Source organism: Saccopteryx bilineata, chromosome 3 (genome assembly GCF_036850765.1).
Source record: "Saccopteryx bilineata isolate mSacBil1 chromosome 3, mSacBil1_pri_phased_curated, whole genome shotgun sequence".
In the NCBI taxonomy this organism is placed as follows: Eukaryota; Metazoa; Chordata; class Mammalia; order Chiroptera; family Emballonuridae; genus Saccopteryx; species Saccopteryx bilineata.
In genome coordinates, this window is record NC_089492.1 from 159,878,664 (window position 1) to 160,018,298 (window position 139,635).

The 139,635-nt window shown below is 46.0% G+C and overlaps 6 protein-coding genes and 1 pseudogene across 26 annotated transcripts; 3 read left to right on the top strand and 4 right to left on the bottom strand.

Moving 5' to 3' along the window:
• Positions 1-4,188: 4,188 nt before the first annotated feature.
• On the bottom strand, positions 4,189-66,361 carry PIP5K1A (phosphatidylinositol-4-phosphate 5-kinase type 1 alpha). 12 transcript variants are annotated; one of them, XM_066267931.1, is made up of 16 exons: positions 65,825-66,361; positions 49,731-49,769; positions 43,770-43,801; positions 36,566-36,646; positions 30,494-30,624; positions 29,912-30,029; positions 29,576-29,728; positions 26,103-26,402; positions 15,909-16,114; positions 14,053-14,136; positions 12,165-12,213; positions 11,885-11,969; positions 10,677-10,823; positions 10,362-10,491; positions 6,127-6,172; positions 4,189-5,844 (listed from the first exon to the last, which is right to left on the bottom strand). In XM_066267931.1, exons 1-16 carry the CDS (start codon positions 65,898-65,900, stop codon positions 5,842-5,844), a joined length of 1,680 nt encoding a protein of 559 aa, XP_066124028.1. In that variant the 5' UTR covers positions 65,901-66,361; the 3' UTR covers positions 4,189-5,841. The 12 variants fall into 12 exon arrangements, with proteins under 12 accessions (XP_066124028.1, XP_066124033.1, XP_066124030.1 ...); XM_066267936.1 differs by lacking the exons at positions 6,127-6,172; positions 49,731-49,769 and adding an exon at positions 40,415-40,558; XM_066267933.1 differs by lacking the exon at positions 14,053-14,136.
• Positions 66,362-73,980: 7,619 nt separating this feature from the next.
• Positions 73,981-96,342, top strand: VPS72 (vacuolar protein sorting 72 homolog). 3 transcript variants are annotated; one of them, XM_066267948.1, is made up of 6 exons: positions 73,981-74,196; positions 81,931-82,083; positions 82,284-82,395; positions 85,271-85,447; positions 94,631-94,775; positions 95,768-96,342. In XM_066267948.1, exons 1-6 carry the CDS (start codon positions 74,080-74,082, stop codon positions 96,153-96,155), a joined length of 1,092 nt encoding a protein of 363 aa, XP_066124045.1. In that variant the 5' UTR covers positions 73,981-74,079; the 3' UTR covers positions 96,156-96,342. The 3 variants fall into 3 exon arrangements, with proteins under 3 accessions (XP_066124045.1, XP_066124046.1, XP_066124047.1); XM_066267949.1 differs by lacking the exon at positions 94,631-94,775 and adding an exon at positions 87,051-87,150 and having other exon boundaries at positions 95,768-95,899; XM_066267950.1 differs by lacking the exon at positions 94,631-94,775 and having other exon boundaries at positions 95,768-95,938.
• Positions 84,162-84,758, bottom strand: LOC136330722 (small ribosomal subunit protein eS27-like; annotated as a pseudogene).
• Positions 96,343-96,728: 386 nt separating the features above from the next.
• On the top strand, positions 96,729-102,080 carry TMOD4 (tropomodulin 4). 4 transcript variants are annotated; one of them, XM_066267951.1, is made up of 10 exons: positions 96,729-96,859; positions 97,881-98,045; positions 98,254-98,410; positions 98,889-99,005; positions 99,756-99,845; positions 100,325-100,455; positions 100,547-100,654; positions 101,044-101,187; positions 101,430-101,574; positions 101,961-102,080. In XM_066267951.1, the coding sequence occupies exons 2-10, from the start codon at positions 97,923-97,925 to the stop codon at positions 101,981-101,983; spliced, it is 1,038 nt and encodes a 345-aa protein (XP_066124048.1). In that variant the 5' UTR covers positions 96,729-96,859; positions 97,881-97,922; the 3' UTR covers positions 101,984-102,080. The 4 variants fall into 4 exon arrangements, with proteins under 4 accessions (XP_066124048.1, XP_066124051.1, XP_066124050.1 ...); XM_066267954.1 differs by having other exon boundaries at positions 101,523-101,574; XM_066267953.1 differs by having other exon boundaries at positions 100,325-100,434.
• Positions 102,081-102,600: 520 nt separating this feature from the next.
• On the bottom strand, positions 102,601-105,335 carry SCNM1 (sodium channel modifier 1). The gene is made up of 7 exons (XM_066267956.1): positions 105,152-105,335; positions 104,834-104,904; positions 104,505-104,593; positions 104,309-104,406; positions 104,111-104,199; positions 102,893-103,081; positions 102,601-102,762 (listed from the first exon to the last, which is right to left on the bottom strand). Exons 1-7 carry the CDS (start codon positions 105,200-105,202, stop codon positions 102,663-102,665), a joined length of 687 nt encoding a protein of 228 aa, XP_066124053.1. The 5' UTR covers positions 105,203-105,335; the 3' UTR covers positions 102,601-102,662.
• Positions 105,336-105,799: 464 nt separating this feature from the next.
• On the top strand, positions 105,800-118,231 carry LYSMD1 (LysM domain containing 1). Its single transcript, XM_066267957.1, has 3 exons — positions 105,800-106,270; positions 116,334-116,698; positions 117,083-118,231. Exons 1-3 carry the CDS (start codon positions 106,091-106,093, stop codon positions 117,219-117,221), a joined length of 684 nt encoding a protein of 227 aa, XP_066124054.1. The 5' UTR covers positions 105,800-106,090; the 3' UTR covers positions 117,222-118,231.
• On the bottom strand, positions 118,230-123,998 carry TNFAIP8L2 (TNF alpha induced protein 8 like 2). 5 transcript variants are annotated; one of them, XM_066267960.1, is made up of 3 exons: positions 123,431-123,998; positions 122,606-122,805; positions 118,230-119,334 (listed from the first exon to the last, which is right to left on the bottom strand). In XM_066267960.1, exon 3 carries the CDS (start codon positions 119,302-119,304, stop codon positions 118,750-118,752), a length of 555 nt encoding a protein of 184 aa, XP_066124057.1. In that variant the 5' UTR covers positions 119,305-119,334; positions 122,606-122,805; positions 123,431-123,998; the 3' UTR covers positions 118,230-118,749. The 5 variants fall into 5 exon arrangements, with proteins under 5 accessions (XP_066124057.1, XP_066124060.1, XP_066124056.1 ...); XM_066267963.1 differs by having other exon boundaries at positions 118,230-119,309; positions 122,606-122,830; XM_066267959.1 differs by having other exon boundaries at positions 122,606-122,830.
• Between the last annotated feature and the right edge of the window lie 15,637 nt (positions 123,999-139,635).

Sequence of the window (139,635 nt, forward strand, 5' to 3'; positions counted from 1 at the left end):
CCAAGTAAGATGCATCCCTGGTTAATCAGAATTATGTGTGGCTAGAGCCAAAGTCAGAAATGAGTTGGAGCCTGACCTGTGGTGGCGCAGTGGATAAGGTGTCGACTTGGAATGCTGAGGTCGCCGGTTCGAAACCCTGGGCTTGCCCGGTCAAGGCACATATGGGAGTTGATGCTTCCTGCTCCTCCCCCACTTCTCTCTCTCTCTCTCTTCTCTAAAAAATGAATAAATAAAAAAATAATTTAAAAAAAATGAGTTGGAGAAATCAGGGGCCAGATCATGAGGCTTATTTGCCATGTGAAGATATTGCCCTGAGGGAGGTGAAGGACAATTAGTGGGATTTCCATGACAGATTTATAAAGCCACCTGTGTGTCCTGGGAATCCTGCCAGTTGATTGGGTAGGGTAAAGTAAGCAGAGTAAAATCCCAGACCCTGACATCTTTGCAGGACATATAGAAAAAAACAGCCTTCTCACTCCCATCTCACCATTTAGCTATAATAATTGTTTTAATTGTGCTGCATCTTATTTTTGTTTGTTTAGTGACAGAAACAGAGAGAAACAGAGAGAGGGGCAGAGAGGGACAGACAGGAAGGGAAAGAGATGAGAAGCATCAATGCTTCATTGCAGCATCTTAGTTGTTCATTTATTGCTTTGTCATATGTGCCTTGACAGGGGGCCTACAGCAGACCAAGTGACCCCTTGCTCAAGCCAGTGACCTTGGTGCAAGCTGGTGAGCTGTGTTCAAACCAGATGAGCCCGCGCTCAAGCTTGGAGTTTTGAACCTGGGTCCTCAGCGTCCCAGTCCGACACTCTATCTGCGCTACTGCCTGGTAAGGCTGCTGCATCTTGTTTCTGTGTAGTTTGTTTTACAAAATTGGCATCACTACTGTATGTAAAATATATATAATTGATTTTTTCATCTAAATTATCATATTTCGTTAACATAAAAACTAAGACTCCCCAATTTCCTCCCGTAAAGACCCGCCAATTCATTCACTTCAATAATTTGTTCTACCATAAGTCTTTCTTTTTAATTACCATCTTAATTCTCTTCCTTCATCTCTTACCCCTAAATTATTAGTCTAACCAGTCTGCTTTTTCTACTCACTTTGATGAACTTTGTCAACAGGTAAGTCTCTAAATTATTCTTTTATGTCCTGCTTAAGACAAAAACATTCTATGGTTCCTCATTGTTTACAATTAAAAAAATTTTTTTTTTCTGAAGTGAGAAGTGGCAGGGAGGCAGATAGACTCCCACATGTGCCCAACCAGGATACACCGGGCATGCCCACCAGAGGGTGATGCTTGGCCCTTCTGGGGTGTTGCTCCACTGCAACCAGCCATTCTAGCTCCTGAGGCGGAGGCCATGGAGCCATCTTCAGTGCCCGGGGCCAACTTTGCTGCAATGGAGCCTTGGCTGCGGGAGGAGGAGAGACAAGAGAGAGGAAGGAGAGGGGTAAGGTTAGAGAAGCAGATGGGGCCCTGGCCGGTTGGCTCAGCGGTAGAGCGTCGGCCTGGCGTGCGGGGGACCCGGGTTCGATCCCCAGCCAGGGCACATAGGAGAAGCGCCCATTTGCTTCTCCACCCCGCCCCCCTCCTTCCTCTCTGTCTCTCTTCCCCTCCCGCAGCCAAGGCTCCATTGGAGCAAGGATGGCCCGGGCGCTGGGGATGGCTCCTTGGCCTCTACCCCAGGCGCTAGAGTGGCTCTGGTCGCGGCAGAGCGACTCCCCAGAGGGGCAGAGCATCGCCCCCTGGTGGGCAGAGCGTCGCCCCTGGTGGGCGTGCCGGGTGGATCCCGGTCAGGCGCATGCGGGAGTCTGTCTGACTGTCTCTCCCCGTTTCCAGCTTAAAAAAAAAAAAAAAAGAGAAGCAGATGGGTGCTTCTCCTGTGTGCCCTCGCCAGGAATCGAACCCTGGACTTCCACACACTGGGCCAATGCTCTACCACTGAGCCAACTGGCCAGGGCCTCTCATTCTTTACAATTTAAATAAAAATTCCTCAGCCTAGCAGTCAGAATTTTCACTGCTGCCTCTCCCACACCTATTCAAGAAGTCTCACTCAGATCTCCCTCCATTTCAGCACCTGTTCCTCCTTGTTATCTGAAAGACCATCTGCATAGCTCAAGGCCCTTGTGCTCAGGTGAAACTTTCCCTACCACTTCTAACCCACAGTAACCTCTTAATTTTCTTCCACATTATGTTCTATATCACTTTTTCAGAGAACTGGAACCCTTAACTGCACCTGTTTTGGTGTACCCGTATGTGCAAGTTCCTCCTGGATACTATAAACTCCTGAAGTTTGACCAACTGCCCAGGGCATTGCTCAATAGCTGCTGCATAAATATTTATACAATCATAACAAGACAGGGACTAGTGATAGGGAAGGGAGCAATATTCAGTTAACTTGTTCTTCTCCAAAGCTCCCCTACCTACATACCTTGGAATGAGCACCTCCTCTCCTTGCCTAGTTCTGGTCACAGTAAGAGTTGAAGAACAACCTTGCAGAAGAGGAAAAGTCTCCATGCTTTTCTAAGATCAACACTCAAGTGCGATTTTCAACTGGTGTGCAGCAAGAATTTTTAAAACATGGATTACCTATTTAGTCAGGGGACACTGACCTCTTTTCCCTTAGATTGTAAAATAATATGACAACAGCCAACACAACACAGTGGTAGGGTGTGAATGCCTGTCTTGAGCCATAAATATGTTATTCAATCGAGTTGGGTCTGATCGGTCACGTTACATAAGATTGCATCTGATGGTTAACTCTCGGTACCAGAAGTTCCTATATACAAGTATAGGCATCTGATTTATTTATTTATTTATTTGTGACAGAGAGGGACAGATAGGGGGCAGTTAGGGAGAGAGATGAGAAGCCATCGATTCTTCATTGCAGCACTTTAGTTGTTCATTGATTGCTTTCTTGTCTGTGCCTTTGACTAGGGGCTAAAGCAGAGTGAGTGACCCCTTGATCAACTCAGTGACACTGGGCTCAATCCAGCAACCTTGGGCTTCAATCCAGAAACCTTTGGACTCAGGCCAGCGACCATGGGGTCATGTCTATGATTCTGTGCTCAAGCCAGCAACCCTGCACTCAAGCTGGTAAGCCCATGTTCAAGCCGGATGAGCCTGCACTCAAGCCGGTGACCTCAAGGTTTCAAACCTAGGTCCTCTGTGTCCCAGTCCAACACTCTATCCACTGAGCCACTGTGTGGTCAGGCTGATATTTTAAAGTCACTTTGGAGCAAAAAAAGGTAACTACATTTTTTTTTGGTAAATCAATTAAAATTATACTTTTTTTCTTTTTTGGTCAGATAGGCAGACTTATTTTTTGGTGTGCTGAATTTCAGTAATTAATTTATGTGTGTTATGAGATGAAAATGGGCCATGTCCAGGGAAAGCAAGAGAGTGAATCCTAGGACCAACCAATCTCAAGCTTGCTTCTCCCAGTCCCATACCTTTCCTCTAAAAAACCTGAGGAAGATTCTGAGCTTTGGATTCCCAATTCCCTCAACTGAAGTGAGTTGTAACCAAGGCAACAGACCTACAGTAATTCCTTTCATAATCAATCACAGCTTTTCCTTGTGAAGTTTAAGGTAAGAGGAAGGGGGTGACTGGAAAGGAATGAAGTCATTTCTCTCAGTCCGAGTTCGACTGAAGATGGAGTGAGGGAGACTGGAAAGGATGCGTGCAGCATTCGCTCAGGGCAACACAAACAAAACTGAGTCTGGGCCCTGGCTGGTTGGCTCAGTGGTAGAGCGTCGGTCTGGCGTGCGGAAGTCCCAGGTTCAATTCCCGGCCAGGGCACACAGGAGAGGCGCCCATCTGCTCCTCCACCCCTCCCCCTCTCCTTCCTCTCTCTCTCTCTTCCCCTCCCGCAGCCGAGGCTCCATTGGAGCAAAAGATGGCCTGGGTGCTGGGGATGGCTCCTTGGTCTCTGCCCCAGGCACTAGAATGGCTCTGATTGCAACAGAGTGATGCCCTGGATGGGCAGAGCATCGCTCCCTGGTCCCTGGTGGGCATGCCGGGTGGATCCCGGTTGGGCGCATGCGGGAGTCTGACTGCCTCCCCGTTTCCAGCTTCAGAAAAAAAACAACAAAAAAACAAAAAAACAAAAACTGAGTCTGGGTGCTGAAGCAGGAGGGTGGAGCAGATGGTATATGAAAAAGAACCAAGAAACAAGAGGTCTAAATATCCGATGCAAGTTTAATACATTAAAACCAGGTATTTATCACTTATATTGCATTTGCCATTTCTGAATACAAAGTAGAGGCAAATAATGACACTTCATAAAAATGCTGATCTCCCCCATTCCCTTCCCTAAGACCCAGTCCCCTTCAAATACTCCCTCCCACCCTGGACAGAACTCTTGTCCTGAATAAAACACTTAAATACATCATAAATAGTAAATTATGGGGAAAAAAATAGGAAGAATTCTTTCCTTCTTGTAAAAAAGAACATGGCAGCAAAGACAGGCAGCCAGAATCTGGCTGGGTTGTCTAATATAGACAGTTACCTGGGGTATGGGATAACCTACTATCAAGGTCAGGTGGGATGAAGAGGGGACAGTGTGGGAATTCAACAATCTGCCTGAGATGCCAGGCTCCCTTCTTCCCCCAAAAGGAGTAGGAGGATCAGATGGAAAATGGCAGCTCTTGGAAATGGGAGAGGAGAGGGATTATATAGCTCTCGTTTCCAAGTTCTCTGCATGAAGAGAGGGGCAGGACATGCAGTACAGCAGTGACCTCACCGAGGCAAGGACCTGCCAGCTCCCATGAGTTTAAGAGATATTTTCTAGCTTCACAGATATGGGCTTCCTGTTAAATAAAACACAGGTGACCCCTCTGTCCACCTCAGCTCCACAAACAGCAGAACACTGTTGGAAAAGGTGGGAAGAGCAAGGAAGAAATCTCCTTTGGAGAAGGATCTAAAATTCATTTGATGTCTTCATATTTAGAAAAACCACCAAAATATATTTCAAATTTCAAAAGAATCATTATGGCCTGGCAGTGAATAGGAACATGCTTAGGAAGCCCCCTGATCGCCTAGCCCCATGACCACGCCACTGTTTTAACAGCAGGAGTAAAGTGTACCCTATGTCCCATTCTCTCAATTCCCGCAGTCTTAAGAAATTCATCAAGAGGAGGAGTTAAAGAGGAGCTACTCTAGGCAGAGCAATCACCACATTTCTGTTTCTCAAACACCAGGGCCCTTAAGAGGAAACCCTATGAATAGGAATCTTTCCACTTCTGGAGTTTTGATCTGAAACTGTCTGGCTTAAAACTGTGTGCTGTGCACTATTTTTTCTTTTCCCTTTTTAAGGAAAAATAGAAGGCTGGAAGGTGGTTAAACACCCTAACTTCCCCAAATACTCTTACAAAGTTCACAGGTGTCTTCTCCCAGAGGGAAAGAGCTACGGTAGGGATAATGTGCCAGCCAGTCTGTCCTGAGGAAACGGAGAGTCCAGCTCCTTGTGAAAGGTAGATGAGAGGGAAGAAAACCACCAAGTTCAGCAAGCCCATTTCCAGCAGAAAGAATAGGAGTTTGAAAACAATTCAATTGTGGAAGCCAAGTTTGGCCAGTTGAAAACTTGTGTAACCCAACTCGGGAGTGGAGAGGATGCTGGGGTCCTCAACTGTCCAAGGCACTAATGCCCATTCATGAGGAAGAGAAGGAGAAGTAGTTCTTCTTCAGAAAGGAGCTGGAGTGCTCCCCTAGCCTCCATTATATTCCTCTTTTGATGACCAAGAAGAAAACTCAGCATTGCTGGGGCAAGGGCTGACATCTTGGGATCAAGGAGATGGTAGAGTCTTGTTCCAGGTCTTCTGAGGTTTTCTGCTCACTGAAAAGGAAAGTGTGTAAAGTTAAGAATGAAGAGTATGAAATAAGGAGGTAGGAAAGTAATTCAAGTTCATTTCAACCTGGCTGGCAGAGTTAAGAAGTTTTCTTCTATTTCAACTTCAATTTCCAACTACATGGTACCAAAAACAAAATTTAAAAAAGCAAGATTTAGGAGCACCCAGTCCCTCTAACTCCGCCAATGAACACCTTGCTGCACATTCCATCAATACATCCTCTTTATACCCTTCAGAGCATTCACCTCCCCCACACCCCAGACACTCACATTGGTGAACTCTGACTCTTCAATTTCAAGCTTTTCCAAGGTTGAACTAACAGGAGGGGAAAACGGAGGTAGAGAGAAGAATTAGAAGATAAAAAAGAAAAAGGACTCTGTCTGCTCAAGTCTAATCTCACACTGCTTCTCCATATTTCACTTTAGAAGCAATTCAGGATTCAGAAAGAAGAGGCTTAGAAGTTACTAGATTTAGAAATACATTGTTTTAATCAACTATTTGGTTTCTTGAAACTATAAAATATTTCCTAATACCCTCTTCTTCTGTGTTCAATCTCCAGGTAGAATAGAGGCACCCAATGATCACTGCTGCCTGACATTCATGCCTGTAATTCTCTTCTGAATGTGAACTGGATTTAGTGACTTACTTCTAGTGAACAGAATACAGCACAGGTGATGGATGTCAATTCTGAGGTTAAATTACAAAAAGCCTAAAACCTTCCTCTTGGGTATGTGCTCTCTTACTTGTCTGCTATGAGGAGAGCTAGTTGCCATGCTGTGGGCCACCCTATCGAGAGGACCATGTGACAAGAAACTGAATTCTGCCAATGACCAAATAAGCTTGAAAACTGATCTTCCCCTGGGCAAGCCTTCAGATGAGACCACTACCCCTGGCTAACAACTTGACTATAACCTCCTGAGAGACCTTGAGCCAAAGGCACCCACCCAAGCCACACCTAAATTCTTAAGCCACATAAAATATGAGATGATGTTTGTTGTCTTCAGCTGCTAGGTTTTGGGTTACTTTGTCACACAATACATAATAACATATATGGAAATAAAGTACTGCTATAATAAAAATCTAAAATGTGAAAGTGTCTTTGAAAAAAGGAAGTGAGCTTTCAGGAAAAGTTTTAGTGGAAGTTTGGTGAGGTTTTTTTTTGTATTTTTCTGAACTAAAAAACGGGAAGGCAGAGAGATAAGACTCCCACATGCACCCAACCAGGATCCACCTGGCAAGCTCACTAGGGGGCAATGCTCTGCCCATCTGGGGTGTTGCTCCGTTGCAACTGGAGCCATTCTAGTGCCTGAGGCGGAGGCCATGGAGCCATCCTCAGTGCCTGAGCCAACTTTGCTCCAATGGAGCCTTGGCTTCAGGAAGGGGAGAGAAAGAGAGAGAAATGATAGGGGTAAGGGTGGAGAAGCAGATGGGCACTTCTCCTGTGTGCCCTGGTTAGGAATTGAACCTGGAACTTCCACACGCCAGGCTGACGCTCTACCACTGAGCCAGCCAGCCAGCCAGCCTGGGCTTAGTGCAAGTTTTAAAGTGCTCTAAATATACTGTAGAATTTTGGACTTGAAGGAGATTTGCCAATGACAGCTAAAAGAAAGAAAAAACCTAATCAGAAACTAAAGAAAAGAAGATCTCTGTATGTAGTGGAACGAAGTTTAGCAATGATGTCATTTATAGTTATGTGGAAAGTAGGGTATGTGGCTAATAAACTGGGTGGTCTTGCTATAAGATTTCTAAGCGAAGTGCTAAAAGTGCTGCCTGACTTCTTCGTAATGCCTATTGTAAAATATTAGAGAAGAAAAATAAATTAGGGGAAGAATTATTAAACAAAAAAGCCAGGCCTGACTGGTGGTGGTGCAGTGGACAGAACATCGAACTAGGACACTGAGGACCCAGGCTCGAAACCCTGAGGTCGTCGACTTGAGCACAGGCTTATCAACTTGAGCGCAGGATCATCGACATAATCCCATGGTTGTTGGCTTAAGCCCAAGGTCACTCACTGGCTTGAGCAAGGAGTCACTGGCTCAGCTGGAGCCTCCCAGTCAAAAGACGTGTGAGAAGCGATCAACGAACAAATTAAATGACACAACTATGAGTTGATGTTTCTCATCTATCTGTCTCTCGCTCACTAAAAATAAGTAAACAAATATTTTGGTGTGTTTGACAGAGACAGAATCAGAGAAAGGGACAGGTAGGGACTGACAGGAAGGGAGAGAGATGAAAAGCATCAATTCTTCGTTGTGGCACCTTAGGTGTTCAATGATTGCTTTCTCATTTGTGCCTTGACTGGGGGGCTACAGCAGAGCAAGTGACCCCTTGCTCAAGCCAGCGACTTCATGCTCAAGCCGGTGAGTACATGCTCAAGCCAGTGACCTCAGGGTTTCAAACCTGGGTCCTCTGCGTCCCAGTCCAATGCTCTACCCACTGTGCCACCACCTGGCCAGGCAGTAAACAAAAAATTTTAAAAAGCCAGGATTTGATGGTTTTGAAAATTCTGAACCTCTCCAGATAACAAACAATGCCAAAATTAAAAAACTGTATCAGCCCTGGCTGAGTAGCTCAGTTGGTTGAGCATCATTCCCATATGACAAGGTTGCAGGTTCAATCCCCAGTGAGGGCACATACAAGAATCAATCAATGAATGAACAACAAATCAATATATTTTTCTCAGGAAAGAAAGAAGGTAGAAAGGAGGGAGGGAGGGGAGGAGGAAGAAAGGAAGAGAGAGAAAGAGAGAGAAAGAAAGGGAAAAAACAGTCTAGGACAATGCCAGGAAAATGTGGTCTAAAAACAAAGCCAAGTGTATAACTATAAAATATTTTTTAAGGTCTAAGAAAAATCAGTTGATGTTTCAGAGTACTATTCAGTCATAAAGAAAAGGCTATTCAAAACATTCAAAAAGATTAAGAGTTGTGTGTCTTGTCCTCTCAACAATAGGATCTCTAAGAAGCATAGGGCTTATCAAAAGATATTTGAAGGTGGGGCTGTTGTCTAATTGAGTCAACTCCAATGAGATTCACAGGAGGTCCACAAAATCTTTGAGAATACATCAGAAGAAATATCACCAGCTTGGTCTGAAAGGAACAGAAACAGTGCAAAGTAAAAAGGAACCACTGGATCCCCGAAATTCTACTGGCAAGAAGCAGACTGAGAAAACTACTCAGCTGCAAACACCATCTAGTTTTCATGAAAAAGACTCAGAAGACAAAAGGGTGGACTCCAAGAGTCCAAAGGGTGGAGCCAAGAGTCATGGAGAATCATTCCCATGTTTTGAGACCTGATAAACTCCAGTATTTGCTGTATTTTGGGTAGCTACGGATCAGTGAGTCCTCTATGCCTCCCATTCTCCCTTTTTCGTACAGGAATGTGTATAGGGGTTATGTAATGTCTGTCTCACCACTGTATGCTGGGTGGGTGGGGGGAGGTAGGTTGTTTCTTTTTTAGTTTCACAGACCCACAGACTGAGAGGAACAATACCTCACCCAAACATGGAGCTAATTTAGATGACAAAATTCTGGACTTTGAACAGATGCTATAATGGGATGAAACTTTTGGAGACCAAGAGAGGGAATGAATTTTTCACATGGAGGGATGTGAATCACTATGGGTCAGAGGGTGGAATATAATAGGCGACTCCTAAGATGGCCAAAATGATCCCTGCCTTCCTAGTATTCATACCCTTGTATAATCTTTTCCTTCTGAACGTAGGTTAGATTATTGAATAGAACGTAGTACAAGTGGTAGGATGTCAATGCTGAGAGTAGATGACAAAAACAATGTGGGGCTTCTGTTAGGTAAATGCACTGGGAGGGAAGCCAGCTGTCTCAGCTGTCCTATGGAGAGACGTATGTGTCAAAGAACTGAGGGAGGCCCCTAGCCAACAAGAAACTAAGGCTCTCAGTCCAACAATCCACACCACATAAATGAACTTAGAAATGAGCCTTCAGCCAAGACCTTAGCCCTAGTCCCCCGCTTGACTACCTTTAGTCAGAGAACACAATTAAGCTGCACCCAGATTCTTGACCCATAGAAACTATGACATATGTTTATTATCTTAAGCCACTAAATTTTGGGATAATTTATTATGATGTAATAGATAATTAACACACCAGGTTATAAAATTAAATCACAATCTTTACACTGGGTTTTTTTCAAAGATTACCTATTCACTATCTTCACTGCCCAGAAACTTTATCAGCCTTACACCCTAAGTTGAGAACTCTCACTTACCAGGAAATAAAGGGCTAAGCTAGTTGGGGTATTTTGACTGAGTATCAGAAAGTCTGCACACAAAGGCTTCCTCCCACCCCTTAAAGATACAGAGATACTAACACACTTTCCAAATCACTAAAGATGAACTCTAAGAAAAGTAACCTGAAAAAAATCTAATGAAAGCAAAAGATAATGATCTCTGGAAAAAAAAAACAGTTACGAAGGTTCCCAAGGATCTGAAGAGATGAGATTATATGGAAAAAGAGGCCAAGGAACCAACCTTGTAGATAGCAATTGCAAAGTCTTTCCAACTACAGGTGAAAAACAGGGGTCAGGAATAGTCGAGACCTCACTGATTTTCTCCAAAGGTGGAGTCTGAGGTAAAACATCAGGACGACCCAAGTGGACGCCTGGAAAAAAGAAAGGGGAAGAAAATCAATAAAAAAGAAGAGAAAATGGGGTGGGGGAAAAATATATAGCAACTTGGCTTTTCCTGGACAGGAATGGGAAGCAGAGGTCCAAAGCAAATAAGGAATCAGAAGGGAGGGAGGGAGGGAGTGCCCAATGACATGGGAACCCCAGCCCTGGGGCTGACCTGGCTCCACTTCCGCCTTTGTTGTCACTTGTGCCTTGTGTTCCCCAGAGACCGATGGCTGGTAAGTAATGCAGGAGTTACTGCTGGGGCCTCCTCTCCGAGAGAAAGATGAGCCAGACCGAAACTTTTTGGAAGGAGAGGGCTTCACTTCAAAAGGGAAAGAGAGAGCCTACTTAGCACCCACCCCAGAAACCATCACCAATACAAAGATACAAACTGCTAGCATCCCCAACACAAACACCAAGTTGTTTATCTGCAAAGCAGGAAGAGGGTTAATGTCAAGAAAGACGGGCTCTATGAACTACTTTTTAGAGGAAGGGGCATCTTAGTTCACTTCATTTTGGAAAGAAGTGGAGAACCTAGAGGAAAGGAGACATATACATATCTCTCCCCTTCTACAAGCAACCACAATGGCTTTGCTTCTACCTGATGAGATGTGCTCTACCCTGTAACTCCCTGTTTTTTAATAGTATCCTTCAGTTCAACCTGAAAAAGGGGACCCTTTCACTCTTTACCTTCATAGTACTTATACACATAGTGCTATGATGACACTTTACACACCTGTTTATACATCACTTTGAGAAGACTTTGAAAGGATTCCCCATGTTTCTTAAGACTGTGTGGCATGCTTAAGTCCTCTCTGACTCATTGAGGGATGCCTATGATGAGGAGATGGGAAGGAGGAGCTGGAATTAAACAGTAGCAGGAGCATGAAAGGTTTGAAAAGAACATTAGCACTTTCCAACCAAGAAAGGTGAGGCAAGAAAGAACACCTGCTAAGCAGAAATTAGCAAATGCTTCTCCAATCATTTGAACCTAGTCTGGGAACTCCTTGGCATTGGATTTATAAATAGAAAATAGAACACTGGCAATATCCTTGCCTATCTCTATCCATAAAAATCTGACTCTGCCTATCAGCCTGTGACCCAGATCCTATACCCGCAACTACACATTTTTTGCAATCTCGCCAATTTTCCAGAAATGCCCCTCACCTCAATGACACATGTAGGAAGAGCCAGAAGGAAAGCAGCAACTTGGAAATGACGGGGACAAACAGAGTGACTGACATAAGGACAGGCAACAGCTCTCACAGGATGTGGGTAGAGCAAGAGAGGCCTCTGACTTTGGCAGTTCCCAGACAGAAGTATCCTGCCACCCATCTCTTAGAGTAGGGAGCCATTGGGGTTCATCTGGTAGAAGCCACTTACAGGGGATTTTCTTGAATACAGTGTTGCACATGAAGCGCTGGAACCGCTCAGCGTAGAAGCCTGGGCGATGCACCGATACGGTGTCCTGCAGAGCAGAAGAGATGGCTGCAGAGTTAAGAGGTGGGGGAGGTCCAGCAAGAGGCCCACTAGTCCAAGGTCATTTTCCCTAGGCTGAGACCCTAGTAGAAGGGTAGAACCCACAAATGAAATAAGAAGAAACTGAGGGGGGGGAGCAAAACAGAAGTGAAGAAGGAAGAAAGAGAGCCTATAGCTGACTCACCCCATCATGTACCAGAGCTTTCCAAGAGTGCTCCAACTTCTTAACAAACCTGCCAAGAAAAATATGTGTCATGCATTTGCATAGTTCTAAAATAAATGACCTTATTCTAGGGAGTTAAAGAGGCAATGGTAATAGAAAATTTTGAAAAAGAGAGGGGCTGTGCCCTGGCTGGGTAGTTCAGTTGGTTAGATCATTGTCCCAGTACTCCAAGGTGGCAGGTTCACTCCCTGGTCAGGGGACATGCAGGAAACAACCAATGAATGCATTAATAAGTGGAACAATAAACCGATGTTTCTCTCTCTAAAATCCATTTAAAAAATTAAAGAGAGCCCTGGCCGGTTGGCTCAGCGGTAGAGCGTCGGCCTAGCGTGCGGAGGACCCGGGTTCGATTCCCGGCCAGGGCACATAGGAGAAGCGCCCATTTGCTTCTCCACCCCTCCGCCGCGCTTTCCTCTCTGTCTCTCTCTTCCCCTCCCGCAGCCAAGGCTCCATTGGAGCAAAGATTGCCCGGGCGCTGGGCATGGCTCTGTGGCCTCTGCCTCAGGCGCTAGAGTGGCTCTGGTCGCAATATGGCGACGCCCAGGATGGGCAGAGCATCGCCCCCTGGGGGGCAGAGCACCGCCCCTGGTGGGCGTGCCGGGTGGATCCCGGTCGGGCGCATGCGGGAGTCTGTCTGACTGTCTCTCCCTGTTTCCAGCTTCAGAAAAAAAAAAAAAAAAAAAATGAAAAAAAAAAAAAATTAAAGAGAGAGTCTGGGCAAGCACTCCTAGTATTACACTGGCTTTCCAAAGAACAGACACAGTAGCCTTTATTCAGCATAGAGAGCAAAGCTGCTTCTAGGTAGGTTAATTCTCCAAGAGAAAGGGTATCAATATGTCCCTGGCAAGTCAGGGATAAGAATATTTATTGTAAAAGAACAGCTGGAAGAATAAGTGGGCAAGCCTCTAAGAGAAAAGTTCAAATTAGAAGCTAATATTCTCAATTAAAAAACCAAACACTGGTCCTGGCCTGTTGGCTCAGCGGTAGAGCGTCGGCCTGGCGTGTGGGGGACCCGGGTTTGATTCCCGGCCAGGGCACATAGGAGAAGCGCCTATTTGCTTCTCCACCCCCCCCCCCTCCTTCCTCTCTGTCTCTCTCTTCCCCTCCCGCAGCCAAGGCTCCTTTGGAGCAAAGATGGCCCGGGAGCTGGGGATGGCTCCTTGGCCTCTGCCCCAGGCGCTAGAGTGGCTCTGGTTGCGGCAGTGACGCCCCGGAGGGGCAGAGCATCACCCCCTGGTAGGCAGAGCTTTGCCCCTGGTGGGCGTGCCAGGTGGATCCCGGTCGGGCGCATGCGGGAGTCTGTCTGACTGTCTCTCCCCGTTTCCAGCTTCAGAAAAATACAAAAAAAACCCCAAGCAAACAAACACTGTTTAGTCTTCATTAGTACCTGAAACCTTAACCTTACAGGAGCAAAACTGGGGTTTAATATTTCCAGCTCTTCATTACTTCACTGCTTAGTTCTACAGACTAAGATTTTTCACAGAACACAGTAACCCTCTTGTCTTCCTCCATGGGAAAGGGGAACATGTTTCCAGCTATGTCCCAATGTGGAGTATGACTCATCCCACAAGTTTTTCAGAGTCAGACAGATGGTATATTCTACCCTGTGCTTCTGAGAACTGATTGAGCTTTCCACAGAGGTGCATCTATGAGGAGGTGGTAGGATAAGAAAGCCAGGAGACAAAAATAAAGAAAATAAATCACCACTTGAAACCCAATGAGGTAAGCAGCCAGATTACAACTCACTGTACTTGTTTCAGGAAGAATTTAGTGACAAACCCTTCTAAAAGAGAACTGAGTAATTATCTGCATTCACCCTGCCCCCTAATTTGGAATCTATGTATCTCACCTGTAAGACTGCAGAATGTCAATGATCCCAATATAAAGCAGCAGCCTTTCCCCTTTACTATTCCGGGCAGGAATGCCACCCATACTGAGGAAGACAAAGAAAACGTAAGAAAATCTTTTGGCTAGCAACTAAGCATAATTGTCCTATCTTCCATAAACGAGAAGAGTAGAGCTTTCCTCTGACCCCAACCACTCTGGAGTATGTATTATAACGACTCTCTCTCCAAATGTCATTTGCCTGCTTCTCCCATCCCAATTCCAACAAAGTAAATCTAAAATCACACCTACTCAGCAATTTTGGAAATGTTCCTCCAATTAACTTTACAATTCATCAGTACTTTCATATTTAAATCTATGCTCACTAAGATACTCTTTTTTTTTCTTTTTACAGAGACAGAGTCAGAGAGAGGGATAGATAGGGACAGACAGACGGAAAAGGAGAGAGATGAGAAGCATCAATCGTTTTTTGTTGCGACACTTTAGTTGTTCATTGATTGCTTTCTCATATGTGCCTTGACTGCGGGCCTTCAGCAGACCGAGTAACCCCTTGCTCAAGCCAGCAAACTTGGTCCAAGCTGGTGAGCTTTCGTTCAAACCAGATGAGCCTGCACTCAAGCTGGCAACCTCGGGGTTTCGAACCTGGGTCCTCCGCATCCCAGTCCGATGCTTTATCCACTGTGCCACCGCCTGGTCACGCTAAGATACTCTTCTTGAGTCATTTTAAAGGATTCCAACTAAAGAACAATTGTGGTCCCTTCAATAACTCTATGTCCTTGGTAGATCCATTACGGTAAAAAATATGCTTTCCATAAGGAAGTCTATAATAAATTGTTTTCGATGAATTTCTAATATAATTTGTAGATATGTGTCAAAGGTTCTGATTAAACTTTCCTTTTTAAGAAAAAAATCTTAACTTAAAAAAAAAAGACTTTATTGATTTTAGAGGAAAGAGAGAGAGAAGGGGGGAGGAGCAGGAAGCATCAACTCGAAGTTGCTTCTCATATGTGCCTTAACCAGGCAAACAGGGTTTGAAACCGGCGACCTCAGCGTTCCAGGCTGACATTTGATCTACCGCACCACCATAGATAAGGCAAAAAGTTTTTAAATTTTGAATAGCTCTTCATCCCATCTTTAGGATATCTTCCTTCCCTTATATATTCTTAAGAAAGCTCAGTCTATAGTCTGTAATTGTTAATGTTGTTGACTTAACTACTGAATCAGGCTCCTTTCCAGAAGCTGAATCCCTTCCTCAAGAAAAAATGTTCCTGGCCGGTTGGCTCAGCGGTAGAGCGTCGGCCTGGCGTGCAGAAGTCCCGGGTTCGATTCCCGACCAGGGCACACAGGAGAAGCGCCCATCTGCTTCTCCACCCCTCCCCCTCTCCTTCCTCTCTGTCTCTCTCTTCCCCTCCCGCAGCCGAGGCTCCATTGGAGCAAAGATGGCCCGGGCGCTGGGGATGGCTCCTTGGCCTCTGCCCCAGGCGCTAGAGTGGCTCTGGTTGCGGCAGAGCGACGCCCCGGAGGGGCAGAGCATCGCCCCCTTGTGGGCAGAGCATCGCCCCTGGTGGGCATGCTGGGTGGAACCCGGTCGGGCGCATGCGGGAGTCTGTCTGACTGTCTCTCCCTGTTTCCAACTTCAGAAAAATACAAAAAAAAAAAAAGAAAAAATGCTCTACTGGTTAGAGCTTTGCTCCAAAGCGCAGATGTTGCCGGTTCAGTGCCTGGTCAGGGCATATAAAGCAAGAGACCAATGTTCCTGTCCACCCCACCCTTCTAAAATCAACAAAAATAAATTAAAAATAAATTAAAAAATAAAATGCTGTAAGCCTATGCTCCCTTCTGGTGCCCAAGCCGACTCACTGGTCTTCAGTGTCCACAGTGCCACCTCGCCTCGCCTCGCCTTGGATAGATTCCATGGCTGTGGAATAGAGAGCCTTTTGAGGGGCCGGTCTGCGAGTGTCAACCAAACATTGTGCTTCATTGCCTGAAGGCTCTCGTTGTGCATGATCTATGTTGTGGATTGACATCAGGAGGCTATAGTCCATTATCTTGAAGCTCTGCAGCACCTAATGAAAGGAAAAAACATGATTTGAGCCTCAGAAGGTATGAGGATTTTATTCAGAACCTCATAGCTTTCCTGATCCAATTTTTCTTGATAGTGAACCTCTAGGACTAACCATAGAATTATCCTTCGCTCCTGCAACTCCTTGGAGAAGAATATATCAACCTCTTCTGGTTGCTCGTCATTTGTATACCCCCCAGCTTTCTTTCATTTGAGTCAACACAAATTAGGCAACTGCCTAGTTTCACAAGACCCTCTTTGTTGTTCTTTCTTTTTATCTCTTCAAGAAAACAGCATTATATTGATATTACTAACCAAAAATACCTATTTGTGCTGTACAGAATCCACAAGGAGGGTTTGGTCAAAGTATACTTTGTGACAGAGCATATCTGTTGCAAGACTTTATGTGACCAGCTTCAATTCAGTTCAATATTGCCCTGGCTAGTTGGTTTAGTGGATAGAGACTTGGCCCAGAGTATGGGCATTCTGGGTTTGATCCCCGCCAGGGCACACATGAGAAGTGACCATCAGATTCTTTTCCCCTCCCTCTCCCACTTCTCTCTCTCTTTCCCTCTCAGATTCAGTAGCTCGACTGGTTTGAGCATTGGGCCCAGGGCTGAGAACAGCTTGGTTGGTCTGAGCGTCAGTCTCAGGCACTGAGGATAGCTCGGTTGATTCAAGCATCAGGGTTGCTTGATGGATCCCGTCGGGAAGTATGCAGCAGTCTGTCTCACTATCTTCCCTCCTCTCACTTAAAAATAAATAAATAAATAAATTTACTGAATATCTACCATCTTACCATCTGTAGGCAGAGTGCCTGCTTATGGGGGGATTAAAAGATACTTGAGGCCCTGGCTGGTTGGCTCAGTGGGAGAGCATCGGCCTAGCGTGCAGGAGTCCCGGGTTCGATTCCCGGCCAGGGCACACAGGAGAGGCGCCCATCTGTTCCTCCACCCCTCCCCCTCTGTCTCTCTCTTCTCCTCCCGCAGCCGAGGCTCCACTGGAGCAAAGTTGGCCTGGGCGCTGAGGATGGCTCTATGGCCTCTGCCTCAGGCGCTAGAATGGCTCTGGTCGCAACAGAGCAACGCCCCAGATGGGCAGAGCATCGCCCCCTGGTGGGCGTGCTGGGTGGATCCCGGCCGGGCGCATGCAGGAGTCTGACTGCCTTCCCATTTCCAACTTCAGAAAAATACAAAAAAAAAAAAAAGATACTTGAGTTTCTGTCCCCTAGAATATTATAATTTAGGAAGAGAAGCAAATGCAAAAATAAATATGATACAGCCCTGACCAGGTCACTCAGTGGATAAAGCATCAACCTGGCACACCAGAATTGTTGACTTAACTACTGAATCAGGCTCCTTTCCAGAAGTTGTGGGTTCAGCCCCCAGTCAGGGCACATACCAGAAGCAATCAATGAGTGCACAATTAACCCTTGAAGTAGTGAAGTTTTTCATGTTTACTGACCCCTGGGTTCAAAAAACCCATTTTTCATTTCAAAAAATGAAATTAATTCCACTTACACTTTTATTAACTTAAAATCATGTTTGTTTGATAACCAATTTATAAAAACAAGAACATACATTTGCCTTTTTTTTAATGTTGCCGTACACATTTTTGGGGTTGTTATTTTTTTGTATTTTTCTGAGGTTAGAAATGGGGAGGCAGTCAGACAGACTACCGCATGTGCCCGACTGGGATCCACCCGGCACGTCCACCAGGGGGCGATGCTCTGCCCATCTGGGGCGTCGCTCTGCCGCAATCAGAGCCATTCTAGCGCCTGAGGCAGAGGCCACAGGGCCATCCTCAGTGCCCGGGCAAACTTTGCTCCAATGGAGCCCTGGCTGCGGGAGGGGAAGAGAGAGACAGAGAGGAAGGAGAGGGGGAGGGGTGGAGAAGCAGATGGACGCTTCTCCTGTGTGCCCTGGCCGGGAATTGAATTCGGAACTCCCGCACACCAGGCCAATGCTCTACCACTGAGCCAACCGACCAGGGCGGCCTTACACATTTTTAAAATAAAAATTTTTGTACGATTGTACTCTGGATGGTCAAGAGGCACAAGGACATACATGAATGAATGTTTGTACTACTCAAAGAGTTAAATGGAACTAAGTGAAACAACGAGCTGATGTTTCTCTCTCAAATCAATGGAAAAATTAAAATAAAAAAAGATACAGTCTAATGTGTACAACAATGGCAGTACATGATTGAGGAGCAGTGTACAGTAGGTCAGGAAGTAATACATACAAAGGTTTATAAAAGATAAATTAGACAAAAAATAAGTCCAAGTACATAAAGGAAGGAAAGAACATTGAGAGGCCTGGAGTCATGGAACATCATGTTATGTGCAAGGAGGTATAATTTGGTATTGCTAGAACATAAAATGCTAAGCCTATGTGAGGCAGATTAGAGAGGTTGATAAGGGCAAGATAATAACAGGTCTGATATGTCACATTAAGGAGCCTGGATCATCCTGTAATTCTCAACTCTCTTTCCATCTTATAACAGGGTGGGAAAGACTTGACTCCCACCAGTTCCAGGAGTTCACTTTGGTGCTGCAGCTCAACAATTTCAGTAGGTGGGTGGAATACAGAATGAAGAGAAAACAAGACTGATTCTTTCTTTTTTTTTCTTTTTTTGCATTTTTCTGAAGCTGGAAACAGGGAGAGACAGTCAGACAGACTCCCGCATGCGCCCGACCGGGATCCACCCGGCACGCCCACCAGGGTGATTCTTTCTTTTTTTAGAGAGAGAGAGGAAGAAAGAGAATCTATTTGCTGTTCCACTTATTGATGCATTCATTGGTTGATTCTCTTATATGCCCTGACCTGAACCCACAATCCTAGAGTATCAGGATGACGCTCTATCCAACTGAGTTACCTAACGAGGGTAGGGATGATTCTTATGTCTAGTTTGAAAAACTCTGTGTGTTCCACTATCTTTCTAGTCCTTACAACCAAAGCAGCCAAACTAAAATAGGCATTATCCTGGAATAGATGCAGACAGAGTAAGCAAAGGAGGGAAAGGATGGACATTATGGACTGAGTAGAGGAAGATGATTCTACAAAAGCAGTTCAAGAAAAAAACAATCAGAGATGTTAAAAAATCAATAAGGAAAGTTATTGCAAAATCAAAAGAAGATACATTAAGTAGAAATAGTTAACTGTCAGATGCTTCAGAAAATTCAAAAGACTGAGAAATCCTATTTGGCATCCAGGTAGTCACTGCATAGAGTAGTTCAAATGAAGTGGTAAGAGCAAAAGCCAGGACATAATGGGTTGAGACAGAAATAAGAAAAAAGAAAAGGAGAAATAGAAGAATCTTTAAATGGAGACATTGAAAAAACATCCTCCTAGCCTGATCAGGCAGTGGCACAGAGGACAGAGTGTCGACCTGGGACGTTGAAAACCAAGGATCAAAACTCTGAGGTCACTCGCTTGAGTGCAGGTTCACCAGCTTGAGTGTGGAGTCGCCGGCTTGAGTGTGGGATTATAGACATGACCTCATGGTTGCTGGCTTGAACAAGGAGTCACTGGCTTTGCTGGAGCCCCCAGTCAAGGCACATACGTATGAGAAAGCAATCAATGAACAACTAAAGTGCCGCAATGACAAGCTGATGCTTCTATCTCTCCCTTCCTATATGTCTCTTGTGTTTCTCGTTCATAAAAAAAAAAAGAAAAAAGTAAAGGAAAAAAAAATCCTGCCCTGGCCAGTTGGCTCAGCGGTACAGCGTCGGCCTAGCGTGCGGAGGACCCAGATTCGACTCCTGGCCAGGGCACACAGGAGAAGCACCCATTTGCTTCTCCACCCTTCCACCGCGCTTTCCTCTCTGTCTCTCTCTTCCCCTCCCGCAGCCAAGGCTCCATTGGAGCAAAGATGGCCCGGGCGCTGGGGATGGCTCTGTGGCCTCTGCCTCAGGCACTAGAGTGGCTCTGGTCGCAGCATGGCGACGCCCGGGATGGGCAGAGCATCGCCCCCTGGTGGGCAGAGCGTCGCCCCTGGTGGGTATGCCGGGTGGATCCCGGTCGGGCGCATGCGGGAGTCTGTCTGACTGTCTCTCCCTGTTTCCAGCTTCAGAAAAATGAAAAGAAAAAAAAAAAATCCTCCTATTTTTTTTTTTTAATATTTTATTTATTGATTTTTTTTTAATTAGGTACTATTATTTTATTTTATTTTTTTATTTTTTTTTATAATTTTATTTTTTTAATGGGGTGACATCAATAAATCAGGATACATATATTCAAAGATAACAAATCCAGGTTATCTTGTCGTTCAATTATGTTGCATACCCACCACCCAAAGTCAGATTGTCCTCTGTCACCTTCTATCTTGTTTTCTTTGTGCCCCTCCCACCCCCTATCCCTCTCCCATTCCCCCCTCCCCCCTGTAACCACCACACTCTTATCAATGTCTCTTAGTTTCACTATTATGTCCCACCTACGTATGGAATAATACAGTTCCTGTTTTTTTCTGATTTACTTATTTCGCTTCGTATCATGTTATCAAGATCCCACCATTTTGCTGTAAATGTTCCGATGTCATCATTTCTTATGGCTGAGTAGTATTCCATAGTGTATATGTGCCACATCTTCTTTATCCAGTCATCTATTGATGGGCTTTTTGGTTGTTTCCATATTTATTGATTTTTTTAGAGAGAGAGGAGTGAGAGAGACAGAGAGAGAGAGAAGGGGGAGGAGCAGGAAGCATCAACTCCCATATGTGCCTTGACCAGGCAAGCCCAAGGTTTCGAACCGGCGACCTCAGTGTTCCAGGTCGACGCTTTATCCCACTGCGCCACCACAGGTCAGGAAAAAATCCTCCTATCTTTAAGGTAGAAAAGTAGGCTTATTTGTATGTAAAAAGAAAAGTCAGGGCCCTGGCTAGTTTGCTCAATGGATAGAGTGCTGGTCCTGTGTATGTACGTCTGGGTTTAATCCCTGGTCAGGGCATACAAAAGAAGCAACCAGGCCCTGGCCGGTTGGCTCAGCGGTAGAGCATCGGCCTGGCGTGGGGGGGACCCGGGTTCGATTCCCGGCCAGGGCACATAGGAGAAGCACCCATTTGCTTCTCCACCCCTCCCCCCACTTCCTCTCTGTCTCTCTCTTCCACTCCCGCAGCCAAGGCTCCATTGGAGCAAAGATGGCCCAGGCGCTGGGGATGGCTCCTTGGCCTCTGCCCCAGGCGCTAGAGTGGCTCTGGTCATGGCAGAGCGACGCCCCGGAGGGGCAGAGCATCACCCCCTGGTGAGCAGAGCGTCACTCTGGTGGGCGTGCCGGGTGGATCCCGGTCGGGCGCATGCGGGAGTCTGTCTGACTGTCTCTCCTCGTTTCCAGCTTCAGAAAAATACAAAAAAAAAAAAAAAAAAAAAAGGAAGCAACCATCATCTGCTTCTCTCCCCCACCCTTTTCCCCTCCTCTCTCTCTTTCCCTCCTGGTTAACCTGGGCATCAGCCTCAGGCACTAAAAATAGCTCAGTTGATTTGAGCATCTGCCTCGGATAGGGGATGCCAGGTAAAGTGTGGTTGGGGCGCATGCAGAAGTATGTCTATCTCCCCTCCTTTCACTTAAAAAAAATTAAAAAATAAAATATTAGAAAATAAAAATAAATTACAAAAAAAGAAAAATCAGTAGAGACTGAAGCCAGAGGAAGGAAAGGAAGCAAATTATGAAGAAGTATCCTAAAGAAAGAGAAAATAGATCTAGAGGACAAAAGAAATTTACCTAGAATAAGCCATCAAGTGGGAAAGAAAGGATATTAACAACAGTTTGGTACAGATATGCTTATAAATCATTGATGGGCCAGGACAAAGAGATGAAATAGAATAGAAAGTTGAGGCGGTGTGCTGAGAAACAAGGCTGAGGGATGGGAGTTTAAAAATGGTTTGACAAAACAAACACAAAGAAATATACGAACTCAGACTCAGAGAACAGAATGGTGGTTACCAGAAGACAAAAGGTATAAGGGGAAAACAGAGGGTGAAGGGGATCTAATTAATACACAGTGACAGGAGACTAGACTTCAGGGGGTGAGCTCAAAATAGAGTGTACAGGTGTCATATTATCAAGTTATACATCTGAAATTTATGTCATGTTAATGTTACCCTAATAAACTTTAAAAAACTTTAAACCTGGGTCCTCTGCATCCCAGTCCGACGCTCTATCCACTGCGCCACCGCTGGTCAGGCTCTACTTATTTATTTTTTTAAGTGAGAGAAGGGGAGCCTGACCAGGCGGTGGCGCAGTTGATAGAGCATCGGACTAGGACACGGAGGACCCAGGTTCGAGACCCCAAGGTTGCCAGCTTGAGCGCAGGTTCATTTGGTTTGAGCAAGCTCACCAGCTTGAGCCCAAGGTCGTTGGCTCGAGCAAGGGGTCACTCAGTCTACTGTAGCCCCCGGGTCAAGGCACATATGAGAAAGCAATCAATGACCAACTAAGGTGCTGCAACGAAGAATTGATGCTTCTCATCTCTCTCCCTTCCTGTCTGTCTGTCCCTATCTGTCCCTCTGTCTGTCACCTCCCCAAAAAAAATGTGAGAGAAGGGGAGGTACAGAGACAGACTCATGCATGCGCCCCAATCAGGATCCACACGGCAACCCCAGTATGGGGCTGAAGTTCGAATCAATTGAGCTATCCTCAGCATCTGGGGCCAATGCTCAAACCAATCGAGCCACTGGCTGCGAGAAGCAAAAAGAGAGAGAGAAGGGGAGAGAGAGGGGAAAAGAAGCAGATGGTCACTTATCCTGTGTGCCCTGACCGAGAAATTGAACCTGGGATGTCCACATGCCTGGCTTATGTTCTATCCACTGAACCCACAAGCCCGGGACATTTTTTTAATTTATTGATTTTAGCAAGAGAGGAAGGGCGAGAGAGATCAATCTGTTTCTGTACGTGGCCCGACCAGGGATTGAACCAGCAACCTCTGTACTTCAGAATGATGCTTTAACCAACTAAACTATCCAACCAGGGCTAACAAAAATTTTTAATTAAAAATATAAAGTGGGGCCTGACCAGGCGGTGGCACAGTGGATAGAGTGTCGGACTGGGATGACGAGGACCCAGGTTCGAAACCTCAAGGTTGCCAGCTTGAGCACGGACTCATCTGGTTTAAGCAAAAGCTCATCAGCTTGGACCCAAATTCGCTGGCTCGAGCAAGGGTTACTCAGTCTGCTGAAGGCCCATGGGCAAGGCACATATGAGAAAGCAATCAATGAACAACTAAGGTGTCGCAATGCGCAATGAAAAACTAATAATTGATGCTTCTCATCTCTCCGTTCCTGTCTGTCTGTCCCTGTCTATCTTTCTCTCTGACTCTGTAAAATAAATAAATAAAGTGGGCACTGGCCAGTTGGCTCAGTGGTAGAGCGTCGGTCCAGCGTTAGGAAGTCCCGGGTTCGATATCCGGCCAGGGCACACAGGAGAAGCGCCTATCTGTTTCTCCACCCTTCCCCCTCTCCTTCCTCTCTGTCTCTCTCTTCTCCTCTCACAGCCAAGGCTCCACTGGGGCAAAGTTGACTCAAGTGCTGAGGATGGCTCCATGGCTTCCACCTCAGGCACTAGAATGGCTCCTGATGCAACAGAGCATCGCCCCTAGTGGGCATGCCAGGTGGATCCCAGTCAGGCGCATGTGGTAGTCTGTCTGGCTTCCCGCTTCTAACTTTGGAAAAATACAAAAAACAAAACAAAACATTATATATATATTTCATCTATATAGATATAGAGATAGATATAGAGATATATATAAAAATAAAGTGATTTGAAGAACATGACAATCACCTGAAATCTATGCTGAGGGAAAGAGAAAATAAATTGAAAAGTACCCTGGCCAGCAGCACAGTGAACAGAGCATCACCTGGAGAATGGAGAACAGATGCCATCAGCTCAATCCTGAGGGTGCCAGCTCGACCCTAACGTCGCTTGTTCAACCCCTGATCAGGACTTATATAAGAAGCAATCAATGTCACAACTAAGTGGAACAAGTTGTTGTTCCTCTCTCACCAGCTCAACCATAAAGTTGCTGGTTCAAGCCCCAATCAGGACTCATATGAGAAGCAATCAATGTCACAACTAAGAGGACTAACAAGCTGATGCTTCTCTCCCCACGCCACTTCCTCTATTTAAAAAAAAAAAAAAAAAGAGCCTGACCAGGCGGTGGCGCAGTGGATAGAGCGTTGGACTGGGATGCAGAAGGACCCAGATTCAAGACCCCGAGGTCACCAGCTTGAGCGTGGGCTCATCTGGCTTGAGCAAAAAAAAAGCTAACCAGCTTGGACCCAAGGTCGCTGGCTCAAGCAAGGGTCTGCTGAAGGACCACGGTCAAGGCACATATGAGAAAGCAATCAATGAACAACTAAGGTCTCGCAACAAAAAACTAATGATTGATGCTTCTCATCTCTCTCCGTTCCTGTCTGTATGTCCCTATCACTCTCTCTCACTAAAAAAACAAAAAACAAAAAACAAACAAAACAAAAAAAAGAAGAAACTGATGAGAGAAGCTGAGGACCCAGGTGGAGACAGATCTTATCTATCTGTAGAGATGCAAGTTCACACAGTTGAATGATTTTCTTCATCAGCACCAAGTTCCAATATATAGATTTGGATTAGGTAGGCAGGACCAAGATCTGAGGAATGATGGTGCTTGTATAAAAATAAGAATGGGCCCTGGCCGGTTGGCTCAGCGGTAGAGCGTCGGCCTAGCATGTGGAGGACCCGGGTTCGATTCCCGGCCAGGGCACACAGGAGAAGCGCACATTTGCTTCTCCACCCCTCCGCCGCGCTTTCCTCTCTGTCTCTCTCTTCCCCTCCCGCAGCCAAGGCTCCATTGGAGCAAAGATGGCCCGGGCGCTGGGGATGGCTCTGTGGCCTCTGCCTCAGGCACTAGAGTGGCTCTGGTCGCAACATGGCGACGCCCAGGATGGGCAGAGCATCGCCCCCTGGTGGGCAGAGCGTCGCCCCATGGTGGGCGTGCCGGGTGGATCCCAGTCGGGCACATGCGGGAGTCTGTCTGACTGTCTCTCCCTGTTTCCAGCTTCAGAAAAATAAAAAAAATAAAATAAAAAAAAAAGGATGAGCCTGACCAGGCAGTAGTGCAATGGATAGAGCATTGGACTGGGATGCGGAGGACCCAGGTTTGAGACCCCGAGGTCGCCAACTTGAGTGCGGGCTCATCTGGCTTGAGCAAAAAAAGAAAAAGCTCACCAACTTGGACCTAAGGTTGCTGGCTCAAGCAAGGGGTTATTCGGTCTGCTGAAGGCCTACGGTCAAGGCACATATGAGAGAGCAATCAATGAACAATTAAGGTGTCACAACAAAAAACTGATGATTGATGCTTCTCATCTCTCCCCGTTCTTATCTGTCTGTCCCTATCTGTCCCTCTCTCTGACTCTCTCTGTCCTTGTAAAAAAAAATAAAAATAAGAATGCATGATTACTAGGCCCATTGTAGGTAAAGAAATAAAGCTAGGTGGAGAGGATAAACAGAGAATTAAAAATATAAAGGCATATGCCTGACCAGGCAGTGGCGCAGTGGATAGAGCATCGGCCTGGGATGCTGAGGGCCCAGGGTTGAAATTCCAAGGTCATAGGCTTGAGGGCGGGCTCATCTGGCTTGAGCGTGGAATCATAGATATGACCCCATGATTGCCGGCTTGAAAAGGGGTCACTCGCTCTGCCGTAGCCCCACACACACTTCAAGGCACATATGAGAAAGCAATCAATGAACAACTAAGGTTCAGCAACAAAGAATTGATGCTTCTCATCTCCCTTCCTGTCTGTCCCTATCTGTCCCTCTCTCTCTATCTCACACACGCACACACACAAATATATATAAAGGCATAATAATTATCTAATGTAAAAATTATTTAAAATGAAGGCTGGGTCATATATAGTGAAGGAGCAGAGTCCTATCTCCCAAAGATTTGATACTGAAGAACATTTAAGCTGTTTTAGTGATTGAGATTTTTGGTGTCTGTGAGAGAAGGAAATATGACACACTCACCAAACAGTCTCGCTGTAGGGTCTTACACAGAGCATTATACATGTCAGCATCCAAAAAGAGACCATCAGGAATGTCTTGTAAGAAGTCTAGGTCTTTAAGGGTGGGAAGAGGCTTCTCTCGCTCTTTTTGGGAAGCTCGTCGTTTGTAGGTTGAGCCCTTGAGGTCATATTTGATATGCATCTTAACCGATCGTGGTAAGAGATTGTTCATTACCACAATTCGAATGTTTTTACCACCTGCCTGCACACAGTACAGTCCATAGAATTTAGGCAGCAAAGTCCGAGGGTTCTGGTTGAGGTTCTAAGGGCACAAAAACAAAAAATAGGAGAGCAATTTAGCTGATTTTCAGTGAAATTCAAGGGCTAAAGCTGCCACCAATCTTCCTTCATCTGTTACTTGGGATTCAGGTACAATCTGTCAGCCCAGAAGCCCACATCATACACCATATTTGTTTAAAGTTCCCAATGCCTCTAATGGGATCATCATCAAGCTGAGCTACAGACCTTCCAATATACTAATCAGTCAGGATACTAAATGTATGATGGATATATTACTTTAGAGAGGTTTAAGAGAAGACAACACTGAAAAAGTCTTGGCCCTGGCCAGTTGGCTCAGCGGTAGAGCGTTGGACTGGCGTGCGATTCCCGGCCAGGGCACATAGGAGAAGCACCCATTTGCTTCTCCACTGCCCCCCTCCTTCCTCTCTGTCTCTCTCTTCCCCTCCCGTAGCCAAGGCTCCATTGGAGCAAAGATGGCACGGGCGCTGGGGATGGCTCCTTGGCCTCTGCCCCAGGCGCTGGAGTGGCTCTGGTCGCGGCAGAGCGACGCCCCGGAGGGGCAGAGCATCGCCCCTGGTGGGCGTGCCGGGTGGATCCCGGTCAGGCGCATGCGGGAGTCTGTCTGACTGTCTCTCCCCGTTTCCAGCTTCAGAAAAATACAAAAAAAAAAAAAAAAAAAGTCTTAATTCCACCCTGGCTGGGTACTCAGTGGTTAGCGCATCATCCACTATGCCAATGTTGTAGATACAATCCCTGGAACATAGAAGAATCAACCAATGAATGCATAAATAAATGGTACAACAAATCAATGTTTCTCTCTTTCCCCCTCCTCTTCCTCTAAAATCAATTAAAAACAATAATAAAGAAAAAGTCTTAACTCTTGGCCCTTGGGATAGTATATTCTCGGGTATGATGGCTGGCAAAGGAGAGTTCCTTAATTTCTCCAGAACCTTCAAGAGCAGTCAGTCAGAGTAAGACTGATAGAGCACTGTTAAGGGAAATAACCAATCCCATTTCCCAATGCAGGAGCTGAACTAAGAATATAAAACAGCCTGACCAGGCAGTGGTGCAGTGAATAGAGTGTCGGACTGCGATGTGGAGGACTCAAGTTCTAGACTCCGAGGTCACCAGCTTGAGTGCGGGCTCATCTGGTTTGAGCAAGGCTCACCAGCTTGAGCCCAAGGTCGCTGGCTCAAGCAAGGGGTCACTCGGTCTGCTGTAGCCCCCGGTCAAGGCAAATATGAGAAATCAATCAATGACCAGCTAAGGAACCACAACAAAGAATTGATGTTTCTCATCTCTCTCCCTTCCTGTCTGTCTGTCCCTATCTGTCCCTCTCGCTCTGTTTCTGCCACAAAAAAAAAAGAATATAAAACATAATCAAAGTTGAATTTTGTCTTTGGTCAGGACAGTCTAAATCAAATAACATTTAAAATAAGACAGATAAACAAAACCCCTTTTAAACCATAGACAGGCAAAGAGATGAAGTGAAAAGCACAAAAATAAACTATATTCTTTTTTTCTTTGAGAGGGACAAACACTGATTTGTTGTTCCACTTATTTATGCATTTCTTAGTTGATTCTTTTTTTTTAAAGATTGTATTTATTGATTTTACGGGGGCAAGGGGCAGGAGCAAAAAGTATAGTTGCTTCACTTTAGTTGTTCACTGCTTGCTTGTTGCTTGTGGTATGTGCCTTGACTGGGCAAGTTCAGGGTTTTGAACCAGCAACCTCAGCATCCCAGGTTGACGCTCTATCCATTGCGCTACTACAGGCCAAACAATTCTTTTTTTTTTTTTACTTTTATAATTGATTTTTTAGATGCGATGGGAAAGAAAGAAAGAGAGAGGAGACAAGTCAAAAGCATCAATTCATAGTTTATTGTTGTTCACTGATTCTCATATGTGCCTTGCTTGACCAGGAGTTCAAGGTGAGGCAGTGACCCCCTTGCTCAAGCCAGCAACTTTGGAATCATGTTGATGACCCCACGCTAAAGCACGAGTTCACGCACAAGCCTTCAATCTCAGGGTTTCAAACTGGGTGCCTCAGCATTCTTGATCGATGCTCTACTCACTGTACCACCACTGGTCCAGCTCCTTGATTGATTCTTCTATGTACCCCGACCAGGGATCAAAACCACAATCTTGGCATATGAGGACAATGCTATAACCAACTGAACTACTCAGCCAGGAAACAACTAATGTACATTCTTTTTTCTTAGCAAGAGAGAGAGAGAGACAGAGAGACTGATCGACAGACAATCAGGAAGGGAAAGAAATAAGAAGCATTAACTCGTAGTTGCATCACTTTAGTTGTTCATTGATTGCTTCTCATATGTGCCTTGACCAGCGGGCTCAAACCAGTGTCCCTTGGGGCTCAAGCCAGCAACTAGGGGATCATGTCTACGACATCACGCTCAAGCTGGTGACCCCATACTGAAGATGGTGAGCCTGGTCAGCATTCCAGGTCACTCTATATCCACTGTGCCACCACCTGGTCAGGTAAGAATTTTATTTATATATATATATATTTTATTGATTTTAGAAAGAGAGACAGAGAAAGGAGGAAAGAGCAGGAAGCATCAACTTGTAGTAGTTGCTTCTTTTATGTGCCATATATATATATATATATATATATAGAGAGAGAGAGAGAGAGAGAGAGAGACTTTATTGATTTTAGAAAGAGAGACAGAGAAAGGAGGAAAGAGCAGGAAGCATCAACTTGTAGTAGTTGCTTCTTTTATGTGCCTTGACCAGGCAAGCCCTGAGGTTCGAACCAGCAACCTCAGCATTCCAGGTCGATGCTTTACCCACTGCACCACCACAGGTCAGACAGGCAAGAACTATATTCTTTTTTTTTTTTTTTTAGGTGTTTATTTATTTATTTTTATTTTTTTTTATTTATTTATTCATTTTAGGGGGGGAGAGAGAGAGAAAGAGAGAGAGAGAAGGGGGAGGAGCAGGAAGCATCAACTCCCATATGTGCCTTGACCAGGCAAGCCAGGGTTTTGAACCTGCAACCTCAGTGTTTCCAGGTTGACACTTTATCCACTGCACCACCACAGGTCAGGCAAGAACTATATTCTTAAGGCAGAAGCACTGACATGGTTTTGACCTGCTGAAGACAGCCTCCCCAGCCTCATGTAGGAGTGAAGTGGGCCACACAGGTAGCAGCAAGTGCTCCTCTTCCTCTCACCATGTAATATCCTGGAAGCAGCTTCTGCAGAAACTCTGCCTCTTTATGCTGGACTGTTTTAATGATGAATTCATCATCACTGGACACGTAGAAGAGGGAACCACTAGCCCCAGAGCTGCAGAGTTCAATCAGCGGCTCACTGCAGAGGGAGTACTGGGGTCCAAAAAGAAGAGAGCACGAAGTTTAGAAATACCAGGACTTACACAACCAGAACTCAACTACAGATGCAACTGTATTCTAAAAGAAAACGAGAGTAAGGCTATGGAGAAAGAGGGTCTTCCTTTAGGACTATTCCTCTGACATGGAGTTACTGGGTCATAAGATGCAGAAGCTTACCAAGTAATCATCGGGTCGAATACCAAATAATTCCCGAAAGTAGCGAAAGGCAACAGGTGCATAGGTCTTGAACCGAAAGTCATTGTAGTGATGAGCAGGGGTCAGGTTGCTCCCTTCACTGTGGAGTTAAATAGAAGAAGCCGTAAATTACTAGTCCCTGTCATCCAGAGTCCACTCTGGGAGTTATCCAGAGGTAGGTTCTCCCTCCTGAGAGAACCAGAGGAATTAGATGAGTAACTTAGTAGGACAAAGCACAATATGACAAGGCAGGGAGTAACACTGCCTCCTACCCAAGTGCATGAAATTGTTTTATAGGGCTCACCCTACAGGCCAGAGGCCCCTGGAAACATCCAAAAGACAGCATCTGCTCTCCAAATTCTAGAGTCCCCCATCACCTTGATTAAGATCAGGACAATAGCCTTGGGCAGTTGGCTATCTCCCCTCCTCTCACTTAAAAAAAAAGACCAGAATAAGAACTGGACACATGTCTATATTAGACCCAAGCCCCTAAAACTACCCTGAGGTTGATAAGAAAAAGCCACACTTTCTAAGGCATTACCCTGAACATCAACCTCTCCGTACCTGGGGAAGAAGATACTCTCCACAACATAAAAATCTTGCATGAGGACATCTCGTTCTGGTTTGGTACTCAGGCTCCCCACAGTGTGAGTAATGCCTAATTGGATGGCACCTTTCAAGGCTGATGAGGTTGTCTGAAAATAGAAAGGAAGAGAAAAGTTTCTAGTATTAAATCTGATCATAGCAATAACAACTCAGGAGGAAAGAGCCAGAAGGAGCACTTGAAAGCAATGCTCTTCTAGTAGCTCAGACTAATCTAGTTTCCCCATCCTTGTGCTTTACATTGCAGTTTAACCTAGCAAGCAATGGAAGGACGTCAAGATACAGAATAGCGGCCCTGGCCGGTTGGCTCAGCGGTAGAGCGATGGCCTGGCGTGCAGGGGACCCGGGTTCGATTCCCTGCCAGGGCACATAGAAGAAGCACCCATTTGCTTCTTCACCCCCCCCTTCCTCTCTGTCTCTCTCTTCCCCTCCCGCAGCCAAGGCTCCATTGGAGCAAAGATGGCCCGGGAGCTGGGGATGGCTCCTTGGCCTCTGCCCCAGGCGCTAGAGTGGCTCTGGTAGCGGCAGAGCGACGCCCCGGAGGGGCAGAGCATGGCCCCCTGAGAGCTCCGCCCTTGGTGGGCGTGCCGGGTGGATCGTAGTTGGGCACATGCGGGAGTCTATCTGACTGTCTCTCCCCGTTTCCAGCTTCAGAAAAATATAAAAAAAAAAAAAAGATACAGAATAGCAAAGTTGGGACTGCCCTACCCAGCTTCAGGGAGCCAAGGTGTTCCTTCCTATCCATATCTACATTTGAAAACTACATTGTATTAAGAGAACAAGCTTAGGTCTCACTCCCAAAGTTCCTACCTTCAGAGTAGCTGGGGCCCTCCAGACATTTCTTTCATCTGATACAGAATATAATTAAAATTATCTGATATTATGATTACCTACCCAGCTATAGAAGCTTCAGTCCTAAGGCAGGGCCTGACTAGTGTTTTAGGGACAACAGAGCGGCAAAAACAAAAAACAACAGCAACAGAAAACTACAACCCTACCTGAAGAAGCCTGAAAAGACTCAAATAATTTTAAGTCTAAATACTTCTTTCAGCCCTGGCCAGTTAGGTAGTTCAATTGGTTGGAATGTTCTATCCCAGGTCAGGGCAATACAAGAATCAACCAATGAATGCATAGATGGGTAAAACAAGGAATCAATGTCCTCTCTGTCTCCCCCTTCTATAAAATCAATAAATAAAAAATTTTAAATACTCCTTTCAGAAATCATCATACTATGGTCAAAACACAAATGCAAGAGTCCCGCTCTTAGAATCCCAGCCTGAGCCCTGGCCGGTTGGCTCAGTGGTAGAGCATCGGCTTGGCGTGCAGGAGTGTCAGGTTCAATTCCCAGCCAGGGCACACAGGAGAAGTGCCCATCTGCTTGTCCACCCTTCCCCCTCTCCTTCCTCTCCGTCTCTCTCTTTCCCTCCTGCAGCCAAGGCTCCACTGGAACAAAGTTTGCCCGGGTGCTGAGGATGGCTCTGTGGCCTCTGCCTCAGGCGCTAGAATGGCTCTGATTGCGGCAGAGTGACGCCCCCAAGATGGGCAGAACGACGCCCCAAGATGGGCAGAGCATCGCCCCCTGGTGGGCATGCCGGGTGGATCCCGGTTGGGCGCATGCGGGAGTCTATCTGACTGCCTCCCTGTTTCCAGCTTCGGAAAAAAAAAAAGAATTCCAGCCTGACCAGGCACTAGTGTAGTGGATAAAGCATCAGACTGGGATGCAGAGGATCCAGGTTTGAAACCCTGAAATAGCCAGCTTGAGCGCAGGCTCACCAGCTTGAGTATGGGGTCGCAGGCTTGAGCAAGGGGTCACTCACTTGCTGTAGCCCCTCGGTCAAGGCACATATGAGAAAGCAATCAATGAACTAGGGAGCTGCAACGAAGATGCTTGATGCTTCTCATCTCTCTCCCTTCCTGTCTGTCCTTATCTTTCTCTCTCTCTCTATCTCTCTCTCTCTCTCATACACACACACACACACACACACACCCAAACCCATGGAAAAATATCATATCACCCAGACATGTGTTGTCAAATACATAAGCCACTAGCCACATGTGGCTACTTAATTTTAAGTTACCGTATTTTCCCATGTATAAGATGCACATATTCTTTTAAAATTTGGGGTCTAGGTCCTGACCGGTTGGCTCAGAGGTACAGCGTCAGCCCAGTGTGTGGATGTCCTGGGTTTGATTCCCGACCAGGGCACACAGGAGAACACAGATGGGAAGATGGTTCTTCCCCCTTCCCCCTCTTGTTTCTATTTCTCTCTTTCCCTCCCGCTGCCAAGGCTCCACTGGAGCAAAGTTGGCCCAGGCACTGAGGATGGGCTCCATGGCTCAGGTGCTAGAATGGCTCTGACTGCAGCGGAGCAACAACCCAGATGGGCAGAGTAGTGGGCATGCCGAGTGGATCCCGGTCATGCGCATGCAGTAGTCTGTCTGACTGCCTACCTGCTTCTCACTTCAGAAAAATACAAAAAAAGAAAAAAAAATTGGGGTCTAAAACTAGGTGCATCTTATACAGTGATTGTAGATTTTTTTTACTTGCATTTCTTTCTTCCTTTTTTTTCCCTTTTTCTTTATTTTTATTTTTTTTCATTTTTCTGAAGCTGGAAACAGGGAGAGACAGTCAGACAGACTCCCGCATGCGCCCGACCGGGATCCACCTGGCACGCCCACCAGGGGCGAAGCTCTGCCCACCAGGGGGCGATGCTCTGCCCATCCTGGGCGTCGCCATGTTGCGAACAGAGCCACTCTAGCGCCTGAGGCAGAGGCCACAGAGCCATCCCCAGCGCCCGGGCCATCTTTGCTCCAATGGAGCCTTGGCTGCGGAAGGGGAAGAGAGAGACAGAGAGGAAAGCGCGGCGGAGGGGTGGAGAAGCAAATGGGCGCTTCTCCTGTGTGCCCTGGCTGGGAATCGAACCCGGGACCTCCGCACACTAGGCCGACGCTCTACCGCTGAGCCAACTGGCCAGGGCCTTTACTTGCATTTCTGCTTGTGCTTCTTTTTGCACTCACTGTTGAAGACAGTGATTAGTCATCAGACACATATGAGAACAAGCTAATGGATGGGAGTTTTGTTTTTTTTTTTTAATTTATTTATTTTTTTGTATTTTTCTGAAGTTGGAAACGGGAAGGCAGTCAGACAGATTCCCACATGCGCCCGACCGGGATCCACCCGGCATGCCCACCAGGGGGCGATGCTCTGCCCATCTGGGGCGTTGCTCTGTTGCAACCAGAGCCATTCTAGCGCCTGAGGCAGAGGCCACAGAGCCATCCTCAGCGCCTGGGCCAACTTTGCTTCACTGGAGCCCTGGCTGCGGGAGGGGAAGAGAGAGACAGAGAGGAAGGAGAGGGGGAGGGGTGGAGAGGCAGATGGGCACTTCTCCTGTGTGCCCTGTCCAGGAATCAAACCCGGGACTCCTGCACGCCAGGCCGACACTCTACCACTGAGCCAACCGGCCAGGGCCTGGATGGGAGTTTTGACAGTGATGAGGAATTGTATAAATTTTTTTTTTTTTTTTTTGGAATTGTATAAATTTTATGATGAATAAAACCTGAGGTCAATAACTCCCCCCCCCCCAAATTTCAGGCCCCAGGCCCTGGCCGGTTGGCTCAGTGGTAGAGTGTCGGCCTGGCGTACAGAAGTCCCGGGTTCGATTCCCGGCCAGGGCACACAGGAGAAGCACCCATCTGCTTCTCCACCCCTCCCCCTCTCCTTCCTCTCTGTCTCTCTCTTCCCCTCCCGCAGCCAAGGCTCCATTGAAGCAAAGATGGCCCGGGCGCTGGGGATGGCTCCTTGGCCTCTGCCCCAGGCCCTAGAGTGGCTCTGGTCGCAACAGAGCAATGCCCCGGAGGGGCAGAGGCTCGCCCCCTGATGGGCAGAGCCTTGCCCCCTGGTGGCTGTGCCGGGTGGATCCCGGTCGGGCGGATGTGGGAGTCTGTCTGACTGTCTCTCCCCATTTCCAGCTTCAGAAAAAATACAAAAAAAAAAAAATTTCAGGCCCCAAAATTAAGGAGTGTGTTATACATAGGAGCGTCTTATACATGCGGAAATACAGTAATTAAAATAAAAACTGTACTTTTTTTTTTTGACAGAGAGACAGCGATAAAGACAGAGATACAGACAGGAAGAAAGAGAGATGAGAAGTATAAATTCTTTGTTGGGCACCTTAGTTGTTCACTGACTACTTTCTCATATGTGCCTTAACCGGGGGGCTACAGCACAGTGAGTGACGCCTTGCTCAAGCCAGGACACTGGGGTCATGTCTATGATCCCACATTCAAGCCAGCCACCCCACGCACAAGCTGACAACCTCAGGTTTTGAACCTGGGTCATCTGCATCCCAGTACAATGCTCTATGCACTGTACCACTGCCTGTCAGGCAAGAAAATGTACTTCTTTAATGTTACTAACCATATTCAAGTATGACTCATGGCTACCATGTTGGATAACACCTATAATACACTTGAATCAATATAGGAAGTTCTATTAGATAGTTTTGTTCCACATGATTTTCCACATCACTAACTCTTACTTAGTTCTCATTTGGCATTAAAATTATAACTAGTGCTTTTAGGTGTTTGCTTCTCCAATTAGAGTATAAAGTCATCTTTTTGTCTCAATGTTCAGCACATAAAAGGAACTCAATAAATGTCTGTTAAAATGACATGGGCCTCAGAGCCCATTTGTAGGGAGAGTCAGGTCCCTGACTGAGAATGATTCAGTCCAGAGAACAGACACAAAAAAAAATTTACATAGGCCAGAAACATGACTTCAAGAAATCTGCATGCCCTCTATCAGACAACGTAAAGGTGCTAAAAGGAAATTTGAACAATGTCCCTTGGGAAGCCTAAGCATATCCAACTTAGTCTAGAACTGAAGAACTGAGGTCACTCAGGATGCTTTTCTCCTGTTTTCCCCTCATCAGTACAATTTTCTATTCTTGGCTATTACTACTATCTTTCTAATCCATCAGAAAGCTCATAAAGCAGGTGGTTCTAGACCCTATTCACCAGCTTAAACTACATATTTTTTTAGAGAGAGAGAGACAGAAGGGAGAGAGATGAGAAGCATCAACTCATAGTTGTGGCACTTTAGTTGTTCACTGATTGCTTCTCATATGTGCCTTGACCAGGGGCTCCAGTTGAGCCAGTGACCTCTTGCTCCAGCCAGCGACCCCTTGGTTTCAAAAGTGGGTCCTCAGCATCCCAGGCTGACGCTCTATCCACTGCGCCATGGCCTGGTCAGGAGAAATTACCTTTCTTTAAAAAACAAAAAACCAAACAAAAACACCACAAAGAAGAAAGAAAAAAATCCCAACCTGCTGTCTATCTCTGTTATCACCAAGCTGGGTGAGATATGTCTTTAATTTTATGTACCTCGAGCACCAAAGGAAAGATAGACTTTAAGAGACATGGTTCCTTGTAGCAAGACAATAACCTTTGGGGCTTGTTACACAAATGTTAATGCGTAATAGGAAAATCCAATTTCTTCAGCTCAGTGAAATATGTAGTATCCAACATCAGATTTGTCCATTAAGAACATCTCATTTAATCAGATTAATACAGATGGGAGCTCAACCAGTGGTGGCACAGTGGACAGAGCATCAACCTAGGACATTGAGGACCCAGGATTAAAACCCTGAGGTCAGCAGTTTGAGTGTGGGCTCATCTGCCTTGAGCACAAGCTCGCCGGCTAGAGTGCAGGGTCACCAGCTTGAAGCCCAAGGTCACTGGCTTGAGCAAGGGGTCACTTGCTCAGCTTGGCACGTATAAGAAGCAATCAATGAACAACTGAAGTGATGCAACTGTAACTTGATGCTTCTCATCTCTCTCTCCTTCTCAGAAAAAAAAGGGGGGGGATAACTCATTTCACCTTTTGTGAAGAAAACTCTGAAGTCCAAGATGTATGACAGTTATTGTGTAAAGGCTTACAATATCAAGAAAATAGAATAGAACATGGAAAATAATTTCAAGGAGACAGAACTACTCCTTTCTGGAGTAATATGAAAGGGTTCCACCCAGACACACCTTTTTATATGTTGTCTCTCCTGAAGAATCAACACCTCTGTGACCTATTTTCTTAATGGACATGCCAGGGGCATAAAGCACCTAGAAAAAGAAGAGTCAAGATTAATACATAACTCCCACATAATATGCTAAACAAATACCACGATGGTACATCAAAACAGTCAACACACCCTTTTTAGGTTATGAACATTTATAAAATCTTCAGAAGACCAACCGCATGCAAACACAGAGCTATAGTGTTGCCTCCCAGTGAATTAACTGGCTAAAAAAAAAAAAAAAAGAAGAAAACTCCAATGGATGCATATGTGACCTCCGGTCCTCAGAATGATGGCATAAATGTAAAAATGAGATCATGGCCAGTTGGCTCAGTGGAAACACTGTCAGCCCAGGATGCGAATGTCCCAGATTCGATCCCCTGTCAGGGCACACAGGAGAAGTGACCATTTGCTTTTCTTCCTCTCCCTCTCCCCCTTCTCCCTCTCTTCCCCTTTCGACTGGTTAGAGTGTCGTCAGCCCCAGGGGCTGAGGATAGCTTGGTTGATCCGAGTGTTGACTCCAGATGGGGACACCAGGTAGATCTCAGTCAGAACACATGTGGGAGTCTGTTTCACTATGTACCCTCCTCTCACTTAAAAAAAAAAAAGAAAGTAAAAATGAGTATCATTAAAGAAAAGTAGAAAGAGAAGTACACAAAAACAAGATTATAAGCAGAGTTCTATGGATCCTTTATTTTTTCACCAGCTTCCATTCAGAGAGTACTACCCCTCTAAACTTCAATTCAATTTGAATGCTAACTCTTCAAACTGAATTCACCAGAAGAAATCACCTCAAAGCTGGCAAATTCAAGTTCTGCAAACCCAGGAATTAAAAGGCTGAGGAAGTGAGATGACTCCTCTGAGATAGAGTAGAGGCCTCAGTGCCTTGAAGAAGATTCCTGAGAACATGACATGGCTTTGTTTTCCACCCTGAAATAAGGAAGAAGTAAAACCAGTAGAGCAGAACCAAGCAGGCTATTTCTCACAGCCAAAATGCCAGCACAACAGACAAGAAGGTATGCTCCATGATGTCAATACTCATTCAAATAACCAGAAGGCAAAACTAGTGAAAATAGGATGTCAAGATCTTAGAACCTGCCTGACCAGGCAGTGGCACAGTGCACAGAGTGTCAGACTGGGATGCAGACGACCCAGGTTCGAGACCCCGAGGTCGCCAGCTTGAGCACGGGTTCATCTGGTTTGAGCAGAGCTCACCAGCTTGGACCGAAAGTCAATGGCTCGAGCAAGGGGTTACTGGATCTGCTGTAGCCCCATGGTCAAGGCACATATGAGAAAGCAATCAATGAACAACTAAGGTGTCACAATGAAAAACTAATGATTGATGCTTTTCATCTCTCTCCGTTCCTGTCTGTCTGTCTCTATCTATCCCTCTCTCTGACTCTCTCTCTCTGTCTCTGTAAAAAAAAAAAAATCTTAGAACCTGATTTTCAAGTTCTACTCTTCTTGCTAAGGTATATAACCTTACAAACCTTCAAAGATATTCTAAAAGAAATGCCTAAAAACTCACACAATCTGCCTGACCAGGCGGTGGCGCAGTACATACAGTGTCGGACTGGGATGCGAAGGACCCAGGTTCGAAACCCTGAGGTTGCCAGCTTGAGCACAACTCATCAGCTTGAAACTAAGGTCGCTGGCTTGAACAAGGGGTCACTCACTCTGCTGCAGCCCCACCAAAACAAGGCACATATGAGAAAGCAGTCAATGAACTAAGGAGCCATAACAAAGAAGTGATGCTTCTCATCTCTCTCCCTTCCTGTCTGTCTGTCCCTATCTGTCCCCCTCTCTGTCTCTGTCACAAAATAAAAAAACAAAATACAAAAAAATAAGACCTCTGAGACCCCTATCGTAAAACCCAGGAGAGAGTCAAGAAGAGGGCTAGGAAATACTCTATGGAAAAAAAGTAAAGCAAATCAATATATTCTGCACAGAAAATTTTTTTTTAGGAAATTAGTTTCTGCCTAGTTAAAAGCTGTTCAAATTCATTGAAACTGTGCAACCAAAGGCAGTAACAGCAAAGTGAGAGTGGCCTTAGTATTGGATTGTCTGGGTTTGAATCATACAACTATGTGATCCTGGCAAATTCAAGTTCTGCAAACCCAGGAATTAAAAGGCTGAGGCAGTAAGATGAATTCTCTGAGATAGGGTAGAGGCCTCAGTGCCTTGAAGATTCCTGAGAACATGACATGGCTTTGTTTCCCACCCTAAAATAAGGAAGAAGTAAAACCAGCAGAACAGAACCGAGCAGGCTATTTCTCAAAGCCAAAATGCCCACACAACAGACAAGGTATGCTCCATGATGTCAATACTCATTCAAATAACCAGAAGGCAAAACTAGTGAAAATAGGATGTTAAGATCTTAGAACCTGCCTGACCAGGCAGTGGCGCAGTGCATAGAGCGTTGGATTGGGATGCAGAGGACCCAGGTTCGAGGCCCCAAGGTCGCCAGCTTGAGCTTTCTTCATCTGTAAAACATGGATAACAGTACCTCCTCCCTCATAGAAGTTGTTCGCAAAATTAAATAATAATACCCATAGGCCCTGGCCAATTGGCTTACTGGATAGAACCTTGGTCAGTAAACTGCGGCTCGCGAGCCACATGCGGCTCTTAGGCCCCTTGAGTGTGGCTCTTCCACAAAGGGTACTCCACCCTAATTAAGTTAATAACAATGTAACCCACCTATATAGTTTAAGTTTAAAAAATTTGGCTCTCTGCCCTGGCCGGTTGGCTTAGTGGTAGAGCGTCGGCCTGGCGTGCAGGGGTCCTGGGTTTGATTCCCGGCCAGGGCACACAGGAGAAGCGCCCATCTGCTTCTCCACCCCTCCCCCTCTCCTTCCTCTCTGTCTCTCTCTTCCCCTCCCGCAGCCAAGGCTCCATTCGAGCAAAGGTGGCCCGGGCGCTGGGGATGGCTCTATGGCAGTGTTTCCCAACATGGGGCCCACGCCCCACAGGGCGGCAATTTGATAGTTAAGGGGGGCAATTTGAAAATGGACTCGACACGACTTTAACTCTTTCGTCCCAGGCCATTTAAATGCAATGCTAGATATCGGTGCCAAATTTAACAAAAAATAAAATTCTTAAATAATTGCGGTAAATAATTATTAAGTATAATTTTGTTTGATGAGACCAAAATATCAACTGGGTGATTCGCATCAAGTAAACTTCGTCCTGGGTTCACCGCGGAGCCTGCCATCTGCCGCGGGGAACCCCGGACGTTTTAAAAACTCACTAAACAATGCAGTTATTCTCACCTAATTGGCCCATCGCAACTTCTGTAGTGTTTCACATCATTCAGTTGGTGTTAATTTGAAATAAGTGTCAGTCAAAACTGTTGTAAAAGCTTGTTGATTTAATAAATATACATATATATATTGCATAGATATAATTGGTAAGTATTTGATTTTATTTTTATCAATATTAAACTCTTTATTAAGTACTTCTTGCATCGGGGCTAGAAAGCAATAATATTTTATAAATATTATTGGGCCTGTAATAGTGCATGCACGACAATTTTAATTTTAGAAGCATAACTTTCCAGAAAATTTTGTCAAGTGGAAAAAATATAGATACCTTTTGATTTGCAGTGGTAGTGTAGTAAATGTGTTATATACATTTAAATAAATATGAATTTTTAGTATACGTTTACTCTATGTCACATTGAATATATTTTAACACATATTTTAATATTAGTTTTTAATTGATCTTATTTTTATTATAGCCCATAGTAAAATGAGTGGTGCAAGCAAGAAAAAAACTCGTCAATATTCGGAGGAATATTTAAAATTTGGGTTCATACCCGCTGTTCACGATGAGCGGATTCCTTTTTGTCTTTTATGCCAGCAATGCTTGACCAACAAATCAATGAAACGAGGTCGTCTTGAGGCGCATTTGAAGGCGAAACATAGTGCTCATATTAATTCAGATTTGAGTTACTTTAAAACTTTAAAGAAAAATTTTGAAAAAAGAACATTAAAGTCTCTATTTACTGCTCATACTTCAACTAATAATCGTGTTCTTGAGGCTAGTTATCAAATTTCTTTATTCATCGCTAAAACTGGAGAAAATCACACTATAGGAGAGAATTTAATAAAACCGTCAATATCAGCATTTCTTAAAACGGTTCTTGAAAAAGATGACAAAGATGTAAAAGCTATGCCACTCAGTAACAATTCTGTTAGCAGAAGAATAGACGAAATGAGTGAGGATATTGAAAAACAACTTATTGAAAAGCTGAAAACAAGAAAATTCTCCTTGCAAATGGATGAATCAACTTTGAGAGACAGTGAGGCGGTATTGATAACTTACATAAGATATATTGATAAAGGACATTTTGCTGAAGAAATGTTGTTCTGTAAAAGATTAGAAAGCACCACTACCTCCAAAGATATATATAATAAGCTAAAAACCTACTTAGATGTCAATGATATACCAATGAAAAATATAACATCTTGTGCTGCAGATGGTGCTCCCAACATGATGGGCAAGAAAAATGGCTGCTTAAAATTGATGAAAGATGAGAATCCAGAAATGATTCTTGTGCATTGTGTTATTCATAGGGAAAACTTGGTAGCTAAAAACATCTCGCCTGTTCTGAATGAAGTATTACATACAGTAATAAAGTGTGTTAATGCTATTAAAGCTAGTGCCAAATGTGAGCGTCTTTTCAAGCTATTTTGTGAAGAACAAAATGAAGACCATGTGAGACTTTTACTTCATACTGAAGTAAGACGGCTATCTAAAGGAAACTGTTTGAAAAGATTTATGGAACTGTTTGATACTCTTAGTGATTTTTTAAGCGACAAACCTGAAATGAAGTATCTGTTAACAATAGATGGTAAAGCATTTGTGAGTTATTTAGGTATCTTTGAAAAATTAAATATATTAAATAAGCAACTTCAAGGAACAAATAAAACTCTTGTCGATGCAAAAGCAAAGATATTTGGTTTCATTACCAATATTGAGTTATGTCAGAAACATATTAACAACAAAAACTTTAAACAGTTTCATTGGCTCCAAAAATGTGAAGTAACTGATACAGCTTTACTTGTTATTGTCAATCATTTGAATATTCTATCGGCTGATTTAAAAGAAAGACTTTCTGATTTAAAACAAATTGATTTCCTAACATGGATGATGCAAACAATGTTAGTGGATTTGTCTGATATATCAAATATACAGTATCAAGTAGAACTTGCAGAATTGCAAAATGATGAGTCAGTTAAAGCTTTATTTAATATCAAAGGAGCGATGGCATGGCTTTATGAGGAAACAGAAATCAAATACCCAAATTCAACCAAATGTGTAAGAAAACTATTGCTACCGTTTCCATCTTCATTTTTAGCTGAATGTGGATTTAGTGCTGTAAATGATTTACTGGTAAAAAAAAGAAATCGGCTGGATATAACACAACGTGGAGACTTGAGACTAAGACTAAAGCTAACCAAATTGGAACCTAATATAAAATCTCTGTGCAGCAAGCATCAAGCGCAAGGATCACACTAAATTAAAATAATAAATTAATATAGAAAAATCTGTATTAAAATTATTTGGAATTTAAATTTCTGTTTTTCATATGTTTTGAAATTTTACTTACTGTGTTTTGTTAACAATTTCATAGTGATTTCTTCCTAGAACCTATCATTTATGTTTATTAAGTGAACAAATCAATTTTTTAATGTTAAAAAATTATTACATAGGGGGGAACATAAAAATTTTAGAAAGGTTAAGGTGGGCCATGGCACAAAAAAGGTTGGGAAACACTGCTCTATGGCCTCTGCCTCAGGCGCTAGAATGGCTCTGGTTGCAACAGAGCAACGCCCCAGATGGGCAGAGCATCACCCCCTGGTGGGCGTGCCGGGTGGATCCCAGTCGGCGCATGTGGGCGTCTACCTTCCTGTTTCCAACTTCAGAAAAATACAAAAAAAACAAAACAAAACAATTTTGGCTCTCAAAAGAAATTTCAATTGTTGTACTGTTGATATTTGGCTCTATTGACTAACGAGTTTGCTGACGATTGGGATAGAGCATCTGCCCAGCATGCAGATGTCCCGGGTTCAATCCCAAGTCAGGGCACACATGAGAAGAGACCATCTGCTTCTCTTTCACCTCCCTTTCTTCCTTCTCTCCCTCTTCCCCTTCGGCAGCCAGTGGCTCAACCGATTGTAAGCATTGGCCCCAGGCGGGGGTTGCTGGGTAGACTCTGGTCAGGGAGCATGCGGGAATCTCTCTATCTCCCCTCCTCTCACTTAAAAAAAAAAAATCTAGAAAGGTCACTCAAGTACATTATTTACTCGGCACACAGCACTTGTACATTAAAAATATAATAAATTAGGCCCTGGCCGGTTGGCTCAGCAGTAGAGCGTCGGCCTAGCGTGCGGAGGACCCGGGTTCGATTCCCGGCCAGGGCACACAGGAGAAGCGCCCATTTGCTTCTCCACCCCTCCGCCGCGCTTTCCCTCTCTGTCTCTCTCTTCCCCTCCCGCAGCCAAGGCTCCATTGGAGCAAAGATGGCCCGGGCGCTGGGGATGGCTCTGTGGCCTCTGCCCCAGGCGCTAGAGTGGCTCTGGTCGCAACATGGCGACGCCCAGGATTGGCAGAGCATCGCCCCTGGTGGGCGTGCCGGGTGGATCCCGGTCGGGCGCATGCGGGAGTCTGTCTGACTGTCTCTCCCTGTTTCCAGCTTCAGAAAAATGAAAAGAAAAAAAAAAAATAAACAAAAATAAAAATAAAAAAATAAAAATATAATAAATTAATATCCATAATAAACTGCAACAAAAATTGAGTTGTATAATTTCTAGCTTACCAAACACATGCAAGCACCCTGTCTAGCTCCCAAGACTCAGTAGGAAGAAAATAAAGATGTCATAAACAGATATTCTATCTCAGAATTAAAGTTTTAGAACTACTGTGTCAATACGAAATTTACCTCAGCCTGATCAGTGGTGACGCAGTGGACAGAGTGTCAACATGATCCCATGATTGCTGGCTTAAGCAAGGGGTCACTGGAGTGGCTTGAGCCCCACCGTCAAGGCACATATGAGAAGCGATCAATGAACAACCAAAACTACAAGTTGATGCTTCTCATCTCTCTTTCTTGTATGTGTATGTGTTTCTCTCTCGCAAAACAAGAAAAAGAAAAAAATAAAACTTACCTCAGATGCCATGGGTCTCTTGTTCCCAGATGCTGTTAAAAAAAATAAAACACAACTGTAAGTGTGTATATACACACTCAGACATCTTATCTTACACAATGAAACAACCAGGGTTTGTTTCAAACTAAACCTGACAATGAGCTCCTGCCTCAGCTCTGTGATACCTTTTAGAAGGTAACTTTTTTTTTTCTCCTGAATTGAGAAACAGGGAGGCAGAGAGACTCCTGCATGTGCCTGACCAGGATCCACCCGGCATGCCCACCAGGGGGTGATGCTCTGCCCCTCTGGGGCATTGCTCTGTTGCAACTGGAGCCATTCTAGTGCCTGAGGCAGAGGCCATGGAGCCATCTTCAGCACCCGGAACCAACTTTGCTCCAATGGAGCCTTGGCTGCGGGAGGGGAAGAAAGAGATAGAGAGAAAGGAGAGGGAGAAGGGTGGAGAAGCACATGGGTGCCTCTCCTGTGTGCTGTGGCCAGAAATCGAAGATGGAACTTCCATACACCAGGCCAATGCCCTACCACTGAGCCAGCAGGCCAGGGCTGAAAGTAATTTTCAATGTCCCTTCCTCTTCTGTCCCTCATATTCACAAAGCCCTTAAACACATTAATTTTTTTTTTGGACACTTTATTTATTTATTTTACAGAGACAGAGAGAGTCAGAAAGAAGGATAGACAGGGAAAGACAGACAGAACAGAGAGATGAGAAGCATCAATCATTAGTTTTTCGTTGCACATTGCGACGTCTTAGTTGTTCATTGATTGCTTTCTCATATGTGCCTTGACCGCGGGCCTTCAGGAGACCAAGTAACCCCTTGCTCGAGCCAGCAATCTTGGGTCCAAGCTGGTGAGCTTTGCTTAAACCAGATGAGCCCGTGCTCAAGCTGGGACCCTGGGGTCTCAAACCTGGGTCCTCAGCCTCCCAGTCCAATGCTCTATCCACTGCGCCACCACCTGGTCAGGCAGCACATTACATTCTTGTTCTAGTCCCTTTCCTTACTTCAGTATTCATTATTTTCTCTGGAAAATAGATCTGTTCTTGATATATTTACCCATCAGAGTCAGAGGGTCTCATTTGATACCATGGCTGAAAGAGAAAGGGCTAAGAGACAAACAAGACCAACTGGAAAGTCTGGAGGCTGATTAATATTTTTTTCTGTAGAACTAAAAGGGAAAGACCTTTAAGAGCTTATCTATGGTGTTTTACTACTCTATTAATTATTTCCAAAAAAAGGTAAAGAGTTGATCTATGGAGATGAAAAGAGGCTAAGGATGAGAAAATGCAATGTCAAAATAATGGAAAAACATTCAGTGAAGCAGATACTGATTCTGCATCCCTACAGCCTCATCTCAATTTCTGCTGCAAACTCAACAGGAATTTGTTGGCATTTTCTTACTGAAGTAAGTTTTACTTACTAAATATTTTATCAGTGCAGATGTGTAATTGTGTAGTTATAATAAATATTTTATGACCTTTATCCACTTAAATTTAGGAAAGATTTCAAGAATAAGTATGTTGAGAAAATCACGAAGATTTGGGCCTACAGATGCTCTGTGTTAGCCATATGCAGCCAGCATATTAAAAATCTCCTCCTCTAATAAAACTATTCAAAAAATTAAAAAAAAATCACTAAAAGACTATATCTATAGGAAAATCTACTCTGAAAGGTTAAGTCAATTTTTTTTTTTTTTTTTTAACAGAGACAGAGAGTCAGAGTGAGGGATAGACAGGGACAGACGGACAGGAACGGAGAGATGAGAAGCATCAATCATTAGTTTTTCGTTGCGCATTGCGACATCTTAGTTGTTCATTGATTGCTTTCTCATATGTGCCTTGACCACGGGCCTTGAGCAGACCGGGTAACCCCTCGCTTGAGCCAGAGACCTTGGGTCCAAGCCAGTGAGCTTTTTTGCTCAAACCAGATGAGCCCGCACTCAAGCTGGTGACCTCGGGGTCTCGAACCTGGGTCCTTAGCATCCCAGTCCGACGCTCTATCCACTGCGCCACCGCCTGGTCAGGCGGTTAAGTTAATTCTTTTTTTTTTTTTTTTTTTCATTTTTCTGAAGCTGGAAACAGGGAGAGACAGTCAGACAGACTCCCGCATGCGCCCGACCGGGATCCACCTGGCACGCCCACCAGGGGCGGTGCTCTGCCCCCCAGGGGGCGATGCTCTGCCCATCCTGGGCGTCGCCATGTTGCGACCAGAGCCACTCTAGCGCCTGAGGCAGAGGCCACAGAGCCATCCCCAGCGCCCGGGCCATCTTTGCTCCAATGGAGCCTTGGCTGCGGAAGGGGAAGAGAGAGACAGAGAGGAAAGCGCGGTGGAGGGGTGGAGAAGCAAATGGGCGCTTCTCCTGTGTGCCCTGGCCGGGAATCGAACCCGGATCCTCCGCACACTAGGCCGACGCTCTACCGCTGAGCCAACCGGCCAGGGCTAAGTTAATTCTTAAGAGTCTGCCATCCCCATGCCTTCACCCATGATTACATGAGAGACAAAAATCATTCAGGAAAACAGATCTTTCTCCCCTTTCACATTGGAGAATGTTGGCCTTTTTCTTGAAAGACTGCTGGTTTATCACTTCAATCTACATTTGATCTGAGTCAAAAGGCTAAGAAGCAATATATATCCCTTCAATCTACCTCTAGCAGTGTTTTTTAACCTCCAGTCCGCGGACCAGTGATGGTCCACCAGAAATGTCATGCCAGCCTGCAAAAGAATTAACCATCCTGATGTTGTATGAAGATTACAGAGTCTATAATCATTGGGTCTGTAATCTCCATACAACATCAAGGTGATTAACTTTTCCACAAACCAGCACAAAATTTCTGGTGGACTGGTGGTTGAAAAACACTGCTCTAAAAATTTCAAAGTAATAAAGATTAGCCATATTAAAGAAAACAAAAAAGAGAAGTCCAAACAGAATAACACCTTAATGTAAGTTCCAGGAAAGACTCCAGTTCCAGTCCATTTTTAAGGTTTAATGATGAGGCAGACACATGAACACATGGGATTGAGGGCAACAAAATAAAGCTCTAAATATAATTGTTTAAGACAAATGGTCAAGTGCCCTGAGAATTTCAGAATATAGCTAGGATCAGAGGAGAGGCTGTAATAGCCCTTAGTAGTACAAGGGCTAAAGACCAAGTATTTCTGGTACCAGTGAGCAGAGCAGCAAAATTTCCTTCCTCATGGTGAGTCAGGGTGGCATAAATAGGGAATATAATGGTTTTCATTTCTCTTCCCAAAATGTCACCTAGCTGTTAGCAAGATATGCTGCATAAAATAACCAAGAAGGCCCTGACTGGTTGGGTCAGTGGTAAAGGGTCGGCCCAGTGTGTGGAAGTCCTGGGTTCAATTCTCAACCAGGGCACACAGGAGAAGCGCCCATCTGCTTCTCTAACCTTCCCCTTCTCCTTTCTCTTTATCTCTCTCTTTCCCTTCCCACAGCCAAGGCTCCATCAGAGCAAAGTTGGCCCGGTCATTTAGGATGGCTCCATGGCCTCCACCTCAGGCACTATAATGGCTCCAGTTGCAGCAGAACAACAACCCATCTGGCCCAGCATCGCCCCCTGGTGGGCATGCCGGATGGATCCTGGTCAGGCACACGCAGGAGTCTGTCTGCCACCCCATCCCAGGGCTTCTCACTTTGAAAAAATACAAAAAAAACCCAACAAAACAAAACAAGAAAACTGGAAAAACAGAACCAAATAGTCTACACCTTTTGTAGGATGCTTCATCTTCAATAAGGTTGACTTCAGCTAAGTGAAAGACTAGAGAAATTTGGACTGGAACCCTAAACTAAAGCCAGGATGACTAAATTTATAATTAAAATTGCAACAGATTTACTGCAAAATTTAAGGTATTTAACAACAACAACAAATGTCAAACCTTGGCCCTGGCCAGTTGGCTCAGTGGTAGAGCGTCGACCTGGCGTGCAGTTGTCCCAGGTTCGATTCCCAGCCAGGGCACACAGGAGAAGCGCCCATCTGCTTCTCCACCCCTCCTCCTCTCCTTCCTCTCTGTCTCTCTCTTCCTCTCCAGCAGCCAAGGCTCCAAGGAGTAAAGTTGGCCCAGGCGCTGAGGATGGCTCCATGGCCTCAGGTGCTAGAATGGCTCTGGTCGCAACAGAACAGTGCCCCAGATGGGCAGAGCATCACCCCCTGGTGGGCGTGCCGGGTGGATCCCGGTCGGGCGCATGCGGGAGTCTGTCTGACTGCCTCCCCATTTCCAACTTCAGAAAAAAAAATACAAAAAAAAAAAGTCAAACCTTGCCTGACCAGGCGGTGGCGCAATGGATAGAGTGTTGGACTGGGTTCCAGACCCCGAGATCGCAAGCTTGAGCGCAGTGAGAAGCCCTGGGATGGGGTGGCAGACAGACTCCTGCATGTGAAGGACCCAGGTTCCAGACCCCAAGGTCGCAAGCTTGAGTGGCTCATCTGGTTTGAGCAAAGCTCACCAGCTTAGACCCAACCAAGGTCGCTGGCTCGAGCAAGGGGTTACTCCGTCTGCTGAAGGCCCACAGTCAAGGCACATATGAGAAAGCAATCAATGAACAACTAAGGTGTTGCAACGAAAAACTGATGATTGATGCTTCTAATCTCTCTCCGTTTCTGTCTGTCTGTCCTTATCTATCCCTCTCTCTGATTCTCTGCCTCTGTTATAAAAAAAAAGAGTTAGATTTTAGCCTGACCAGGCAGTGGCACAGCGGATAGAGCGTCGAACTGGGAAGCGGAAGACCCAGGTTTGAGACCCTGAGGTCGCCAGCTTGAGCCCAGCTCATCTGGTTTGAGCAAAAGCTCACCAGAGCTTGAGCCCAAGGTCGATGGCTCGAGCAACAGGTTACTCGGTCTGCTGAAGGAAAAACTGATGATTGATGCTTCTCATCTCTGACTCTCATTCCTGTCTGTCTGTTCCTATCTATCCCTCTCTCTGACTCTCTGTCTCTGTAAAATAAATAAATAAATAAATTTTTTAAAAAAAGTATAAGGCTTATGATTACTGATTTTGCAATGAACAAAAAAAGGGCATCTGATAGGCAAACTCTTTTGTTCGCTTAGTTTCAGGGATCTTGGAATTGACTGCAGAATCCGTTATCAATCCTTGTCATAAATCTACATTAACTTCTAAAACATTTTGACAGTTTTGTTGTTTTAAGGAAAGCTAAAATGAAAAGGAGAAGTTCCCTTCTGCACTATTCTCTTCTTCACCAAAGACTACTCGTTCAGTCAGTATTCATTCAGCAACAAATATTTCATGTGGTTTAAAGTCAAGTTAGTTCACACACAGATTTTCAGATTAGTGAGGGAGCAACAGCATAGTGGGTAGGAATGTGGGCTCTGAAATTAGAACACCTAGGTTTGCTAGCTTTGAACACAAGATCCAGCATTTACTAACTAGGTTACCATGGAGAAGTTTATTAAAACTCTCTAGGCCTAGGTTACCTTATCTATAAATGGGGAAATAATAACATATACCTCATAGGGCTGTTAAAGAATTCAGTAAGTAATGTATAGCACTTAATATATAATATATACTCTATAAATATAAGCAATTATCATTATCACTGCAAATTATAAAACCCCATTGACAAGATGGGAAGAGTCAGAGGAAATGAGAAGTGCAGCAGCAGAAGCAGCAGAGAGAAAATAAAGAGTTGAAACTCATTTACCAAAACAAAAGAAAATGAAGCTATGGGAAGATTTCATGGGAGGCAAAAGGTTAAGGAGTTAACTAACTCATAACATACTGTAAAACTGTGAGAAAGATACTTCCATGTTAAATTAGCACCTTTTTTTGGAGAAGGCAAAGTTCAAGTAAATTATGTTTATGTTACCCACAGCCTTCTCAGAAGAAGACCATGCACTACCACTACAAAAAACCTGCAACTGTTACAAGAAAGAGAAGTTGGCTGCTAGTTACTGCGAGCTCATGCTTCTTCAGCACAGACACAGATCAGATCTACCTCTCTTACTCTTGACCCAACAGCACAGAGAGTTGAAACCTAAATGAGGAAAAACAGAAAGTTATCACTTACTTCTGGGATTGTACTTACAGCAGATTAAGCGTATCTTTTAAAAAACTCTAAGTTTAAAATTATAAACAGAATCTGGCCTGATCTCAAACACCATGCTCAGAAATGTGAGATGATTTTTTTTGCAATTTTAGATAAATGTCAAAAGAGAGAGAGAGAAAAAAAATGTTCTGGCAGAAAAATTCCAAGAGTAGTCACAAAACCTAACTCAATCATTTTTCTTTTAGAGTGATTTCAGATTGGCAAAAATTTTTCAGTTATAAAAACTCTTTTGCGTCTCATCTATCTCCCTTTCTGTCTGTCTGTGTCTATTTGTCCCTCTCTCTGTCTCTGTCACAGAAAGGAAAAAACAAAACAAAAACAAAAACTTTTGCGTCTGATGAAGAGGTAGTGCAGTGGATAAAGCGTTGGACTGGGAAGCTGAGAACCCAGGTTCTAAACTCCAGGGTCACCGGCTTGAGCACAGGCTCACCAGCTTGAGTGTGGGATCATAAACATGACCCCATGGTCGCTGGCTTGAGCCCAAGGTTGCTGGCTTGAGCACAGGTTACTCGCTCTGCTATAGCCCCCCCATCAAGGCATATATGAGAACACAATCAATGAACAACTAAGGAGCTACAACGAAGAACTGATGCTTCTCATCTCTCTCCCTCCTGTCTGTCTGTCCCTATCTCTCCCTCTCTCTGACTCTGTCTCTGTCAAAAAACAAACAAACAAAAAAACCTCTTTTGCATGTAGGCTTATAATCTTTCAAGAAAGAATATGTATACATTTTACTTAAGGATCTTCCTTCTACTCTTGAAAGGCAATTTGGGAGTTATTTGGCAAAAAGCCTTAAAACAAAAATGTACAAATCGACCTAGAAGTATGAATTTATCTTAAGGAAATAGTCAAGTAGACAAAGATGTGTACACAAAGATATCTATGCAGCACTGTAGATAATAACTATGTATAATTGAATAGATACCACAATTGGGAAGTATCTAAATGAACAAGAGGGACTGGTGATAAAAATTGTACTGTAACCATAAAATGGAATAGTATATAACCATTATTTTTTTTTAAGATTTTATTTATTCATTTTAGCGAGGAGAGAGACAGAGACGGGGGGGGGGGGGGGCAGGAAGCATCAACTCCCATATGTGCCTTGACCAGGCAAGCCCAGGGTTTTGAACCAGTGACCCTAGTGTTCCAGGTCGATGCTTTGGCCACTGTACCACCACAGGCCAGGCTATAACCATTATTTTTATATTTATATATATTTATGGAGAGGATGTCACAGTAAGGGTAAAAAAATTATATACTACCATATTTTTGGGAAATACCTATAAATTCACATGTATTTACACACATAGAAAAGGTTCAGAAGATCAGATAATAAAATGTTATGACTACCTTGGATATGACCATCTTGGATAGTGGGATTAGGTTAGTTTTATAACTTAAAATTTCTATTTTTCCTTATTTATATAAATTTTCTATAACAAATATTACAATTGGAAAATTAAAGGGATATACATGAGTGGCTTTATTGTCATTCTCCTTGATTTATAACCTATCTTTCCCAGTGAACTGTCACTCAACAGTCCCATATGTACAGGACCAACATCACTCCACACTCTACACACTAACTCAAGCTCATTACAATTATAAAACTAGAAGGAAAATGTGAAAAAAATGCCTGAAATAGTGCTATCAATCCCAGGCTACAATAAGCATGACTCCTTAAAAAAAGTTTTTTAAAGCATGACTACTATATACTCTTTCTCTACTATATATTGCTTTGAGATGCCTATTTAACCTGAAACAAATCTGAATCAGAATATTAAGGGGTTCTCTCTGAAGAGGTTCATTTCTTATATCCTTCAAAAATATCAATGTTCCTCTATAAAACAGAAATACCTAATTTCAGCTTATCACCTGGATGACAAGACTTGAAAAATATAAAGATCTAGCCTCTAAATTATGAAAATAAGCTGGGAAATCTTTAATGTTACTAAAATAATTTCAAAACAGCTGAACCAGTCAAGTGCCAAAGTGGAAACAGCTCAATCAATACTTGCTAAAATACAAAGATGGCCTGACCGGGCGGTGGCGCCATGGATAGATAGAGCATTGAACTGGGATGCGGAGGACCCAGGTTCAAGACCCTCAAGGTCTCCAGCTTGAGCGCGGGTTCATCTGGTTTGAGCAAAGCTCACCAGCTTGGACCCAAGGTCGCTGGCTCGAGCAAGGGGTTACTCCGTCTGCTGTAGCCCCATGGTCAAGGTACAAATAAAAAAGCAATCAATGAACAACTAAAGTGTCACAACGAAAAACTGATGATTGCCCTGGCCGGTTGGCTCAGCGGTAGAGCGTCAGCCTAGCGTGTGGAGGACCCGGGTTCGATTCCCGGCCAGGGCACACAGGAGAAGCGCACATTTGCTTCTCCACCCCTCCGCCGCGCCTTCCTCTCTGTCTCTCTCTTCCCCTCCCGCAGCCAAGGCTCCATTGGAGCAAAGATGGCCCAGGCGCTGGGGATGGCTCTGTGGCCTCTGCCCCAGGCGCTAGAGTGGCTCTGGTCGCAACATGGCGACGCCCAGGATGGGCAGAGCATCGCCCCCTGGAGGGCAGAGCATCGCCCCTGGTGGGCGTGCCGGGTGAATCCCGGTCGGGCGCATGCGGGAGTCTATCTCTCCCTGTTTCCAGCTTCAGAAAAATGCAAAAAAAAAAAAGAAAAACTGATGATTGATGCTTCTCATCTCTCTGCGTTCCTGTCTGTCCCTATCTATTCCTCTCTCTCTCACTGTGTCTCTGTTAAAAAAAATAAAAATAAAAAATAAAATACAAAGATGAATTGCAACATGCCAGAAAACTTTTCTAATTAATCCTTACTAATCTTAAGGAAGTACTCCTTTTTGGTCCTTGGCCTAAGCCTAAACTGTGTTTGTGGTGAAAAAAGTACCCGAGGACCTGATTTCTAGTCACTCACTGGTCAAAACAACACTGTGACACTCCATAAATTTGCTTGCTACTACTAAGACACTGGAGGGTAAGATTCACTATTCAGAGGAAAAAGAAAACGTAGAGAAAGAGGAAAAAACATCAGTATTATTCTGAAAAGTGTAAAAAAGGCACACTCCAGAAGGGGAAATGAGCTGGCCAGGAAAGAGGAGATCATTGAAACAAAGATATCTGCAGACAGTAAATAGCTAAAAAAAGAGAGAGAGAGAGCCTTCCCGTTCAAGTGTATGGTACAAAAGAGTTGGCCTTACTACCAGAGCCTCTCCCTGTGCTTTCAGAGCAGAAGCATTTGCGTCAGATGAGATGACATCATCCACCAGATGAGAAACTAAGAGGCAGTGTGTGAATGACTTCAGTGTTTGAAGTATACACATATAATTTGGGGACACTAGAGGCTAGCCGGATGTGCATTCCTTAAGACAACTGGAATTGCCTGAGCAAGTAAGTCATAGGGAAGCAATCCCAGAGACCCACCTCAATGACCTACCAATACTTCTACATAAATGTGTCATTAATTTCTACATAGAGCACAAAGAGACAAGCACGCTTTTCGGAAGCAAAATGCTAACTCTCATGGGGTGTCTTGATAGATAAGATGGAGAGCCAGAGGTTTTAAAATATTTGTTTTAAAAAGCAAAAGCAATAGCAGGCCCTGGCCGGTTGGCTCAGTGGTAGAGCGTCGGCCTGGCGTGCAGGAGTCCAGGGTTCGATTCCCGGCCAGGGCACACAGGAGAAGCGCCCATCTGCTTCTCCACCCCTCCCTCTCTCCTTCCTCCCTGTCTCTCTCTTTCCCTCCCGCAGCTGAGGCTCCATTGGAGCAAAGATGGCCCCGGAGCTGGGGATGGCCCTGTGGCCTCTGCCTCAGGCGCTAGAATGGCTCTGGTTGCAGCAGAGCAACGCCCCAGATGGGCAGAGCATTGCCCCCTGGTGGGCATGCCAGGTGGATCCCGGTCTAGTGCTGCGGGAGTCTGTCTGATTGCCTCCCCGTTTCCAGTTTCGGAAAAATACAAAAAAAAAAAAAGCAAGAGCAAAAACCCACACAAAACAAAACAAAAATACAATCAGCCAAGTTTGCTGGACTATCTAAGCCAGGGGTCCCCAAACTTCTTAGACAGGGGGCCAGTTCACTGTCCCTCAGACTGTTGGAGGGCCGGACTATAAAAAAAACTATGAACAAATCCCTACGCACACAGCACATATCTTATTTTAAAGTAAAAAAACAAAACGGGAATACAATATTTAAAATAAAGAACAAGTAAATTTAAATCAACAAACTGACCAGTATTTCAATGGGAACTATGGGCCTGCTTTTGGCTAATGAGATGGTCAATGTGCTCCTCTCATTGACCACCAATGAAAGAGGGGGTGGGTGCCCCTTCCGGAAGTGTGGCAGGGGCCGGATAAATGGCCTCAGGGAGCCACATGCAGCCCATGGGCCGTAGTTTGTGGACCCCTGATCTAAGCAATCTCTCACCCTCTTAACTTGAAATACTTAAAAAGCCACTTTAACTACTGTACACCCTACCAGATGGGAGGCACAATCTATTCTCCAAATGAAAATACTCAGAAATTGTCTTAAAATGTCAGCCTGCTTCATGAGGAGTATTGTTGAGCACACAATTATAAGCAATAGCATTAAAGTACCATTACTATACCCTCAATAAATCAAGCCCATTAAGAAACCAAGCCACATCTCAGAGAAAAGCTAAATTTTGTTTCCTAGCAGGTGTCAGTTTTTCCTAAGGATCTTCTAGGAAAGACAAGGATCCTAGAAACTTTTAAAGCTGGAAAGCAGTCCTAGAGTTACCTCAGCTAAGAGGCAACTAAGTAGCAAAGAATGAACTACAAATTTACAAAGACTCATCCTGATAACATGCACCCTTTACAGGACAGACATCTTTGCAACTACTAACAAACTCTCTGAACCTCAGTTTCCTAATTTGGAAAATGAGGTTACATTATATCACTAAATTTTTCTTCAGTGATAAACTTTTGCTTCTATTTCTACAAGGCAAATTTTACTGTTCTCAGGTCTCAAATATGTATCTCTTGGTACTAAAACGTTGGTTGAAAATTAAAAAAAAGGCCCTGGCCGGTTGGCTCAGTGGTAGAGCGTCGGCCTGGTGTGCAGAAGTCCCGGGTTCGATTCCCGGCCAGGGCACACAGGAGAGGCGCCCATCTACTTCTCCTCCCCTCCCCCTCTCCTTCCTCTCTGTCTCTCTCTTCCCCTTCCGCAGCCGAGGCTCCTTTGGAGCAAAAGATAGCCCGGGCGCTGGGGATGGCTCCTTGGCCTCTGCCCCAGGCGCTAGAGTGGCTCTGGTCGCAACAGAGCGAGGCCCCGGATGGGCAGAGCATCGCCCCCTGGTGGGCGTGCCGGGTGGATCCCGGTCGAGCACATGCGAGAGTCTGTCTCTCCCCGTTTCCAGCTTCAGAAAAATACAAAAAAAAAAAAAAAAAAAGCCCTGGCCAGTTGGCTCAATGGCAGAGCATCAGCCTGGTGTGTGGATGGCTTGGGTTCGAGTCCCAGTCGGGGCACAAAAGAGGAGTGACCATATGCTTCTCCACCCCTCCCACTCTCCCTTCTATTTATCTATCTCTCTCTTCTCTTCCTATAACCATGGATTGGTTGGAGCAAGTTGGCCCCAGGCACTGAGGATGGCTCCATGGCCTCCTGTCAGACATTAAAATAGTTCAGTTGCCAAGCAACAGAGCAACAGCCCCAGATGGGCAGAGCATTGCCCCATAGAGAGCTTGCTGGGTAGATCCCAGGCAGGGTACATACAGGAATCTCTCTCTCAGACTTCACACTTCTCACTTAAGAAAAATAAAATAATAATAATAATAAAGAAAATATGGCCTGCCTGACCAGGCAGTGGCGCAGTGGATAGAGTGTCGGAATGGGATGTGGAGGACCCAGGTTCGAGACCCTGAGGTCGCCAGCTTGAGTGCGGGCTCATCGGTTGGAGCAAGGCTCACCAGCTTGAGACCAAGGTTGCTGGCTCTAGCAAGGGGTCACTCGGTCTGCTGTAGCCCCCAGTCAAGGTACATATGAGAAATCAATCAATGGACGACTAAGGAACTGCAACAAAGAATTGATGTTTCTCATCTCTCTCCCTTCCTGTCTGTCTGTCCCTCTCTCTGTCTCCGCCACAAAAAAAAAAAAAAAAAAGCCCTGACCAGGCGGTAGCACAGTATATAGAGCATCGGCCTAGAACACAGAGGACCCAGGTTGGAAACCCCGAGGTCGCCAGCTTTAGCACGGGCTCAGCTGGCTTGAGCACGGGTCACTGGCTTGAGTGTGGAATCATAGGCATGACCCTATGGTTGCTGGCTTGAGCCCAAAGGTCACTGGCTTGAGCAAGGGGTCACTTGCTCTGCTATAGCCCCCACCCCCATCAAGGCACATATGAGAAAGCAATCAATGAACAATTAAAGACCTGCAATGAAGAATTGATGCTTCTGGTTCGAAACCCTGGGCTTCCCTGGTCAAGGCACATATGGGAGTTGATGCTTCCAGTTCCTCCCCCCTTCTCTCTCTGTCTCCTCTCTCTCTCTCTCTGTCTCTCCCTCTCCTCTCTAAAATGAATAAATAAAAAATTTTAAAAAAAAAAGAATTGATGCTTCTAATCTCTCTCCTTTCCTGCCTGTCTGTCCCTATCTGTCCCTGTCTCTCACTAAAAAAAAAAATAAACAATGAAATTTCAGAGGAGGGCCTGACCTGTGGTAGTGCAGTGGATAGAGCATCAACCTGGAACGCTGAAGTCAGCAATTCGAAACCCTAGGCTTGCCTAATCAAGATACACATGAGAAGCAACCTTCAAGTTGATACTTCCCACTCCTTCCCCCTGCTTTTCTCTCTCCTCTCTCTAAAATTAATAAATAAAATCTTTAAAAAAAAATTTCACAGGAGAAAGTAAACCGATTTGAGACAAAATTTAAAAGTGCAGAGGCGGCCTGACCAGGTGGTGGCACAGTGGATAGAGTGTCGGACTGGGATGCCAAGGACCCAGGTTCAAGACCCCAAGGTCGCCAGCTTGAGCGCGGGCTCATCAGGTTTGAGCAAAAGCTCACCAGCTTGAACCCAAGGTCGCTGGCTCAAGCAAGGGGTTACTCCGTTTGCTGAAGGCCCGCAGTCAAGGCACATATGAGAAAGCAATCAATGAACTAAGGTGTTGCAATGCGCAACAAAAAACTAATGATTGATGCTTCTCATTTCTCCGTTTCTGTCTGTCTATCCCTCTCTCTGTCTCTGTAAAAAAAAAAAAAAGTGCAGAGGGGAATAAATAAATAAAATTTTAAAAAATAATAAAAGGGCAGGGGTTAAGAAAAAAGTTCACTTCACAAGAAAACAGTAAAAGAAAAAGCTCTAAGAGATATAAACAAAACACATATATAGAAACTAAAAAAAGGCCATGGCCAGTTGGCTCAGTGGTAGAGCATCGGCCTGGCATGCAGGAGTCCCCGGTTCGATTCCTGGCCAGGGCACACAGGAGAAGCGCCCATCTGCTTCTCCACCCCTCCCCCTCTCCTTTCTCTCTGCCTCTCTCTTCCCCTCCCACAGCCGAGGCTCCATTGGAGCAAAGTTGGCCCGGGCGCTGAGGATGGCTCTGTGGCCTCTGCCTCAGGCACTAGAATGGCTGTGATTGCAGCAGAGCAACGCCCCAAGATGGGCAGCGCATCGCCCCCTGGTGGGCATGCCGGGTGGGTCCCGGTTGGATGCACGCGGGAGTCTGACTGCCTCCCCGTTTCCAAATTCAGAAAAATACAAAAAACAAAAACAAAAAAAAAAAAACGAAACTAAAAAAATGCTCTCTTTTGATAGGAAAGGGTGAAGAAGTGAAATGCAATAGGGAAAGTGGACTAGAAAAGGATTTCCTTTAGGATAAACCATCAGTCCACTGTCTAAGCCTGAACGGTGGGGTTTGGAAGAGAGGGAAAGAGAGGCCTTCTGTCAGTCTATCAGAAAACAGCATACTTTCAAAGGCATACTTTTATGCTTATCTTTTTATTTTTGTGACAGAGACAGAGAGAGATAAAGAGAGGGACAGACAGACAGGAGAGAGATGAGAAGCATCAATTCTTTGTTGTGACACCTTAGTTGTTCACTGATTGCTTTCTCATATGTGCCTTGACCAGGGGGCTACAACAGAGCGAGTGACCCCTTGCTCGCCAGCGACCTTGGACTCAAACTGGTGAGCCTTGCTCAAACCAGATGAGCCAGTCCTCAAGCTGGCAACCTCGGGGTCTCAAACCTGGGTCCTCTGCGTCCCTGTCCAACGCTCTATCCACTGCGCAACAGCCTGGTCAGGCCTTTTATGCTTGATTAAGAAAATACACTCAATAAAAAGAAGAGAGTGGTGAGCCTTGGCTGGATAGCTAAGTTGGCTGGAGTGCTGTTCCAGAGCACAGAGGTTGCTGGGTTCAATTCCCCAGTCAGGGCAGCTCAATATTCCTGTCTGTGTGCATGTTTGTGTGTGTCTCTCTCTCTCTTAAAAAATAAAAAAATAAAATAAAATAAATTTAAAAAATAAATAAATAAATAAATAAAAATAAAGCCTGGCCGTGGCCAGCTGGCTCAGTGGTAGAGCGTCGGCCTGGCATATGAAGTCCTGGGGTCGACTCCTGGCCAGGGTACACAGGAGTAGCAACCATCTACACTTCTCCACCACTCCCTCCTCCCTTCTTTCTCTCTCTCTTCCCCTCCCATACCCACGCTCAACTGATTCAAGTGTTTTCCCCAAGTGCTCAGGATGCTTTGTGAAGCCTCTACCTCAGGTGCTAAAATAGCTTCAGTTGCTGAGCAACAAGCAGCAGCACCAGATGGGCAGAGCATCACCTGGTAGGGAGCTTGCCGGGTGGGTCCCAGTAGGGGCACACATGGGAGCCTGTCTGCCTCCTCACCTCTCACTTGATAAAAAATAAAATAAAAAATACCCCCCAAATCCTAGGAAATATACACCTTAAATGACAAAATAACCACCTTTCTTCTCTCCAGTTCTGTCTTTGGCTTAATGTTATCTCTGTTGTTCACAAGCTAAACTTCCATTATGTTATCAAAGAAAAGTAGGCTGATAAAATATGCAGTATTTGAGCAAAGTTTTGGGTTGTTTTTTTTTGTTGTTGTTGTTTTTAAAGAGACAGAGTCAGAGAGGGATAGATAGGGACAGACGGATGGGAATGGAGAGAAATGAGAAGCATCAATCATCAGTTTGGTTTTTTTTTTCCCGTTGTGACACCTTAGTTGTTTGTTCATTGATTGCTTTCTCATATGTGTCTTGACTGCGGGTCTTCAGCAGACTGGGTAACCCCTTGCTCTAGCCAGAGACCTTGGGTCCAAGCTGGTGAGCTTTGCTCAAACCAGGTAAGCCCGCGCTCACGCTGGAGACCTTGGGGTCTCGAACCTGGGTCTTCCGCATCCCAGTCCGACGCTCTATCCACTGCGCCACTGCCTGGTCAGGCAAGTTTTGGGGGGTTTTGGAGTCTTCTGGGTATTTTTCTGAAGTGAGTAGTGGGGGGGGGCAGAGAGAGACTCCTGCATGCGCCCGACCAGGATCCATCTGGCATGCCCACTAGTGGGCGATGCTCTGCCCATCTGGGCGTTGCTCTGTGGCAACAGGAGCCATTCTAACGTTTAAGGTGGAAGCTATGGAGCCATCCTCAGTGCACAGACCAACTTTGCTCCAATGGAGCCCTGGCTGCAGGAAGAAGAGAGAGAGAGAGAGCAAGAGAGAGAGAGAGAGAAAAAGAGAAAGGAGAGGGGGAAGGGTAGAGAAGCAGATGGGTGCTTCTCTTGTATGCCCTGGCTAAGAATTGAACCCAGGACTTCCACATGCTGGGCCATCATTCTATCACCAAGCCAACCGGCCAGAGCCTGAGCAAAGCTTTAATCAGAGAGTTGTATATCAAAACCAGAACAGCACACAAAAATTAACAAGCAAAACATAATATTCTGATATACAAAGGGTTGTGAGCAGCCATAACAAACCTAACTGGTTAATCAAAAACAATGATATTCTGATGTGATTCTTTTATTTTTTTTTTCCCAGAGACAGAGAGAGGGATAGATAGGGATAGACAGGAACGCAGAGAGATGAGAAGCATCAATCATTAGTTTTTCATTGTGACACCTTAGTTGTTCATTGATTGCTTTCTCATATGCACCTTGACCGTGGGCCTTCAGCAGACTGAGAAACCCCTTGCTCAAGCCAGTGACCTTGGGTCTAAGCTGGTGAGCTTTTTGCTTGAGCCAGATGAGCCCGCACTCAAGCTGGCAACCTCGGGGTCTCGAACCTGGGTCCTCCGCATCCCAGTCCGATGCTCTATCCACTGTGCCACTGCCTGGTCAGAATCTTTTTTTAATTTTTAATTATTGGTTTTAGAGAGGGCGAGACATTGACTTGTTCCACTTATTCATGCAATTATTGGTTGTATGTGCCCTGACCAGGGGTTGAACCCGTATCCTAGGTATATAAAGACAATACTCCAACAAATGGAGATTCCCAGTCAGGGCCTGATATAAATTTCTGACAGAATCTAACAAGGAAACAAAAGGAAAAAAGGAGAGACTGGAGTGGTCAAAACCCCCTAAAAAGAAAACAGAAAAGTCTCTCCTTCATAAAATATCAACCAAATGGTACTTAATGATATTTTGACTATTATGACATTATGTTCTACCTTTCCATTTCCAAATTCAGTCCTGGCCAGATAGCTTGGTTGGTTAGAGCATTGTCCGAAAGCATAGATTGCCAGTTTGATCCCTGGTCAGGGTACATATAGAAATAGATTGATGTTCCTTTCTATATATATATTCCTTCTTTTCTAAAATCAATTTTTAAAAAATTAAAGCAGGCCCTGGCCGGTTGGCTCAGCGGTAGAGCGTCGGCCTGGCGTGCAGGAGTCCCAGGTTCGATTCCCGGCCAGGGCACAGAGGAGAGGCGCCCATTTGCATCTCTACCCCTCCCCCTCTCCTTCCTCTCTGTCTCTCTCTTCTCCTCCCACAACGAGGCTCCATTGGAGCAAAGATGGCCCAGGCGCTGGGGATGGCTCTGTGGCCTCTGCCTCAGGCGCTAGAATGGCTCTGGACGTAACAGAGCGATGCCCCGGATGGGCAGAGCATCGCCCCCTGGTGGGCATGCCGGGTGGATCTCGGTCAGGCACATGCGGGAGTCTGTCTGACTGCCTCCCCGTTTCCAGCTTCGGAAAAATGAAAAAACAAAAACAAAACAAAACAAAACAAAACAACTAATCTTTAAAAAATTAAGTAAAAAAAATTAAAGCAAATTTCAGTTTACTCACTCCAGTAAACTGGCTTAAATTGCATTACTTTTCAGTCTTCAGTATAGAAAAACTGAAGAGAAAGGGATCAGCCTACATACAGCTTGGACTGTATACAAAGAGACCAAAAAAATTAAATATATATATATAAAAATAAAAAAATAAAGAAAATCAAAAAAATCTTCAACAACACCCCTACCAGTTGGAGTTATCAGAGTACAGCGAAATTTACTGGTCAGGCCCTGCTTTAAAAAAAAGCCACCAGAATTAAGGTCCTAAACAAAAATGCTTCAATCCTGGCCCTGGCCGGTTGGCTCAGTGGTAGAGCGTCGGCCTGGTGTGTAGAAGTCCCGGGTTTGATTCCCGGCCAGGGCACACAGGAGAAGCGCCCATCTGCTTCTCCACCCCTCCTCCTCTCCTTCCTCTCTGTCTCTCTCTTCCCCTCCCGCAGCCGAGGCTCCATTGGAGCAAAGATGGTCCGGGCGCTGGGGATGGCTCCTTGGCCTCTGCCCCAGGCGCTAGAGTGGCTCTGGTCTCGGCAGAGCGATGCCCTGGAGGGGCAGAGCATCGCCCCCTGGTGGGTAGAGCGTCACCCCGTGGTGGGCGTGCCGGGTGGATCCCGGTCGGGCGCATGCGGGAGTCTGTTTGTCTCTCCCGGTTTCTAGCTTCAGAAAAATACTCACAAAAAAAATAAATAAAAATGCTTCAATCCTAAAAAAAAAAAAAAAAATTTTTTTTAAATGCTTCAATCCTGTATCCTCTGGGGTTTCCTTTGGTTGTTTTGGGGCAGGGGAGGGGAGCTGTAAAGTTACCTCCAAATCACTGTGCTTATAATAAAAATAATAAAATCATGTATTTAAAGGATGGTAATTTCAGAAATATTCTAGTCTGAAGCAAAAGGAGTTACAGGTACATGATCTCCTAAGGTTTCAAGTTCTTTTTCTTGGGGAATCACATGTGACTTTATCACAGTTCTTATTTCAGGGGAGCAGTATACAACTTAGCATTCTAACTTTACTTTCTAACTTGTCCACTAACTTCAAATCAAGTCTCTAAAACAAATTCTTTACTGTCTTCATGGTAGTAAAAAGGGGACTCAGTGGCTAAATTTGAAGCTCTTGATGGACTAGTCAAACTACAGGCACCCTGTACAATAGTGTGACAGATGCTTGCACTGTCAACAGCACTTTGTCAGGGCTGATTTTTTTAAGTGATGCCACCACTGTTCAAATAATGATGAGGGAGAAAGGAAGAGAAGGAATAAATTTCCTTTATCCACCAAATTGCTGAGACTAGATAGCAAACTGCATCACCTTTAACAACCAAAGAACAAGGATATGATGATGGCTGCTACAAGCTAATAATACATTCTTACCTTCTTCCCCCAAATCCAAACATGGTAATTACTCCAATGGGAAAAGATGTCAAACATGAGCATACAATTTGTTCTACCTGTGGTATTTCACTTAACAACAGCAAAAAAACCCAGCTCTGGCTTAATGGCAAAATAATCTACACAGGATTTTAATATTGACAGGGAACAACACTTGTAAATAACCTGTCCTGTCCTTCCTAACTTGAATGCCAAAAGATTTTGAGCCTCCAAAGGTTTTAAGTGGCTTATTTAAAACATCAGTTGCGGCCCTGGCCTGAGGTTAAGTGGATAGAGAGAACATCGGCCCAACATATTGACATTCCGGGTTTGATTCCTGGTCAGAGCACACAGGAGAAGCAACCATTTGCTTCTATCCCCACCCCTTTGCCTCCCACAGCCAGTGGCTCAGCTGGTTCAAGCATGGCCCCAGGCACTGAGGATAGACTGTTGGAGTGCTAAAAATAGATCGGTACTTCAGCATCAGCCCCAGATGGGGTTCCCAGGTAGATCCCAATTCTGGGTGCATGCAGGAGTCTGCCTCACTATCTCCCCTCCTCTCACTTTAAAACAAAATAATAATCACTCACCTGACCTGTGGTGGTGCAATGGATAAAGTGTCAATCTAGAATGCTAAGGTTGGCCCTGGCCGGTTGGCTCAGTGGTAGAGCGTCGGCCTGGCGTGCAGAAGTCCCAGGTTCGATTCCCGGCCAGGGCACACAGGAGAAGCGCCCATCTGCTTCTCCACCCCTCCCCCTCTCCTTCCTCTCTGTCTCTCTCTTCTCCTCCCGCAGCCAGCGAGGCTCCATTGGAGCAAAGATGGCCCGGGCGCTGGGGATGGCTCCTTGGCCTCTGCCCCAGGCGCTGGAGTGACTCTGGTTACAGCAGAGCAACACTCCGGAGGGGCAGAGCAAGCAAACAAATTGATGTCTCTCTTTCTCTCACTCCTCTCTAAAAATCAATTAATAAATTTAAAAAATAACAATAACGCATTTCTAATAGAGAAAATACCTGACCTGATAGTTAAGAAGTCTAAGGACAATACTGGACCATTCTTTTTTGCATTGGAGAAGGGAAAAAAGAGGTTTTATTTAATTAATTTATTTAGGAAAGATTTTTTTTTTTAAGTACATGAAAGAGAGACAGGAGGGGACATGAGAAACATCATCTTTAGTTGCACCACTTTAGTTGTTCATTGATTGCTTCTTTTTTTTTTTTGTATTTTTCTGAGGTTGGAAACGCGGAGGCAGTCAGACAGACTCCCGCATGCACCTGACCGGGACCCACCCGGCATGCCCACCAAGGGGCGATGCTCTGCCCATCTGGGGCATTGCTCTGTTGCATCCAGAGCCATTCTAGCGCCTGAAGCAGAGGCCATAGAGCCATCCTCAGCGCCTGGGCAAACTTTTGCTCCAATGGAGCCTCGGCTGCAGCTGCTGGAGGAGAAGAGAGAGACAGAGAGGAAGGAGAGGGGGGAGGGGTGGAGAAGCAGATGGGCGCTTCTCCTGTGTGCCCTGGCTGGGAATCGAACCTGGGACTCCTGCATGCCAGGCCGATGCTCTACCACTGAGCCAACCAGCCAGGGCCCATTGATTGCTTCTTATACATGCCTTGGGGGAGGGAGCTCAAGCAGAGCCAGCAACCTTGGACTTCACGCCAGCGACCCCTCACTCAAGCTAGTGAGCTTGCACTCAAGCCTGCAATCTCAGGGTCAAACCTGGGCCCTTGGTGTCCACTTGCGCCATCACCAGTCAGGCTGAAAAAGAGAGTTAAATTAAGAATCTACTATATAAAGGAAAATTTAAAAAACACCAAAAAACCTGGCCCTGGCCAGGTAGCTTAGGTTGGTTAGGGCATCATCCTGATACGGCAAATTATGGGTTCGATCTTCCCAGTCAGAGCACACACAAGAACCAACCAATGAACGCAAAAATAAGTGAAACAAATCATCTTCTCTCTCTCTCTCTCTCTAAAAATCAATAAATTAAAAAAAAAACTGTCATTTTGACTTTATTCACACTCAGGTGCAACATAAGTTGTCTAACGCTTTTAAAGGAAAGGCAGAAATCACCTCAAGAAACTAAAAATAGATGTACATAAATAAAACTGCAGCTTATGAAGAAGATATTTGTGACAAATATTAGCTCATCTGTGCTGGAATATGAAAGGTGGAACCCTCTATTGAGCCAATTCAAAATGGCGAGGGTTCAATCCCAGGCCTAAGGAAATGTCAACAACTCAAGTAAAGCATTCAACATCTGGTAGCTCCTCCAGTTCCTAGTGTCCAGACAACAATCACCAGATATTTCTGATAGAAGCTCTAGAACAGTTTCTGACTCAAACTCACCCCCCCCCCACACACACACACAGACATCCTAACATCACACATTTTCCCTCCTACACACAATCTGTCGCTTTTCCTATGGGTTCCTTAGCCCTCCCTCAATCTTCAATAGTTTCTAACTACTTTGAGCTATATATATAGTCATTGACTCCATTCTCCAAGTGCCAATTTTCTGATATGGCCTAAGCATTCTTCCAGTCTATTTCCTATTAGGCAATATTCCCCCACACAACTCAGAGCTACCCTCCACTCCATCCCCCTCAGGCCTAATTCCCAACATCACCTCTCAGCCGTAGTACAACTCAAGACTATCATTCCACCTTCTCCATCTATTTGTAGGGTATTTTAACCCTAATTTTCCATATCCACAGGCTCCCCTCAATACTGCCCCTTTCAAAGTTGGTCGAGAGAAAGAAGCAATCAAGGGAGGATGATAAAATGTGTCTGTGCGAGCGCGCGTGTATAGGGGAGCGCAGGGGCACGAAGTGAGAAAGAATGGCGCATTATGGGGAATCTCGGAGGAAGACCTCTCCATGAACTCCCACCCCTAACAAAATCCACATTCCCTAAACTCGCCAGCAATCGAAAGCGTCCCATTACTCTTCCAATACCCATGGCTTCTATGCCACATTTTCAACTAACCATCACAACGAGACTTGCCTACCTGCCTCTCACACTAATTCCTCTCTATCAAGTCTCCATTTACTTTACTTTTCTCTACTCCGGTTTCGGTACTGTTCTCTTCCTACCCCCACCGTCCACCCCTTCCTGAGCTTTGTGTCTCTCTTAAAGTCCTCAACTCGGTCTCCTCCAAGACAACCAACATTTCTGACAGCTTTCCATTTCTCGACCAAATCCATCTTTTCCTCAGACTCCCCTGGTCACTCAGAAAGCCCTGCCATAAAAAGCCCAGCCCTCTCCTTGCCGGCAACTCCCCCGATATCCCCAGCTACAGGTGCCCTCCCAGGTCTCGCCCTTGCTCCCACTGCACAGCCGTCATCAGCCCCCTTCCCACGACCCGCCCCTGATCACCTGAGGAGGAGCAGGGAAGAACCCCGGGATCCTCCGATGAAAACCCGACCGCCGATGGCCCAGAGGCCGACGCCATCTTGGCAGCCCCCTCCCCCTCAGCGGCCTCACTCCCTTTCAATCCGGCTCTTCCTCTTCTCGGGAGTCGAATCTTCCCCTCGTCTCTTCACAGCAACCGCGTTCTCACGGCCACCTCCCCGCCCCTCAGGGGCCTTTCTCAGACACGTCGGGCAGGCTCCTGGACTAGCTCAGGGCCGAACACCTTGGCTGGCATGGGGACAATCCACCTCTAGCACCTTCTCGGCAACATTAACTGCTTTCTGCGGGAGCTACTTTCCCCTTTCACAAGGGAGCAGGATAAGGTCGGCTGCCGGGACCCCACGTCCGAACCAACTCACACCTAAAAGAATAATGGGGCGTGAGAACTCTCAGCGAAACGAACGCCCCCACCCGCTCCACCTCCTCCACCAGATTCTCCTCCAGCTTGCCACAGCCTGTTTACCGCCCAGCCTCGCCGCCGCACTCCCTCAGGGCAGCCAAATGCTGGCGCTGCGCCTGCGCCAAACCCAACGTTCCATCCCACTGAATGTAAGGGAAGCTCTGAGGGACACAAAGCCAATAGGGAGGCTACTACTGCTCACAGGACGCAGGTCCGGCAAGATCTAACGAATCCACGGATTGAATACGAGCGCGGTTGGTGGGTCAATTTAATTCTGCTCTTTGAAAGAACTAGGTTGTCCAAACTGGACAGCTCTATTGGTTAGATTGTTCTTCCATAGCGCAGATGTGGCGGATTTGCTCCTTAGGGCACGTACAGGAACAGACTGTTTCTGTCTGTCTGTCTGTCTCTCTCTCTCTTTCTCTTCCTCGCTCTAAAATCAATTTTAAAAATTAGCATGACCGGCCTGACCTGTGGTGGCGCAGTGGATAAAGCGTTGACCTGGAATGCTGAGGTTGCCGGATCAAAACCCTGGGATTGCCGGGTCAAGGCACATATGGGAGTTGAAGCTTCCTGCTCCTCCCCCCTTCTCTCTCTCTCTCTCTCTCTCTCTCTCTCTCAATCTCTCTCTCTCTCTCTCTCTCTCTCCTCTAAAATGAATAAATAAATAAAAAAAAATTTTAAAAAGTTAAAAAAAAAATTAGCATGACCGGCCTGACCTGTGGTGGCGCAGTGGATAAAGGTCACCGGTTCGAAACCCTGGGCTTGCCTGGTCAAGGCACATATGGGAGTTGATGCTTCCAGCTCCTCCCCCCTGTCTCTCTCTCTCTCTCTCATCTCTCTCTCTCTCTCTCTCTCTCGCTCTCTCTCCTCCCCTCCCCCTCTCTCTCTCCTCTCTAAAATGAATAAATAAAAATAAATAAAAAAATTAGCATGACCTTCAATGAACAACTACGGTGTCGCAACGAAAAACTGATGATTGATGCTTCTCATCTCTATCTGTTCCTGTCTGTCTGTCCCTATCTGTCCCTCTCTATGACTCTCTGTCTCAAAAAAAAAAATTTTTTTTTGCCTGACCAGGCAGTGGCCCAGTAGATAGAGCTTGGGCTGGGACACAGAGCACCCAAGTTGGAAACCCCGAGGTAGCCAGCTTGAGCGCGGGGTTGCTGGCTTAAGCATGGGATCCTAGACATGACCCCATGGTTGCTGGCATGAACCCTAGGTCGCTGGCTTGAAGCCCAAGGTTGCTGGCTTGAGCCTAGAGTTGCTGGCTTGAGCAAGGGGGGGTCACTCGCTCTGCTGTAGCCGCCCCCCCCACCTCTGTCACAAAAAACATTAATAAAATTAGTTAATTTAAAAAAACTGGTTTGCGTTGCCTGAGCTCATTATGAGAGTTGGCTTGAAAGCAATCCTGAGGAAAAAGAATGAAGCCAGAGGTATTACACTACCTTGACTTCAAATTATACGACAGAGACATGGTAATCAGACATACAGACCAATGAAAGAGAGTTGAGAGCCTAGAAATAAAATCACATATATATGGACAAATAATCTTCAACAAAGGAGCCACCTGACCAGGCAGTGGCGCAGTGGATAGAGCGTCAGACTGGGATGCAGATGACACAGGTTCAAGACCCCAAGGTCGCCAGCTTAGAGCAGTCTCATCTGGTTTGAGCAAAGGTAACCAGCTTGGACCCAAGGTCGCTGGCACGAGCAAGGGGTTACTCGGTCTGCTGTAGCCCCACAGGCAAGGCACATATGAGAAGGCAATCAATGAACAACTAAAGTGTTGTAATGAAAAACTGATGATTGATGCTTCTCATCTCTCTCCAGTCCTGTCTGTCTGTCCCTATCTATCCCTTTCTCTGACTCCCTTTCTGTCTCTGTTAAATAAATAAATAAATAACAAGTGTTGGAGAGGCTGTGGAGAAAAAGGAACTTCATTTACTACTGGTGGGAATGCAAACTAGTACAACCAATATGGAGTAAAGCATGGTGGTTCCTCAAAAAATTAAGAATAAAACTACCATACGACCCAGCAATTCCTCTACTGGATATCTACCCCCCCAAAACTAAAAAACGTTGATACGTAAAGACACATCCACCCCCATGTTCATCACAGCATTGTTCACAGTGGCCAACACATGGAAGCAACCAAAGTGTCCTTCAATGGCAGATTGGATAAAGAAGATGTGATACATATATACAATGGAATTCTACTCAGCCTTAAGAAATGATGATGTATCACCTGACCAGGCGGTGGCACAGTGAATAGAGTGTCGGACTGGGATGCAAAGGACCCAGGTTCGAGACCCCGACGTTGCCAGCTTGAGCGCGGGCTCATCTGGCTTGAGCAAAAAGCTTACCAGCAGCCTGACCTGTGGTGGCACAGTGGGTAAAAGCATCAACCTGGAACGCTGAGGTTACCGGTTCAAAACCCCAGGCTTGCCTGGTCAAGGCACATATGGGAGTTGATGCTTCCTGTTCCTCCCTCTGTTCTTTCTATCTCTTTCCTCTCTCTGTGTCTCCTCTTTCTAAAAAAATGAATAAATTTTTAAAAATGTAAAAATAAATAAAATAAAATAAAAAAACACTTTCTTTAAAAAAAAAAAAAAAAGCTCACCAGCAGCCCTGGCCGGTTGGCTCAGTGGTAGAGCATTGACCTGGCGTGCAGGAGTCCTGGGTTCAATTCCCGGCCAGGGCACACAGGAGAGGCGCCCATCTGCTTCTCCACCCCTCCCCCCTCCTTCCTCTCTGTCTCTCTTTTCCCCTCTCGCAGCCAAGGCTCCATTGGAGCAGAGTTGGCCTGGGCGCTGAGGATGGCTCTATGGCCTCTGCCTCAGGCTCTAGAATGGCTCTAGTTGCAACAGAGCAACGCCCCAGATGGGCAGAGCATCCCCCTTGGTGGGCATGCCGGGTGTATCCCGGTCAGGCGCATGTGGGAGTCTGTCTGACTGCCTCCCCATTTCCAACTTCAGAAAAAAATACAAAAAAAAAGAAAAACTCACCAGCTTGGACCCAAGGTCGCTGGCTCAAACAAGGGGTTACTCGATCTACTGTAGCCCCACGGTCAAGGCACATATGAGAAAGCAATCAATGAACTAAGGTGTCGCAATGAAAAACTAATGATTGGTGCTTCTCATCTCTCCGTTCCTGTCTGTCTGTCCCTATCTATCCCTCTCTCTGACTCTCTCTCAGTCCCTGTAAAAAAATAAATAAATAAATAATAAAAAAATTGATGATGTATTGCCATTTACAACAACATGGATGGACCATGAAACTGAGTGAAATAAGTAAATCAGAAAAAGCTAAGAACTATATGATTTAGAAATGTTTACCTGAAACCTATGTACTCTTATTGATAAATGTCCATTTAATTTTCTAAAAAATTTTTTAAAAAGGTGACTTAGCGGGGCCTTTCAGTTTTACAGCCCAGGGAAGAACTCCTGCTAGACATGCTAGTGTTAAGTCAAAGACATTAAGCAGTCAAATATCACAAAACATCACATACCAACAAGTATCCTTTTGGCTCTACTGCTTTGCTTACTATTTCGTTTAATGTGCATGCATGTCTTGATTTTCTCTGAATGACATTTGAAGTAGCTCAACACTTCATTTGCCTCAAGCACAATGCTGGGCACAGTGACAGAGTTTAATCAATATTTGATAAATGAATGAAGACCTGTCAAAAGGGACAAGGAAGGTGATCAGACCATATCACAATCTTCCCATGATCCAAACCCTTACCCTTTAATGTTATCTATGCTCCAAAGGGTATGGAGACACACAGAGAAATTCTCCATTCCAGTTTAATCTTCATACTAACCCTGCTCCTTTTTTAAAATTCATTTTAGAGAGGAGGGAGGGAGGGAGGGAGGGAGAGAGAGAGAGAGAGAGAGAGAGAGAGAAAGAAAGAAAGAAAGAAAGAAAGAAAGAAAGAAAGAAAGAAAAAGGGGGGGGAGGAGCAGGAAGCATCAACTCCCATATATGCCTTGACCAGACAAGTGCAGGGTTTTGAACCGACGACCTCAGTGTTCCCAGGTCGATGCTTTATGCACTGCGCCACCACAGGTCAGGCACCCTGCTCATTTTTAACAAAGTACCCTGGTTGTGAACTCTGGTGGGGATCTGAAGAACTGCCCTTCTCTGAAGAGAACGAACTACTGGAGAGCAACCACTGTGTTTGGTTTGCTCTTGTATCTTCTGGTACTCCGGTGATGTGACTGTATAATAATTATCTGTGGAATGAATAAATGTAGAGGAATGGAAAATATCCTAAGTTTGGTAGCCCCTAAGATGGTCTGGTTATCCTCTATCTCTTCTGGGTCCTCAAAAAGGAACCTAGGACCTGACCCGCCAGAGAATATTGCCAGGCACTGACCACTGCCTTCTCCCCTCTCTCACTAAGATCTAAAATAATTGATTCCCTGCTGTCACCTGCTGGATTATAAACCCACCTTTGGGTACTGAAGGTAGAAAAACTTCCAGTGATTGGATTGCATTTCTAATCCCATAGCAATGGAATGGTGTAGCATTGACATATGATTGCCTATACACCCCACACACACACACACACACCACCACCACCACCAAACTAAACAGTACAAAAACTAGACAAGTGGGACACACTGTCTAGCATAGGATTTGGCTCATAGATATTCAATAAATATTTGTTGAATAAATTATCCTTGTTTCCATAAAAGGCATGGAGTTGCTACCATTTCCTGAATTATTTTAGAAATCAGCTGTAGAGGTAAAGCTGCTTCTGATTTTAAAACTAGAAATAGACCAATAATAGACTCACTATGGCAGTAGGTGAAACTGGGGGTGTTCTCCCTAGGATTTGATCTATGAATTTTATTTCAGCTGTCCCAGAAGAAGACATACCTATTTTGCAGCTTCTTATTGGTCTTTGTTTCCCCTTTATGAACCAGAAATGGCTACTGTTACTACTACCATCTTGCATTATATCAGTCCGTTTACTTGTTTAGCTCCCTCATAAGACTATGAACATTTCAGGGCAAAGATTACTTCTTATCCATTTTTATATCTCAAGGCTCTAGAATAGTGCCTGGCATAGAATAAGTGCCCAATACAGGTCTCCCAAGTATATGAATGGATGAAGGCAAAATTCAAAAAGTTGGGCTAGTGGTGTCTCCCATTTTTTCTCCCTAAACTTTGGCTCTGCTCCCACTCCCACTCAATCCCTGGGGTGCTCAGAGTTATGGAGCCACTCTTGCCCAGTAACATTCCTGGCATAGCAGAACTTCTGTGATGTCACTGGAGTGTGGAAGTAGGGGCAGAGCAGGACATGCTGGCTTGGTACCTCCAAGGAAATGGAAAAGGGAATTCACCAAGAGAGACACATAAATCATTAGAATAAAACATAATAGATGCCATCATAGAGTATGTACAAGTGCTATATGGTTTGACAACCGTATTTTCTGAATTTAAAGAAAAACATTGACACAGAGGCTTGACAATACCGCAGATTTGAGATTGTAACTATTTTGAAGAATTAAGGAGGCGTGATTTTTTTCTTTTATTTATTTTTTATTTTTTACAGAGACAGAGAGTCAGAGAGAGGGATAGACAGGGACAGACAGACAGGAACGGAGAGATGAGAAGCATCAATCATTAGTTTTTCATTGTGCATTGTGACACCTTAGTTCAGGGGTCCCCAAACTTTTTACACAGGGGCCAGTTCACTGTCCCTCAGACTGTTAGAGGGCCAGACTATAAAAAAAAACTATGAACAAATCCCTCTGCACACTGCACATATCTTATTTTAAAATAAAAAATCAAAACAGGAACATATACAATATTTAAAATAAAGAACAAGTAACTTTAACAAACTGACCAGTATTTCAATGGGAACTATGGGCCTGCTTTTGGCTAATGAGATGGTCAATGTCCGGTTCCATATTTGTCACTGCTAGCCGTAACAAGTGATATGACACACTTCTGGAGCCGTGAAGTGTGCGTCCCGCATCCCCAGAAGTAGTACTGTATATGAGCGACGCTGTAGTTTGGGGACCCCTGCCTTTGTTGTTCATTGATTGCTTTCTCCTATGTGCCTTGACCGCGGGCCTTTAGCAAACCAATTAACTCCTTGCTCCAGCCAGCGCCCTTGGCTCAAGCTGGTGAGCTTTTGCTCAAACCAGATGAGCCCACGCTCAAGCTGTTGAGCTGGCGACCTTTGAGTCTCGAACCTGGTTCCTCAGCATCCCAGTCAGATGCTCTATCCACTGTGCCACCGCCTGGTCAGGCAGGGGGTGTGATCTTCACCGTTATGAGAACTGTGCTGGGAAGAGAGGAATGGGTGTTCAAGAAGACTTGACTGTCCTACAGAATTAAAATTTTGTCATGTAGACAAGAGAGAAAAGGGATTCTAAGAAGGAGGAACAGCATGAAAGCATGACAGAAAATTGGGTGTTAGGGAAGTGATGCTAGACTAGGTTGATGTAGCAGGGGGTGAGGTTAGGAAGGCAAGGTAGAGGCTAAATTATGAAGGCTCTTGAATGCCATGTTAATAGTAACTACCACCTGTTAAACATCTGTGTGTACTAAATACAGTGTGAAGCAGTTTACAAGGATCATCTCTCTTCATCTTCTCAACAACCTTCAGAACTAGGTATTATTATTATTGTATTTTTCTGAAGTTGGAAATGGGGAGGCAGTCAGACAGACTCCCGCAGCAGCCGACCGGGATCCACCTGGCATGCCCACCACGGGGCGATGCTCTGCCCATCTGGGGCGTTGCTCTGTCGCAACCAGAGCCATTCTTTTTTTTTCTTTTTTCATTATTTTTAAATTTATTCATTTTTAGAGAGGAGAGAGAGAGATAGAGAGAGAGAAAGAGGAGAAAGAGACAGAGAGAGAGAAGGGGGGAGGAGCAGGAAGCATCAACTCCCATATGTGCCTTGACCAGGCAAGCCCAGGGTTTCGAACCGGCGACCTCAGCATTTTCAGGTCGACACTTTATCCACTGCGCCACCTAATGCCACAGAGCCACCTTTAGCTGCCGGCCAACTTTGCTCTAATGGAACCTTGGCTGCAAGAGGGGAAGAGAGAGACAGAGAAGAAGGAGAGGGGGAGGGGTGAAGAAGCAGATGGGCGCTTCTGTGTGCCCTGGCCGGGAATCGAACCTGGGACTCCTGCACGCCAGGCCGACGCTCTACCACTGAGCCAACCGGCCAGGGCCTAGGTATTATTATTATTAGTTCCCACTTTAGAGATGATGTGAAGCAACTTGTCCAAAGTGACACAGCTAGAACGTTTAAGTTCAAACTCCAACTCAGGTCTGTCTGGCTCCAAGACTCTGCCCTTAACCACTCTAGTGTGGTTTCAGCCTCAAGGATTTTGGACTTTATCTGGAAGATGATAGGGAGCCACTAAGGATTTTTGAGTAGAAAAGTGACAAAGTGTAGGTTTTTAGAAAGGTTCTTATTGTTGCCATAGTGAAAAACGGACTGGAGTAGAGGGAGACTGGCCTTTTCCAAATGAAAATTTGCTGACTCCCAAATTCTGGACTTTTGGTAGTAGAGTAGCGTCACAGAGCCGAAGCATTCCACAGCCCAAGCCGCTGTTAGGGAAGAAAACTGGGGGCGGGCGGTGGGGGGGGGGAGGATGACGTCTGCACTTGAGTGGCGGGTCTGAAAAGTAAAACCGGTTTAGGGGCGGGACTAGGAGCCTCTGGACGCTCTGCTGCTTCTGCCTGGAAGCCGCTTGCCACCCGCAGGTAGTGGTGTCGAGCGTCGAGCTCCGAGAACCGCCTGGGTGAGGGGTCGGTGATGACGACGCAGTTTCGGTAGGCGATATGAGTTTGGCTGGGGGCCGAGCCCCTCGGAAGACCGCGGGGAACCGGCTTTCTGGGCTCCTGGAGGCAGAGGAGGAAGATGAATTCTACCAGACGACTTATGGGGGTTTCACCGAGGCAAGAGCCGGGCCCAGGATGAGGGAGGATGGTAGCTCAGAGGAGTCCTGAAGGGGGAAACCTCGGACAAAGAAGGGGGCGGGGACTAGAGAGGAGCCCTCGCAGTGGATACTCGAGAGCTGTAGGGCGAGTCAGGGATTGGGGGGCGGGCAGAGATGCAGCGGAGTTTTAGAAGAGACTGGACGGAGCAGGGGTAGAGGACCTCTCTGGAGGCACCCCGGACTGTGGCAGAAACCTACTACATTCTTCTCTAGTTGCATCTCTCGCTGCGCTCTGACGTCCGCCACGCGCGAGGCACGCCGTAGTCAGGCGGTATATACTCGGCCCATTCCTCAAAATAGAGGAGGAACTCGGCCTACTCACTCCTTTTGCAGCTTTCAAATCTCAGAGTTAATCCCTACTTTTTGGGGTTACCCTTCCTTAACTGTCATAAAAAGTGTCCTTACTTATATCCTTCATAGAACGTTTCACTTTGTAATTCGATTTGGTTTGCTTACTTTTTATATTTTCGTATTAGTTTGTAAGCTCTGTAAGGTTAGAGATGGTCTGTTTTGTTCAACAGTATATATCTAGTGCCTAGTCCAGTGTCTGGATTGGGTTGGCGTTTGTTTATTTGTTTAATTGAGTTTATCCATTCTTTAAATGTGTGCTGAGCACCTATATGCCATGCACTGTGATAGGCTCTAGGGAAACAGTTTTAAAAACACTGCTTTGTCCTTATATATTTTAGACCTCAGTGAGGAATTAGCTGAATTAAGAGTGAAAATATTGTGTGAGCCCTGGCCAGAATCTCAGTTAGTTGGCATGTCATCCAAATACTCCAAGATTGCTGGTTCCATCCCCAGACAGGGCACAAAGAAAAATCAATCAATAAATGCATGAATAAGTGGAAAAACAAATCAATGTTTCTTTCTCTCACTCTAAAATCAATAAATTAAAAATATTGTGACAGAGGCAGAGTCAGAGAGAGGGACAGATAGGGACAGACTGATGGGAAGGGCCAGATAAGACAGGAAGGGAGAGAGATGAGAAGCATCAATTCTTTGTTGCAGCACCTTAGTTATTCATGGATTGCTTTCTCATGTGTGCTTTGTCGGAGGTGGGGGGGGGGGGTACAGCAGACCGGGTGATGCCTTGCTCAAGCCAGAAACCATGGAGTCATGTCTATGATCCCATGCTCAAGCTGGTAAACCTGTGCTCTAGCTGGTGAGCCCACGCTTAAGCTAGCGACCTCAGGGTCTCAAACCTGGGTCCTCCACATCCCAGTCTGACACTCTATCCACTGCGCCACCGCCTAGTCAGTCTAAAAAAAATACTCTGTGATAAGGAATTAAATAAGTGGTAAGCATAGGGTGCTATAGTAACACGGGGGAGCCAGAGTTGTGGTCAGAATGGGTATCCTTTGGGGACACGGTGTTTAAGCTGAAGACAGTATGAAAAGTAGGCCTTGGCTGGATGAAGAGCAGTGGGACTGGGAGCTGGGGAGGAGAAGAGTTAGACCACTTAGAGGGATAGGGCAGAATATGTAAAGCCACTAAGGTCCTAGTCCTGGACCTGCACATCTACTCTTATTCTCTAGATCTGAAGGAAAATAAAGATTGGTAAGGATAGAGGGAGTAGGCATGAGCTAGAATATATAGGGCCTTGTGAGCCTGAGCAATGTTAGGGATATTCTTCAGAGGATTGAGAAGATCAAATTTGTACTCTAGAAAGACAACTGTAATGAAAGGAGTGGTGTGAGGGGGGCAGTGGGAGTAGAGAAACAGGGAAAGGAGGGTTCAAGAGAAATTAAGGCAGTAGAATCCCCAGGACTTGGTGACTGATTAGGAGTCATTACTTACACAGCCCTAACCAGCTAGTTTAAAATAGAACTTCCTCGGCCCTGGCCAGTTGGCTCAGCGGTAGAGCGTCGGCCTGGCGTGCGGGGGACCCGGGTTCGATTCCCGGCCAGGGCACACAGGAGAAGCGCCCATTTGCTTCTCCACCCCCCCCCTTCCTCTCTGTCTCTCTCTTCCCCTCCCGCAGCCAAGGCTCCATTGGAGCAAAGATGGCCCGGGCGCTGGGAATGGCTCCTTGGCCTCTGACCCAGGCGCTGGAGTGGCTCTGGTTGTGGCAGAGCACCCCCCAGAGGGGCAGAGCGTAGCCCCTGGTCGGCGCGCTGGGTGGATCCCGGTTGGGTACATGCGGGAGTCTGTCTGACTGTCTCTCTCTGTTTCCAGCTTCAGAAAAAAATACAAAAAAATAAATAAAAAAAATAAAATAGAACTTCCTCATCCCTCTTCCAAAAGCCATTATCCTATTCCTGTCATTTTACAAGTTGTTATTTAATATGTATTGATTTTATTTAGTACTTTTCAAATTTATTGGCTGATTTTAGAGACAGATAGAAACATTAATCTGTTCCTGTATGTGCCCTGACCAAGGATTGAACCAGCAACCTTTGCATATCAGGATAATGCTAATCAACCAAACTGTCTGACCAGAGATTTAATTTATTGATTTTAGAGAGAGAGCACAAGAGAGAAACATTGATTTTTAATTCTCCTTATTTATGCATTGGTTGATTTTTTAAAAAATTTATTCATTTTAGAGAGGAGAGAGAGAGTGTGTGTGTGTGTGTGAGAGAGAGAGAGAGAAGGAAGGAGGAGCAGGAAGCATCAACTCCCATATGTGCCTTGACCAGGCAAGCCAGGGTTTTTAACTGGCGACCTCAGCATTCCAGGTCAACGCCCTACCCACTATGCCACCACAGGTCAGGCAGTTGATTCTTTTTTTTTTTTCTTTTTTACAGAGACAGAGAGTCAGAGAGAGGGATAGACAGGGACAGACAGGAACAGAGAAATGAGAAGCATCAATCATTAGTTTTTCATTGCGCATTGCGACACCTTAGTTGTTCATTGATTGCTTTCTCATATGTGCCTTGACTGCGGGCCTTCAGCAGACCGAATAACCCCTTGCTTGAGCCAGGGACCTTGGGTACAAGCTGGTGAGCTTTTCGCTCAAGCCAGATGAGCCTGTGCTCAAGCTGGCGTCCTCAGGGTCTCGAACCTGGGTCATTCGCATCCCAGTCCGATGCTCTATCCACTGTGCCACTGCCTGGTCAGGCTGATTCTTTTTTTAAAAAATATTTTTAGCCCTGGCCGGTTGGCTCAGTGGTAGAGCGTTGGCCTGGCATGCTGAAGTCCCAGGTTCGATTCCCGGCCAGGGCACACAGGAGAAGCGCCCATCTGCTTCTCCACCCCTCCCCCTCTCCTTCCTCTCTGTCTCTCTCTTCCCCTCCCGCAGCCGAGGCTCCATTGGAGCAAAGATGGCCCAGGTGCTGGGGATGGCTCCATGGCCTCTGCCTCAGACACTAGAGTGGCTCTAGTTGCAACAGAGCGACGCCCCCTGGTGGGCGTGCCGGATGGATCCTGGTTGGGCACATGCGGGAGTCTCTGCCTCCCTGTTTCCAGCTTCAGAAAAATACAAAAAATATATATATATATGTTTTTAAAGATTTTACTCATTTTTTAGAGAGGAGAGTGGGGGGGAAGAGAGAAGTAGGGAGGAACAGGAAGCATCAATTCCCATATGTGCCTTGGTCAGGCAAGTCCTGGGTTTCGAACCAGTGACCTCAGCATTTCAGGTCAACACTTTATCCACTGCGCCACCACAGGCCAGGCATTAGTTGATTCTTTTTATATTTTATTTTTTTTCATTAGTTAATTCTTGTATGTGCTTTGACCAGGGATTGAACCCACAACCTTGGCATATCAAGGCGATGTCCTAACCCACTGATTTTCAACCTTTTTATACTTTGAGAATGGTAACCTAGCCAGCTGGAAACAGAAACATGCAATAAAGTTTTATCTTACCTCACATGACAGTGCAACACAGTTTATAAGCTGGTGCCTTATTTCCAAATTCCACATATATGATGTATTAAATGCTACATAAGTTTGTCTGAATGCTTTTTTTTTTCCTCTGAGGAAGAGAGAGACAAAGAGAAAGGAAAGGAGGTGGAGTGGAGAAGCAGATGGGTACTTCACTTGTGTGCCCTGGCCAGGAATCGAACCTGGGACTTCCACACGCCAGGCTGATGCTCTACCACTGAGCCAACTGGCCAGGGCCTGTCTGAATGCTTTATTTATTTATTTATTTATTTTCCGAAGCTGGAAACGGGGAGGCAGTCAGACTCCCGCATGCGCCCGACCAGGATCCACCCGGCACGCCCACCAGGGGGCGATGCTCTGCCCCTCTGGGGCGGCGCTCCGCTGCATCCAGAGCCATTCCAGCGCCTGAGGCAGAGGCCACAGAGCCATCCCCAGCGCCCGGGCCATCCCCGCTCCAATGGAGCCTTGGCTGCGGGAGGGGAAGAGAGAGACAGAGAGAGGAAGGAGAGGGGGAGGGGTGGAGAAGCAGATGGGCGCCTCTCCCGTGTGCCCTGGCCGGGAATCGAACCCGGGACTCCTGCACGCCGGGCCGACGCTCTACCGCTGAGCCAACCGGCCAGGGCCTGTCTGAATGCTTTTTTATTTATTGCTCCTGATTTGTAAATGCTCTGCACCATGCAAAATGTTGTTTGAATGAGCCTACAAGTTCCAAAGATATCTCGGACAACCTCAATAATATTTTCATCAATAATAGAGGCTGATCAGTGGCAATTACCCTGAGCATAATTGAATTCGACTAAGATAATTGGGTCTGTAATCTTCATACAACATCAGGGTGATTAACTTTTCACGGACTAGCAATTAAAAAACACTGCCCTGAGCCCTGGCCTGATAGCTCAGTTGGAGAGTCTTCCTGATGCACAGAGGTTTCTGGTTTGATCCCCAGGCAGGTTACATATAGAAACAGATTGATGTTTGTGTCTCTTTCTCCCTTCCTCTTTTTTTTTTGTATGTGTGTGTTTTTCTGAAGTGAGGAGCGGGGAGGCAGAGTGACAGACTCCTGCATGCACCCGACTGGGATCCACCTGTCACACTCACTAGGGGCCAGTGTTCTGCCCATCTGGGGCGTTGCTCTGTTGCAACAGGAGCCATTCTAGTGCCTGAGGTGGAGGCCATGGAGCCATCTTCAGCACCCGGGCCAACATCGCTCCAATGGAGCCTTGGCTGCAGGAGAGGAAGAGAGAGATAGAGAGGAAGGAGAGGGGGAAGGGTGGAGAAGTAAATGGGCACTTCTCGTGTGTGCCCTGACCAGGAATTGAACTTGGGACTTCCACATGCTGGGCCGATGCTCTACTACTGAGCCAACTGGCCAGGGCTCTTTCCCTCTTTTTTTTAATCTTAATCTTAAAAGATTAAAAAAAAAAAAAAACTTTTAAGATTAAGATTAAAGATTAAAATCTTTTTTAATCTTTAATCTTAATCTTAAAAGATTAAAAAAAAAACAAAACACTGCTTGAACCAACTGAGATAGCAGGGCCCTGAATTTATTTTATTTTATTTTTTAATAAGAAAGAAGCATAGAAGTTCTTTAAGGGAGACAGACTTGTTCAGCATAAATCCTAGGGAGAATCACCTGTTTATATGAGATACATAAAATAACAAGGGTTTGGTAGATGATATGAAAAATTCTCTTACCTAGTCATGTCTATTAATGAACTTTGATAAAAGCCAAAAGAATGGTAGTAAATCCATAACTTAGTGAAAGCATTTTGATTGGGCACTAACATAATGTGTACTGAACTGCTACCCTCTGGTGATATGATTTACTACCAGGTTAGAGCTGAGGAGATTACTGTGTTCCCAGACTTTCATAGACATGAGTTGGGAGGAAATGATGGTCATCATCGCAAGATAGAATTCTGGCACGCTTGGAGTATCAGCTGTCTCTGTTATTTGCTTGCTTTGACAATGTGTGTACCAACATTAGCCCATTAGCCTGCATAATTGAAGAGGGAGCCACATATTTGAGTTCCATGTGCAACCAGTCAACTCCTCTGCACCCAGTGTGTTCTTTTACCTTTCCAGTGTGGCTGTCATTCTATCCCTAATCTGCATCACCTCAGGTCTAGGTTGTACTCCATGTTCTCTACTCCAGCCCATCTAATCACCTCCAGAGCTTTCTGCAATGCCCCGTATACAGTTTTGTTCTCCTATCAAATCTTCAATGGCTATGCCTGACTGGTGGTTGCACAGTAGATAGTGCGTAGACCTGGAATGCTGAGGTCTCTGATTTGAAATCCTGAGGTTGCCGGCTTAAGAATGGGCTCATCTAGCGTGAGCATGGGCTCACCAGCTTGAGCGCAGGATCTCCAGCTTGAGTGTGTGATCCTATGGTCACTGGCTTGAAGCCCAAGGTCGCTGGCTTGAGCAAGGGGTCACTGTCTTAGCCTGAGGGCCCCCCCCAGTCAAGGCATGTATGAAAAGCAATCAATGAACAACTAAGGTGCTGCAACAAAGAATTGATGCTTCTCATCTCTCTCCCTTCCTGTCTATCTGTACCTTTCTCTGTCTCTCTATCACAAAACAAAACAAAAAAAAGTTCCTTTTGCCTGAGCTGTGGTGGTGCAGTGGATAAAGCATCAACCGGGAGTGCTGAGGTTGCCAGTTTGAGACTCCCACCTTGCCCCATAAAGGCACATACAAGAAGCAATTATGCACCCCACTTCTTCTCCCTGCCTTTCTCTTTCTCTCCTTTCTCTAAAATCAACAAATAAAGTCCTTTAAAAAAAAAAACCACTTGCCTGACCAGGCGGTGGCGCAGTGGATAGAGCATCGGACTAGGATGCGGAAGGACCCAGGTTCGAGACCCCGAGGTCGCCAGCTTGAGCACGGGCTCATCTGGCTTGGGCAAAAAGCTCACCAGCTTGGACCCAAGGTCGCTAGCTCCAGCAAGGAGTTACTCTGTCTGCTGAAGGCCCCCGGTCAAGGCACATATGAGAAAGCAACAACTAAGGTGTCACAACGAAAAACTGATGATTGATGCTTCTCATCTCTCTCCATTCCTGTCTGTCTGTCCCTATCTATCCCTCTCTCTGACTCTGTCTCTGTCTCTGTAAAAAACAAAACAAAACAAAAAACCACTTTCTTTTATAATTACATCCTACCCTCTACTAGACTGTAAGACAATTGCAGGTAGAGATCAAAGCATATCCTTTTGTACCTCAGCACTTAACATACTGTGCTACAGATAAAAAGCCAGTGTTGAAAGGGGTGGTGCTTGAGCTAAAGACCATCAGCTGGGGCCCTGGCCGGTTGGCTCAGCGGTAGAGCGTCGGCCTGGCATGCGGGGGACCGGGTTTGATTCCCGGCCAGAGCACATAGGAGAAGCGCCCATTTGCTTCTCCACCCCCCCCCCTTCCTCTCTGTCTCTCTCTTCCCCTCCCGCAGCCGAGGCTCCATTGGAGCAAAAGATGGCCCAGGCGCTGGGGATGGCTCCTTGGCCTCTGCCCCAGGCGCTAGAGTGGCTCTGGTCGCGGCAGAGCGACCCCCCCCCCCAGGGGCAGAGCATCGCCCCCTGGGGGGCAGAGCGTCGCCCCTGGTGGGCGTCCCGGGTGGATCCCGGTTGGGCGCATGCGGGAGTCTGTCTGACTGTCTCTTCCCGTTTCCAGCTTCAGAAAAATACAAAAAATAAAATAAATAAATAAAAGACCATCAGCTGGGAAGATTTCTTGCCTGAGGAAAGTGACTGGGTTCTGAAGGAGAGTGCGGCAGCCCTTATAAAAAAAGCAAAGAGATTGTTTTTTTCTGGAGGGGCATTAATGACTCTGATGCCAGCGAGAACCTCATCTGTCTATGTCCACAGGAATCAGGAGATGATGAGTATCAAGGGGACCAGTCAGACACAGAGGATGAGGTGGACTCTGACTTTGACATTGATGAAGGAGATGAACCATCCAGTGATGGAGAAGCAGAAGAGCCAACAAGAAAGCGCCGAGTAGTCACCAAAGCCTATAAGGTGCAGGGGAAGTCCTAGTTTTCTTGGACTTCCTTAATTCCTATTTTCCCTTTCATTAGGTCCCAGTACTCCCCACACCAGTCCCATTTCCTGTAGTGCTAGTTTTCCCATTTCCTATAGTGCTGGTTTTCTCTTAACAGTCCCATCTTCTTCCTCCTTATCTCTCTGTTCTCTGGTGTCTGATTCCAATCTGTCCCCAGGAACCTCTCAAGAGCTTAAGGCCTCGCAAAGTCAGCACACCAGCTGGTTCTCAGAAGGCCCGAGAAGAGAAGGCACTGCTACCACTAGAACTACAGGATGATGGCTCTGACAGTGAGTGGGGATATTTGGTCAATTGACAGTACTGGAGTATGATGATAAAATTATTAATATAGTGCCTGACCAGGCGGTGGCGCAGTGGATAGAGTGTTGGACTGGGATGCCGAGGACCCAGGTTCGAGACCCCGAGGTTGCCAGCTTGAGTGCGGGCTCATCTGGTTTGAGAAAAAAAAAAAAAAAAAAAAAATGCTCATCAGCTTAGACCCAAGGTCACTGGCTCAAGCAAGGGGTTACTCGGTCTGCTGAAGGCCCGTGGTCAAGAAACATATGAGAAAGCAATGAACAACTAAGGTGTCGCAATGAAAAACTGATGATTGTTGCTTCTCATCTCTCTCCGTTCCTGTCTGTCTGTCCCTATCTATCCCTCTCTCTGACTCTCTCTCTGTCCTTGTAAAGAAAAAAAAAAATTATTAATATAGTGCCTGACCAGGCAGTGGCGCAGTGGATAGAGCGTTGGACTGGGATGCGGACGACCCAGGTTCGAGACCCCGAGGTCCCCAGCTTGAGTGCGGGCTCATCTGGTTTGGGCAAAGCTCACCAGCTTGGACCCAAGGTCAATGGCTTGAGCAAGGGGTTACTCGGTCTGCTGTAGGCCCACGGTCAAGGCACATATGAGAAAGCAATCAATGAACAAGTAAGGTGTTGCAACACGCAATGAAAAACTAATGATTGATGCTTCTCAGACTTTTTTTTTTTTTTTTTTGTATTTTTCTGAAGCTGGAAATGGGGAGAGACAGTCAGACAGACTCCCGCATGCGCCCAACCGGGATCCACCCGGCACACCCACCAGGGGCGACGCTCTGCCCACCAGGGGGCGATGCTCTGCCCCTCCGGGGCGTCGCTCTGCTGAGACCAGAGCCACTCTAGCGCCTGGGGCAGAGGCCAAGGAGCCATCCCCAGCGCCCGGGCCATCTTTGCTCCAATGGAGCCTCAGCTGCGGGAGGGGAAGAGAGAGACAGAGAGGAAGGAGGGGGGGGGGGTGGAGAAGCAAATGAGCGCTTCTCCTATGTGCCCTGGCCGGGAATCGAACCCGGGTCCCCCGCACGCCAGGCCGACGCTCTACCGCTGAGCCAACCGGCCAGGGCAATGATTGATGCTTCTCATATCTCTGTTCCTGTCTGTCTGTTCCTGAATATTCCTCTCTCTGACTCTCTCTGTCTCTCTAAAAAAAATAATTATTGCCTGACCTGTGGTGGCGCAGTGGATAAAGCGTAGACCTGGAAATGCTGAGGTTGCCGGTTCGAAACCCTGGGCTTGCCTGGTCAAGGCACATATGGGAGTTGATGCTTCCAGCTCCAACCCCCTTCTCTCTCTCTCTGTCTCTCTCTCTGCCTCTCTCTCTCCTCTCTAAAAATGAATAAATAAATAAATAAAAATTAAAATTAAAAAAAATAATTATTAATATATTTAGTATTAATGCCAAATTTACTGAAGTTGATAACTACTATGATGATGTAAGGAAAATCCTTATTAGGAAATCTACACTGAAGCATTTAGGGGTAGAGAGCCATGATCTGTGCAACTTAACTGATTACTCAGAAAAAATGAAACACATAACATACACTTACAGAATGCTAATGGGGCAAAATGTTAACAGTAGGTGATCTGGGTAAAGCATACATGAGTGTTCTTTGTACTATTCTTTGTACTATTTTTTTTATAAGTTTGAAATAATTTCCAAGTAAAAAGTTTTATTTTTATTTTTTATCCAAAATGTCTTTATTGGGGTGGTTCCCCACTTATTTTGATTTGGGGTGCTTTTAGTGTTGCTTCCTTCTGAAGAAGCATCCTTCTGTAAGCCTTGTTTTTCCACCTGTAGGCTGACAGAGGGCAGTGGAGCAGCCAACACACAAAACTACTGTTTGTGGCCTGACCAGGCGGTGGCGCAGTGGATAGAGCGTCGGACTGGGATGCGGAAGGACCCAGGTTCGAGACCCCGAGGTTGCCAGCTTGAGCCGGGCTCATCTGGCTTGAGCAAAAAGCTCACCAGCTTGGACCCAAGGTTGCTGGCTCCAGCAAGGAGTTACTCGGCCTACTGAAGGCCCCCGGTCAAGGCACATATGAGAAAGCAATCAATGAACAACTAAGGTGTCACAACGAAAAACTGATGATTGATGCTTCTCATCTCTCTTCGTTCCTGTCCGTCTATCCCTCTCTCTGACTCTCTCTCCCTGTAAAACAAACAAACAAACAAACAAAAAACTACTGTTTGTGTATGACTAGACGGTAGTGATTCTATAGCATCCTGGGCACTTCACATCCATGAAGTAGGAATTGGGGCTCTGCACCAGGCACTACTTGTGTTTCCTCTTCTCCTCTTCTGGAGAAGGATGAAGGAGATCCTTAGCAAAAGGCATGTTATCCAAAAAAAATCAAAATAAAAAAATAAATAAATAAAGGCATGTTGTCCTTGAAGGGTTGTCACCTCCAGAAAGGCTCCAACTAAAAAGTTTTGTGTGTTTTTTTTACAGAGACAGAGAGTCAGAGAGAGGGATAGATAGGGACAGACAGACAGGAACAGAGAGAGATGAGAAGCATCAATCATTAGTTTTTTGTTGTGATACCTTAGTTATTCATTGATTGCTTTCTCATATGTGCCTTGACCGTGGGCCTACAGCAGACCGAGTAACTCCTTGCTCAAGCCAGTGACCTTGGGTCCAAGTTGGTGAGCTTTGCTCAAACCAGATGAGCCTGCACTCAAGCTGGGGACCTCGGGGTCTCGAACCTGGGTCGTCCGCATCCCAGTCCGATGCTCTATCCACTGCGGCACCGCCTGGTCAGGCTAAAAAGTTTTAAATAAAAAAAAAAATAATAAAGGAGGTGGATCTGAATTCAAAGATTTTTTCTTCCTCTCTGACTTCCTTCCCAGGTCGGAAGTCCATGCGTCAATCTACAGCTGAGCATACGCGACAAACATTCCTGCGGGTGCAGGAAAGGCAGGGCCAGTCACGGCGGAGAAAGGGGCCCCACTGTGAGCGGCCACTGACCCAGGAAGAGCTGCTCCGGGAGGCCAAGGTCACAGAGGAGCTCAACTTGCGTTCACTGGGTCAGTGTGTGGCTTTGAGAACAGTGGGTACAGGGGCTGAGAAGCATAAGGAAGCTGATACCTGGAAGACCCAAAGAACTGGAAAGGTGGAGATTTGGGTCAAGGACATCAGAAGAAAAAAAATGAGGATAGTAAATGATTAGGAGCGAAGGCTCTACAGAACAAGTTAAGATACTTCAGTATAAAATAAGATCTGTATGGAACTGAGTTCAGATTCTAGTTTTGCTGTTCACTTGCTGTAAGACTGCAGGGAAATTACTTAACCTACTTGCATGTTGCTTTCCTTGTTCACAAAATGGGATGATGATGTCTAGTTTAATGATCAGGAGAATCAGTTCATGAGCTAAATTGCCTTAAAGTAAAAAAATTTTAAATCTCTTCAGTTTATGTGCTAGTGGGTAAGCAATCACATACAATAATGTATTGTGTGACCCTGGCTGGCTGGCTCAGTGGTAGAGCGTCGGCCCAGCATGTGGAAGTCCTAGGTTCAATTCCCGGCCAGGGCACACAGGAGAAGCGCCCATCTGCTTCTCCACCCTTCCCTTTCTCCTTCCTCTCTCTCTCTTCCCCTTCTGCAGCCAAGTGTCCTTTGGAGCAAAGTTGGCCCAGGCACTGAGAATGGCTCCATGGCCTCTGCCTCAGGTGCTAGAATGGCTCCTGTTGCAACAGAGCAACACCCTGGATGTGCCGAGCATTGCCCCCTGGTGGGCATGCCGGGTGGATCCTGGTCGGGCACATGCAATAGTCTGTCTCTGTCTCTCTGCCTTCTCGCTTCAGAAAAATACAAAAATAAAAGTATTGTGCAAGAACATACATTTAAAAAAGTTTTTTTTACATTTATTGATTTTTAGAGAGAGGAAGAGAGAGTGAGATAGAAACATCGATTTGTTGTTCCACTTTATTCATGCCATCGTTGGTTGATTTTTTTTTAAAGATTTTATTTATTGATTTTACAGAGAGAGAAGAGAGAAGTGGGGTGAGTGAGAGGAATTAACTTACAGTTGCTTCACTTCAGTTGTTCACTGATTGTCATATATGCCCTGACCGGGCAAGCCCAGGGCTTTGAACCAGCGACCTCAGCATTCCAGGTCGACGGTATATTCACTACACCACCACAGGCCAGGCTCATTGTTTGATTCTTGTATGTGCCTTAACTGGGATTGAACCCACAACCTCAGAATGTCAGGAGAACAACACTCCAACCAACTAGGCTACCCGGCCAGGATGGTAAGAGTATCACATTGTAAGAGGTACATGAGTAATCGAGGGAACTGCAGATTTCACGTGCTTGCTCTGGGTCATACATTCATTGAATGAAATAGTGAAATAACAGATAGAATCACCTGAAGTATTAATTTGTTACTTCTCTTTCTCTCTGAATCTTTCTCTTTTTTTGATGATTATATATAATGGAACATACGTAGCCCAAAAGTGATTTCATTGTGAAGAGTGGAAGATTGTTTACCAGAAGTATCTGGGATCCAACCCATTACAGTTTAATGATAGTTTTGAAATTTAGACAACTTACAATGATTAAGAAAAGATTTAATTCCTTTCCAACATCTTAAGGATCTATTATTTCTTTTTTTTTTATTCATTTTAGAGAAGAGAGAGAAGGAGGTGAGGATCAGGAAGCATCAACTCTCATATGTGCTTTGACTGGACAAGCCCAAGGTTTCAAACCAGCAACCTCAGTATTCCAGGTCAATGCTTTATTCATTGCGTCACCACGGGTCAGGCTAAGATCTATTCTTGTGACTTTTTTTATCATATTGACTTCAAAGTGAGAAATATAATCTTTATTAGTCAAACATAAATGGCTGAGAACTATCACAAATAATGACATGACCTTGCTGTCACTATAATCTGTATCCTTTAACTACATTGGTTCAGGCCACTGTCAGGAGAGTGACTCTCAATCTCCTGACCTCAGTAACTGACATAGAAGACTCCAGAAAGGCAGGTTCAGCAGAAGAAAAAATAGGGTTTTTTTGTTTTTGTTTTGTATTTTTCTGAAGCTGGAAACGGGGAGAGACAGTCAGACAGACTCCTGCATGTGCCCGACCGGAATCCACCCAGCACGCCCACCAGGGGGCGATGCTCTGCCCTTCCGGGGCGTCGCTCTGCCATGACCAGAGCCACTCTAGCGCCTGGGGCAGAGGCCAAGGAGCCATCCCCAGCGCCCAGGCCATCTTTGCTCCAATGGAGCCTCGCTGCTGGAGGGGAAGAGAGAGACAGAGAGGAAGGAGGGGGGAGGAGTGGAGAGGCAGATGGGTGCCTATCCTGTGTGCCCTGGCCAGGAATCGAACCCGGGACCTCTGCACGCCAGGCTGACGCTCTACCACTGAGCCAACCGTCCAGGGCTAGTTTATTTTTTAATATGTTGAATTTGAGGTGTCTATGACCGATTTATGCAGTGCATGGAGGTCAGTTAAACACATATTTGGCCTGACCTGTAGTGGCGCAGTGGGTAAAAGTGTCGACCTGGAACGCTGAGATCGCCAGTTCAAAACCCCAGGCTTGCCTGGTCAAGGCACATATGGGAGTTGATGCTTCCTGCTCCTCCCTCTGTTCTTTCTATCTCTTTCCTCTCTCTGTCTCTTTCTCTCTCTCTGTCTCCTCTTTCTAAAAAAATGAATAAATAAAATGTAAGAAGTAAATAAGTAAAAAAAAATCACATATTTGGTGCTCAGACAAGAGTTCTGGTCTAGAAATATAAATTTGGAAATATTTAGAATATAGATGGTATTCTAGTGGTGCAGTGGATAGAGCGTCCTGGAGCTCTGAGGTTGCTGGTTCAATCCCAGGGTCACCAGCTTGATCCCAAGAGCAGTGGCTGTACTTAGGTCACTGGTTTGAGCACCAGTCAGGCCACATATGAGAAGCAATGAGTAGCTGCACAACTGAGAGGAATGAGTTGATTCATCTCTGTCTCTGTCTCTCTCCCTCCCATCTTACCCCCCCCAAGTTATTAAATAAATTGTTTTAAAAATAGAATATGGCCTGACCAGGCGGTGGCTCAGTGGATAGAGCGTCAGACTGGGATGCAGAGGACCCAGGTTCGAGACCCCAAGGTCGCCAGCTTGAGTGCGGGCTCATTTGGTTTCAGCAAGGCTCACCAACTTGGACCCAAGGTCACTGGCTCGAGCAAGGGGTTACTCGGTCTCCTGAAGGCCCACAGTCAAGGCACATATGAGAAAGCAGTCAATGAACAACTAAGGTGTTGCAACAAAGAATTGATGTTTCTCATCTCTCTCTGTTTCAGTCTGTCTGTCCTATCTGTCCCTCTTTCCGACTCTGTCTCTGTCACAAAAGAAATAAAATAAAAAAATTATAAAAACAATAAAAGTAGAATATGGATGATAGTAAGTGACATTAGAGTGGATCTGATCAACCAGGGAGAAAGCAAAGAGTGAAAAGAGAAGACAGGCCCAAAAGAGTCCTGTAAACACTAAAATGTAATGGTCTTGTACAAGAGAAGGAGCTTAGAGAAGACTGTATAGCAAGGCCAGAGAGTTGGAGAACTCCAGGAGAGTCTGTCTTAAGAATGCCTGAGAAGGCATTGGCTGGTTGTCTCAGTGGATAGTGTCCACCCAGTGTATTGATGTCAGGTTCAAATCCTGGTCAGGGCACACAAGAGAAGCGACCATCTGCTTCTCTCGCTCTCCCTCCACCACTACTCTCTCTCTTCCTCTCCCACAGCCAATGGCTCAGTTGGTTCGACCATCAGCTCCAAGTGCTGAGGATAGCTCAGTTGATTCAAGCATTAGCCCCAGACAGGGGCTGCCGAGTGGATCTTGGTCAGGGCATACGCAGGAGTCTGACTCACTATCTCCCCTCCTCACTAAAGAAAAAGTCTCTCCCAGTTGCTCCCAGGAAGATTATTTAATTTATTTTTTGAGAGAGAGGCAGGGAGAAAGAGATAAAAATATCAAGCTGCTCCTATATGTTCCCTGACTGGGGAATCAAACTGGCAACTTCTGTGCCAGGAGGACGCTCCAACCACCAGGCCCAGCCAGGGCGTTTTTGTGGGGATTTTTGTTTGTTTTTGTATTTTTCTGAAGTGAGAAGCGGGGAGGCAGACAAGAGTCCTGCATGCGCCTGACCAGGATCCACCCTGCATGCCCATCAGGGGGTGATGCTCCACTGCAATTGGAGCCATCCAGCGCTGAGGCGGAGGCCATGGAGCCATCCTCAGTGCTGGGCCAACTTTGCTCTAATGGAGCCTTGGCTGCGGGAGGGGAAGAGAGAGACAGAGAGGAAGGAGAGGAGGAGGGGTGGAGAAGCAGATGGGCGCTTCTCCTGTGTGCCTTGACCGGAAATTGAATCCAGGACTTCATATACCAGGCCAACGCTCTACCACTGAGCCAGCCAGCCAGGGCTAGGGTTGTATTTATTGACTGCATTTTTTAGAGAGACAGAGGAAGGGAAAGAGTAGGGAGGGGGAAGGGAAGCATTCATTTGTTGTTCCACTCAGTCTTGCATTCATTGGTTGCTCCTGGTGGGGAGTCCCCTGACTGGGGATCGAATGCACAACCTTGTTTTTTAGGATGACCCTCTTAACTGTCTGAGCTAACCAGCCAGGGCCTTTATTTTAATGTATATTTTACTGGTTTTAGAGAGAGGAAGGGAGAGAGTGAGAAAGAGGCAGGAACATTGATCTGTTCCTGTATGTGCCCTGACCAGGGATCGAACCTGCAACCTTTGGGATGATGCACTTTGGGATGATGCACTTTGGGATGATGCTCTAACCCAGCGGTTCTCAACCTGTGGGTCGGGGTCGCCTAGGTGGATCTTGGTCGCCTAGGCAACCCTTGTGTTTTGGTCGTTCGACCCCCGCCAGGGTCGCGACCCACAGGTTGAGAACCGCTGCTCTAACCAATCAAGCTATCTAGCCAGGGCAAAGGGAGATAATTTTAAAATAACATAAAAAGGGCCTGACTAGGCAGTGGCGCAGTGGATAAAGCGTCGGACTAGGATGCAGAGGACCCAGGTTTGAGACCCCGAGGTCGCCAGCTTGAGCGCAGGCTCATCTGGTTTGAGCAAGGCTCACCAGTTTGAGCCCAAGGTCGCTGGCTCGAGCAAGGGGTCACTCTGTCTGCTGTAGCCCCCCGGTCAAGGCACATATGAGAAATCAATCAATGAATAACTAAGGAACCGCAACAAAGAATTAATGTTTCTTATCTCTCTCCCTTCCTGTCTGTCTGTCCCTATCTGTCCCTCTCTCTGACTCTGTCCCATGAGAAAAAAAAAAAAAAGGAAAATGAGGCCCTGGCCAGGTAGCTCAGTTGGTTAAGGCATCATCCCAATATGTCAAGGTTGTGAGTTTGATCCCTGGTCAAAGTCAACCAGTGAATATATAAATAAGTGGAATAACAAATTGATGTTTCTCTCTTTCCTTGCCTCTCTAAAATCAATCAATCAATTTAAATTTCAAAATAAAATCCCTTTGGTGAGTTTTTTTCATGCTCACTGACCCACAGGAGTGAGTTTTTTTTCCAAAAAATGAAATTAGTTCCAGTTCCAGTTTTATTAACTTAAAATCATGTTTGTTTGATAACCAATTTATGGAAACAAAAACATACATTTGCCTTTTTTTATTTTTATTTTTTTTAATTTATTTTTTTAAATTTTTTATTTATTCATTTTAGAGAGGAGAGGGAGAGACAGACAGAGAGAGAGAGAGAGAGGAGAGACAGAGAGAAGGGGGGAGGAGCTGGAAGCATCAACTCCCATATGTGCCTTGACCAGGCAAGCCCAGGGTTTCGAACCGGCGACCTCAGCATTTCCAGGTCGACGCTTTATCCACTGCGCCACCACAGGTCAGGCCATTTGCCTTTTTTTAACGTTGCCTTATACAAGTACGATCATACTCTGGATGGTCAGGAGGCATGAGGACATACATGAATGTTCGTACTACTCAAAGGGCTAAAGAAAAAAGAAAAGGCTGGGAGGGGCTGGTAGAGTTAGCCATGTACAACAGGTACTGAAGAAGTAGAAGACAGAGGAATCTATAGGGCAGGGGTCCCCAAACTTTTTACACAGGGGCCAGTTCACTGTCCCTCAGACCGTTGGAGGGCCGGACTATAAAAAAAAAACTATGAACAAATCCCTATGCACACTGCACATATCTTATTTTAAAGTAAAAAACAAAATGGGAACAAATACAATATTTAAAATAAAGAACAAGTAAATTTAAATCAACAAACTGATCAGTATTTCAATGGGAACTGTGGGCCTGCTTTTGGCTAATGAGATGGTCAATGTCCAGTTCCATATTTGTCATTGCTAGCCGTAACAAGTGATATGACGTGCTTCCAGAGCTGTGACGTGTGCGTCCCACGTTACTGGAAGTAGTACTGTACATGACGTCGCACTTTGCGGCGCTGCCACATACAGTACTCCAGGAGCACAGGATGCGGATGCTCACCACCTCTGAAAGAGGTGCCTCCTCTCACTGACCACCAATGAAAGAGGTGCCCCTTCTGGAAGTGCAGCAGGGGCTGGATAAATGGCCTCAGGGGGCCACATGCAGCCCACGGGCTGTAGTTTGGGGACCCCTGCTATAGGGTAACGGAGCAAACAGACCTGAAGGATAAGATGTTGTAGCCAGAAGCTGGATATATGATTTTGTATGTTTCAGAGCTGGGCCAGTTTCAGATAATGACAAGGTCTAGGCTGTAGCTATAGCAGAATAGAGCAACTAATGTATCATGGACAAAAAGGCTGTTAAGAGATGAGGTGGTAAAGAAACTGGGGATATGGTGTTAAAGGGGCTACCTGTGTGTTCTTTGAAGTTACCAGGGTGACCTGAGATGATAGGAGCTAGGGTTCAGAGGAAGAGTGGAAACCATTGTCCAAGTCTTCTGTGGATGAGGGAGTGACTGTGACTAAGAAAGGGAGACAGTAAGCTAGATTGTGAGCATCAGTCTCAGAAGAGAAGTGAGTGTGCAGGTAGGTCGAGGAATAGCGATCTGAAGCTGCAGTGTGGAGCTCAGTAGGATATGGGCGTATCTTGTATGGGATGTGAGAAGATGAGCAGCTTTCACCAGAGAGCTGCAGGGAGAATGGTGGCTTCAGTGGGTGATAGGTTTCCAGTAAGGCAAGGTATGGAAGGAATGTTGAGTGAAGGAGATTATAGATGAGTTGGCTGATAATAGAACAGGAGTTCCAGAGAGTACAGGGAAGTGTTCAAGAGAAGAAGGGTTGGAAGTCTGGCTCAAGGGAAAGAAAGCTATATTATCAAACAGAATTTTAATATACAAGAGGTTATATTAAAAAAAAAAAGAGGTTATATTACTTGAGGGGTTTTTATAAGACTCTTTTGGTTAGATTTTATCTAGAGGATTGTGTTCACAGTACCCATGTTTAACAAGGACACAGAAGTTTGGAGTTAATTCAGAGGAAAGGGAACAGAAATATTTTGATCTATTTATGCAGTAATAAATACTAATTAAGTGCCTGTAATGTGTGGAATGTTGCATGACCTGATAATTTGCAGGTAATATGAGCCACAGTCACTGCCCTTAAGGAGGAGATGTATGTACCAACAGTAAACTGCCACTGCCATTGAGCAGTGTTGCAGGGTCCAGCCAGTGGACTGTGGTATATTAGAGAGGTGTGCCTGCCCTGGCTGGTGGCTCAGTGGATAGAGTGTCAGCCCAGCCTATGGACAGCCTGGGTTCAATTCCTGGTCAGGGCACACAAAGAAGCGACCATCTGCTTCTCTCACTCTCTACCTCCCCCTTCTCTCCCTCTTCTCCTCCTGCAGCCAGGGGGTCATTTGTTTTGAGCATTAGCCCTGGGTGCTGAGGGTAACTCGGGTAGTCTGAGTGAGTCGGCCTCAGGCACTAAAAATAGCTTGGTACTTGAGCATTGGCCCCAGGTGGGGGTTGCTGGTGGATCCCAGTTTGGGCACATGCAGAGTCTATCTCATTATCTCCCCTCCTCTAACTTAAAAAGAGAGGGAGAGGGAGGGAGGGAGATAGGTGTGCCTGAAAGGAGCAGCAGTTGTTCAGCTCAGCTACATGTGAGAGTGCACACCCAGGGTTGCCATATTTTCTTACTGTTTTTTAAGAGAGGCTGGAAATCTCTGTATTTAAATGTAACTATCTTCCTGACCAGGCGGTGGCACAGTGAATAGAGTGTCGGACTGGGATGCAGAGGACCCAGGTTCGAAACCCCGAGATCGCTAGCTTGAGTGCGGGTTCATCTGGTTTGAGCAAGGCTCACCAGCTTGAGCCCAAGTTCACTAGCTTGAGCAAGGGGTCACTTGGTCTGCTGTAGCCCCATGGTCAAGGCACATATGAGAAAGCAATCAATGAACAACTAAGGTGTCACAACGAAGAATTGATGTTTCTCATCTCTCTGCCTTCCTTTCTGTCTGTCCTATCTGTCCCTCTCTCAGACTCTCTCTGTCTCTGTCACAAAAAAGAAAAAATGTAATTATCTAATTTTTCAATGTCAGGAACTAATTCAGATTTTTCTTTAAAAGACAATACAGATCAAACAGAATACTTACCATAAGTGGGCTGCCAGCTTAGAGCTCTGCTGTAGACTGTGATAAGTACAGTAATAAAAGAGTGTCCTTGGCCCCGGGGTGGCAAAAGGAGGGAGTGACTCAAAGCCCTGTCTTATGAAGAATGGTTCAATGGGATGGATGTTGTGATTAGTCTGGAGACACATGGACACTAATTCAACTATTTAAGGACTGTCATGTGGAAGACAGATTAGACTTCTGTCCTCTGTGGCTTTAAAAGGTAAAACAGTGTCATAAGGAAGTGTATTTCAGCTCAAAATTGGGAAACTAGAATGACTAGAGATGCCTAAAGATGTAACATGCTGCTTTGGATGGGAGCGAGTTGACAGGGAGGTTGTGGGGCATTTCTGGGGAACTGAGCAGGCTCCTCCTCAAAGGGTCCCTTCCAACTCTGAAGTCTTGCAGCTCCAAGTGGGTGAGGAGCCCAAGTGGACTTGAGAAATGATGAGCAAAGAGGATATGGGGGGGGGGGTGAGCAGAAAACATCTAAGATGGGATAGACTAGAGAGCCTTAGCAAACTTTCAGAATTGGCTTGGTAGGCAGTGGCTGGACAGCCAGGAAGACAGTCGAGAGACTGTAGGACAGAACCAGTTGTGGGAAGAGGGGAAGCTGACCATCCTCATTCCTTCTTTTGACCCTGAAGAGACATATGAGCGACTTGAGGCTGACAAAAAGAAGCAGGTTCACAAGAAGCGGAAGTGCCCTGGGCCTATAATCACCTATCATTCAGTGACAGTGCCGCTGGTGGGGGAGCCAGGCCCTAAGGAAGAAAATGTGGATGTGGAAGGGTGAGTGACACGGGGCGAGGGGAGAGTGTCCTCCCTTCTCTCAGCTATACTTCTCAGCCCGTTTCACATGCTTTTCTCACACAGATATGGGTAACTTTCAGATTCCACTTCTCTTCAGCTTACTTCTTTCCCTTTTAGCATCTCTTTTCTCCCTCTTTTCTATTTTTCCATCCAGTGCAGCTTTCTTTTCTTGTCTTTTGCTTACTAGATTCTCTCAGAATGTTGCCATCACACTGCATCCTCCTCTTTTCTCAGCTCTTTGGTCATCGTCCCTTTTTTTTTTTCTTTCTTTTTTTTTTTTTTTTTTTTTTTTTTCTCTGAAGCTGGAAACAGGGAGAGACAGTCAGACAGACTCCCGCATGCGCCCGACCGGGATCCACCCGGCACGCCCACCAGGGGGCGACGCTCTGCCCACCAGGGGGTGATGCTCTGCCCATCCTGGGCGTCGCCATGTTGCGACCCTCCTGGGTGTCGCCATGTTGCGACCAGAGCCACTCTAGCGTCTGGGGCAGAGACCACAGAGCCATCCCCAGCGCCCAGGCCATCTTTGCTCCAATGGAGCCTTGGCTGCGGGAGGGGAAGAGAGAGACAGAGAGGAAGGCGCGGCAGAGGGGTGGAGAAGCAAATGGGCGCTTCTCCTATGTGCCCTGGCCGGGAATCGAACCCGGGTCCTCCGCACGCTAGGCCGACGCTCTACCGCTGAGCCAACCGGCCAGGGCCCTTTTTTTTTTTTTTTTAAAGATTTTATTTATTCATTTTTAGAGAAGGGGGGGGGAGAGAGAGAGAGAGAGAAGGGAGAGAGGAGGGGGGAGGAGCAGGAAGCATCAACTCTCATATGTGTCTTGACTGGGCAAGCCCAGGGTTTTGAACCGGCGACCTCAGCATTCCAGGTCGACGTTTTATTCACTGCGCCACCACAGGTCAAGCTGGTCACAGTCTTTATCTGTTGTTTTCTCTCAGCTCTTGGTGTTTTTTTCTGTCTTTCCCCCCAGACTTGATCCTGCTCCCACAGCTGCTGCATTGACCCCCCGTGCCGGGACTGGATCCATTGTCCCTCCAGCTCGCTGCTCACGGACCTTCATCACTTTTAGTGATGATGCTACATTTGAGGAATGGTTTCCCCAAGGGCGGCCCCCAAAGGTCCCTGTACGGGAGGTCTGCCCAGTGACCCATCGCCCAGCCCTATACCGGGACCCTGTTACAGACATACCCTATGCCACTGCGCGAGCCTTCAAGATCATCCGTGAAGCCTACAAGAAATACATCACTGCCCATGGACTGCCACCCACTGCCTCAGCCCTGGGCCCTGGCCCACCACTTCCTGAGCCCCCCCCTGGCTCTGGGCCTCGAGCCTTGCGCCAGAAAATCGTCATCAAATGAAGAAATGTCTAGACCTTAGAAACCTCTTTCCTGCCCTGCCCTGGGCTCTCAGTGTTGCTCCTCCTCTCCATTTTTCCCTTTGTTATCTCTAGTCTTTGCCTAGCCCTTTTCTATATTTCTTTCACCATCTTATTCCTTACTGGTTTTGTTTGTGTTTTTTAATCTAATAAAATAGAAAGATCCCTTTTGTCTGGCGTCTAATCTAGGGTCAGGAGCAAGAAGTATTTGTCAGTGTCTGAGCATATGAGTCTTTATATTTGGAGAGGAAGAACATTCATTATTAGCTTCCCTTTTTAAATTGTAAAGTATTCATTCCTCCAACTAGATTATAAACACATTAAAATTAGACAACCAGACAAAATCCTATACTCACTTTTATATCACCTTATAATCACTGTTTTGAATATAGCAGACACCATATAAGTAGGAACTGCTTGTAGAATTCCAGTTTCTAGGACTTAGGCTTGTATGACGAGAAAGGGCGTGTGTGTAATGGCTGTTAGTGGCCACTAGAGGCTCTCAGGGCTGGGCAGGGTATGGGGGCTGTGTATATGTGATCTCCCACTACCCCCCACCTGGCGGGAGCTAAAATAATAAAATGCTGAGCTCACTGTTCCCCCACCCTTTCCCCGGGCACCGGCACTGGCTCCTGCCACAGGGACAGTGCTCCTGTGGAGCAGACAGACTGGCTGACAGAAGGGCAGGTGAGGGAAGTGGCCATTAGGACCGGTAGGTGGAGAAGGCAGGGGGTTTATGGATCAACCTGTTGGGAGAGGGGAAGAATGGCTACTATTGGGAATTATATAAAGTGTGTGTCGTCTGTCACTCAGTGTATGTTTCTACCACTGTCCTTTAACTATAGCTTACATTGTCAACGTAAGTATCACACTTTCTAACTCAGAGTTGGCATGTTGTGTGTGTTTATTTTTATATTGCAAAAGACTGCAAGTTTAATCCTCCTACTTTTTTAATCCTCAAAGTTTTTAAAGAAACTTTGTCCCATATAGAAGGAACCTGTTGGTCTGGTGTCACCTTCCTGTCCAAAACCAGGGACAAATTATGGGGATTTAGCCCCTCCTTCTGGATGCCATACTACCCTTCCCCCTCAACCTGGAAGTACCCACCACCACCACCCAACTTCTTTTTTCCCTTAGGATTTAGAGTTTTAGCAAACAGAAAGTGAAACCCTGATCCCACACAATAGAAAAAATGAGGGTGAGGTCAGAGTATTGTCTCTTCCCTGCCTCCCCCCTATCTCCAAATCCTTGCTTGCTTAAACCAGTTTAGGAAAAAGACTGGATTGTGGGGAAGAGAGGAGGAATAACCCTGAAGCTCTCTGCCCCCACCCTTTCAATAGGAGCTGGGCCTGGGGCCAGCTGTGTTGACAGGGCTCCCGGCAGCTATGCTCGGTCAGGAGGCCCAACAGGCGAGGTTATAGGGAAGGGGTGCTGCCAGGATTTCTCCCATTTTAGTGGGAAGACAAATCCAACCTGGATGCCTGGGATCCTCATCCAGAATAGCTGGAAGCTGAGGAAGCAGGAAGAAGGAGGCTCTGGTTCTAACTAAACAACCTCACCTCCCCCCATCTTCCCAAGCCCAATTAGGTTTCTAATTTTGAGGCATCTCGTTCATTGTTCTGTTCCCTGGCTGGGTCTCTTGGTGTCCTTGCTGTGTTTGTCCATGTAGGTCTTTCCATTGTCCAACCACTTTCCCCATGTTCCTCAGGCTCTGTGAGTACCACACTGTGGGGAGGGGTTGGGAGCCATCATGTCATCATATCTGAAGGAACTGGAGAAATACAGAGACATAGATGAAGATGAGATCCTAAAGACCTTGAGCCCTGAGGAGCTGGAGCAGCTGGACTGTGAGCTGCAGGAGATGGACCCTGAGGTAGGGGCTCCAGCACACAAAACCAAGGGCAGTTCCCAAACATTTGGGGAAGGGTGCAGGACCCTGGATGGCTGAGACCAGGGCTACTTACAGGGCCTGGAGCCCCAAGAGGGCCAGGGAAGAGGTGTCTGGAGGTGTTTTAGGTAGCCCTGCAAGTATCCTAGGTTAGAGGGGAGGTCTGACATGCTCCCCAAAACTCGTCCCTAAGAACATGCTCCTGCCAGCTGGACTAAGACAACGTGACCAGACAAAGAAGAGCCCAACAGGGCCACTGGACCGACAGGCCCTTTTGCAGTACCTGGAGCAGCAGGCACTAGAGGTCAAAGAGCGTGAAGATTTGGTGCCCTTCACAGGCGAGAAGAAGGGTATGGAGACCCTAACATCTATGTCTTCCCCTTCCAGAATACAAATGGCTGTCTCACATGTGTCCTCCCTCCAGCTTCCCTCTCACCTGCCAGGTCCTATCAGTAGTCGGCAAACTCATTAGTCAACAAAGCCAAATGTCAACAGTACGATTGAAATTTCTTTTGAGAGCCCAATTTTTTAAACTATATAGGTAGGTACATTGTTATTAACTTAATTAGGGTACTCCTAAGCTGGCCAAAGAGCCGCATGTGGCTTGCGAGCCGCAGTTTGCTGACCACTGTCCTAACTGCTCAGGGACTCTGCTGCCCTGATAGCTGCATGCCGGCTTGCACTCTTCAGCTCTTGGGAAAGGTCAGGGGACTCAGGAGTTCTGAGTGACCCAACATTCCAAAACCTCCTAGAGAAGGAAAGGAAGCTGGAGGCCAGGATCTTAAGAGAAATTACCTCTACCTGAACCATCCTTTCTCTCCCTATCAGGGAAACCTTACATTGAACCCAAAAGGGAAATTCCAGCAGAGGAGCAGATCACTCTGGAACCTGAGCTAGAGCAGGCACTGGCCAACGCCACAGATGCTGAAATGTGTGATATTGCAGGTAGGCACCTGTGGGAAGTTGAGGAGGGCGTGAATGTCTGGGTCAGGGGGTCCTATTCATGGCCTGGGACTGGTGGGGAAGACCCTGAAACAGGACATGGATGTTTGAGAAAGCTCCAGGTAGTGGCTTTTCATTTCTCTTATTTAAAAAAAAAAAAAAGTTAACATCTCAAGGACCATTTTACAGTGATAATAAAGCAAATAAAAGTGGAACTATTCTGGCTGCTCTTGGGGACCTTCCTTTAGCTTTGTCTCAAGGTATTTTGTTTTTTGAGAGACAGAGAGAGGGAAAGATAGGGACAGACAGACAGGAAGGGAGAGAGATGAGAAGCATCAATCATTAGTTTTTCATTGCGACACCTTAGTTGTTCATTGATTGCTCTCTCATATCTACCTTCAGCAGACCGAGTGATCCCTTGCTCGAGCCAGTGACCTTGGGTCCAAGCTGGTGAGCCTTGCTCAAACCAGATGAACCCACACTCAAGCTGGCGACCTCAGGGTCTCGAACCTGGGTCCTCCACATTCCAGTCTAACGCTCTATCCACTGCGCCACTGCCTGGTCAGGCTGTCTCAAGGTTTTAAAAACCACTGCCTTAAGCAATTTATAGAGTGGACCACTGGGGCCAATGAAGGGGGAACCTCTTTGGAATATGTCAGGCTTAAAAAATGCAACAGATTCAGAATGTGGGAGGAGTGGCTTGGAACAAATCCCTTCTCATTCCTTGTCCCCCCTCTGCTTACTCTTTTTCAGCAATCCTGGGTATGTACACACTGATGAGCAACAAGCAATACTATGATGCCATCTGCAGTGGAGAAATCTGCAATACCGAAGGCATTAGCAGTAAGTGTATTTGGGAATATGGCCCCCAGAGCTCTTGTCAGGCAGTCCCAGAGACTGAGGAAAGGTAGCAAAGGGTGAAACAGGTGAACTGCAGAGAGGACCTGCCATAAGCCAGTGGTCCCCAACCTTTTTTGGGCCACGGACCGGTTTAATGTCAGAAAATATTTTCACGGACAGGCCTTTAGGGTGGGATGGATAAATGTATCACGTGACCGAGACAAGCATCAAGAGTGAGTCTTAGACGGATGTAACAGAGGGAATCTGGTCATTTTTAAAAAATAAAACATAGTTCAGACTTAAATATAAATAAAACGGAAATAATGTTATTTATTCTTTCTCTGCGGACTGATACTGGTCCGCGGCCCGGGGGTTGGGGACCATTGCCATAAGTGATAAGAGAATGTGCCATAAGTGATAAGAGAACCAACGGGGAGGAGGTTGTAGGGGACATGGGGTTTCTTTCCTGCCCTTACCTGCAGGTGTGGTACAGCCTGACAAGTATAAGCCAGTGCCAGATGAGCCCCCAAATCCCACAAACATCGAGGAGATACTAAAAAGTGTTCGCAACAATGACAAGGAGCTGGAGGAGGTAAACCTCAATAATATACAGGTATTTGACCACCATCCTTCAAACAATAACACTGGGATAACTGCTGACATGTGAGTCCCTTAACCCACCATCTCCTGTTCCCCTCTGACAGGACATCACAGTACCCATGCTAACTGAGCTGTGTGAAGCCATGAAGACAAATACCCATGTTCGGAGCTTCAGTCTGGTGGCCACGAGGAGTGGTGATCCCATTGCTCATGTAAGGCTGGTTGACATCCCTGGCCCTCTCCCTATAACTTGACATGCATCCCTGGCAGGTCTGTCATAAAGGGTTGTGCTGGAGTGCTATTCCCACCATGTTCTCTTACGGTAGCCGTGATGGAAACTCCTACCCTCAGTTCTACGACTCACAGCTCTAAAACCTTCAGATCATCTTCCCAAAGAGCCACAACCCTCTCTATACCCCTCAACTCCACTGCACTTGATCTTCCCGTTTCCCCAGCTCCTCACCTGCCTCCCTCTAGCCCTACCTATACTTCCTCAAGGACTCATCTCAAAGAGCTGTGTTTCCCTCTTGCTCCTGTTCTTTCTCTCCTCAGTCATCTGTGAAACTGTCCCCTAATCCTAACCCAAGTCCCTACTACCCAGGCGGTAGCTGACATGTTGCGTGAGAATCGTAGCCTCCAGAGCCTGAACATTGAATCCAACTTCATTAGCAGCACAGGACTCATGGCTGTGCTGAAGGCAGTTCGAGAAAATGCCACAGTCACTGAGCTCCGTGTAGACAACCAGGTCAGCACACCCTTCCCTTGGGCTTTGCATTCAGCTAATTCCCAGTCTCCTCCCTAAGGCAGCCACTAGGTTAAGATCTCATCTGATTGATTGCTCCTCTTCATTGTCTAAGAGGGAGCCAAATCAGCACCACTCATCACCCACTCTGGAAAAACAAGCCTCTCTGACCTCCCAAAGGGTGGATGATCTGCCACAATGAACAGCCCTCTGGTGGCTGATAGCTTTCATCTCCCCTCCCCCAGCGCCAGTGGCCTGGTGATGCTGTAGAGATGGAGATGGCAACCATGCTAGAACAGTGTCCCTCCATTGTCCGCTTTGGTTACCATTTTACACAGCAGGGTCCTCGAGCTCGGGCAGCCCAGGCCATGACCCGAAACAATGAACTACGTGAGTAACTGTAGACCTGGTTTTGGTGGGGAGGTGCAGAAGCTGGTGGACAGTCCTGAAAGCTGACTTAGTTCTAACAGCCAGGGGCGCTGCCAAAGCAATACTCACATGAGAAGTTCAAATCCAAGTGGTCAGAAAGTAGATGGAAAAGTACCCCTGCCCCAAATACATACCTGTAGAGAAGTGGAAGGGAAGCTAGACATACCTGTTTGGAAGCCAATATTTTAGTTGTCACTTCTTATTTTATTAATATGGCGTGGGCATGTTTGGTGGCCTAAGACATTACCGCTTTATAAGTCTGGCCAAAGAACTGTAAAGGAGAAGACAACCTTTGCAGAAAGCAAGAGATGGAACAAAACTTGTGTATTACTCTTCCTCCTTTACAGGTCGCCAGCAAAAAAAGAGATAACACTACCTTTGCCTTTACCATCTGCAGCTGGGAGCCCGGAATGCTTAAATCCTCATTTATCTCCCTTCCCTGTAAATAAAGGTCCTTCTGTCCACTCTGCCTGCTTCCTTCCTTGGGCTTTGGGGTGGATATCTTGGCGCTAACACCCAAGGGTTACTGCCAGTTCATCAGGGGATTATTTATACTCTGGGGATCAACAGGAGGGAGGTTCAAATTACTAGGAAGAGTGGGGGAGCTTTCTCCCTTGGTGTTCCCCACAACCCTGCCAATGACTTCAGTCTCTTTACTTTCACAGGATATCTAGCCCCGTTTCCAGATGTGGCCAGACCCCCTGACCCCCACCCAGTTTCTACCTACAGCCCTCATGTGATTTGAAGGAGGAAAGGACTTTAAGTAGAGGTAGGGAAGAAGGCAGACAACATGAAGGGCACAGACCTCCTTCTGACAGACTTATTAATAGGGCACCAGGCTGCATGCAGCTGACGCTTGGCATGAGTTTGGTAGAAGGTGGGGGAGGGGTTAGAAGTATGGGGAGCTGTGTACATTGCTGGGAAGAATTGGCCAGCTGAGAAAGAATACATCTGAAATCCTGAAGTGGGGCAAGGAACCAGACTTGATGAAAGCTAGACTCCCAGTGCCTGCTGTAGTTTATTTGTGAAATAAATGGAGGAACAGGGTGTCAGTCCAAGGGGATATCAGGAGGTTCCTCTTCGTCAGAGTCAAACTCAACATTCTCATCTTTTACCCATCGACCTCGTCCATCTGGAATCCATCCAGAGCTGGAAACATTAGAGAAAACTAGTCAGGAAAGGAGGCTTATTGAGAAGTCAGTGGGACACAAAAAAAAAACAAGACAGTTTGAAAAGAAGAGGGTCATAGAAAAAGGGAAAAGTGATTCTGCATACTCACCTTCGAAGGGTGAGGTAATGACCTAGGGCCCGTCTTCTTGTAGGGCTCATAGGTGCAGGGGGTGAGACAGCTGCTGACTCCTTAGCCTGTAGGCCAGCCCCAGGCTCAGTATTCATCTTCCCACCTTGGAGTTCAACCTCTGGGGATGGCAAAGAGGAAGGCAAGCCAGGGGTACGAGGGGCTTCTGGTCTGGGTAGAGAAGAATCAAAATCTGTCAAAAAAGCAGTAAAGGAAAAGGCCAATTCTCTTGTGACTCCCAACCCCTTAAAGCAGTGTTTCCTAAACTGTGTTCTTCAAGATATTAAAGTATCCTGCACAGAAAGGCTTTTGGAATCAAATGAATTTAGAAAAGGCTGAGTTAAAATTTTTTGAGTTTTGCCTGACCCGTGGTGGTTCAGTGGATAAAGAATTGACCTGGGCCTGACCAGGCGGTGGCGCAGTGGATAGAGCGTCGGACTGGGATGCCGAGGACCCAGGTTCGAGACCCCGAGGTGGCCAGCTTGAGCGTGGGCTCATCTGGTTTGAGCAAAAAGCTCACCAGCTTGGACCCAAGGTCACTGGCTCGAGCAAGGGGTTACTCAGTCTGCTGAAGGCCCGTGGTCAAGGCACGTATGAGAAAGTAATCAATGAACAACTAAGGTGTTGGAATGCGCAACGAAAAACTAATGATTGATGCTTCTCATCTCTCCATTCCTGTCTGTCTGTCCTTGTCTATCCCTCTCTCTGACTCTCTGTCTCTGTAAAGAAAAAAAAAAAAAAAAAAAAAAAAAAAGAATTGACCTGGAATGCTGAGGTTGCTGGTTTGAAACCCTGGGCTTGCCTGGTCAAGACACATATGGGAATTGATGCTTCCTGCTCCTCCCCACTTCTCTCTCTGTCACTCTCTCTCTGTCTCTCCTTTCTGAAATGAATAAATAAAACAAAACAAAAAATAATTGTGTACTTATTAAAATTTTTTTTTGAGTTTTTATCTTAAGACTTTATAGACCTCTTAAAATATACTAATATTACTATTCTTCAAAAGTATCTTAATTTGTAATCCTATAAAGTGTCATTTCCCATACTTCTTTTTAATTACAAAGTCCTCTTTTTCCTGAAATACCAGTTAACATCTCCAGAACACTAGTATCCCTGAGAATACAATTTAGAAAACAATCACTTAAGAACCATCTATTTCTTTTTGTCCCTCCTTACACCTGACTTTTCCATCCCACAGACCTGTACTTCCGGCGACAGCAACTATTATACTGAGGAGCTCTGTGCAGAGCATTCTGGGTGATAAGTCGAGTCTGGGTTAACAGAGGAGCCTGATATGGAGATAGAAGACAGAGTCAGAGCTTCTTTCTAAAAACCAAAGCCCCTCAAGCTTAAGGTATGCAGCACGGTCCTGCCTGGAACACTTCCATCTCTGATTACCTCCGCTTTGGTCTCTTCCCTCTCTAATTCATTCTGCTGTCTTGGATTCTGCTCCATTCCCTTTCCTGGCTGCTTCTTGCCATAAAAAATCTGCAGGCCTGAGTAGAAAGGGAATAGAATGAAAATCAGAGCACCATGAGTAGTTTGCATTACATTTTAAAAGTTTAATCTCTATCCTGTCTTCCTGCAAACTTACTGGACAGATGTTTCTTGCCTGCACGGTGGGCAGTCAGCATGGTCAGGGTGTCCAGTACAGGTCGGTGGGGACAGATGGCACAAGCAAAGCTGGAGAGAAGATAAATAGTTCCTGGGGAAGTGGGGTCTTTGCCGTAGGTCCCACTCTGTCCTAGTAGTAGTCTTTCCCAAAGCCCAATTGCCAACTATCTCAATCTCTACCACTCACATCCCTGTCCCTCACTCCCGACCAAAAAATCCTACTATATACTCCCGCTCTCCTCCTTAATAACAAGTTTATTGAGCCTCTAATCGCAGCACTCTCAGGCTTGGTACACTCTTCGCCCTCACCGTCCATCCCGCAGCATCAGCGCTTCATCTTCTGGTATATAACTGGCCAGCAGGTCCCCGACTCTTCGTTTCTGCAGAGGGCAGGGGAGGAAGTCGGAGAGATCAGCGGAACAAGAGGAAGGGGTGGAAGGGAGATCTCAAAGGACTAAGAACGCTGGGAACAACAGAGATCGAACAGCGAAGAACGGGTCACAACACAACACTAGCTGCCTGACTCCCTCCCGCCCCCCATCTGTTGACAGAGCAACAAAACAACTCCTTCACTGCCTTCAGAAGGCGGCGGAAACAGCTTTCTATACGTTCCCCTTTCGCGCTTACTTTGAGTACATTAAGTTGACTCCAATCGTCCCCCTCTCTCTTGAAAGACATTGCGAGTCCCAGAAATAAGAAATTCTATTGCAGCGGCTTCACTACGCCTTTCAGGCCACCGTAGGCCGAGTGAAGCGTCTCCTGTACTTCCATTCTTGTTCCGGCTGGCGTCCTTACTTCCGGGGACGCGCTTCCCTGCATGCACTGCGCGATTGCGATAGGCTGCCTCCAGCCCATGGGGGGCGGGGACTGCATTTCCTATGGTCCCCTGCGACCCCGCAGACGCGGCGCCTTTTGGGAGATGAAGTCTTTTTTTCAAAGAGTTTGCCGCCCGGCTGGATCCAGGCCCTTGCATCTTGTCGTATTCAAGGCGTTTGGAAGGATAGATGCGGAGTCGAATTTGAGGGCGTGACTCATATGATGCAGAGTGGGCCTTTGAGGATCTTGAGTGCAAAGTATACTTCATACACGCAATCATCACGCGCCTTGTCGGCAGCGACAGCCCACCTGGGTGGGCCTGATTTGTTCCCAACCCTAGTGGAACAACCCCTGAACGGGGCGGAGCCAAGATGTAGGAGGGCCCGAAGGCGGAGCTGCCAGACCTAGTGACAAACTGAGCCGAATGTTGAGGAAAGTGTCTGGAGTTCAAAGGTCAGAGGTCAATGTCGCGCGTTGTAGATGGTCGAAAGTCGGAGGGGTACTAAGGAGAGACTCAGGTCCCTACCTGAGTCTCTGAATACTCAGAGTACAGATTTGTGGGAAAGGGGCTTGAAGGGAGGAGAAGCGAGGGTGGAGGGGACTGCGTAGTGCCAGGGAGACGGGGAGACTTGGGAGAGAAGACAGAAAGGAATTCCCTGGTTATTCGTTCCCAGTTTCCAGGACTGTCACTATCAGTCACTTATTTAGGCGTCCCGCAGTTAAGGCCCCAGTTGCCTGCAGGGTGAGGAGATGGCTTCTCCTTCTAGACAGGCCCCCCTCGGGGGGTCAGGACTGCTTCAAGGGAGCCGGGCTCGTTCTTATGGAAGCCTGGTGCAGTCTGCCTGCTCTCCAGTGAGGGAAAGACGCCTGGAGCATCAGTTGGCGCCTGGAGACACCCTGGCTGGACTAGCACTCAAATACGGGGTGACGGTGAGTCTTCCAGGATTGGGATGTGGACAACCAGTTAGAAGAGATTTATTCCTCAGAAAAAATTAGTGGCCTTTTTAGGCCATTTCCTCTGAAATTTTCCTACCTGTGTTGTGTTGCTAATCCATCTTTATCTATTTGTTTGCTTTCCCATTTGCCTGTCTGGTTGGAAGAAATCCTGGCCCACTATCTCAGTGGAGAGGAGCAGCTCCCTTTTATTATGCTAGTCACTATGTCAGGGACTATACATACATACATCCATTTGATCCTCACATCCCTGTGAGCATACAATTGTCCCCCTTTTACAGATGAAGAAACTGAGAATTAGATTTGTTCACCAATTTGACCAAGGTCAAATAATTAATGAGTATTGGAGTGGAAATTCAAACAAGTCTGACTCTAAAGCCTGTACTCGTAGCCACAGAGAAACTTTTTAATTGAGAGTGATTAAAAATTTACAGAAAATCATGGAGAGCCAAGGTATTCTCTACACCAAGCATTTCAGGCCATTTATAGGGTATAGGTCAGGGTTCCCAAACTACGGCCCGCAGGCCGCATGCGGCCCCCTGAGGCCATTTATCCCGCCCCCACCGCACTTCTGGAAGGGGCACCTCTTTCATTGGTGGTCAGTGAGAGGAGCATAATTCCCATCGAAATACTGGTCAGTTTGTTGATTTAAATTTACTTGTTCTCTATTTTAAACATTGTGTTTGTTCCCATTTTGTTTTTTTACTTTAAAATAAGATGTGTGCAGTGAGCATAGGGATTTGTTCATAGTTTTTTTTTTAATTATTTTTATTTATTTATTCACTTTAGAGATGAGAGAGAGAGATAGATAGATAGATAGAGAGAGAGAGAGAGAGAAGAGGGGAAGGAGCAGGAAACATCAACTCCCATATGTGCCTTGACCAGGCAAGCCCAGGGTTTTGAACCAGCAACCTCAGCGTTCCAGGTCGATGCTTGATCCACTGCGCCACCACCAGTTAGGCCCATAGTTTTTTTTTATTCCAGCCCTCCAACGGTCTGAGGGACAGTGAACTGGCCCCCTGTGTAAAAAATTTGGGGACCCCTGGTATAGGTGGTAGTTGTAAAAATCTATTACACTAAACTTGATGAGATGTTTTTCCCCCATATCCTACTGAATTTAGCCAACATTTTTATGCTTGGTAGTTTTAAAGCACTCTGGTAGCTCTCTTGGGAGATAGAAACATAAACAAAATGTATAGTTCTTGCCCTCATAATTTACAGTCTAGTGAGAAATGAACAGGAACATGAATAATTATTGTAGGTGACAGGATGTGGTGAATTTGTAGAGGTATTAACATAGGATGGGAAGTCAGAAAAGATTAATTTTATTTGGAAGGGAGTAGGGGTGGACATCAGTGAAGATCGCAAGGGAGCCATCACGAAGGCTTGAAAGACTTAGAAGTTCCTTCCTCCATACTTTTCATTCTTTTCTTTTTTTTTTTTTTACAGAGACAGAGAGTCAGAGAGAGGGATAGACAGGGACAGACAGACAGGAACGGAGAGAGATGAGAAGCATCAATCATTAGTTTTTTGTTGCGCATTGCGACACCTTAGTTGTTCATTGATTGCTTTCTCATATGTGCCTTGACCGCGGGCCTTCAGCAGACGGAGTAACCCCTTGCTCGAGCCAGCGACCTTGGGTCCAAGCTGGTAAGCTTTTGCTCAAACCAGATGAGCCCGCGCTCAAGCTGGCGAGCTCGGGGTTTCGAACCTGGGTCCTTAGCATCCCAGTCCAACACTCTGTCCATTGCGCCACCGCCTGGTCAGGCATTCCATACTTTTCTGCACAGACATATACATATTTAATCCAGTTGTTTACATCTTTTATACCTTTTTTTTTTTTTACAGAGACAGAGAGAGAGTCAGAGTGAGGGAAAGACAGGGACAGACAGACAGGAACAGAGAGATGAGAAGCATCAATCATTAGTTTTTCGTTGCGCATTGCAACACCTTAGTTGTTCATTGATTGCTTTCTCATACGTGCCTTGACCACGGGCCTTCAGCAGACCGAGTAACCCCTTGCTTGAGCCAGCGACCTTGGGTCCAAGCTGGTAAATTTTTGTTCAAACCAGATGAGCCCATGCTCAACCTTGTGACCTCGGGGTCTCAAACCTGGGTCTTCTGCATCCCAGTCCAACGCTCTATCCACTGCGCCACCGCCTGGTCAGGCACCTTTTTTTTTTTTAAGTGAGAGGAGGGGGAAATCGACAGACTCTTGCATTCTCCCAGACCAGGATGCACTCAGCAGCTTCTGGGGCTGGTGCTCCAATCCTCAGTGCCTGAGGCCAATGCTCAAAACAATCAAGCCACTGGCTATGAGAGAAAGAGAGAGAGAAGGAGAAGAGGGAGAGAAAGAGAAGCAGATGCTCACTTTGCATGTGTGCCCTGACCAGGGATCAAAACTAGGATGTCCACATGCCAGGCTGATGCTCTATCCACTGAGGAACCAGCTAGGGCCACCACCTTTTACATCTTTGTTTTTTGAATAGCCCATACGGTACTCTTCTTAAGGGACAGAACACTTTTTTTTCAATTTTATATCTCTAGAGTCTGGCACAATCCCCAGTATATAAAAGCTTAATAGATTTGTGTGTGTGTGTGTGACAGAGATAGAGTGGAACAGATAGGGACAGACAGGAAAGGAGAGAGATGAGAAAGAAGCATCAATTTTTCATTGCAGCACCTTAGTTCTTTGATTGCTTTCTTATATGGGCTACAGCAGACCGAGTGACTCCATGCTCAAGCCAGCAACTCTGGGCTCAAGCTGGTGAGCCTTACTCAAACTGGCAACCTCGAGGTCTCAAACTTAGGTCTTTCGCGTCCTAGTCCAAAGCTCTATCCACTGCGCCATTGCCTGGTCAGGCAATAGATTTTTTAAAAAAAATGAAAGTACTGTATAGCTAAGATTTTCATATATGGAGACTGGGAGTTCAGGAAAGTGAACATTTCAAGTATATGGTATGGTCTAAACCAGGGGTCCCCAAACTTTTTACCCAGGGGGCCAGTTCACTGTCTCTCAGACCGTTGGAGGGCTGGACTGTAAAAAAAACTATGAACAAATTCCTGTGCACACTGCACATATCTTATTTTAAAGTAAAAAAACAAAATGGGACAAATACAATATTTAAAATAAAGAACAAGTAAATTTAAATCAACAAACTGACCAATATTTCAATGGAAACTATGCTCCTCTCACTGACCACCAGTAAAAGAGGTGCCCCTTCCAGAAGTGCGGCGGGGGCTGGATAAATGGCCTCAGGGGGCCGCATGTGGCCCGTGGGCCGTAGTTTGGGGACCCCTGGTCTAAACAAAGGAAGTTCATATGAAAGTACTGAGCAGCCCTGGCTGGATAGCTCAGTTGGTTAGCGTGTCGTTCTGATGCACAGAGGTTGCCAGTTCGATCACCAATCAGGACATATACAGGAATAGATTGATATTCCTCTCTCTCTCTCTCTCTCTCTCCCCCTCTCTCTCCATTTTCCTCCCTCCCTTCCTCTCTCACTAAAATCAATAAATAAAAAAATTTTTAAAGGGAAAAAAAAAGCCCAGCAAAGAGAGGGGGACTATGCTACAAGTGAATCAACAATTATTTACTCATTGAGGTTTTCTTATAGCCCTGTACCTTTTTGAATACAGAAAAGCCTTTTAGTCTAGTGAAGAAAAGGTCTAGGTTTTGGCTTCATTCTGCTGCTTACTACTAAAGTGAGTGACCACATAAGTTACTTCTCCTGTCTGCGGCCTCAGTTTTCCCACCATTTGTAAAATGAGGAAGATATATTAAATAATGATAATGAACAAAGTTGTTACCCATGTATCATGTAAATGTAAAGAACACTTAGTATGTGCCAAGCTCTAAATGTTATCTCCTATGATCTTCATAAGATTTTATGAGGTAGCTAGGTATACTTCTCATTTAAAGAAAAGGAAACTGAAACTTAAGGAGATAACTACACAACTAGTCTAATTATACTGCTCACAAAAATTAGGGGATATCTCAAAATGAATAGGAAGCTATAAAAAAGAAGCATTTGATTTTTTTTTTTTTCATTTTTCTGAAGCTGGAAACGGGGAGAGACAGTCAGACAGACTCCCGCATGCGCCCGACCGGGATCCACCCGGCACACCCACCATGGGGCAACGCTCTGCCCACCAGGGGGCGATGCTCTGCCCATCCTGGGCGTCGCCATGTTGCGACAGAGCCACTCTAGCACCTGAGGCAGAGGCCACAGAGCCATCCCCAGTGCCCGGGCCATCTTTGCTCCAATGGAGCCTTGGCTGCGGGAGGGGAAGAGAGAGACAGAGAGGAAAGCGCGGCGGAGGGGTGGAGAAGCAAATGGGCGCTTCTCCTGTGTGCCCTGGCCGGGAATCGAACCCGGGTCCTCCGCACGCTAGGCCGACGCTCTACCGCTGAGCCAACCGGCCAGGGCCGCATTTGATTTTTTTTTATTAAACAAGAACATCAGAAAAGCAAACAAGTTAAAGAAAGTTGTTTGATTATGCAAATGAGATGCAAAACCAACTTTTATTTCATTGGTGAAAATGCACTATACAAAAGGCTGAAAGTACTGGAGTATCTGCAAGTTCCTTGATCCCCTAATTTTTGTGAGCAGTGTAGTAGAGCTAGGATTTAGACCAGGTCATCTCATTCTAAAATCCTCACTTTGTACTGCTGTTTATCTAACTAGAATCCACTGGCCTTTCTAGCTCATAAGAACTGGCTTGATGGCTTAGAATGAATTCCTTTAGGCTTTGGACTTGGTTATATCTTTTTTTTTTTTTTTTTTTTTTTTTTTTTTTTAATTCAGTGAGAGGAAGGGAGGCAGAGACAGACTCCTGCATGCTCTTTGACTGGGATCCACTGGGCAAGCCTACTGGGGGACAATGCTCTGCCCATCTGGGGTGTTGCTCCGCAGCTCAATAACTGAGCTCTTCTTAGTGCCTGAGGCGGAGGCCATGGAGCCATCCCCAAAGCCCAGAGCCAACTTGCTCCAGTTGAGCCATGGCTACAGAAAAGGAAGAGAGAGAGAGAGAGAGATAAACAAGACAGGGAGGGGTGGAGAAGCAGATGGACACCTTTCCTGTGTGCCCTGACTAGGAATTGAACCTGGAACATCCACATGCTGGGCCAATGCTCCACCACTGCATCAAACAGCCAGGGCCTGGTTACATCCTTTTTAAGAGTGGAATGAGCCTGACCTGTGGTGGTGCAGTGGGATAAAGCATCGACCTGGAACACTGAGGTTGCTGGTTCGAAACCTTGGGCTTGCCTGGTCAAGGCACATATGGGAGTTGATGCTTCCTGTTCCTCCCCCTTCTCTCTCTCTCTCACTCCTCTCTCTCTAAAAATCAATAAATAAAATATAAAAAAAAACCCACATCAGGAAAAAAAAAGAGTGGAATGATGTCCTCTTATATGGTACTCCCAGGAAATAACAAAAGCCTCAGAAAATGTACAGGTTAATTCATAACATCTTGGAGCTAGAAGGGACCTAGGATATTATCTAGGCAAAATAAAATTAATAGCATCGACCTGTGGTGGCACAGTGGATAAAGCGTCTACCTGGAAATGCTGAGGTCGCTGGTTCGAAACCCTGGGTTTGCCTGGTCAAGGCACATATGGGAGTTGATGCTTCCAGCTCCTCCCCCCTTCTCTCTGTCTCTCCTCTCTCTCTCTGTCTCTCTCTCTCTCCTCTCTAAAATGAATAAAGAAAAAAAAATTAATAGCATCAATGCACTTGGCAAAGTAAAAATACAAAACTGCAAACCAGTTTTAACTTTTTTTATTGTTCAGATTAACCTGGTCATATTTTTTAACATATCAGAGCATAAGATTTTTGTAGTCAGCTGTATTATAATAGTCTTGCCCCAGGATGGAAAGATCTTTGATATTTGACAGATTAATAAGAAATGTGATTTCCCAAATTGATGCCAATATGGGATAAATTTTTAGTAAAACTGGCTTCCTGGCCTCTGATAATAAAATACTGATATACTATGTCTGTGGTTTCTATATTTTATTACCTAGTTTGTTTATTCATAAAGCATTAATGAACCTCTGCTGTGTGCCAAGTTTGTGTGGTGCTATGGAGTGACTTAGGAATACAGAGACAGCAAGTCACCATCCCTGACTTTAAAGGATTCACAGATGACCAAAAAGAACAAAAAAAAGAAACCCTACAAAACTAAAGGACTCACAGAGTTTGAGAAAATATGCAAAGAACTGAATAACAAATAATACGATAGGTATTATTACAATATTTACAATATGGGAGCCCTGGAGAGTGAAAGTTGATTAGAAATTTTTCAAGCAAAGAAGGGGATAGTTTAGAAGCATTTCAGTCTGATAAAGAAACAAAAGTGTGAAAGATCATGAAATGTTCATAGAAAAAAGATCAGTTCAGAATGATAAAATGTATAGGTGGCAGAAGAAGGGAGATGAGGCTAGACATTATGGGGGATTGATTGAGGATGCCCTTAAATGCTAATTTGGATTTTATCTGAGCCAATGAGGAGCCATAGGAGGTTTATAAGTAGGCTAATGAGTTGATCAGGTGATTTTTTTTTCTTTGACAGACAGAGAGAGAGTCAGAGAGAAGGACAGATAGGGACAGACAGACAGAAAGGGAGAGAGATGAAAAGCATCAATTCTTTGTTGCAGCACCTTAGTTGTTCACTGATAGCTTTCTCAGATGTGCCTTGACCAGGGGGCTACAGCAGACCCAGTAACCCCTTGCTCAAGCCAGTGACCTTGGGCCCAAGCTGGTGAGCTATGATCAAACCAGATGAACCTGCGCTTCAGCTCGCAACCTTGGGGTCTCGAACCTGGATCCTCCCTGTCCCAGTCCAATGCTCTATCCACTATGCCAACCGCCTGGTCAGGCGATCAGATGAATTTTTTAAATTTTTTATTATTTTTTATTTTTCTTAAGTGAGAAGTGGAGAGGCAGAGAGACAGACTCCCACATGTGCCCGACTGGGATCCACCCGGCATGCCCACTAGGGGTGATGTTCTGCTAATCTGGGACATTGCTCTGTTGCAACCAGAGCCATTCTAGTGCATGAGGCAGAGGCCATGGAGCCATCCTCAGTGCCCAGCCCAACTTTGCTCCAATGGAGCCTTGGCTGAGGGAGGGAAAGAGAAAGAGAGAGAGGAAAGAGAGGGGGAAGTTGTGGAGGAGCAGATGAATACTTCTCCTGTGTGCCCTGGCTGGGAATCGAACCTGAGACTTCCACATGCTGGGCCAACACTCTACTGCTGAGCTAGCAGGCCAGGGCAATCAGATGAATATTTTAAGAAAGATACATGTTGCCTGACCAGGCAGTGGATAGAGCATCAACCTAGGATGCTAAGGACCCAGGTTAGAAACCCCGAGGTCACTGGCTTGAGTCCAAGGTTGCTGGTTTGAGCTAGGGGTCACTGGCTCAGCTGAGTCCCCTCTCCCCCAGGGCAAGGCACATATAAGAAAGCAATCAATGAACAACTAAGGGGCCACAACTATGAATTAATGTTTCTTATCTTTCTCCCCTCCTGTCTGTTCCCCCACCTTGCAAAAAAAAGAAAAAAAAAGATAAATGTCAGCAGAGTGATGGATAATTGGAGAGAGGAAAGCCAGTTAAACTTGCAATATTGCCTGACCAGGCGGTGGCGCAGTGGATAGAGCATCGGACTGGGATGCAGAGGACCCAGGTCCGAGACCCCGAGGTTGCCAGCTTGAGTGAGGGCTCATCTGGTTTGAGCAAAAGCTCACCAGCTTGAGCCCAAGGTCGCTGGTTCAAGCAAGGGGTTACTCCCATCTGCTGAAGGCCCGCGGTCAAGGCACGTATGAGAAGGCAATTAATGAACAATTAAGGTGTTGCAATGCGCAATGAAAAACTAATGATTGATGCTTCTCATCTCTCCGTTCCTATCTGTCTGTCCCTGACTATCCCTCTCTGTGACTCTCTCTCTGTCTCTGTAAAAAAAAAAAACCCCGAAAAACCCAAGATCGGCCTGACCAGGCGGTGGTGCAGTGAATGGAGCGTCGGACTGGGATGCAGAGGATCCAGGTTCGAGACCCTGAGGTTGCCCGCTAGAGCGCGGGCTCATCTGGCTTGAGCAAAAAGCTCACCAGCTTGGACCCAAAGACCTGGCTCCAGCAAGGGGTTATTCAGGCTGCTGTAGCCCCATGGTCAAGGCACATATGAGAAAGCAATCAATGAACAACTAAGGTATCGCAATGAAAAACTAATGATTGATGCTTCTCATCTCTCTCCATTTCTGTCTGTCCCTATTTATCCCTCTCTCTGGCTCTCTCTCTGTGTCTATAAAAAAACAAACAAACAAAAAAAACCCAAAAACCCCGAGATTGCCAACTGGAGTACAGGCTCATCTGGCTTGAGCAAAAAAAAAAAAAAAAAAGCTCACCAGCTTGGACCCAAGGACGCTGGCTCCAGCAAGGGGTCACTCAGTCTGCTGTAGCCCACGGTCAAGGCACATATGAGAAAGCAATCAATGAACAACTAAGGTGTCGCAATGAAAAACTGATGATTGATGCTTCTCATCTCTTCGTTCCTGTCTGTCTGTCCCTGTCTATCCCTCTCTCTGACTCTCTCTCTGTCTCTGTAAAATAAATAAATAAATAAATAAATAATTTTTAAAAATTAAAAAAAACTTGCAATATGCAGATGAGAAATATTAAGAGTTGTTCTACAGTGATAGCAATAAAGACAAATCCAGATATAAGAGAGACTTATGCCACACTTATGGGTAGTGAAAAAAAGTATGATTTAAGGATGATGTTGATATTTCTACCCTGGGTGGCAGGTAGATAAATGGTGATACCAATCACCATGTTTAGTGATGAATAAATAGGTACTAAATAAATATTTGGTCAATGAAAAATTATTAATATTGTCATGTGGAAAGCATTCCCAGAAGTAAAAAGGCCCTAGCTCTGTCATTATCTTGCTAGATAATCTTAGGCAAGTAACTTAACCTCTGTGAGCCTCCCTTTCTTCATCTTTAATGGAGGTTCTCAAAATGAGGCCCTGGCCCTGGCCGGTTGGCTCAGTGGTAGAGCGTCCGCCTGGCGTGCAGGAGTCCCGGGTTTGATTCCTGGCCAGGGCACACAGGAGAAGCACCCATCTGCTTCTCCACCCCTCCCCCTCTACTTCTTCTTTGTCTCTTTCTTCCCCTCCTGCAGCCAGGGTTCCATTGGAGCAAAGTTGGCCCGGGCGCTGAGAATGGCTCCATGACCTCTGCCTCAGGCGCTAGAATGGCTCTGATTGCAACAAAGCGATGCCCCAGATGGGCAGAGCATTGCCCCCTGGTGGGTGTGCCAGGTGGATCCCGGTCGGACGCATGCGGGAGTCTGTTTGACTACCTCCGTTTCCAACTTCAGAAAAAAAAAAAAAAAAAAAAAAAAAAAAAAAAAAGAGGCCCTGAAACTTCAGGGATCCACACAGTCAAAACTATTTTCATAGTATTAATGAGATTTGTGTGTGTGTGTGTATGTGTGACAGAGACAGAAGGACAGATAGGGACAGACAGGAAGGGAGAGAGATGAGAAACATCAGTTCTTCTTTGCGGCACCTTAGTTGTTCATTGATTGCTTTCTTTTTCTTTTTTTTTATTTACTTATTTCACTTCGTATAATGTTATCAAGATCCCACCATTTTGTTGTAAGTGATCCGATGTCATCATTTCTTATGGCTGAATAGTATACCATGGTGTATATATGTGCCACATCTTCTTTATCTAGTCTTCTATGATTGCTTTCTCATATGTGCCTTGACCAGGGGGCTGCAGCAGACTGAATGATCCCTTGCTGAAGCCAGCGACCTTGGGCTCAAGCTGGTGAACCTTGCTCAAACCAGATGAGTCCACGCTCAAGCTGGCGACCTCGGGGTCTCGAACCTGGGTCTTCCACATCCCAGTCCAACGCTCTATCCACTGTGACACCACGTGGTCAGGCTCTGTGCAATAAAGGCACTAGATTCTATACTAATATAAAATTTATCATTTTTACAGTCATTAATTATGGTGACTTTTTTTTTTAAGATGGAACAAATTAAGCGTGCAAACCGCCTTTATACTAATGACTCTATCTTCCTGAAGAAAACCCTGTACATCCCCGTCCTGACAGAGCCCAGAGACCTGTTCAATGGTTTGGATTCTGAGGAAGAGAAAGATAGAGAGGAAGAGATTCTGCTGAGTAAGGATGAAGTTTGGCCGCACTCAGCTGAGAGGAAGAAACAAGAGACAGATTTAGGACGTGCCATTGGTGAAGTCCTTCCCACACCTGGCTGGGAACCCCCTAGCCCCATCAACGACCTCTCTGCCTCTGATTTCCTCAAGAAGCTTGATTCCCAGATCAGCCAGTCAAAGAAGGCTGCTGCCCAGAAGCTGAAAAAAGGGGAAAGTGGGTGAGTCTTAATGGCCTTTTTAAAGCCCCTTCATAGACTTTTCCATTCTTCCAGCCTTACCTTACCAGATACCCAAGTAAGTAAGCAGTGTCAGCAGAGAGAAGGTGAGAATGCTCTCCTCCAGGGGCCCTGAAGCAATGAGCAGAGCAGTGGCTGCTGGGGTGGGTAGAGGCAGTGGGAAATGGTTCTGTGTTAAATAATCGACAGTTCTTATTGATCTGACAATCCATGAAGGATTTATCCAGAGGGGATTGAGACTCCATATTAGACCAACCAGATCATGTATTAGGAAAGGAGGACAACTTCCTATGTGCCTCTTCACTTGGCCTGTTTTCAGCTTCTGCCCTTCACCTGTCACTCTGCCTCCCCTTTCCTCATTTGCAGGGTGCCTGGAGAGGAGTCAGATCTTTACTGGAGCTCCCCTCAGACGCAGCAGCGAGCAGTCCTAGGTCCTGTGCCACTGACGCAGACCTCCCGAACCCAGACACTTCAGGACCAAGAGGATGAAATCTTCAAACTTTGATGATGTCCCCAGAACCGACTGAGAGAATCAAGATGGTGAAGGAGCAACTTGAGGGGGAGAGGAGCCGGAGGTGAGGCTGAAGAACACGGCTTCCCAGCCCACCTTCCTCACTGCTGCCTAGCTCGTCCATCAAGAGTTCCTTGGCCTGGGCCAGTTTTATTGGCAAAAGTAGGGGGTGGGAAATAGACCCCTTCTCAGTTCTTGGGCTGAATCTAGAGTTGTCCTTTAGATTCAAAAGGCTCTTTGTTATTCTTTTCACCATTCCTTGGCCTTAGAGCAGGGAGGCAGAGACTCCCCAGCCCTCAACTTCCTCCTAATCTCCAACTATGTTACCTAATTTATTTGGTGCTATGTTGAAGTAATATTTATTTGCTGTATTTTATTCTTTCCCACTCTTAGCTGAAAAATGAGATTTTTATAGCCCTGGTGTGAGGGAAATCCAGGAACAGTGAGCTTATGACTGCTGGCTGCCCACCTTCTCCACCTTCTTAGCCAAGCATGTTATTGAGGACGGGTCAGTCAGTGATCTAACCCACTGCAGAAATGGTGGGCTGTGCCAGGCCTTTTCCTCAATTTCAGAGTAAACAATTTGGACTAAGTCTTGACCCACCAGTTCACTATAACTTTTTCACAACTCTTGGTCTGAGAAAAAAAAAACAGTGATGTAGATACCAGGGCACCCCGTTCGGGATGGAAGAAGAATTGCCTTGGCATTTGAAGAGGATAGCTTCAGGGGTCCTTTCGTTGTGGGGAGCTTTTTGTTGTACTCCCTCTACACCAGAGCCTGTTGATCTATGCCTTGTTCCTCACTGTGTATTTATTTGCAGTTTGTAACACTGATCTGCGGTACAATTTTTTTAGTTTCTTAAACAGAAGTAGGCAAGGGAACCCCAATGATACTGAGTCTCCTGTATGGAAACAGTGAGTGGTGAGATAAGTGGTGTTTGTGTACCTCCGTGATGTTAGAAGATATAAGAAGCTAGAGAGATTAAACACTTGAGTCCTGTGCATATTTTAGTAGTTTTATTTCCCCTCTGAGACTCTCCCCTGCCATAGCCCCTTCTTCCTGCTCTCTGGAACAGAGCCTCTGGTATCTGTTCTGGCTCTGCCTAGAGCTGGAGTTCTAGGATTCTCAAAGGGCCCCCTCCCCCCTCTGTCTTTAGTGTCCCCAGAGTGGTTAAATGGACTATGCCCTCTTCCACTGGTTTATAGGGAAGGGGGCTTGCTTCCCTGTTTCAAACATCCCTTATGGAGGAAATAAGAGATCCAAGTTTCACTTCATCTTTTCAGGCAGCTTTGTTTCCGTCTCTGAGGCTGGAGTGGGAGGGAGGCCTCAACCCTCAGCATTGCTTCTTCTCTGCCAGCAGTTTGGGGGTGGGGTGGTCTCATAGTCACAAGCACTCTTGGGGAAGACTAAAGCCTGAAGACTGAAAGTGTTAGTGCAGATGAGCAGAATTACAAAGCCCACTGTCTGTTGTTTTCTCAGCCAGCCATTTTGTCGAGGCAGAGCTTGCTGGGTGCTGGGCTCTCAGAGCTTTCCCTCATCCAGCAGCTTCCTGAGCCCATCACAGATCTTGCCAAGGTGCTGGGTGAAGTCTGGCCCATAGAGGGCCGTGAGCAGGCCCGGGTCGGAGAAGTGATCAAACACATGGCGAACGCGGCCGTGGGACTTGGGGGTGAGGTGGTGCTGCACCAGCTCCAGCAGCATATCCCGGCACTCGGCCAGCAGGCTGGCCAGCACAGCAGCCTCAAAAGTGAAGTCCACCTCCCCAAAGCTGAGTGCAGTCATGGCTCCGTGCCGCAGCTTCTGGCGAAAGCGGGCGGCCAGATCCAGCTCACTGGGGCTAAAGCAGCCACTGCGGTGCAGCACAGCCACCTTGATGGCCACCTTGATGAGGTCCTTGATAACCCGCTGGGCCTGGGGCCGGCTTTGTGTGTACTCTTTGGACACACGGTAGAGCTCATCTAGCACCTCGCTGCTTGTCTCGTCGATGAAGAGATGAGCCACGGACCGACCCGCCATTTTACTCAGTAGCTTCTTCTCTGCTTGCAGTGCCAGACTCTTTGAGCTGAAGGACTCCATGGTTCCTGGAGACGGGGTGGGGTTTGGGGGCTGTGATCAGTGATAGAAGAAAGGTCACAGGATTCCTTAGAAAGAGAAAAATGGCTTTTCCCCTTCTGTCTCTTCTTTAGTTTCTATCTTATCATTTTTTTCCCCCTGGGCCCTTCAGTCCCCTGTGCCTTGTTCAGATTTTTTTGTCTTTAGTACTGTAACAAATCTTGACCTCTAAAACAGCCCAGTATAATAGTAATAGCTCTGGCTGGAGGAATGAGGGCACAGAGGAGGCTAGCCCACCACAAATTAAGTTTTAAGGGGAAGTAGGCTGTTTCTGCCATAATGAAAAAGATAAGGCTTACCTGGCAAGTAATTCTCCCAGCTACCATTTTTGGACACTGAGCATGTATCACATATATCTGTGAGATGTGGGTTTTACTACCCTTGTTTTATAGCTGAGCAAGCTGAGGCTTATATCAAATCATTTACCTGGCCCTGCTGGTTGGCTCAGCAGTAGATTGTTGGCCCGGCTTGTAGAAGTCCCTGGTTTGATTCTGGTCAGGACACACAGGAGAAGCGCCCACCTGCTTCTCCACCCCTCCCCTTCCCCCCACCCCTCTCTTTTCCTCTTCTGCAGCCATGGCTAAAATGGTTTGAGCCAGTTGACCCTGGGCACTGGGGATGGCTCTATGGCCTCCCCTCAGGCGCTAAAATGGATCACTTACTGAGCAACAGAGTAGTAACTGCAGATGGGCAGAGCATTGCCCTGTAGTGAACATGCGGGGTGGATCCCAGTCGGGTACCTGTGGGAGTCTGTCTCTGCCTCCTTGCCTCTCAATAATAATAATAATAATTTACCTAGCCCTGGCTGGTTAGCTGGGTGGGTTGAGAGTGTGTGTTGTCCTGAAACAACAAGGTTGGGGTTTGATCCCCAGTCAGGGCACACATGGGAAGCAACCAAGGAATGCACAGCTGAGTGGAATAGCAAGTGCTTCCCTCCTGCCTCCCCTCTCTTTCCCTTCCTCTCTCTGTCTTTCTAAAAAAGCAATAAAAGCGGCCCTGGCCAGTTGGCTCAGTGGTAGAGCGTCGGCCTGGCATGCAGGAGTCCTGGGTTCGATTCCCGGCCAGGGCACACAGAAGAAGTGCCCATCTGCTTCTCCACCCTTCCCCCTTCCTTCCTCTCTGTCTCTCTCTTCCCTTCCCACAGCCAGGGCTCCATTGGAGCAAAGTTGGCCTGGGCGCTGAGGATGGCTCTATGGCCTCTGCCTCAGGTGCTAGAATGGCTCTGGTTGCAACAGAGCGATGCCCCAGATGGGCAGAGCATCGCCCCCTGGTGGGCATGCCGGGTGGATCCCGGTGGGGCACATGCAGGAGTCTGTCTGACTGCCTCCCTGTTTCAAACTTCAGAAAAATACAAAAAAAAAAAAAAAAAAAAAAAGCAATAAAAGCCTGATGAGGTGGTGGCGCAGTAGATAGAGTGTCGGACTGGAATGCGGAAGGACCCAGGTTCAAGACCCCAAGGTTGCCAGCTTCTTGAGTGCTGGCTCATCTGGTTTGAGCAAGACTCACCACCTTGGACCCAAGGTCACTGGCTTGAGCAAGGGGTTACTCGGTCTGCTGAAGGCCCACGGTCAAGGCACATATGAGAAAGCAATCAATGAACAACTAAGGTGTCTCAACGAAAAACTGATTGATGCTTCTCATCTCTCATCGTTCCTGTCTGTCTGTCCCTGTCTATCCCTCTCTCTGTGTCTGTAAAAAAAAAAAAAATAGGCCCTGGCCGGTTGGCACAGTGGTAGAGCATCAGCCTGGCATTCAATTCCCGGCCAGGGCACACAGGAGAAGCGCCCATCTGCTTCTCCACCCCTCCCCCTCTCCTTCTCTCTGTCTCTCTCTTCCCCTCCCACAGCTGAGGCTCCATTGGAACAAAAGTTTACCCGGGCGCTGAGGATGGCTCTGTGGCCTCTGCCTCAGGCCCTAGAATGGCTCTGATTGCGGCAGAGCAATGCCCCAGATTGGCAGAGCATCGCCCCCTGGTGGGCATGCCGGGTGGATCCCGGTCAGGCGCATGCGGGAGTCTGTCTGCCTCCCCGTTTCCAACTTAAGAAAAATACTAAATAAATAAATAAATACTTTTTTTAAAAAAGCAATAAAAATTAAACCCTGGTCAGATGGCTCGATTGGTTGGAGCATCGTCCTGGAGCATGGAGGTAGCTGATTTGATTCCCTGGTCAGCCCACGTACAGGAGCAGCTCCATGTTCCTGTCTCTCTCTCTGCCTGCCTCTCCCTCAAAAAAGAAAAATCATTTACCCAAGGTCAGATATAACTTTTTCTAACTCCAAAAGCCTATGTCAGCTAGTATGATGTATTGCCTTTAAATATGTGAGAAATATGGAGGTGCTAGGAGTCTTGATAAAAATAATAACATTTATTAAGAACCTACTATTGCCTGACCAGGCAGTGGTGCAGTGGAGTTGGACTGGGATGCGGAGGACCCAGCTTTGAAACCCCGAGGTTGCCAGCTTTAGCGCAGGCTCATCTGGTTTGAGCAAGGCTCACCAGCTTGGACCCAAGGTCACTGGCTTGAGCAAGGGGTCACTCTATCTGCTGTAGCCCCCCCGTCAAGCCACATATGAGAAATCAATCAATGAACAACTAAGGTGCCACAACAAAGAACTGATGTTTTTCATCTCTCTCCCTTCCTGTCTGTCCCTCTTTCTGTCTATCTCTGTCACACACACAAAAAAAGAACCTACTATTTGCCAAGTGCTTTGTGTAAATTATCTCAGTCTTCCCAACCCTTTGTAAGGTAGGTATACTCATTTGTTTGTTTTTTGTTGTTGTTTTTTTACAGAGAGAGAGTCAGAGATAGACAGGGACAGAGAGGAACGGAAAGAGATGAGAAGCATCAATCAGTTTTTTGTTGTGACACCTTAGTTGTTCATTGATTGCTTTCTCATATGTGCCTTGACCATGGGCCTTCAGCAGACCGAGTGACCCCTTGCTCGAGCTAGCGACCTTGGATCCAAGCAGGTGAGCTTTGCTCAAACCAGATGAGCCCGCGCTCAAGCTGGCGACCTCGGGGTCTCAAACCTGGGTCCTCCGCATCCCAGTCCGATGCTCTATCCACTGCGCCACTGCCTGGTCAGGCAGTAGGTATCCCCATTTTACAATGAGAAAACTGAAGCTAAGTGAAATTAAACAATTTGGCCAAAGTCACTAGCAAATGATAAAAATGGGCTTCCAACCAAATAATCCAAAGAGACTTCCTTCCCTGGAATGCTGTCAATGCTGTTGAAGCACACTAAGAAACCATAGGACGCATACCTCAGTGAGGCAGGCAGAACCAGAGGTCTACAGCCTTCTGCTGGGGCTCCTGCTGGGACTCCTGGTGGCCCATCAGCTGCCTGTGTCCAGGGTTCTCTCCCTGTGGTCTTTGCCTATGGTTCTTCTGGTTGTTTTGCTTCTTACTTCCCCTCCCCTGCTCTGCAGGATGTGGCTGTGACCGCAGTGAGGAGCAGCCTTGCCTCTCCCCCAAACCAAAATGAGAGTCTAAAGAGTAAGGCAAGATGGGTACCCGGGGGGTTTCCTCCCCAGCTGAATCAGTCCAATGGGAATGGGAACCTCGCTTTGTTCCTGGCTTTGTCTGGGGCTTTTTGAACCATGCAGCACAGCTGTGAGAGGAGATTGCTCCATTTGGACCTTCCTTCCTCCTTGCCTTCCTGTTAACCAGCTCTCAGTTGCCCCCATTGCCATCTCAGTTGGTCAATTGTCCTTTCCCTCCCTGTTTCAGCCTCCCTTTTTCTCTTGTGTGGGTCCTGCCCTATGAGCCTCTGGCCACGTTGTCCCTCTGGCCCTTACATTTACCTCCATATTTCCTAAGACTTCCCTGCATCTCCCAGTACTGTCACACACCCACCTCTACCTCCATACTTCAGCCCTGCCCCCACCCCATCCCAAACCACGTCTGCCTTTCAGAGGCTGCCATGCCCCAGGAACAACTGAACTGGACCTTTCCACTTGGGTCTCCACTATGGTCCCAAGAATGCTATCAGATTAGAGTGACAATTTGGAAAGATAAGTATGATAGCCAGGACTCTTCTGCCACCATCACCCCTAAAGCCTACCCTTCTGTCATTGCCAGTCCCTCACCTGCTGCGCACTGGGTGCCAGTCTTGCCTTGGATGTTCCGGAAGAGCTGACAGAATGGAGAAGCTCTTAAGTCGGAGGCCTTTTGGCCTGGCCCCACCCCTCAAGCCCCGCCTACCTACTTCGCTCAACCTCCCATTCTTCATACCATCACCAAGAACTATTATGGTCCAAGAATGTCCTGGAAATATGACACAGGTCAAAAGAAGTAACACTCTAGGAAAAAGGCTTAATTCTTTGAGGTAAAGAGGAGGGATTACATATACCCTGTTCTCAGTGTTTCTGCTTGTTTCTTTTCTTGTTGCCCAATTCCTTGAAATTGGGTTCTTTTTTTTTTACAGAGACAGAGAGTCAGGGAGGTACAGACAGGGACAGATAGACAGGAACGGAGAGAGATGAGAAGCATCAATCATCAGTTTTTTGTTGCGACACCTTAGTTGTTCATTGATTGCTTTCTCATATGTGCCTTGACCGTGGATGGGGCTACAGCAGACCAAGTAACCCCTTGCTCGAGCCAGCAACCTTGGGTCCAAGCTGGTGAGCCCCACTCAAATCAGATGAGCCTGCGCTCAAGCTGGCGAGCTCGGGGTCTCGAACCTGAGTCCTTTGCATCCCAGTCTGACGCTATATCCACTGCGCCACCGCCTGGACAGGCTGAAATCGTGTTCTTATATTTGTGTTACTAGAAAGGCTATCAAGTACAAATTGCTGGGGTGAGGTCGTTGGGGAAAGTTCTGAAGATTGAACTGAACTTAAGCTGGAGATGCCAGAGGCCAACAGACCTGAATGTGTCCCTGAAGTCTTCAGGGAAAGGTGATGCAGACTAGGGCAATGTTATTGTTAGGGTTAAATCAGCCCCAGTAAAACTCACATTTCCCTCACCCAAATATTTTGTAAAGATAGAGTTAATTTGCTTGCTGGTCTCTCTCCTAACAGTTGTTTGGCCTTCACTTTGAAATGTAGCAAAAGCTTACCTTCACAAAAATGTTGAAAAAAGTTTGCATGGGGAAGGAACCTGACCATTAGGGGAGCTTTAAATCACAATAGCTGTTTGTGAAAACAGGCTCACAGACTGAGGCCCCCAGCTGTTTCTGGGAGACTGATCTTTAGGCTGTCTTCAAGATTTACCAAGGACACCAAGTCTGTGCTACATCAAAGAACTTGTGTCTCTGCAGCAGAATTCCCCTCATTAAATCAGTAACTAAGGCCACAAAACCCCCGATATGCTAATCTAAGCTTGCCCAGGTGCATGGACCCCATGCCAGCAAATCTCCTATATCTGATACCCCCTCTAATAGTTCAGGGCTGACACTTGTTGGTCTCTTGTCTGCTTGAACCAGGCATTTATAAAATAAATTTTCCTTTTGGAATCCACCAGCCTTGTGTTTTCAGTTTGGCTCTCCCCAGTGCCCACCCAGCTGAAAGGAGGCTTTCCCCTTCCTCAGTGAAGAGGCCACTGCAGCTTTAACCTAACAGTTGCCACGAGCAAATGTTTCCAGTGCCTGGCTGGGTTAGGGTGACACAGACTGTACCCACACTTAATACTGGAAAGAGAAAGGCAGTGGGGCCAAGGCTGTGAAATCAGATGTGACCAGCAGGTGTCAGCACAGCATTGAACCACTCGAGGAAACAACTCTACTTAATGTCCTAAAGTGATTTAAAAAAAATGGTAAGTCAGAGTTCCTGAAGAGACAAAACTACCATCAAAAATCTTACAAACTGACCAGGCTATGGCGCAGTGGATAGAGTGTCGGACTGGAACGCGGAGGACACAGGTTTGAGACCCTGAAGTCACCAGCTTGTGCTCAAGGTCACTGGCTGAGAAAGGGGTCACTCAGTCTGCTGTAGGCCCCCCTCATCGCCACCCCCAGCAAGGCACATTTGAGAAAGCAATCAATGAACAACTAAGGTGCCACAACAAAGAATTGATGCTTCTGATCTCTCTCCCTTCTGTCCCTGTCTTTCTATCTCTGTCACACACACACAAAAGATAGAATCTTAAAAACAGACCAGGCTGTGGCGCAGTGGATAGAGCGTCAGACTAGGACATGGAGGACCCAGGTTTGAAACCCTAATGTCGCTGGCAGGTCACTGGCTTGAGCAAGGGGTCACTCGGTCTGCTGTAGCCCACCCCCATTTCCCCCCCACCCTCTCCACCCCTCTTCAAGGCACATATGAGAAAACAATCAATGAGAAACTAAGGTGTCACAAGGTTGTCAATCTGTCCCTTTCTTTGTCTCTGTCACACAAAGAAAATCTTACAGTCTGCCTGACCTGTGTGTGGTGTCACAACCTGGAACACTGATGTTGCTGATTCAAACCTTGGGTTTGCCTGGTCAAAGCACTTACAACAAGCAATCAATGAATAACCAAAGTGAAGCAACTATTCTTCTGTCTGTAAAATCAATAAAGTCTTTAAGTCTTTAAAAAAAATAATCTTACAGCCTGGTCAGGGAGGTTAGCATAGCTATTAATGTTAAAATTGCACATATGAAACCAAACTAGGTGTCATTAGAAAAAAGTGTCGAGTTGGGGGTTTGCGGGGCCCTTCAGAAGTCAGGGCCTCTGATTCCTGGGCCCCGACTTAACATTAGCAGTACATAATATTTTTTACTTATTTAAAATATGGTGCCTGATCAGGCGCTGGCGCAGTGGATAGAGCGTCGGACTAGGATGCAGAAGACCCGGGTTCAAGACCCCGAGGTCACCAGCTTGAGTGCGGGCTCATCTGGTTTGAGGAAAAACTCACCAGCTTGAACCCAAGGTCGCTGGCTCCAGCAAGGGGTTACTTGGTCTGCTGAAGGCCCGTGGTCAAGGCACATATGAGAAGGCAATCAATGAACAACTAAGGTGTTGCAATGCGCAACGAAAAACTAATGATTGATGCTTCTCATCTCTCTCTCTGTTCCTGTCTGTCTGTCCCTGTCTATCCCTCTCTCTGACTCATTCTCTGTCTCTGTAAAAAAAATAAAATAAATAAATAAAAAATATGGTTAACATGTTGTTTTTTGTGTTTTTTTTGTTTGTTTGTTTTTACAGAGACAGAGAGTCAGAGAGAGGGATAAACAGGGACAGACAGACAGGAATGGAGAGATGTAAAGCATCAATCATTAGTTTTCGTTGCGCATTGCGACTGCTTAGTTGTTCATTGATTGCTTTCTCATATGTGCCTTGACCGTGGGCCTTCAGCAGACCGAGTAACCTCTTGCTGGAGCCAGTACCTTGGGCTCAAACTGGTGAGCTTTTGCTCAAACCAGATGAGCCCACACTCAAGCTGGCGACCTCGGGGACTCGAACCTGGGTCCTTCCGCATCCCAGTCTAATGTTCTATTCACTGCACCACCGCTTGGTCAGGCTGTTTTTTTGTTTTTTTTAAAGATTATATTTATTCATTATAGCGAGGGGAGAGAGAGAGAAGGGGGGAGGAGCAGAAAGCATCAACTCCCATATGTGCCTTGACCAGGCAAGCCCAGGGTTTTGAACTGGCAACCTCAGCATTTCCAGGTTGATGCTTTATCCACTGCGCCACCACAGGTCAGGCCTGTTTTTTGTTTTTTTGACAGAGACAAAGAGTCAGAGAGAGGGACAGACAGACAGGAAGGGAGAGAGATGAGAAGCATCAATTCTTCGTTGCAGCTCCTTAGTTGTTCATTGATTGTGTTCTCATATGTGCCTTGACCAGGGGGTTACAGCACAGTGAGTGACCCCTTGCTCAAGCCAGCAACCTTGGGCTTCAAGCCAGCGACCAAGGGGTCATGTCTATGATCCCGCACTCAAGCTGGTGACCTAATTTCAAACCTGAGTTCTCCATGTCCCAGTCCAATGCTCTACCCACTGTGTGGCCACCTGGTCAGGGTAATATGTATTTTTATTTTCCCTGTCTTTATCTCTCTCTCTCTTTTTTTTTGTATTTTTCTGAAGCTAGAAACGGGGAGAGACAGTCAGACAGACTCCCGCATGTGCCCGACCAGGATCCACCCGGCACGCCCACCAGGGGGCGATGCTCTGCCCCTCCCGGGCGTCACTCTGTTGCGACCAGAACCACTCTAGTGCCTGGGGCAGAGGCCAAGGAGCCATCCCCAGCGCCCGGGCCATCTTTGTTCCAATGGAGCCTTGGCTGCGGGAGGGGAAGAGAAAGACAGAGAGGAAGGAGAGGGGGAGGGGTGGAGAAGCAAATGGGCGCTTCTCCTGTGTGCCCTGGCTGGGAATTGAACCCGGGACTTCTGCACGCCAGGCCAACGCTCTACCACTGAGCCAACTGGCCAGGGTCTTGTCTCTCTTTTTTTAAGGGGCCCAACATTTTCTTCTGTGCCCGGGGCCTCAACCTACCTTAATCCACCTCTGACTCCAGGCCAGGCAAATCTAGGTCTTAATGACTCCTTATCATGCTCTTTCTACTATATAACCCACAGGAAGTTAATAATATCTTTTAAAATCATCCTTAATTTAAAAGTTAAAATGAAAATGCTTTGCATTTAATTGGATAAATTCAGGTGTCTGGGAAAATATTTAAAATGTAACAATTCTATATGCTTAGCCGAGATTTTACTATGGTTAGGACCCGTACTCTTATCAGTTAAGAAGGAGAAAGTTCACTATGATTTGAAGCAGTTTAGCAAGATTGATACCGGATACCTGGAGGTAGTTCATATCTTTTTCTTTTTTTTTAATTTTTTTAATTTTTTATTTTTCTGAAGCTGGAAACGGGGAGGCAGTCAGACAGACTCCCGCATGCACCCAACTGGGATCCACCCAGCATGCCCACCAGGGGGCGATGCTCTGCCCATCTGGGGCGTTGCTCTGTTGCTACCAGAGCCACTCTAGCGCCTGAGGCAAAGGCCATAGAGCCATCCCCAGCGACCGGGGTCATCTTTGCTCCAATGGAGCCTCGGCTGCGGGAGGGGAAGAGAGAGACAGAGAGGAAGGAGGTGGGGGGAAGGAGAAGCAGATGGGCGCCTCTCCTGTGTGCCCTGGCCGGGAATCGAACCCGGGTCCCCCACACGCCAGGCCAACGCTCTACCACTGAGCCAACAGGCCAGGGCCCATATTTTTTTTAAAAAGGATTTTATTTATTCATTTGAGAGAAGGGACAGAGAGAGAGAGAGAAGGGAGACACAAAGGGGGAGGAGCAGGAAGCATCAACACCCATATGTGCCTTGACCAGGTAAGCCCAAGGTTTTGAACTGGCAACCTCAGCTTTCCAGGTTGACACTTTATCCACTGCACCACCACAGGTCAGGCTTAGTTCATATCTTTGATGAATTTATTTTGTCCTCTATCTACTATTTATCAGGCATTATGAATGGGTGCTGAGGATACAAAAAAAAAAGAAATAATGCCTGACCAGGAGGTGGCGCAGTGGATAGAGTGTTGGCCTGGGATGCTGAGGACCCAGGTTCGAAACCCTGAGGTCACTGGCTTGAGTGTGTTCTCATACAGCTTGAGCATGGGATCATAAACATGACCCCATGGTCGCTGGCTTGAAGCTCAAGGTCACTGGCTTGAGCAAGGTGTCAGTGGTTCAGCAAAAGCCATCCTCCCATCCCCCATCAAGGCACATATGAGAAAGCAATTAATGAACAACTAAGGTGCCACAACTATGAGTTGATGCTTCTCATCTCTCTCCCTTCCTGTCTATCGCTCTCTCACTCGCAGAAAAAAAAGAGAGACAAGCTTCCTGTCTTCAGACTAAGTGGTAAATACCTATGAAAAATCCAATACGAAGTATCAAATAAGCTATCTATATGTGTTTAGAGCTCATATAGAGGAGGAAGACCCAGCTTGAACAGCTAGATTTCATGGTGAGCAGCATGTAAGTAGTTATTGTAACTGTTGGTATGGATTATCTTGACCATTGAAATGTGTGGAGCAAGAAAAATAGCTAAAGATGTGACCCTAGCCTGACCAGGTGGTGGTGCAGTGGATAGAGCGTCGGACTGGGATGCGGAAGGACCCAGGTTCGAGACCCCGAGGTCGCCAGCTTGAGCGCGGGCTCATCTGGCTTGAGCAAAAGAGCTCACCAGCTTGGACCCAAGGTCGCTGGCTCCAGCAGGGGGTTACTCGGTCTGCTGAAGGCCCGCGGTCAAGGCACATGTGAGAAAGCAATCAATGAACAACTAAGAAGTCACAACATGCCTGACCAGGAGGTGGTGCAGTGGATAGAGCATTGGACTGGTATGCGGAGAACCTAGGTTCGAGATCCTGAGGTCGCCAGCTTGAGCGCGGGCTCATCTGGTTTGAGCAAAGCTCACCAGGTTGGACCCAAGGTTGCTGACTCGAGCAAGGGGTTACTCGGTTTGCTGAAGGCCCACGGTCAAGGCACATATGAGAAAGCAGTCAATGAACACTAAGGTGTTGCAACGAAAAACTAATGATTGATGCTTCTCATCTCTCTCCATTCCTGTCTGTCCCTATCTATCTCTCTCTCTGACTCTGTAAAAATAAATAAATAAATAAATAAATAAATAAATAAATAAATAAAAAAATTAGAAGTCGCAACGCGCATCGAGAAACTGATGATTGATGCTTCTCATCTCTCTCCGTTCCTGTCTGTCTGTACCTGTCTATCTCTGCCTCTGTAAAAAAAACTAAATAAATAAATAAACAAACAAAAAAAAAGATGTGACCCTAAACGTGTTGTCAGGATGGCCAAGCGGTCCAAGGTGCTGCATTCAGGATGTGACGCTAGGGAACACCAATATTTAAGGAGAGATCAGAGAAGGCTGAGAAAGAAAGGCCATATTAATATAAGTGAAGCCATTCATTCATTTTAACTATACTCTTCACAAAAATTAGGGGTTATTTCAAAATGAATATGAAACTATAAAATATCCCCTAATTGTTGTGAGCAGTATATGTATGTATATATATAAAAATATATATATTTATTTTACTTTATTTTTTCAGTTTTAGAGAGAAGAGAGGGAGAGAGAGAGACAGAGAGGGAGAGAGAGACAGAGAGAGAGAAGGGGGGAGGAGCTGGAAGCATCAACTCCCATATGTGCCTTGACCAGGCAAGCCCAGGGTTTCGAACCGGCAACCTCAGCATTTCCAGGTCGACACTTGATCCACTGCGCCGCCACAGGTCAGGCCTAAATATATATATTTATTAAGTCCCTAATCTCTGTTCAAGAGAAGAAGACCCCAGGAGCCAAAACAAGGAGAGGATTTCAAGAAAGGAAAGGTCAACAGAGTCAAATGCCATAAGGAAGGTAAATGTGTAAAGACTAAAGAGCTGTTCATTGAATGTTACAAGGAAGTCAAGAGTAGCCTTAATAAGAATAATCTCAGTGGATTGACTGGGCCAAAAACTAAAATGATTGAGAAGGGGATGAGAAGGAGGAAATTGGGCACAGAAAAGTTTAAATGACTCTTAGAAGGCTAGCTGTAAAGGGAAGAAAAACTGAGTGATGGCTAAATATAGACAAAGATCAATGAAAAGTTTAGAAGATTTCTTTTTAAATTATGGGAGATACTTGAGAATGGGTATATGCTAAAGGGAGAATGTCAGTAGAAAATGAATGGTTAAAGGTAAAGAAGGACAAACCTGACTTGTGATGGCACAGTGGATAAAATGTCAACCTGGAATGCTGAGGTCACAGGTTCTAAACCCTGAGCTTGCCCAGGTCAAGGCACACATGACAAGCAATAAATGAACAACTAAAGTGAAGCAACTATGAGTTGATATTTCTCACTAACCCCCCTTCCTCTCCCTGTAAAATCAATAAATGAAGTCTTAAAAAAAAATAAAGGGAGGAGACATAAAATACAGTGTAAAGATGATGTGTTGTAGAATTGTACACCTGAATCTTGTATAATTTTGTTAAACAGTGTCAACCCAATAAACTCAATAAAAAGGAAAAAAATAAAATAAAAAATAAAGGAGAAAAGATTTGAAGATGTGAGCCATAAAACCCCTAAGCAGGAGGAGATACAGAGTACTGTACAGATTTATTCAACCAATGTGTTGAATTGGTTGAATAAATAGATTGTCCTCAACAAGTACACAAACGCAAGAGCTACAAACGCAAATTTCTGCCTGAATAGAATTTAAATAAGTTTTGCGCAAATTTTATGATTGAAATAAATGTTTTAATATGTTCTATTTCAAAATTGTAGACAAATTCTGATGCAATTATATCTTTTAGTGTATTAGTATATTTACTGCATTATATAAATTATTATATTTTCACAAAGATAATGCCCAAGAAGACATTCTACTTCGTTATGTTAAACTAAATGTTGAAAATTTTACAATCAGATGAAACCCTAAAATCTTGAATTGTAAAAAAACTGTAGCTGGCCCTGGCTGGTTGGCTCAGCGGTAGAGCGTCGGCCTGGCGTGCGGGGGACCCGGGTTCGATTCCCAGCCAGGGCACATAGGAGAAGTGCCCATTTGCTTCTCCACCCCCCCTCCTTCCTCTCTGTCTCTCTCTTCCCCTCCCGCAGCCAAGGCTCCATTGGAGCAAAGATGGCCCAGGCGCTGGGGATGGCTCCTTGACCTATGCCCCAGGCGCTAGAGTGGCTCTGGTCGCGGCAGAGTGATGCCCCGGAGGGGCAGAGCATTGCCCCTTGGTGGGCAGAGCGTTGCCCCTGGTGGGCAGAGCATCGCCCCTGGTGGGTGTGCTGGGTGGATCCTGTTCGGGCGCATGCGGGAGTCTGTCTGACTGTCTCTCCCCGTTTCCAGCTTCAGAAAAATACAAAAAAACCCCCAAAAAACCTGTAGCTTACAGAGAAAAACTAATGTCAGTTTTGAGACCAGCACACTCGAATTAGGTAAGAACAAGAGTTTTTGTGGATGCAACAAAAATTTTGTTCCCCAGTGTAAGTGGAAGAACAAATCAATGTTTCCCTCTTTCTCTAAAATCAATTTTTAAAAAAAATTATTTATTTATTTTTTGGTATTTTTCCAAAGTTAGAAATGGGGAGGCAGTCTGACAGACTCCCGCATGCGTCTGACCAGGATCCACCCAGCATGCCCACCAGGGGGCTATGCTCTGCCCATCTGGGGCATTGTTCCGTTGCAGCCAGAGCTGTTCCAGCACCTGAGTTGGTGTCCATGGAGCCATCCTCAGCGCTCAGGCCAACTTTGCTCCAATGGAGCCTTGGCTGTGGGAGGGGAAGAGAGAGAGGAAGGAGAGGGGGAGGGGTGGAGAAGCAGATGGTTGCTTCTCCTGTGTGCCCTGACTGGCTATTGAACCTGGGAATTCCACACATCAGGCTGACACTCTACCGCTGAGCCAACCGGCCAGGGCTAAAAAAATATTTTTAAGATACTAGTTAGAAGCAGAAGAAAAAGGAAGGCAGAAGGAGGCAAATTATGGAAGATCTGGTATGCCAAGGTAAATAGATTAAAATAGCTTGGTAAGTATAAGATTTAATTTTAAGTTCTTAAATAAGGGTGTTACTTGTCAAAATGTTTTATTGTAGCAAGAAGACAAGGAGACCTAGAAAGAAGATAGGAAAGTTCAAGGATAAGGGGAGAGAGATAGTCAGACAAAGGTAGTTGGCATTGGGACGAAATGGATGAATCTGAGAAGTATTTCAAAGGAGAAGTCCAAATAACACAAGTCCAAGTTCCTGCTCCCTGGAGTCTTCTGGAGAAAATCACACAGTCCCACAGACTGGCACCTTTAATAAATTCAGGATCTCCATGTTTGGAAAATCACTGTCTCCCAATCCCTACAAGTAGCTATTTCAAACAACTGCCTCTCTTTTCAAGTTTCTTTGAAACTTGAACTCCTCACCACCTCCTTGCTCAATTTTTCTTTTCTCCTTCTCCTTCTCCTTCTCCTTCTCCTTCTCCTTCTTCCTCCTCCTCCTCCTCCTCCTCCTCCTCCTCCTCCTCCTCCTCCTCCTCCCCTTCTGCTTCTTCTTCTTCTTTATCGTGCAATAGAGAAAGACAGGCAGTCAGGCAGGGACAGACAGACAAGAAGAGAGTGATGAGAAGAATCAACTTGTGGTTGCAATATTTTAGTTGTTCATTGATTGCTTTATCATAGATGTCTCGACCAGGCGGCTCCAGCCAAACCAGTGACCTTTTGCTCAAGCAAGCCAGTGACCTGTGGCTCAAGCCAGCCTCCATGAGCTCAAGCCAGCAACAATGGGGTCATGTCTATGATCCCACGTCCAAGCCAGCGACCTCGCGTTCGAACTGGTAAGCCCACGCTAAACCTAGTGGCTTGAGCCCACACCCAAGCAGGTTAACTTTGAGGTTTCAAACCTGGGTCCTCAGTGTCCCCCGTTGATGCTTTATCCACTGCACCACTGCCTGGTCAGGCCTCCTTGCTTATCTTAAGCAGAATCCATAGCCATCTTCGGAGAAAATAGAATAAAGTGAGAATTCTATGAACTTTTTGCTCTCTACACATGCACTTAACTGCGACCTCACATCTCTCCTATCCAGTAGATCCATCCATATTACCTGCCAGGACTCACCTTTCCACTTTACTATAAGCTCTGTTCACTTGGGGCCCAGCTATGTCTGCTTTACTCACCACTGTAGCCTTTGCATTTAGCACAGTGCCTGGCACGTAGCAGGTGTTAACTAACAGCTCCAAGATTTTCGGGAAACTTATCAAGGTGACTGTTCAGGAAGTGAATCCTTTTTTTTTTTTTTTTTTTGTATTTTTTTTCTGAAGTTGGAAACAGGGAGGCAGTCAGACAGACTCCTGCATGCGCCCAACCGGGATCCACCCGGCATGCCCACCAGGAGGCAATGTTCTGCCCCTCTGCAGCATCACTCTGCTGCAACCAGAGCCATTCTAGTGCCTGAGGCAGAGGCCACAGAGCCATCCTCAGCACCAGGGCCAACTTTGCTCCAGTGGAGCCTTGGCTGCGGGAGGGGAAGAGAGAGACAGAGAGGAAGGAGAGGTGGAGGGGTGGAGAAGCAGATGGATGCTTCTCCTGTGTGCCCTGGCTGGGAATCGAACCCAGGACTCCTACACGCCAGGCCAATGCTCTACCACTGAGCCAACCAGCCAGGGCCTCAGGAAGTGAATCTTAATGCTCATGTTCCATCCAATGTCACGGAAAGCCAACTGCATCCTTTGAACTAGAAGTTCATAGTTTTCTGCTTTTTTGTTGCCAAGGAAGTTCTTTGTAACTGCCACAAAAGACTGCCATGCTGCTTTCTCCTCCTTATTCATCTTCCTGGCAAATTCTTCGTCATGTATGAGGGTTCAAATTTGAGGCCCATCGAATACACCTGCTTTTATCTTCTCGAAAGACAAGGTAGGAAAAGCAGAAATTATATGTTAAAAGCATTCACTTTCTTTATTCAGAGCCTGAAAAAACTGCTGCATTAAGCCAAGTTTGATGTGAAGTGGGGGAAAAATGATCCTGTCTCGATTAACTACTGGTTCTTTCACAATATTTTGCATCCCGACTTCCAGAGCTTCACGTTTTGGTCACTCCTTCTGTGTCCAGTGTTTCTCCCGAGCTCGACTGTCCCACAAACACAGAAAGCAAGGATACTTCATGAAACCTCTCTGTTGTCCTAGCAGGAAATTTATCTTTTTTTTTTTTTTTTTTTTAGGAAATTTATCATTTTAAGATCCACACAAATGATCCAGTTATGCTCCTCATACTTCAGAAAGTCGAGGACAATTTTTATGTCATTCTTACTAAGTCATTCAATTCAGGTTGGCTAAACTGCTGAGGGATTAGTGACTGCTTGGCATCAGAAGAAGACCCTTCAGATTCTACAACCATTTCCTCATGCATCTTATCAAAACACACTTGATTACCATGTTCACTTTCTTCATCCTTAGATCAAATAAAACCATTGAAAACTGGAACCAGGAGTGTCTCAGAGTGTGGGATAGGTCGTATTGCTGAAGGAATATTAGGATATGTGATCATATGCCATTTTTTCTTGTCAATGCCCTTTGTATGATTCAGACAGAAATAACAGTCACTGCTGTGGTCCTCTAGTTCACGCCAAACCATGGGAATACCAGAAGGCATTCCTTTGCATTTTCTTTTTGTCCAGTCATGAAGCATTTCCTCACGATTATGACACACAAGATGAGGAGCCCAATTCTTGTCTTGATCGCCAAGGGGAACTTGAAAATAGGCAATATATACACGTGTCACAAATGATGAAATATTGCGCCTTTGATGTTGAAGTGTGTAACAGCCTCATATATAACAGAAGGTGTCAGGACTATTCTTACATTTACACCTACTCGAAGAAACCATGATTCAATCTTTCTTTTCTTTTCTTTTTTTTTTTTTACAGGGACAGAGAGAGAGTCAGAGAGAGGGATAGGCAGGGACAGACAGACAGGAACGGAGAGAGATGAGAAGCATCAATCATCAGTTTTTCATTGCGACACCTTAGTTGTTCGTTGATTGCTTTCTCATATGTGCCTTGACCACGGGCCTTCAGCGGACCAAGTAACTCCTTACTCGAGCCAGTGACCTTGGGTCCAAGCTGGTGAGCTTTTGCTCAAACCAGATGAGCCCGCGCTCAAGCTGGCGACCTCCGGGTCTTGAACCTGGGTCCTCCACATTCCAGTCCGTCGCTCCATCCACTGCGCCACCGCCTGGTCAGACATGATTCAATCTTTAAACAAAATAAGAGGGTGTTTTTATCAGATAATAATTTTTTACGTTTAAAAACCACTACAATTATGTAAAATTGGTGTTTGTAAAACATTAATTGCCTTGTGGTTATGTTCTATCCAAGAGTCATTGCCCTTTAACTCCAATTTAAAAACCAATGCATGCCATTAACTGTAACAAAATGAAATTAAAATTGAATAAGAACTAGAGCATGCACCAAAAACTGGATTTCAGATTTGGAATCAGCGATGCAGAAATATATAGAAACAGTTCTAAAACCTAATGCAACAGAAAATGAAAAAAAAAATTGTTCCCCAGTGTTATTTATGCATTCATTGGTTGATTCTTATAGGTGCCCTGACTGGGGATCAAACCCACAACCTTAATGCATGGAGACAGTGCTCCAACCAACTGACCTATCTGACCAGGGCCAAACTGGTATTTTTCTTGCATATTAGTCATTCAGGACCCTTTGCTATCTATGCTTTAGGCTTCATGCTCAACAAGTAAAAGTTTTTGCTTAAGTTATGTTCTTCTTTGGAACATTATCTCTTTTCTTTTGTAACAAGTCAACTCCCACTGAAGTTTTCCCAAAATGTATCCATCATCTTTCCCTGTAGTCATCACAAAAAAAGATTTATTGTCTTTTCTTTCATTTCGGATTATGTTCAATGTAGCTTTTGGGTTTTTGTTGTTTTATTTTGGGTTTTTTTTTTAGACTTGGTATTGCTTTATTTTAAATGTTTATTTATTGATATTAGTGAGAAAGGAGGGGGCGGCAGAGAGAGAGAGAGAGAGAGAGAGAGAAACAAAAACATTGATCTGTTCCTGTATGTGCCCTAACCAGGGACCCAACTGGCACCCTCTGAGTTTCAAGACAATGCTGTAACCAACCGAGGCCAGAACGCTTTGGGTTTTTTTGTTTTATTTATTTATTTATTTATTTTGCATTTTTCCGAAGCTGGAAACGGGGAGGCAGTCAGACAGACTCCCACATGCACCCGACAGGGATCCACCCGGCACGCTCACCAGAAGGCGATGCTCTGCCCATCTGAGGTGTCACTCTGTTGCATCCAGAGCCATCCTAGCGCCTGGGCCATCTTTGCTCCAATGGAGCCTCGGCTGGGGGGGGGGGGAGACCTAGAGGAAGGAGAGGGGGAGATGTGGAGAAGCAGATGGGCGCTTCTCCTGTGTACCCTGGCCGGGAATCGAACCCGGGACTCCTGCACGCCAGGCCGATGCTCTACCACTGAGCCAACTGGCCAGGGCCTGTTTTTTGTTTAGAGAGAGAGGGAGGAAGAAAGAAAAAGAGAAACATTGATTTGTTGTTTCATGTATCCATGCATTCCTTGATTGATTCTTGTTTGTTTTATGATCAGGGATTGAACTTGCAACCTTGGCATGTCGGGACACCTCTCCAACCAATTGAGCAGGGCCTTGGTATTGTGTTATTGTTTTTTTACAGGGAGAGAGAGAGAGTCAGAGAGAGGGACAGATAGGGACAGACAGACAGGAACGGAGAGAGATGAGAAGCATCAATCATCAGTTTTTCATTGCGACACCTTAGTTGTTCATTGATTGCTTTCTCATATGTGCCTTGACCAGGGGCTACAGCAGACCGAATGACCCTTTGCTTGAGCCGGCGACCTTGGGTCCAAGCTGGTGAGCTTTGCTCAAACCAGATGAGCCCGCGCTCAAGCTGGCGACCTTGGGGTCTCGAACCTGGGTCCTTCTGCATCCCAGTCCGACCCTATCCACTGCGCCACCACCTGGCCAGGCAGTATTGCTTTTTAATCATTTAGTACATGTAAATCTTGTTTTAATTCAAATAGAAGATCATTTCCTTAAAGACTGGGACTACATCCTAAGGTGGATTGTACCTGAAGTTAGTACTTAATACTTATTGGATTAAATTGAGATTTTAGTTGGGCCATAAAACTTTGAGTTACACCTCAATCCCTGTTCACTGATCTATTCAATGAGCACATATTTGAGTACCTAAGCCCTGTGCTAGGATCTGAGAGGATTTCTACCTCTATACTTTTAGATGTCTTTCTCTCAAAACCTCTTTTCAGCCTTTAAAACAGTCCTACTGGCTCTGTTTAGGTAGCCCAGTTGGTTAGAGTGTCTTTCTGATTCGCAAAGGTTGTAGGTTCAATTCTCGGTTAGGGTACATAGAAGAATCAGCCAATTAATGCACAAATAAGTGGAACAACAAAAATCAATGTTTCTCTCCCTCTCTCTCTTGCACTTCCTCCTATAAAATAAAGTCTGACCTGTGGTGGCTCAGTAGATAGGGCATCGAACCTGGAATGCTGAGGTCACTGGTTCAAGATCCCAGGCTTGCTGTGTCAAGGCATAAACAAGAAGCAGCTACTAGGAGTTGCTGCTTCCTGCTCCTTCCTCCACCGCTGCCTTTCTCTCTCTCTCTCTCTCCCCTCTCTAAAATCAATAAATAAAATAGTTGAAAAAAATAAATAATAAACAAACAAAAAAATCCCCAGCTCCACTGGCTACTAAATTGCCTTGGACCCAAGACCCCCAACAGTTAACCTTGTATAAGTATTGTTTCATTATTTCCAATTCTGTTTTTGTCACTGGTTCACTTGGACTTTCAACTGTTTGTGTGTGTGTGTGTGTGTGTGTGTGTGTGTGTCTTGTTTCCTTATGGTAGGGTTCAGCCCAGTTGGTGTTACTATGCACCCTGATCTCAGTTCTGTCAAGACTGGCCAGAAGTAGCAAACCCTGTCTCTCCTTTCCTCCAGTCCAGGGAAGAGGAGTAGGGGCATGGAGGAAGGAGGTGCCTACTCAGATAAAATTATCTAAGAATGCCAGTGTCTCCCAGGCCACCCACTAACCTGGGAATTTTGAGAATGACTGTGTTTTGTCCCAGCTCCCACACAGTAAATGATCTTACACAGCAGGCAATACCAAGGTGGGAGCCAATCAGTGCTGTGTGAAGTAGCCTTATTTTTCCTCCACACTGATGTTCCCAGAATCAAAGGGTCTTTATGGAAAGTGTGGATGGAGAAGGAGCAGTTTTGCTGTTTGGAGAGATGTCCAGGGTTCTCTGAGGAAAGATGAGACATCACTGATCCTGTGTTTGGGGGATAGTAAGGCTATGTAGGGTTGAAATAGCCGGTCACTTTTCCTTTCTTTCAATGTGATTCCCTGGGTCAGTTTGTCCTGATTTCTACATCTCTCTTTGGCTTTAGCCCTATTCACCTGTTCTTTTCCATCAACCAGCAGCCTGACTACCAGCCATCCTGGCATCCTGGCTCCTTAGTTCCTGGCTTAATGGAGAGCCCATCCTGCTTTGACAGTAGGGGTGAAAGGGAGGGAGATGATGGGGACAAGGAAAACCTCCCGGTGACACCTTCCTTTCCTTTCCCAGGCCTCAAGCCCCTAAGTGCATTAGGTTCAGGATGAACCAGAGGAAGTACATGGGGAGAAATAAAAGGGTTGAGGTAAAAAGACTAGAGAGGAAGAACAGAGAGTTGAGGGCAGTTTAGGGAATGGGGAGGTGGGAGACTCCCCAGGGAGCAGAGTAGTCAAAGCCGTTGGGTGGAGGAAAGGCATGAGGGAGGGTCGTGCGGGCTCAGACAGGCCAGCCCAGGCGAGGTCCCCCGGTTTCCAGTTTG

Excerpts from the sequence above, each read along its gene's own strand:
- PIP5K1A (XM_066267930.1), bottom strand. The coding sequence starts at position 65,900 with ATGGCGTCGGCCTCTGGGCCATCGGCGGTCGGGTTTTCATCGGAGGAT. Across the intron at positions 12,214-14,052 it reads GACATTCTGCAGTCTTACAG|GTTTGTTAAGAAGTTGGAGC; the intron begins GTGAGATACATA and ends TTTTCTTGGCAG. Across the intron at positions 10,492-10,676 it reads AAAGGCGGAAGTGGAGCCAG|GCGTCCACTTGGGTCGTCCT; the intron begins GTCAGCCCCAGG and ends TCTTTTTTCCAG.
- VPS72 (XM_066267948.1), top strand. The coding sequence starts at position 74,080 with ATGAGTTTGGCTGGGGGCCGAGCCCCTCGGAAGACCGCGGGGAACCGG. Across the intron at positions 82,396-85,270 it reads ACAGGATGATGGCTCTGACA|GTCGGAAGTCCATGCGTCAA; the intron begins GTGAGTGGGGAT and ends CTTCCTTCCCAG. Across the intron at positions 94,776-95,767 it reads GAAAATGTGGATGTGGAAGG|ACTTGATCCTGCTCCCACAG; the intron begins GTGAGTGACACG and ends CTTTCCCCCCAG.
- TMOD4 (XM_066267951.1), top strand. The coding sequence starts at position 97,923 with ATGTCATCATATCTGAAGGAACTGGAGAAATACAGAGACATAGATGAA. Across the intron at positions 98,411-98,888 it reads CTTCACAGGCGAGAAGAAGG|GGAAACCTTACATTGAACCC; the intron begins GTATGGAGACCC and ends TCTCCCTATCAG. Across the intron at positions 100,456-100,546 it reads TAAACCTCAATAATATACAG|GACATCACAGTACCCATGCT; the intron begins GTATTTGACCAC and ends CCCCTCTGACAG.
- SCNM1 (XM_066267956.1), bottom strand. The coding sequence starts at position 105,202 with ATGTCTTTCAAGAGAGAGGGGGACGATTGGAGTCAACTTAATGTACTC. Across the intron at positions 104,594-104,833 it reads CTGATGCTGCGGGATGGACG|CTTTGCTTGTGCCATCTGTC; the intron begins GTGAGGGCGAAG and ends TCTTCTCTCCAG. Across the intron at positions 104,407-104,504 it reads AGGCAAGAAACATCTGTCCA|GCCTGCAGATTTTTTATGGC; the intron begins GTAAGTTTGCAG and ends CTTTCTACTCAG.
- LYSMD1 (XM_066267957.1), top strand. The coding sequence starts at position 106,091 with ATGGCTTCTCCTTCTAGACAGGCCCCCCTCGGGGGGTCAGGACTGCTT. Across the intron at positions 106,271-116,333 it reads CACTCAAATACGGGGTGACG|ATGGAACAAATTAAGCGTGC; the intron begins GTGAGTCTTCCA and ends TTTTTTTTTAAG. Across the intron at positions 116,699-117,082 it reads CTGAAAAAAGGGGAAAGTGG|GGTGCCTGGAGAGGAGTCAG; the intron begins GTGAGTCTTAAT and ends CCTCATTTGCAG.
- TNFAIP8L2 (XM_066267960.1), bottom strand. The coding sequence starts at position 119,304 with ATGGAGTCCTTCAGCTCAAAGAGTCTGGCACTGCAAGCAGAGAAGAAG.